General features: G+C 40.5%; 1 protein-coding gene across 1 annotated transcript; it reads left to right on the forward strand.

The window, feature by feature from the left end:
- The first annotated feature begins 28,399 nt into the window (after positions 1-28,399).
- LOC129251342 (5'-nucleotidase domain-containing protein 3) lies at positions 28,400-119,118 on the forward strand. The gene is made up of 8 exons (XM_054890739.1): positions 28,400-28,454; positions 116,728-116,903; positions 116,969-117,196; positions 117,468-117,763; positions 117,819-118,005; positions 118,062-118,202; positions 118,275-118,426; positions 118,479-119,118. Exons 1-8 carry the CDS (start codon positions 28,415-28,417, stop codon positions 118,681-118,683), a joined length of 1,425 nt encoding a protein of 474 aa, XP_054746714.1. The 5' UTR covers positions 28,400-28,414; the 3' UTR covers positions 118,684-119,118.
- The last annotated feature ends 25,061 nt before the right edge of the window (positions 119,119-144,179 follow it).

Below are 144,179 nucleotides of genomic sequence, written 5' to 3' on the forward strand. Positions count from 1 at the left end.
TATGAACAATAGGCAACGGTATGGGCAATTTGTTTCTTTGCTGTTTTATTAGTGCAAAGACATTGCACTTGCATTCCACTATTGGTGTTGCTAGGCGCATTGAAACTTCTACCGCCCAACCCAGCATCCAATCTGATGCGTTGACTTAACCCAGCATACAAATGCAAGTAAAAGGTTGATCGGTCAGAAGGGATACCTTAACTTATACAAGCGAATAAAAAATAGGAATAACTCCACTTGCAGAAATGGTACTTTCTGGGTGTGTTTTGATGATTTCGACGCGTACGGAACGTGGTATTCAGTAAAATTTCTAGAAGAAAACTTTCCAGCGGTGTTGATGTTGTAGCAGCATACACATTCCCCGTACATGCTGCTGGAGTGACAGTTATTTTATGACAAATATTTTTCTGTTTGCCGATAAGAGTTATTCTTTCCTTGCCAATAAATTGAAGGCAACAATATGTAACATTATAATTTAATCACGTTCGTAGACGGAACACAGGGCGGAGATTAATGCACGGCTATCTATCAGGACCGTGTGCAATTCGTTAATGTTGTTATTGTAGCAGCAATACAAACCCTGTCAGTTTAGTGTATATCACCGGTCGTCTTCGTCTAACCTATCTTAAGGTAGGCCCAGAAAACATGCTGTCTCGACAGGTTGGGTTCAGAGGGAGAGGGGTGTTATATGAGTGGGCTTGATGGGGCATGTAAAAAGGTGGTTAGGGTCATGCGGGGTCATATGCCGGACATATGTTTAGTATGTCGGGGTTGATTCTGGATAAGTAGGAGTTTAATCTGCTACAATATCCAGAACGTAATTGTGCCAAGGTTACGCGGGACTCTCTGGGAAGTTAGAGCTCTTCGTCCGCGTTAAGTGGGGGTTGGACTCCGATAACGCCATTCGGTGGTCGGGAGTGTTAGAAGGTGGGGATGATCTCCCGATGACTGTAGCTTATTTTCTGCCTAAACACTGTGTAGTCCAGTAGTTGCCTGTTCGTTTTGTCCTGGATCTCGTCGGCGTAATTGAAGAAGTGTCTCCTGTCGGAAACACTCAAACATAATCTGTTTGCTGAGTAGTTTGTTGTCCTCCTTTCCCGGGAGGATCTGTGCCTCGTTGTGAAGGTGTTGAAGAGGGTACATCTGGAGGCCACCCGTCGCTGTCTGAATAGCAGTGTTTTGACAAGTCTGGAGCTTTATCCACAGCGTGTCACTAGTTCCAGGCGACCAGACAGGCGCAGGATAGTTTAGACCCGCCGGCCAATTGCCTTAAATGTCCTCTGCTTTGATATTTGGTCTCGAAAAATCACTGACGAGTGACGACCACTTAGGTAGTTGGCGGACCACCTCTTCAGCACTGATATCCTGCCGGCCAGCATGTGACAGGGGATATGTAAATATTACAGATTTCGTGCTCGGCATCGCCTGACGGGACAGCTATCCCTTGACACTCTATGGTGCTGTCCCTGCCGTCGATGCCCTCATCGGTGAGACGATACTGCACGGTATAGTGGACAAAAAACGCTAAGCCTCAAGCGTGGTCTCGCTCGCGATCCTTTCTGTGCACGTTGTAACCGTCCCTGGTGATCAGGGAGGAGCTAGCGTGCAGTTTTATCTCTTGGACCGCAGCTATCTTGATACCATGTCGGCTCATGAAGTCGGCTATCTCGTCAATCTTACTCGTAAGTCCGTTGCAGTTCAGTTGTAAGAGTTTAAAACTCCTCGGGAGTGTGATCGTAGCTCGGGGGGTGAGGTACGCGTGCTGTTGTCTGCGTTGGTTCTGCTGTGCATTCCACAAAAGTTGTTGCGCCTGACGTTGACGGACGGGGGCGATTGCGGGAGCAGAGCTCTGCAGCAAGGGGCAACGAAGTCGCGTGTCAACTCACGGGTGGTGCGCAGGCCAGAGCACCTCCGAAAATGGCACCAGCCATTGCAGTAATTGGAGTGGACTGTTGTCAGGTTCCGAAGGACCCTGGTCTGACACCCGGAACAGACGGTGCGGGGGAGCAAGAGCTGCTTATTTGTCCCCGCACTGGGATAGGAGCAGGAGGGTTGTGGGTCGATAGGGGAGTTGTGTTGCACCTTACCGTTGCGGGATTATTGGTGGCGCCAGTTTGACGTACCGGCACTGAGGACGGTGTCGCCGTTGAGGCAGGGGCCGCCTGATGGCGGGAGCAACACGTGGCCACATACCTTGTGGACCGCTCCCTGTGACCACTCCCTGTGACTGCTGCAAGGGTTTGCTCCTGTGAGAAGAGATTGCGGGTGGGATACGGTACATTAGGCTGGGCTAGTCGGATCGCTTTAGTCGCGCATGCTAATGGTGCGGTGAAATGAAAATTTGATTGTCAAACTTTTAGCTCCCGAGCACGCTCATGCATGCGTATCCAGCAGTTTATATGTGTGCGTGTCGTGTGCAAGACGCTTGCCCGCAAACGCAGACTGCGACACGGTCATGCAAAGCGATAAAATCTAAAATTTTTGATTTTCATCATGCAAAAAGTACGTGTGTCACCCGCCGATTTCGCGATGTTGATAAGTCTGACACAAAACCAACAATAGTAGGAAAAATTACCTGTTTGTGAAAATTCAGTAAATGGTTTGGTATTATTGTGATATGTGAGATTTATAGTAATCAATGTAATGAAAAGGAAGTGCCGTTTGTTAAATTGTGAAAGCACAAATTAATATAGAGCCTCCAAATGCAGTTTCTAGCGATTTTTGCGGAAGACGCCGTTACAAGAAAGTGTGGATGATTGCGTATTATTTCTTGTGTTTCGTTGCTTCCATTGCTTTCGCCTGCTTTTTCCTTCACAAAAAAGTAGTTCCCCTTACTTTTGCTTGTTAATTCATCCACTCTTACGACACAGCGAATTCGAAAGAAGCAACCTCTTTCTCTATCATTCTTGATTTTTATCACAGAGGTTTTTAGCATAATATAGTATGTATATACGGTGTAGATGAAAGTTTAAGCCAAGGCGAATCAAATAAAGATGGTGGCACTAGACCAACAACAACGTTTTCTACAATAGAATGTCTCGATGAAAGGAAGTAGGAAGTAAAAGAAAAGGACTTTGGACTTCATATGAAGTTAGGAGCATATGACGATAGTGCAAATGGAACTGCTTTACGTCATTTAATTTTGTGCTGGCTTCCGAATTTACACGGTAAAGAAAAAAACGTCAGCTCATCCTATGAGGCAACCTTTAATAGATTAGCCTTGAGACCGTTTTATTATTTCATCTTTTACAATAGGATTTCAGTACTCTCTACTTTTATTGTGTTGAGTTTCCAATAAACAAGAAGTTGCCGTTGTTGGTCTAATATCACCACCTTTAACAGATTTGCCTTATGGCCTCTGGTGACGATACAGCATGCTTGACTGCGCTTTGTATGTGTTAGTGCAGTCGGGTGGCGTCGTGTCACACATACTTGTTGTCCGTAAAAATCAAAAATTTTAGATATTAGCGTCAAGCTTGACCGGTACTAGAGGCCATTAGGTTAGACGTTTCCGTTGTACTAACATAGACAAAATCTATATTAAGCTGCAAGTAACAAAGCAACGAGCTCAGTGTGAAAACCTCTGAAAACCTCATAATTCATATATATGATTTAGGGCCTGCGCACACGGGTCGCACCGTCAGCATAGCGTATGCTACAATATGTGCGTACGCTTCGTTTTTGCACATATGTGTTAAAATGGCGAACCGGTCACGGGTCGTCAGCTACTTGCTCTCGTCAAAGCAAACATGCAGCATGATGCTTATCGTACATCAGAGACGTCAAATATCCTGCACGCACTGCTTTACCTGCGGAGTAGGGTTGAGAAATCCACACCTTCTTGTACTCCGCCCACCACATCAAAATCTCAATACGAATGATATTTGCTTTAGTGTAATCATACTCCCTTCCTCCAGGCTAGTGCATTCGCGCATGTTAGTATTGTGTTTTTGAAAAGCCAGCTTCACATTTTCTACATGCTCCTGTAATAAAATGTCTGAAACTTTTCCAACTCCCTCGTGACAATAAATAATCTGTTGTGTGGGTTATGCCTAAAGTACGGATGCACCCTGTGCCTTCTTTTTCTTTTATTTCTCCTCCGACAAATAAGACATACTGGCAATTTGTGCTGAAACCAGTAAACGACGTAAACGCAGTCCCCCGTCAGCTGCTACGATCAAACTAATGATAACCCCATGTAAATGAAAAATTCCTTCCTTGCGTATCGTAGATTTTATTTCACGATATTTAAAAATTCCCGTAATACCCTGTCAGCTGATTGCTCTCTCACCGCACAGTGTTGCCAAGCAGTACATTTCGAAATCATTTAAAAAATAAACTTAGACAAATTATAATTTTTATTAAAATAACTTAAAAACACTGTTGAATAATGTTAATTATAGATAAATGAACTATTTGCATTTGTTGGTTTTTGGCTTTGGGCTTATTAAACAATGAAAAATTGTAAATGATTACGCGGATGTGGGAAAAAGGGTGTAAGCATAATATCAATGGCAACATTGTGTAGATACAACCAAACACGTACACACACAAACCGATCTATTGTGTAAATATGTAATTAAAAGAACGCAGTTTTTCTCAGGGTATGAGTTTTTGTGCTCGTTAGGGGCTGCGGCAAGGGACTGCGTACGGTGTTCACTGTTTTCAGCAATACACACAGAGACATCTGGAAGGGAGACACTGGAAATTCTCTTTTCATATTCCATTCGCGGTCACACGGCCAAAATTGTTTTCAGCAACATTTTCACGTTTTCTACTTTAGCATCTTCTGGTTCGGATATATTCTAAAACACGCTAACATGTAAAGCAATGAGCGTCCGCAAAAGTCTCGCAATGAAGAATGCAAACTCGTTAAATAAATTTGTTTTTTTTTTTTGTATTTACATACAAATATATATACATTTTTTTACATGAATAAAAAAAAAAAAAAAAAAAAATAATTAACTTTAAATTAAATATCTAGAAATGAGGGGAAAATTAGAATTCAACATAAACATGCTACATAAATTTTTTAAATCATGCCTACTTCAGCGTTCAAATGTTTAGTATCGTTGATTTCTACCATTCGGTTGAAAACCAACACAGAACTCAGAACTTTCTTCCACAAAAGAAGGAAACGAATGAGCAACTATCAAAAATTGATTTAAGATTGGAAATACGAATAAGAAGCGCAAAGTGTATCGTCAGTACCGGAGACAAATTCCCTTCTCTCTTCCGCGGGCCTACTTCTCCCTGGAACATATTGACAACTCGTACTTTGGTATAGCTAGATGCATTGTGCGCGGTATATTAAAAAATTATGAAGTGCCGATGACGACACGACCCGTGTGCGAAGGCCTTTATTGTACCGGATTTTAAGTGTTTGACACATGTGTGTAGGGTAGATCTTAAGAAGGAGATCTTACAATAATAAAAATCATGTGTAATAAGATTATATAAAGATTTGGTGAATAAAGAAAAGAAAGATTAACGCTCAAATAATTTTAGATCTATTATTAACTAAATAGCGGTGGTCTTAATTTTAATAAAATAAACATTCCCTGTGAATTTCATTGAAGGGGCCTAATGTTTCCCACAAAAAAGCACAGTGCACAGATCTCGAATATTTTATTTCAAATTGAAATTTGCACCATTAACTGCAAGGTAGTGTTCAATTTTTTGGATTGGATTACTTACTTGGATACAATAACCCGAAACCGTACCCGGAGATTTTCCTTAAAAGTGAAAAACGGACTGATGGTTTGAACTAATTAAATTAATAATGATTTCGTTGTGCACATTACGTGGCGTTATTTCGCGCGCCGGTTATCGTTATGACCCACTTCGTAAATATACGCATACAACACAAAATGTTAGCAAACCAAAAAGTGCTCCTTCGATACGGTATCAATATCGAAGTAGAATACCTCTTGTAAGCCGGCATATAAATTTACTACAGTCATATAATATTCGCACATGTAGTACAACAGCCAATGTCCCATCATCTCAGAACTACACTTCACTTGATGCTTGCTATACTGATTCTAGATCTCAACACAGGCTGGGAAGCAAACCACAAACTGTCGCCGACTTTGAATTGCTATATGGATTGACAAAGGAGAAATTTAAGTGTAAATATTTACTTACATAGGGAAAATTTCCATATAATGCACCATGAATTTAAAAAAAGGGTTACTTTCTAAAAGTGAAAACATCACCTGGCGCGGGGTTATAGTTTTTACGTTATTTGATTTCAAAATTTGTAAAATTGACCAAGAATTCTCCTATTTTGGTTATTTCAACAAGCAGAAGTGCTGCCAGACATCTTATAAATAAACAATTTTAGAAGATAATAAATGAATAAAATTACAAAATTTTCCTGTTTATTTCATATATTTATATCATACAGTTAGTAACAAATAAGTATACAGGAGCCTGATTTATGGAATTGTTTGACACTAACGCTTTCCTTAATATGTAATCAAAATATTTTACACATGGTAATTGGGTACTGGGATAAGCTTTCGTATGAGCCTTAATTTAGCTGTAAATTTTAGGTACCGTTATCCAGGCTTTGCTTTGTCTTTGATGCTAGCGAAATTTATGTCACAAAAGTAAGTATACAGGAAACGATTGTTCAGTTAGCATAACATTTACTTTTACGTATTGATTAAAACAGTTAAAGCTATTAAAAAGAAATAATTAAAGTAAGTATAAAAACTTAGGGAATGTGTTTTGTATTAATTTTTGCAACATTTTTAGTAATGGCACCAAGAGGAAAAGAGCTTTCTCATGAATTAAAAAAACTGATTGGTCGTACGGAAAATAAGGACAAACCCCAAAATAAGTGCGCCCAAATTGAAATCTGAAGTTGAAAATGAGACTGGAAAACAATTTAGCACCCAAACTATTCGCCGGGCTTTGCATAGTGCTGGTTATCATGGGCGCAATGTTAGGAAAAAGCCCTTCTTGAGTAGTGTCAATCGGATTAAACGGATTTCATTCGCAGAAGATCATGAAAAGTTAGACCAAAAGTTTTGGAACCAAGTCATATTTTCCGATGAGTGTAAGTCCAGTATCTGTGGATTTGATGGCCGTGAAAAAGTTTGGAGAAAAGTTAACGCGCAATTGGATCCAAACAATATTACCGGCACTGTCAAGCATGGAGGGAAACCTGCGAACAGGGTTGTAAACTTGGTATTTATCGAAAATATTATGGACCGATATGACTATTTAAATGTTTTGAAAAATAATTAATAAAAAGAGCTACGAAATTAGACCTTGGAGGAACGTTTATCGTCCAGCAGGATAATGACCCCAAGCACACATCCAATATTGTACGAGAGTGGCTGTTATACAATGTGCGAAAACAGCTGACAACACCGTCACAGTCCCCGGATACCAACCCAATCGAACATTTATGGAAGCATTTAAAGCGGCAAATACGTAAATATTCGATTAGAAATAAGGAACAACTGAAAAACGTCCTTCAAGAGGAATGGAATAAAATACCACCAGCTGTAACTGAAAACTTAGTGAAATCAATGCCATCACGACTTAAAGCGATTGTAAAGTCTAATGGTTATCCTACCAAGTACTAGGATTTGATTTTAATTATGATTTTTATTTCAGAAATTAATAATATGATGAACTGTGTACCTACTTTTGAGACATGAATTTTTATAAAGTTTAATATAAAAAGCTATAATTTTGTTGCTTTTTAAAATCTTGTCATTATTTGCAATAAATATGATTTTTGCATATCATTCAGGTAAATCAAACACAATTTTGTTATAACTTAGGTTGTTTGAAGGAATCGATGGGGGGAAAATTTAAAACGTGTCCGGTGTATACTTACTTCTGTTACTAACTGTATATATATTATATTAATGCTTGATTTTTAGCAAAGTTTGTTTGATTGTATGAATTTTGAGTTTACGGGTTTGTGTTTGGTGGGTGTATTTAGATTTGTATTCAAACAAAAAAAAGTTATTTATTAATATTTCATACATATATATGTATCGCACTTGTTACGTTAAAGCGTAACAACTCAAAATCTGAACATTTTCAGTAGAGACGAAAAACTGTTTCCGTAAATATTAATAATATATTACAAGGAAAAAAATATGTAATTGCACGAAAATATCATTAAAAATGATATCACGGTTGTTTCATTCTTATTTGTTTAGTAGCTGCGCTAAAAAAATAAATTTTTGAGCTGTTACTCTTTTCCTGAAATTTTTTTATACACTTAGTGGTATATTTTAAACAAATCGTTTGGTTGGAAACAGGCACAATCCAAAATGTCACACTTTATGTGACAAAAATTTGTTCAAACACTTGGAGACAACTAAAAATGTAACTCTTTAGTTGAGACAAAAGAAGTCATTCTGAAAACAAAGAGAGAGTCATGACGGTTTTTTAACGAAAGACTAGACAAACCACTGAACGATTTTTACAGTGGGTAGAGATGACCACTGTACATTGTTTTCTTGCAAAAAACTAAAATTTGGAAATTTTGAGTTGTTACGCTTTAACGTAACAAGTGCGATATGTTTATATTTTATTCGAAAAAATATCAAATATACATATATTTTATTTAAAACAGAAATACGTCATTAATATTTAATACTAGCTTTAACCCGCGGCCCCGCTCGCGTAGGATAGTTTTGAGGGACTTAGGATATGTATATAAAATAATTACAAACAACAATTTCATAGAAAATAATTTTTTATTAAAAACCATAATATTACAATAAGCATAAATATTACATTATCTCCACTTCTATGTTAATCAAGGATTTTCAAAACTATATATAAGACATAACACAGCATTGCTGTATTACTTTGTAGCATTTCTTGACATATATTATATTTTGCTCTAGTAATTAAATCGACAGCCGTATAACATAATGTACGTTTTATTTTAATGCATTTTGGTACACAACGTTATTCGTTGTATTATTTGGAGCATATATGAATAGATTTTTTTGGGTTGCCGACCCTTGAGCAGGCAACTCATAACTGACCGTGTGAAAAACATGATGGTTCTAAATGAATTCCTGCGACGTTGAGCTATTGACCTTGAGCCTTATTAATGGTCATTGCAAAAGCAAGACGAACGGGAAATTGAAGTCTTTTAAACTCAAAAGGAATATCTGATGGAATTAAGAGAATTCAAGGTATGAAGACATCTTCACCTGCTGATTTGCCAGACAGAATTGTTGCTTTAATTATATTTGCATGTAAATTCTTTACCGTCAATCGAGTTTCGTTGCACAATTTCGGTGGTCTCAAGTTTCTTAGCATCATAATCGGAGACCCAACCTTTAGAAAAAGTTATGGGGCGGCATTCCCGATAATTCAAGCGAGTTCAGAAACCCTACAGGACGGCTTGGTTTTCATCAATTACAGTGTCAATGGACTTGTACGTTGTTACAGCTCCTAGCAGTTTGTCTTGGATAATCATGTTAAGGTTACCTACTTGGTCATTTCGCGGTGCCAAAATTGCTCTCTCACGAAGCATTGATGTCCCGAAATACGTTTTGAATATTTTCCTCAACCGATTCGACCAAATTGCAAAATGTCTCGGGGAATGTTGCGGAGTAATTGCCTGGTGTATTCATAAAAGTTTCTTCCCCAATTTGCAGAAGCTCATTCGCATATTTGTTGAAAGAGTCAATTTTTTAACTTGTCTCCATAAGTATGAAGACTTGAGACACGCATTCAATTCATCAGCTGGAGTTCCTCTTTGAATAACCGGTAGAGTTTGACGGAAATCTCCAGCAAGGAGCAAAAGTGCTCCTCCCATCGTTGTTTCCTTGCCTCTCAAGTCTTGCATAGTTCTATCCAAAGCCTCTAGTGCTTTTTTGTTCGCCATTGTGCATTTATCCCAAATAATTATTTTGCACATTCTGAGAACAGTTGCCCGCCCAGAGTTCTTTTTGATGTTGCAAATGCTGCAACTGATACTCCGTTGCCGAAAGATTGAGCGGTAATTTAAGAGCTGAATGAGCAGTTCTTTCACCTTCCAAGAGAGTAGCTGCAATACCTGATGATGCGACAGCAAGAGCAATATTGTCTGTTTTTCTCACTTCTGCAAAAAGTTTTTCCCGTGTCTCCTGGAGTGTCAAGAAAGAAAATGCCCCCTTCATTGCTTGAAATCCTATTAACAATGAGATTTAATGCTGCTTTCTGATCTTCAATGAGAAGAGGTTTGTTGCTTTCCACAAATCTAGAGAGTTCATCTTGATTGAAATTCATCTCATGTAGAACATCAGAATTAGCTAGACCTCTATCGTCGCGTGGTGGTGAAGTAAGGCCGAGTTGTTCTAGAGGCTTGGTAAGAATTGCCATACACGTGTCTTCAATGTCGATTAAGGCTTTATTGTACAGCTCAAATCTGCAAGTCGGGATTATTTGCAACTCTGCGTGATAGCAGCAGATAATCTTCGCTCAAAGAATGTTTCTTCCACAATGCTATTGGATCAAATGGTGCACAGGTTGTTAAAATAATCGCAAATAAAAGGCGCATTTGGTTGGGCATCGATATAACAGATGCTTCTGACAGTGCTGTATCCCAATGTTGATCAAGTCCCAGTTTCTGGCATGCTTGACGATACGTCGAGCAAATATCACCTTCGACAGTGCGTATATGTTCAAACAATGTAGACCCTTCACAACATGCAGTAGCATCCGCAAGTAAAAGCACTCGGCATTGTTAGGATGGACCGTGTATACTCTGCCTAGAGTGTCGCTCTTCCTTGCTGTTGTTCCAGGTACTATAGCGCCTTGTTTCCTCTGATAAAATTGTTTTCGTGATGTATTCCACGTGTAATAATGAGAAACTTCTGGATAAAGAAGTGTCTTGGCAAAGCGGTCCTCATTGCATAATTTGAAAAAAGCTGTTTGGTGGATCAGCTGCTAGTTGTACAGCATTTTGAGCTGTGAATGTGATTCTTTGGCCGTTTTCCAAGTGTACAGCAAGATGAACAACAGTCGGGGAACGGTCATGTATTGGAAAGTTTAAAATGCTCCACACTGCTGCGTTACTCGAAATGTACCGCCCCATTTGAAATAGAGTTATTTCAACATTTTCGTTCGTGACTCCAAACATTTCCATGTCGCTTCCTTTGTTAATGTACTAGCATATATATTTAATAGATTTTACAGAATTGCAATACTCTACGTTAATGTGAGCCTGAAACGTTTTTGAAAGCAAAGGAGTGTATGGAACGACCAATTTGTTTCAACTTGCACTTCTCTTTGTTTTATTTTAACAATTGCTTCATATCCTCCGTCTTCTGGTCTTCTTCTTCTGTATGTGTGGTACCCATCTTGTCCAGTTTGAGTCTCGAGTAAAAATGCACGCGGAAATCTTTTCGTGCACTGTCCATCTTTCATGTATGGTGAAGCGGTATTTAATGCTCTGCAAGGACCGTGGATCATGTTTTTGCTAACAATTTGGAATAAAAGAGGATCTGTTTCCTCGTTTGATATTTCAGCTGAGATAATTTTGTCTATATTGTCAGAATGAATTTTTTCTTTAAGCCAGATGAGTATATGTGCTTGTGGTAATCCTCTTTTTTGCCACTCTATATACTCATGTATACAAGAAATATCGGACATCACCGTATACTTTCATTCCCATGGCAGCCGGTTCTACGTTACCGGAATGACTCGGGTTTTCCCGACCAAGGGCTGCCGCCCCAGTATATTAGCCCTGTCTAGTGTACCGTATTTTACCCCCAATCTTACGTCACAGGAGCAACTCATTGCAGCCAGTTTGCTCTAAATACTTCTCTTCCGGGCTGGCGTCGAACCCAACCCCGGACCAGAGGTATTCTACTGCTGCATTTGCCACAAACGGCTCCACCCGAACTCCACCTCGGACTTACGAGCAAGATTGACGAGATAGTCGACTTCATGAGCCGGTTCGGAATTAAGTTAGCTGCGGTCCAGGAGACAAAACTGCACGCTAGCTCGCCCCTGATCACCAGGCACGGCTAGAATGTGCACAGAAAGGACTGCGAGCGCGATAACGGTGGTGGCCTAGCGCTCATAGTCCACCATTCAGTGCAGTATCGTCTTATCGATGAAGGCATCGACCGCAGGGACAGCACCTTAGAACGTCAAGGTATAGCTGTCCGGTCAGGCTATGCCGAGCTCGAAATATATAATATTTACATACCCCCTGTCATCTGCTGCCCGGCAGGATATCTCCCTGATATTGGTGCGCTCATCAGGGGAGAAAACCGATTGGTTGTAGGTGACTTTAACGCGCATCACGATCTTTGGCATTCAAGCCTGCCAAATGATCGTAGGGGACAGCTATTGGCAGAGCAGATAGACGACTTGTCGTTCAGCACTGTAAACGATGACGCTCACACCAGGGTAGTGGGGAACTGTAGCAGCTCGCCTGACATAACAATTGCTAGCGCTGGTCTGATAAATAGCATAACGTGGCGACCTATGCTATCGCTTGCATCAGACCACTTGCCCATTATCATCTCGATCGAGAAACCTGCCGACTTTGTTTCCGCGAATCACCGGTCATACATCAACTTAAAAAAAAACGGATTGGACCAGATTCGCGGAATTTACTGAGGACATCTTCGCAGCCCTACCCACTCCCACCGATAGCCGCGCAGGCGAATGCGCATTCCGCAAGGCGATCACAGCCGCCGCGGCTCGCTTCATACCTGCTGGACGGATCCGGGAATTACGTCCCAATTTACCAGCTGAAGAAGCCGGTCCTGGGAACGAGCGTGACCGCCTACACCAGGCCGATCCCGGGGACCCTCGTATAAAGGGCCTCAATTTGGAGATCCGGTAACTGGTCATCCAACACAACCGGACCAAATGGGTATAGCATCTGAAGTCCTGTAACTTCCCCTCTGGTGTGAGTAAGCTCTGGTCCACCGTAAAGTCGATGTCGAACCCGACGAAGCACAACGACAAGGTGGATATCACCTTCAACGGTCGTACTTCGTCGGATCCGAAGAGATGCGCGAGCTATTTTGGCCGGCAATTTATACTACATCCTCCGGTTGACAGATCGAAACCTTGTGCCACCAGACGGTTGCACAAACTGCGAAACAACAGTGACCCGTTTACTTTCACCAGCGACGAGGTTCAGGGGGCCATCAAACACATTAAACAATCTAAAGCCATTGGCCCTGACATATTAAACATGCTGATGCTGAAGAAGCTGGGTGCACTGGGAGTAGAATTCCTCACCAAGGTCTTCAGCCTGTCCATGGCCACTCTCATCATTCCTGATAAGTGGAAATTAGGGAGAGTGGTCCCACTACTGAAGCCTGAGAAACCCGCCAACCAAGGAGAGTCTTATCGTTCGATAACTCTCCTTTCCCCAGTAGTGAAGACGCTTGAAGCCCTTCTACTCCCACTCCTCACAGAACACCTGACTCCAGCCCCACACCAGCATGGTTTCCGAAGAGTGCACAGCACCACCACGGCACTCACCATCATAAACACCCAGGTAAACCGTGGACTAAACCAAAACCGCCCCTGCGAGAGGGCTGTCCTAGAAGCGTGGGACCTACAAAAGGCTTTCGATACAGTCAGCCACGCCACGCTACTAGATGACATTTTACAGTCGACACTCCCGCCAGGGCTGAAGAGGTGGACCGCGAACTACCTGAGTGGTCGTCAGTCGTCGGTGATATTTCGAGACTAAACTTCAAAACACCCTTGCTTTTTAATTTCTATATTTCGAAACTCCCCAAGCCACCAGAGGGAGTCTCACTGGTCTCATACGCCGACGACTGCACGATAATGGCGTCGGGCAATGACATTGATGGCCTATGCGCTAAAGTAAACGACTACCTTGCCCGCCTTTCTTGTTTCTTCACTGCGAGAAACTTAAAACTTTCTCCCACTAAATCTACGGCGACCCTTTTTACCTCCTGGACAAAGGAGGTCAAGCTGCAACTTCAGGTGCACGTCGATGATACCCCAATACCGACGGTAAATAACCCAAGAATATTGGGAGTCACCTTTGACAGCTTGCTCTCTTTCTCAGCGCACACAACCGCTATTGCAACGAGAGTACAGAATCGCAACAAGGCCCTCAAGTCGCTTGCCGGCAGCACTTGGGGCAAAGACAAAGAAATGTTGCTGTCGACTTTCAAAGCAATAGGCCGACAGGTTCTAAACTATGCTGCGCCTGTCTGGTCGCCTGGAACCAGTGATACGCAGTGGACGAAGCTCCAGACCTGTCAAAATACTGCTATTAGGACCGCGATAGGATGTCTCCTGATGTCCCCAATCCAACACCTGCACGACGAGGCTCACATGCTCCCTGTAAAAGAGCACACAAAAATCCTCGGCAAGAAGTTTCTGCTAGGGTGTTACCGCAGGCCTCACCCATGCAGACACCTGCTTGCGCCTGAGCCACCTCCCAGGCACATCAGGAGACATCTCCTTAATTACGTGGACGAGATCCAGGAAAAAACTGACAGACCACTCCGGGATCAGACAGTGTACAGACAGGCCATAAACGACATCCATCGGGAGACCCTTACCACCTTCTTAAGCTCCCGACCCCCGAATGCCGTTATCGGAGTCCAACCACCACCTATCGAAGACGAAGATGTACAGCTTCCCCGAGAGTCCCGCGTTACTTTGGCACAATTACGTTCTGGATACTGTAGCAGTTTAAACTCCTACCTATCCAGAATCGAACCCGACATACCAAACATCCGGCATGTGAAGGCACCCCGCACGACACTAACCACCTTTTCACATGCCCTATAAACCCCACTCATCTAACACCTCTCTCCCTCTGGACCCAACCCGTCGAAACAGCTAGTTTCCTGGGCCTGCCGTTAGATGAGCTAGACGAAGACGACCGGTAATTACACTACACTGACAGGGCGAAGATACTGCTACAACAACAACAACAAAACCGTATACTTTCAATTTGACGATGTTGTTGTTGTTAACAGCATAGGTAGCCCTGTCAGTGTAGGCATATCATCGTTCGTCTTCGTCTAGCTCATCTAGGGATAGGCCCAGGAAACATGCTGTTTCGACAGGTTGGGTCCAGAGGGAGAGGGGGGTTAGATGAGTCGGTTTAAGGGGGCATGTGAATAGGTGGTTAGTGTCGTGCGGGGTACCTTCACATGCCGGACATGTGTTTGGTATGTCGAAGTCGATTCTGGATATGTAGGAGTTTAACCTGCTACAGTATCCAGGACGTAGTTGTGCCAGTGTTACACGAGTCTCACGGGGAAGCTGGAGCTCTTCATCTGCAATAGGTGGTGGTTGGACTCCGATTACGGCATTCACAGAACGGGAGTTCATGAAGGTGGTAACGGTCTCCCGGTGAATGTCGTTTATTGACTGTCTAAATACTGTCAGGTCCAGTAGGTTACGTTCAGTCTTGTCCTGGATTTCGTCAGCGTAGTCAAGGAGGTGTCTCCTGACGTGCCTGGGAGGCGGCTTGGGTTCAAGCAGGTGTCTGCAGGGATGAGACCTATGGTAGCATCCGAGTAGGAACTGCTTGCTGAGCAATTTGTTGTGCTCCACAACTGGGAGCATTTGTGCCTCGTTATGAAGGTGTTGGATGGGTGACATCAGGAGGCACCCGGTCGCTGTCCGAATGGCGGTATTTCTACAGGTCTGTAGCTTTGTCCACTGCGAATCACTAGTTCCAGGCGACCAGACAGGCGCAGCATAGTTGAGAACCGGCCGGCCAATTGTCTTAAATGTCGAAAGCAACAGTTCTTTGTCTTTGCCCCAAGTGCTGCCGGCCATCGATTTGAGGACCTTGTTGCGATTTTGGACTTTTGTGGCATTTGCGGTTGTATGCGCAGAGAAGGAGAGCAAGCTGTCAAAGGTTACACCCAAAATTTTGGGGTTATTTACCGTCGGAATTGGTGTGTCGTCGACTTTTACCTTAAGGGACAGCTTGAACTCCTTTGTCCAGGTGGTGAAGAGGGTCGCCGTGGACTTGGTGGGGGAAAGTTGGAGATTCCTCGCAGTGAAAAACACAGGCCATCGATGTCATTGCCCGACGCCATTATCGTGCAGTCGTCAGCGTATGAGATCAGGGAAACTCCCGCTGGTGGTTGGGGGAGCTTCGAGATGTAGAAGTTAAAAAGCAAGGGAGAAAGGACACCACCCTGCGGTACACCTTGCTTAATCTTTCTCTGCTTTGCCGTTTGATCTCGAAATATCACTGACGAGTGCCGACCGCTCAGATAGTTCGCGGACCACCTCTTCAGCCCTGGCGGGAGTGTCGACTGATAAATGTCATCTAGTAGCGTGGAATGGCTGACTGTATCGAAAGCCTTTTTCAAGTCCAACGCTACTAGGACAGTCCTCTCACAGGGGCGGTTTTGGTTAAGCCCGCGATTTATCTGGGCGTTTATGGCGGTGAGTGCAGTGGTGGTGCTGTGCACTCGACGGAAACCGTGCTGATGTGGGGCTGGGGCCAGGTGTGTCGTGTAGAGTGGGAGTAGGAGGGCTTCAAGTGTCTTCACTACTGGGGAAAGGAGAGTTATCGGCCGATAAGACTCCCCTTGGTTGGCGGGTTTCCCAGGTTTCAGTAGTGGGACCACTCTCCCTGCTTTCCACTTATCAGGGATGATGAAAGTGGCCACGGAAAAATTGAAAACCCTTGTGAGGAATCCTACTCCCAGGGGTCCCAGATGCTTCAGCATCAGCGCGTTTAATCCGTGAGGGCCAAGGGCTTTCGATGATTTCGATTTGTTGATGGCCCCTGAACCTCATCACCGGAGAAAGTAAGTGGCGCACTGTCGTTCGTCAGTTTGTGCAGCCTTCTGGTAACACGACGTTTGGTTCTGTCGCCCGGAGGATGCAGTATGAAAAGCCGGCTAAAATAGCTCGCGCATCTCTTCGGGTCCGACGAAGTGCAACCGTTGAAGGTGATAGCCACCTTGTCGTTGTGCTTCGTCGGGTTCGACAGGGACCTAACGGTGGACCAGAGCTTACTCACCCCAGAGGTGAGGCTACAGGTCTTCAGGTGCTCAACCCATTTGGTCCGCTTATGTTGATTTACCAGTTGCCTGATCTCCAAATTGAGATCTCTTATGCGGGGATCCCCGGGATCGGCCTGGCGTATGTGGTCACGCTCGTTTGCTAAACTGGATGCTTCGGCTGGGAAATGAGGACGAATGTTCTTATAACTTCCAGCTGGAATGAAGCGAGCCGCAGCAGCTGTGAGCACCTTGCGGAATGCGCGTTCGCCCACGCGCACATCAGTGGGGATGGGAAGAGCGGCGAAGGTGTCCTCGGTGAATTCCGTGAAGCCGGCCCAATTAGCTTTTTTAAAGTTAAAACAGGACCGGTGATTCGCGGAAACGAAGTCGGCAGGTCTCTCAATCGAGACGATAATGGGCAAGTGGTCTGATGCAAGCGATAGCATAGGTCGCCACGTTATGCTATTTATCAGACCAGCGCTAGCAATTGTTAGGTCAGGCGAGCTGCTGCAATTGCCCACTGCCCTGGTGGGGGCTTCGTCGTTCACTGTGCTGAATGTCGAGTCGTCTATCTGCTCTGCCAGTTGCTGTCCCCTACGATCATTTGGCAGGCTTGAATGCCAAAGATCGTGATGCGCATTAAAGTCACCTACAACCAATCGGTTTTCACCTCTGATGAGCGCACCTATATCAGGGTGATATCCTGCCGGGCAGCAGATGACAGGGGGTATATATATGTTAAATAGTTCGAGCTCGGAATCGCCTGACCGGACAGCTATGCTTTGACATTCTAAGGTGCTGTCCCTGCGGTCGACTCCTTCATCGATGAGACGATACCGCACTGTGTGGTGGACTAGAAACGTTATAGCCATCCCTGGTGATCAGAGATGACCTAGCGTGCAGCTTTGTTTCTTGGACCGCAGCTATTTTAATATTGTGCCGGCTCATAAAGTCAACTATCTCGTCGACCTTACTCGTAAGTCCTTGAAGCTTCTCGGTGAGGTTTGTGTAATTCGGGGGGTGAGGGACGCGTGGGGTTGTCTACGTTCGACCTGCTGCGCAATCCACTGTGGTTGTTGCGGCCTGATGGTGGTGGGCGGCCGCGCCTCCGGGTTCGGTGGTGGGTGCAGAGCTCTGCAGCAGGGGGCAACGTAGGCAGTTGTCCACTCACGGGTGGTGCGCAGGCCGGAACATCTCCGAAAATGGCACCAGCCATTGCAGGAATTGCATCCCGGCATCCGTTGCCATCCTCGTTGAGTAAAATCAAAACAACCAATCAGAAAAATATCAAGCAAAATTATTTTTATTAATTTTCTATCTCAAACCGTTTTTGAACTTTGCATTTGGGTCATAGTTGAACAGCTTATGCGGCTTATAAAGCCTAGAGTGTGCTATAAATAGTGGGAAATAGGAAAAACTAAGATTTTTTAGCAAATATTCGATTATTAGTGACGAATGAGAGTGGTGGCGCGTCCTGGGGTCTGTGGGAAGGGAGTTCCATCATAAAAACATGCCTATAACTTTCATTGGGTGAAAATATGAATGTATAAAAATTTTTAACGTCATTTGGAGTTGTCGTTTCGTAGTGATGCGCGGAAAACGTACAGACATTCACCTTTATAGTATAGATATATACATAGGTATATGTATTTGATTTAAAAAAACAGAGCCGCAGGCGCAGATTTGGAATAAAACATCGCGCGATTTATAATTTGAAATTTTCACTATTATTAATATCTGATATATTTGTTTATACATACATATATATATGTTTAATTTAACAAAAAAAAGCGCTGATGGTAAAAATTCGGAATAAAAATACCGGAATTTTCACTATATTATTAATATTTGATACATATATATATATATATAAGTTTTATTAAAAAAAATTTCGTTATTGTAATAGAACAGTGTGTGGAAATTATGTTCCTATGTTGCTTCGTTTTATTTCGCGTTCACATTGTTTTCTTTTCTTTTGGCAGCACTCAATTTCAGCGATTCTTTTTAGTTATTGTTAATTTGGCATATTTGGAGTTTGCAACTTCAAAATGCAATTTAAATTGTTAATTTATGACATATATCAATAATAAGTGTTAGAAACGTTTGTGTATGTTACACAGTTTTAATAATTATTAAAATACATGTGATAAGTGCACTTATTATATCAAAATTTGGTGAAGGTAAAAGACAAATTTTATTAACAAATAACTTAAAAACTAAATAAGCCAAATAAGCACTAAATCAACATCTCCTGTGAATTTCATTGATTTTATTGGAAAATTCGTAATATTTCTCTCAAAACAAGGCAACACTATACTCTTTTCAATTTGTATGAATAGTTATTCTCGTTTAAAATAGAAACTGATCATATTTGTAAATGAACTTGCATTTAATTTTCAGGGAAATATTTCGAATATAAGTATGAAAATAAGAAAAAACAAGGCTGGGATTCGCAATAATGTATATTGGGCAATTTTTGGCAGATTTACGGCGGCCGCCGTAGCCGAATGAGTTGGTGCGTGACTACCATTCGGAATTCACAGAGAGAACGTTGGTTCGAATCTCGGTGAAACTCCAAAATTGAGAAAAACATTTTTCTAATAGCGGTCGCCCCTCGGCAGTCAATGGCAAATCTCCGAGTGTATTTCTGCCATGAAAATGCTCCTCATAAAAATATCTGCCGTTCGGAGTCGGCTTAAAACTGTAGGTCCCTCCATTTGTGGAATAACATCAAGACGCGCACCACAAATAGGAGGAGGAGCTCGGCCAAACACCCAAAAAGGGTGTACGGGCCAATTATATATATATATATGTATATATATAATGTCTTTATGAATGATACTTAGTGGAGAGGTTAAGGAACAATCTTTGTAATTCCAAATTATTCGGGAAATAATTTGGTAATTCTTTGCCTTCAAAATGCCCTCGGTAACTTCACTATAACTTGCCACATTACACTATATATTTTATACACGCGTGTTTTTACTTATTTTTATCCTTATATTCGAATTATTTTTATTAAAATCAAATGCAAATGCATTTGTCCATACAATCACTTTCCAATTTTAAGCGCGATTAAGAAGAAGATTGGAATGACAACAGTATGGTGTTGCCGGATGCCTGCAAATGAAAACAAAAATATGAACAAAAATTAAGTATTTGAGTTTAGTGTTAATGATGGAGATGGAGGTTATTTTGCCTCCTTACTACATACACGCATATGACGTTTTAATTTTGGGTTCAATGGTTTTAACACGGAAAGGAGTTCTACGCAAAACTACTGTGGATTGCGTAGCCGGAGTTGGACTGATGAGGGTTATTTTTTTGAAAGGAAACGAGTTTTTTAATAAAGACAACTACGACCACCCTATTTGTTTTGCAGATAGTCGAGTTTTTGTGGAGAAATTCTGTTTATAAAAAGCATGAGGACCCATTTGTAAAACTGATCGAAGCAATACAATACACTTACTTATAAACCGTAATTTTTTTACTTTTAATAACTTTATTATTTTTAGTGATACGCCTAATATCATTGTTTTTAAGTTTAAATGAGTTGTATGCTTTTATTTTCAAAAATATTTCTCAATTTTAAATTACAGCAAAAATTTCTGCAGTTTTACAATCAACCTTCCACTGAACATCCCTGCATACGAACTTCGTTTTTATTTCAGGTGTGTGGCAACACCTACTTTTCGCTAAATTACAGAACTTTAACATTAGTTTACTTAAAAACTATTGTATAAGCCTCCAGCAGGTGCGGTTTTCAGTTTTAAGATGGGGATACCCTCTATCACCGCCCTTTTAACGTTTTTTCAAAGCAATAGACATTATACTAAATATTTCCCTTAAGCTTCGATGAGTTGTATGTTTTTATTTTCAAAAATATTTCTTAATTTTAAATTACAGCCAAAAATACTGCAGTTTTACAATCAACCTTCCACTGAACATCCCTGCATACGAACTTCGTTTTTATTTCAGGTGTGTGGCAACACCTACTTTTCGCTAAATTACAGAACTTTAACATTAGTTTACTTAAAAACTATTGTATAAGCCTCCAGCAGGTGCGGTTTTCAGTTTTAAGATGGGGATACCCTCTATCACCGCCCTTTTAACGTTTTTTTCAAAGCGATAGACATTATACTAAATATTTCCCTTAAGCTTCGATGAGTTGTATGTTTTTATTTTCAAAAATATTTCTTAATTTTAAATTACAGCAAAAAATACTGCAGTTTTACAATCAACCCTCCACTGAACATCTCTGCATACGAACTTCGTTTTTATTTCAGGTGTGTGGCAACACCAACTTTTCGCTAAATTACAAAACTTTAACATTAAATTACTTATAAACTATAAGCCTCCGGAGGGTGCGGTTTTCAGTTTTAAGATGAGGATACATCCCTTTAACCCTCCCTTTTAACCATTTTTTCTAAGCAATAGACATTATACAAAATATTTCCTAAAACACGGATGTGTGTGTATATTTTTTGAATTTAAGTGAAGTTTAGAAAACTATATATGATAATGGGCCTAACTATAGTAAAGTTACCGAGGACAAATCATCCGGAGTAATTGGTATCAGGTTGTTCCTGAACCACTCGCTAACATCTCCAGCAAGTTTCATTAAATAAGTACTTTGTCTAAAATTGTAGATGTAACGTTTTATAAACCCGACCCTATTTGATTTCAAAGCTTGTAAAATTGACCAAGGATTATCTATAGTATTATTTTAAAACATGGCGCTTATTCTGACTAAACTACAATATGTACAGATATGAAATATATATCAAAAGACAGGTTTTGATGAGCATATTTCCGGAAAATTATAAACATTAAAATTGGTTAATTTGTTCATGAAATATTTGCATGTAAAGTTATCAAAATTTTCATATTGATAACAGCGATGTCTATGCAAAGCGGGATGACACACAAACGCATATATATGAGTACGTTTGCTTTGTTTAGCTCTCTTTCTAATGAGCACAGCATTGTATACATTTGGATTCTCAATAATTGTTTTGTTTTGTTCTCTTTATTACTAATAAATATGTATTCCTGAACATAGTCCCAACGGTTGCTGCGAATTTTTTTCAAAATTTTGTTGTGATGGTATTGCCATGATGTGGTATAAATTGACAATTTACTTGAAATTTGTCAATTCACTTAAAACAACGGTAACAGTGCAAATTAGTAAGAGTTTTGGGCAGACGCAAAATGGAATTTATTTTGAGAAAAAGGTTCATACATATTTAATTTTAAAATATGCCTAGAGGACGACCAAGAAGAGTTCGTAGAAGAGTTCCTACTTTAAGTGGAGGAATAGAGCAGGTAAGTAAGTGATAAATGTTTGAAACGTCACGTATTGGATATGATTGGTAGATGCATCCACTTTTGTTTTCGTTCATATATGGTACACTTGAACTACAATATATAAACGTATGTATGTATTTAAACATTTTGTGCCCGCTTGATCCTTTTTGCAAAACTCAAAATTTTAAATAATTTTAAAAAATGAAGAGAGAGAGACAAATTAGTTTTTTATTTGATACTATTTCAAAGGTAAACTGTATTTGGGCTATTCTCAGACAAATTTTATGGTAATAGACGATGCCCAACGCCATTTAAAAGAACACTATTACCCATCAAATCAACGAACTCTTTGACACAGATATACATTTTTAAGTGTTTTTTTTCCTTGTATTGTATTCTATGTGTGTACATGTATATATCATATATGAATATGAACTTTGAAAATTTTTTTTACCATTCTTCTTAAAATTTTTTAAAACGTAAAGATCTGTGAAAAAATTTTTTTTACTTTTGCAAATCCAAGAAATTTTACGAATGGCAAAAAAAAAAAAATTGTATACACGCTTTTGGCAATGATCCATCTACTTGCTGTAAACGCCCTTTTGGCATTTGGCATGCGATGTGTCGTACTAGAAAAGAGTACATGTCTATCCTTCAAATAAGATAGAGTTTTAACAAAGTGGTTGTGCGCTTAAATCGGTTTTTGTTAAAAACTTACATCTCTTTGCTTCCGCTTCATATTATATATGTTTTAAACGATTTCATGTTTTTTACGTCCGTATTCATGCAAGCACAAGTACATACAAAAAAGCTCTAGATCCAGCATTTAATGCAGAATATAACACGCTTGGTGGTTTAACCAGTATATGTTTGCATTGCAATGCTAAACATTTTAAATGTGAAAAGGTAACTTTCCATTATTGAAAAACTTTGGTAAACTTGACAAAGAAACATTTTTTATAGGGAAGAAATCAATTCCTTACATGCTGTCACGGTGGGAAAGTGCATATACCCATACCTCGCGTACCTGATTTTTTGGAAAGGGTTTTTGAAACTAATTTGAACTCTTTCCGGTCCCTTTACTTAGAGAATATAAGACAAATAAATAGCTCATTCGCTTTTGCATCTTTTGAAGCTAAAATTGTAGAGCCACCAGGACGTGGCCCTTATTGTTTTCGGATACATGGATCAATTTACCATCGAGTGGGTCCTCTTCATGCTAATAATGATTCAAACTCATTATATGCACAGCTTTATATACTTGATACTGACCAAGCCACTGACATTCGACTACAAAGGAATGCAAATTGCGATAGTTCCTTGATGAAATGCCTACACGAGATGATATCAACCGTGAATCCCTTAGCCCGTCAGTATAAATTTATGGCACAAGTTGAACGCGAGGAGGAACAGAGGGCACGACAGGAAAATCGAGTTCCGCACAAAGTGAGCATGATTTTCTTCAGTAGTCATGCGAATCGGCGTTATAATTTGCCTAACTGCTCAGAAATTGCAGCCGTTTTCACAACTGAGGATGGTGAGCCACCGGCAAGCCGTGATTTAAGAGTATTTTCTCACAGGTCAGACACACAGTATTGCACCACGATTTCAACTTTACACGATTATGTTATGCGTCAAGCAGAACTAGAAAATGCACGCCCGTCCAGGCTCACCTCGCAATATGAATATGCATTACCAAGATGCCATGGCTATTGTTAGAAAACATGGAAAGCCGTCACTTTTCATAACTTTTACCTCTAATCCAAAATGGCCTGAGATAACTCAAAACATTGAACAGTATCAAGTACCCCAAATGCGTCCTGAGTGAATAGCGCGAGTTTTTAAGCAAAAACTAAAAGATCTTTTAAATGATATTTCAAAAAAGCATGTATTTGGAAGGGTGAAATATTTTCCATACGTAATAGAATTTCAAAAAAGAGGTCTATCGCATGCACATATTTTGGTTGCTCTTCATGATGCAGATGCCATTATTGATGCTTCTATTATAGACTTGGCTGTTTGTGCTGAAATTCCGAATAAAGAAACTGAGCCTGAACTTTATGAAATTATTTTAAAATGTATGGTGCATGGCCCATGTGGCCCACTTAATCCTTCATCGCCTTGCATGTCTGAATCTGGAGAATGCACAAAAAAATATCCAAAACTATTTCAAGAAGTTACTTTGCAAGGTGTCAATGGGTATCTCCAGTATCGTCGCCACGATGACGGGAGCAAAGTTTTAGTTCGAGTCAATCAAAACCAAATTGAATTAGATAATCGATGGATCGTACCATATAATAAATACTTAACAAAAAAATACGCCGCTCACATCAATGTTGAAATATGTTCTTCAATCAAAAGTGTTAAGTACCTACATAAATATATCTATAAAGGATATGATTGTGCAAGTATTCAGATCATTGAACAACCTGTTAGTAACTGCATTAATTTTGATGAGATAACGACTTTTGTAGATGCTAGGTATGTAAGCGCACCAGAAGCGTGTTGGAGACTTTTTGAATTTCCAATGCAGGAAAAATCACACACAGTAAAACCTCTTGCGGTACACCTTCCAAATTTACAAAATATTTACTTTCGTGAAGATAGTGCTATTATAGCAGAAGCGATTATGGAATTCCGAGACACTACACTTACTGCGTACTTTAAGCTGAATACAATAGATACTTTTGCTAATACATTGACTTACCAAGAAATTCCTGAACATTACACTTGGCAACAAGGCTCACGTTCGTGGCAGAGAAGAAAAAATTTAGCCAACGCAATAGGCAGAATTTATACGGTCGATCCAAAGGATCGAGAACGATTTGCATTACGTTTACTGTTAGTTTCCATAAAGGGTCCTTAATCATACAATGATTTATTGACAGTTGGTAATGAGCTCCTCTCTTCTTTTTGGGAATCGGCCGTCAAACGAAAGCTATTAGTGGATAACTCGGAATGGGTTGCTGTTTTGACAGAAGTTTCTACCTTCAAAATGCCGTCACAGTTAAGACGTATTTTTGCCATGATTTGCGTGTTTGGAGAACCTACTTCGACCCTTGAACTTTAAACAACATTTAAAGAATATTTTATTGAAGATTTTGTAAGAGATAATAATGTAGTAGAAAGTGAAATATTGGCGCTGCGGGAATTTAATCAAATTTAACTTTCCCTCAATACATCTTTAAAACATTTTGGTTTGCCGGAAGTTTCTCTTGCAGACAACCTTACAACTTTAACAACTGACATTGAAGTCGATTTGATATGCGCACAAACATTAAAAGATCAGCTTAATCGAGAACAAAAACACATTTTTGACGAAGTATGTACAATGTTAAATGATGACTGCATATCTGTTAAAGCTGTTTTATTGATGGACCTGGTGGCTCTGGAAAAACATTTCTATATAAAACTCTTACTCACTATATTCGTGGTATTGGAGAAACAGTGATTACCGTAGCTTGGACAGGTATAGCTTCAATTTTGTTGCCAGGCGGGCGAACTGCTCACAGCGTTTTTAAATTCCCCATACCGTTGACTGAATCGTCAGTTTCTTTGGTAAAACCAAACACTAAAGCTGTTCAGGCATTAAAGGCAGCAAAAGCTATTATTTGGGATGAAGCTAGCATGGTACCTGGCAGAGCTCTGTTGTGTTTAGATCGTCTTTTGCGCGATATTCACCAAAATGAGACGCCTTTTGGTGGGAAAATTATTATTCTGGGTGGAGACTTTAGGCAAGTTTTGCCTGTGGTACCGAGAAGTACGCGAACTGGCATAGTTGATAATTGTTTAAAGCGTTGCTCTTTGTGGAAATTTTTTAAATCATTTAAGCTCACAATCAATATGCGTAGTCAAGAACCCGACTATTGTAATTTTCTTTTGCGCATAGGACACGGCGAAGGGCAAGATAATGATCAAATTCTTTTAAAAAACGGAAACCTCATTGACTGGGTTTTCCAACCAAATAATGGAACAATAGAAATCGATAATTTAAAAGTCCGAGCCATATTATATCCAAAAAATGATCAATGTGCCATTATAAACTCGAGTATAGTCGATATGCTACCTGATCAAGAGTGCACATATCTCAGCGGTGATACGATTGTTTCACAAGATTCACAAGATCAGGTAAGATTCCCTGTGGAATTTTTACACTCCCTCAATTTAAGTGGAAATCCGCCGCATAAGCCTCAATTGAAAATTGGAACACAGATAATGTTGGTTCGCAATTTAAGCCCAGCAGAAGGATTGGTGAATGGCACACGACTTATCGTAAAAGAAATGCATCCGAATTGTTTGCACGCGGAAGTGTTATGCGGAGAAGCTCAGGGAAGGCGATTTCTATTGCCTCGTATAAATTTGCAGCCGAGCGAAACCACACTTCCTTTTACGTTGAAGCGCCGCCAATTTCCCATTATAATAGCCTTCGCCATAACAATAAATAAGGCCCAGGGAGGATTGCTTTGCTCACGGCCAACTTTATGTTGCGTTAAGCCGGGTTAGATCCTGGGAAAATATACGAGTTCAAATGGGCAATAACGAAAACTTGACGTTGAATGTAGTTTATAATGAAGTAGTTTAAAAAAAAAAGTTACCGATTTAACTGAAAAAAATTTTAAAAATGTTATATGCATAAGTTCTTACATACCTATTACATATGAATAAAAATATACACTTTTCTAATCATCATAACTTTTAATATATAAAAGTGTCACATATGCTGTTTACTTTCCGTGGGAAAAAAGCCCACCCAATTTTCGGGGGTTACGTACTAGTCTTGTATGATTTCAACAAGCAGAAGTGCTGCCAGACACCTTAAAAATACACAATATAAAACATCGTAGAAGATAATAAATGTATAAAAATAAGAAATTTTATAGTTCGGATCTACATTTATGCATATAATAATAGTAATTAATTAATACTTGATTTGTAGTAAAATATGTTTGTATGCATTTTCAGTTTATGGATTTGTATTTGATGGGTATATTTAGATTTTTATTAAAAAATTGTTTAATACATATGTGTGTATATATTATGATACATACAGTCAGCGTCAAAATAAAGTGTACACAACATATTGTTAAGATTTGACTATTTGGTTACTTATTTTATAATTTCAATTATTTGTTTAAAAAATGTGGTTCGCACTAAAGTAAAATTCATATAAACTAAGGTTTCAAACTTAACACAAAATTTATAAAAAATCTGCAAATGTTCAGCAAAATGTCACAAGTTTTACTAGGAATTTATAGAAAATTTTCAGGTACGCAGTTTTGTAGACTATTGAATTTTAGTGTAATAAATTGCAAGTTTTGAGTACATTAAAAATTACACTGAGTTTTGACAATTTTTTTAGGAAGCGCTCTTGCACATTTTCTCTATTCGACACAATTTTCTTACAAAAAAACATCCTATACCGTAGCAGAAAAAATTGTGAAAAATCAACGGAATTTTGAATGTAGATACTTAAAGCTTGCACTTTATTATACCAAAATGCAATAGTCTACAAAACTGCGTACCTGAAATTTTTCTATAAATTCCTTGTAAAAATTGTGAAATTTTGCTAAACATTTGCAGAACTTGTATAAATTTTGTGTTAAGTTTGAAACCTTAGTTTATATGCATTTTATTTTAGTACGAACCATATTTTTATAAACAAATAATTAAAATTATAAAATAAGTAAACAAATAGTAAAATCTTAACAATATGTGGTGTACACTTTATTTTGACGCTGACAGTATATGTACATTCTTTATTTAAAAAAATAGCGATGCGCAACATATCATTATTTTAATCTTACTAAATATTAAATAATTATTTTTGCGTAAAACTCCTTTCTGCATAGATGGCTTGTGGCCGCGCTTAAAAAAAACCCTCATCAGTTCGCAACCAGCTACACTATCCAAAGTATTAGGTGCGCAACTAGGTGCTCGCTGCTTCTTTGATGCAAATACAATTTTATTCAGAAAAAATGGTTACAAGTGAATCATTGAAGGTATTGCCCATCACTGGCTACTACTTTTTCCCATCTTTATGGTAGATCTCGTATACCGTCGCGGTAAAACTGTTCATCTTTTGAGTCTATCCACGTATCGATCGGAACAGGTGATAATCGAACGGGCAATATCTGGAGAATATGACGGGTTCGGTAGGATTTCCCATTTCAGTGTTTCCAGGTAGGTTTTAATGGGTTTGGCAACGTGAGGCCGAGCGTTGTCATGCTGTATAATCACTTTTTCATGCCTGTTCGCGTATTGCGGCCGCTTCTTGCGCAGTGCTGTTGATGTTTTTGTTGTAGTGGTAAAGAAGCCCGGTCAGTGTATAGTAGTAGTAATACCGGTAGGTTTTAACGGGTTTGGCAACGTGAGGCCGAGCGTTGTCATGCTGTATAATCACTTTTTCATGCCTCTCCGTGTATTGCGGCCGCTTCTTGCGCAGTGCTGTTGTTGTTGTAGCAATAAGATAAGCCTGGTCAGTGTAGAGTAGTAGTAGTATAGGTCGTCTTCGTCGGACTCATCTAAATGTAGGCCCAGGAAACACGCTGTTTTGACAAGTTGGGTTCAGAGGGAGAGGGGTGTTAGATGAGTAGGTTTTAAAGGGCATGTGAATAGGTGGTTAGTGTCGTGCAGGGTGCCTTCACATGCCGGATATAAGTTTGGCAGCCTCTTCTAAGTTACCGGAATTACTCAGGTTTTTCCCGACCAAGGGATGCCGGCCCAGTAAACTAGCCGTGTCTAGTGAACAGCCCATCATCCTTCATGCAGTGCTCGGCTCAATCGCATCAAGTGAAGTCGATACCGATCCTCAGTGGTGGTTTCGCTTGGTTTTAACAGTTCATAATAAATAACACCAACTTGGTCCCACCAAATACATAGCATAACCTTCGTAGCGTGAATATTCGACCGAGGCGACGACGTAGAAGCATGACCGGGCAGTCCGCATGACTTTCTTTTCTTTGGATTGCTGTAATGAAATCATTTTTCATCACCCGCCACTATGCGATGGAGTAACCCTTTCCTCTTTTGCCGCTGGAGCAGTTGTTCACAGGCGAAAAAACGACGTTCAACATCCGTTGGTTTTCATTCATGGCTTCCTTATGAAGTCCTCTGTTTCTGAATAATTCCCAAAGCATGCAATTGCTTGGAAATTGGAAGCAAGAGTTGTATTTGCGAATATCTTGTAGAAAACGTTTAGACTCGTCAAACATTCCTGACGTCAAACTTAGCGACACCTTTCCGTTGCAGCAACACATTCCTGGAGCTTCATTTAGAAATTTTTTTGCATTACAATGTGAACAAATCATATCCATTAGACTAATAGTAATATTTGGATGTGAACTATAGTCCAACGTTGGGTCGTAATTAAAAGCTGCATTATGCATATCAAAATTAAAATCTCTGCGTGATGCAAGATGTGCCATACGATTTTGTTCCATCCGAGTATGGCGCTGTCATGTAGCATGAAAGTCTGTTTTCGTGTTGCTGTTCACTCTTGTTTTATTTTGCATCTTTCTTTCTCTTTGCCCCAGTGGATTGTCTTGATAATGTAGATTTTCTTCTTGTCGGCATATTGTGATCTCGTGAAACGAATCTGCATGGAGTAAATAAAAGTCTCATATTTTAAAAACTTTTGTAGAAATGAGACAATAGCGTGAGTAGTTGGTCTTGAATCTGCATTCCATTCATATATCTATATATATATAATTTTTCATTCCAGTTATTTGGTTGACTCGAATGCTTTTTTCAGGTATTATTTTAATGAACAGCTTATATGGATTATGAAGTCTAGAGTGTGCTATAAATAGTGGGAAATAGGAAAAACTAAGATTAAACCCGCGGCCCCGCTCGCGTAAGAGTAGTTTTGAGGGATTTAGGATATGTATATAAAAGAATTACAAACAATAATTTCATAGAAAATATTTTTTTATTAATAACCATAATATTACATTACCCGGCATCCGTTGTTGTTGTTGTTGTTGTTGTTGTTGTTGTTTTAACAGCATAGGTAGCCCTGTCTGTGTAAGCATATCATCGGTCGTCTTCGTCTAGCTCATCTAGGGATAGGCCCAGGAAACATGCTGTTGCGACGGGATAGGTCCAGAGGGAGAGGGGGGTTAGATGAGTCGGTTTGAGGGGGCATGTGAAGAGGTGGTTAGTGTCGTGCGGGGTACCTTCACATGCCGGACATGTGTTTGGTATGTCGGGGTCGATTCTGGATATGTAGGAGTTTAACCTGCTACAGTATCCAGAACGTAATTGTGCCAGTGTTACACGAGTCTCACGGGGAAGCTGGAGCTCTTCATCTGCGATAGGTGGTGGTTGGACTCCGATTACGGCATTCACAGGACGGGAGTTCATGAAGGTGGTAACGGTCTCCCGGTGAATGTCGTTTATTGACTGTCTACATACTGTCTGGTCCAGAAGGTTTCGGTCAGTTTTGTCCTGGATTTCGTCAGCGTAGTCTAAGAAGTGTCTCCTGACGTATCTGGGAGGCGACTCAGGCTCAAGCAGATGTCTGCAGGGGTAAAACCTGCGGTAACATCCCAGCAGGAACTGCTTGCTGAGCAGTTTGTTATGCTCCGCTACTGGGAGCATTTGTGCCTCGTTGTGAAGATATTGTATGGGAGATATCAGGAGGCACCCGGTCGCTGTCCGAATGGCGGTATTTTGACATGTCTGTAGCTTTGTCCACTGCGAATCACTAGTTCCAGGCGACCAGACAGGCGCAGCATAGTTGAGAACCGGCGGGCCAATTGCCTTAAATGTCGAAAGCAACAGTTCTTTGTCTTTGCCCCAAGTGCTACCGGCCAGCGATTTGAGGACCTTGTTGCGATTTTGGACTTTTGTGGCAATTGCGGTTGTATGCGCAGAGAAGGAGAGCAAGCTGTCAAAGGTTATACCCAAAATTTTGGGGTTATTTACCGTCGGAATTGGTGTGTCGTCGACTTTTACCTTAAGGGACAGTTTGACCTCCTTTGCCCAGGTGGTGAAGAGGGTCGCCGTGGACTTGGTGGGGGAAAGTTGGAGATTCCTCGCAGTGAAAAACACAGGCCATCGATGTCATTGCCCGACGCCATTATCGTGCAGTCGTCAGCGTATGAGATCAGGGAAACTCCCGCTGGTGGTTGGGGGAGCTTCGAGATGTAGAAGTTAAAAAGCAAGGGAGAAAGGACACCACCCTGCGGTACACGTTGCTTAATCTTCGTCTGCTTTGATATTTGATCTCGAAAAATCACTGACGAGTGCCGACCGCTCAGGTAGTTCGCGGACCACCTCTTCAGCCCTGACGGGAGTATCGACTGATAAATATCATCTAGTAGCGTGGAATGGCTGACTGTATCGAAAGCCTTCTTTAGATCCAACGCTACTAGGACAGTCCTCTCGCAGGGGCGGTTTTGGTTAAGCCCGCGATTTATTTGGGCGTTTATGGCGGTGAGTGCAGTGGTGGTGCTGTGCACTCGTCGGAATCCGTGCTGATGTGGGGCTGGGGCCAGGTGTGTCGTGTAGAGTGGGAGTAGGAGGGCTTCAAGTGTCTTCACTACTGGGGAAAGGAGAGTTATCGGCCGATAAGACTCCCCTTGGTGGGCGGGTTTCCCAGGTTTCAGTAGTGGGACCACTCTCCCTGCTTTCCACTTGTCAGGGATGATGAGAGTGGCCACGGACAAATTGAAAACCCTTGTGAGGAATCCTACTCCCAGGGGTCCCAGATGCTTCAGCATCAGCGCGTTTAATCCGTGAGGGCCAAGGGCTTTCGATGATTTCGATTTGTTGATGGCCCCTGAACCTCATCACCGGAGAAAGTAAGTGGCGCACTGTCGTTCGTCAGTTTGTGCAGCCTTCTGGTAACACGACGTTTGGTTCTGTCGCCCGGAGGATGCAGTATGAAAAGCCGGCTAAAATAGCTCGCGCATCTCTTCGGGTCCGACGAAGTGCAACCGTTGAAGGTGATAGCCACCTTGTCGTTGTGCTTCGTCGGGTTCGACAGGGACCTAACGGTGGACCAGAGCTTACTCACCCCAGAGGTGAGGCTACAGGTCTTCAGGTGCTCAACCCATTTGGTCCGCTTATGTTGATTTACCAGTTGCCTGATCTCCAAATTGAGATCTCTTATGCGGGGATCCCCGGGATCGGCCTGGCGTATGTGGTCACGCTCGTTTGCTAAACTGGATGCTTCGGCTGGGAAATGAGGACGAATGTTCTTATAACTTCCAGCTGGAATGAAGCGAGCCGCAGCAGCTGTGAGCACCTTGCGGAATGCGCGTTCGCCCACGCGCACATCAGTGGGGATGGGAAGAGCGGCGAAGGTGTCCTCGGTGAATTCCGTGAAGCCGGCCCAATTAGCTTTTTTAAAGTTAAAACAGGACCGGTGATTCGCGGAAACGAAGTCGGCAGGTCTCTCAATCGAGACGATAATGGGCAAGTGGTCTGATGCAAGCGATAGCATAGGTCGCCACGTTATGCTATTTATCAGACCAGCGCTAGCAATTGTTAGGTCAGGCGAGCTGCTGCAATTGCCCACTGCCCTGGTGGGGGCTTCGTCGTTCACTGTGCTGAATGTCGAGTCGTCTATCTGCTCTGCCAGTTGCTGTCCCCTACGATCATTTGGCAGGCTTGAATGCCAAAGATCGTGATGCGCATTAAAGTCACCTACAACCAATCGGTTTTCACCTCTGATGAGCGCACCTATATCAGGGTGATATCCTGCCGGGCAGCAGATGACAGGGGGTATATATATGTTAAATAGTTCGAGCTCGGAATCGCCTGACCGGACAGCTATGCTTTGACATTCTAAGGTGCTGTCCCTGCGGTCGACTCCTTCATCGATGAGACGATACCGCACTGTGTGGTGGACTAGAAACGTTATAGCCATCCCTGGTGATCAGAGATGACCTAGCGTGCAGCTTTGTTTCTTGGACCGCAGCTATTTTAATACTGTGCCGGCTCATAAAGTCAACTATCTCGTCGACCTTACTCGTAAGTCCGTTGCAGTTAAACTGGAGAAGCTTGAAGCTTCTCGGTGAGGTTTGTGTAATTCGGGGGGTGAGGGACGCGTGGGGTTGTCTACGTTGGACCTGCTGCGGAATCCACTGTGGTTGTTGCGGCCTGATGGTGGTGGGCGGCCGCGCCTCCGGGTTCGGTGGTGGGTGCAGAGCTCTGCAGCAGGGGGCAACGTAGGCAGTTGTCCACTCACGGGTGGTGCGCAGGCCGGAACATCTCCGAAAATGGCACCAGCCATTGCAGGAATTGCATCCCGGCATCCGTTGCCATCCTCGTTGAGTAAAATCAAAACAACCAATCAGAAAAATATCAAGCAAAATTATTTTTATTAATTTTCTATCTCAAACCGTTTTTGAACTTTGCATTTGGGTCATAGTTGAACAGCTTATGCGGCTTATAAAGCCTAGAGTGTGCTATAAATAGTGGGAAATAGGAAAAACTAAGATTTTTTAGCAAATATTCGATTATTAGTGACGAATGAGAGTGGTGGCGCGTCCTGGGGTCTGTGGGAAGGGAGTTCCATCATAAAAACATGCCTATAACCTTCATTGGGTGAAAATATGAATGTATAAAAATTTTTAACGTCATTTGGAGTTGTCGTTTCGTAGTGATGCGCGGACAACGTACAGACATTCACCTTTATAGTATAGATATATACATAGGTATATGTATTTGATTTAAAAAAACAGAGCCGCAGGCGCAGATTTGGAATAAAACATCGCGCGATTTATAATTTGAAATTTTCACTATTATTAATATCTGATATATTTGTTTATACATACATATATATATGTTTTATTTAACAAAAAAAAAGCGCTGATGGTAAAAATTCGGAATAAAAATACCGGAATTTTCACTATATTATTAATATTTGATACATATATATATATATATAAGTTATATTAAAAAAAATTTCGTTATTGTAATAGTACAGTGTGTGGAAATTATGTTCCTATGTTGCTTCGTTTTATTTCGCGTTCACATTGTTTTCTTTTCTTCTGGCAGCACTCAATTTCAGCGATTCTTTTTAGTTATTGTTAATTTGGCTGGCATATTTGGAGTTTGCAACTTCAAAATGCAATTTAAATTGTTAATTTATGACATATATCAATAATAAGTGTTAGAAACGTTTGTGTATGTTACACAGTTTTAATAATTATTAAAATACATGTGATAAGTGCACTTATTATATCAAAATTTGGTGAAGGTAAAAGACAAATTTTATTAACAAATAACTTAAAAACTAAATAAGCCAAATAAGCACTAAATCAACATCTCCTGTGAATTTCATTGATTTTATTGGAAAATTCGTAATATTTCTCTCAAAACAAGGCAACACTATACTCTTTTCAATTCGTATGAATAGTTATTCTCGTTTAAAATAGAAACTGATCATATTTGTAAATGGACTTGCATTTAATGTTCAGGGAAATATTTCGAATATAAGTATGAAAATAAGAAAAAACACGGCTGGGATTCGCAATAATGTATATTGGGCAATTTTTGGCAGATTTACGGCGGCCGCCGTAGCCGAATGAGTTGGTGCGTGACTACCATTCGGAATTCACAGAGAGAACGTTGGTTCGAATCTCGGTGAAACTCCAAAATTGAGAAAAACATTTTTCTAATAGCGGTCGCCCCTCGGCAGTCAATGGCAAATCTCCGAGTGTATTTCTGCCATGAAAATGCTCCTCATAAAAATATCTGCCGTTCGGAGTCGGCTTAAAACTGTAGGTCCCTCCATTTGTGGAATAACATCAAGACGCGCACCACAAATAGGAGGAGGAGCTCGGCCAAACACCCAAAAAGGGTGTACGGGCCAATTATATATATATATATGTATATATATAATGTCTTTATGAATGATACTTAGTGGAGAGGTTAAGGAACAATCTTTGTAATTCCAAATTATTCGGGAAATAATTTGGTAATTCTTTGCCTTCAAAATGCCCTCGGTAACTTCACTATAACTTGCCACATTACACTATATATTTTATACACGCGTGTTTTTACTTATTTTTATCCTTATATTCGAATTATTTTTATTAAAATCAAATGCAAATGCATTTGTCCATACAATCACTTTCCAATTTTAAGCGCGATTAAGAAGAAGATTGGAATGACAACAGTATGGTGTTGCCGGATGCCTGCAAATGAAAACAAAAATATGAACAAAAATTAAGTATTTGAGTTTAGTGTTAATGATGGAGATGGAGGTTATTTTGCCTCCTTACTACATACACGCATATGACGTTTTAATTTTGGGTTCAATGGTTTTAACACGGAAAGGAGTTCTACGCAAAACTACTGTGGATTGCGTAGCCGGAGTTGGACTGATGAGGGTTATTTTTTTGAAAGGAAACGAGTTTTTTAATAAAGACAACTACGACCACCCTATTTGTTTTGCAGATAGTCGAGTTTTTGTGGAGAAATTCTGTTTATAAAAAGCATGAGGACCCATTTGTAAAACTGATCGAAGCAATACAATACACTTACTTATAAACCGTAATTTTTTGACTTTTAATAACTTTATTATTTTTAGTGATACGCTTAATATCATTGTTTTTAAGTTTAAATGAGTTGTATGCTTTTATTTTCAAAAATATTTCTCAATTTTAAATTACAGCAAAAATTTCTGCAGTTTTACAATCAACCTTCCACTGAACATCCCTGCATACGAACTTCGTTTTTATTTCAGGTGTGTGGCAACACCTACTTTTCGCTAAATTACAGAACTTTAACATTAGTTTACTTAAAAACTATTGTATAAGCCTCCAGCAGGTGCGGTTTTCAGTTTTAAGATGGGGATACCCTCTATCACCGCCCTTTTAACGTTTTTTCAAAGCAATAGACATTATACTAAATATTTCCCTTAAGCTTCGATGAGTTGTATGTTTTTATTTTCAAAAATATTTCTTAATTTTAAATTACAGCCAAAAATACTGCAGTTTTACAATCAACCTTCCACTGAACATCCCTGCATACGAACTTCGTTTTTATTTCAGGTGTGTGGCAACACCTACTTTTCGCTAAATTACAGAACTTTAACACTAAATTCCTTATAAACTATAAGCCTCCGGAGAGTGCGGTTTTCAGATTTAAGATGAGGATACATCCCTTTAACCCTCCCTTTTAACCATTTTTTCAAAGCAATAGACATACTAAATATTTCCTAAAACACGGATGTGTGTGTATATTTTTTGAATTTAAGTGAAGTTTAGAAAACTATATATGATAATATGCCTAACTATAGTAAAGTTCCCGAGGACAAATCATCCGGAGTAATTGGTATCAGGTTGTTCCTGAACCACTCCCTAACATCTCCAGCAAGTTTCATTAAATAAGTCATTATACTTTGTCTAAAATTGTAGATGTAACGTTTTATAAACCCGACCCTATTTGATTTCAAAGCTTGTAAAATTGACCAACAATTATCTTGTATGATTTCAACAAGCAGAAGTGCTGCCAGACACCTTAAAAATACACAATATAAAACATCGTAGAAGATAATAAATGTATAAAAATAAGAAATTTTATAGTTCGGATCTACATTTATACATATAATAATAATAATTAATTAATACTTGATTTGTAGTAAAATATGTTTGTATGCATTTTCAGTTTATGGATTTGTATTTGATGGGTATATTTAGATTTTTATTAAAAAATTGTTTAATACATATGTGTGTATATATTATGATACATACAGTCAGCGTCAAAATAAAGTGTACACAACATATTGTTAAGATTTGACTATTTGGTTACTTATTTTATAATTTCAATTATTTGTTTAAAAAATGTGGTTCGCACTAAAGTAAAATTCATATAAACTAAGGTTTCAAACTTAACACAAAATTTATAAAAAATCTGCAAATGTTCAGCAAAATGTCACAAGTTTTACTAGGAATTTATAGAAAATTTTCAGGTACGCAGTTTTGTAGACTATTGAATTTTAGTGTAATAAATTGCAAGTTTTGAGTACATTAAAAACTACACTGAGTTTTGACAATTTTTTTAGGAAGCGGTCTTGCACATTTTCTTTATTCGACACAATTTTCTTACAAAAAAAACATCCTATACCGTAGAAGAAAAAATTGTGAAAAATCAACGGAATTTTGAATGTAGATACTTAAAGCTTGCACTTTATTATACCAAAATGCAATAGTCTACAAAACTGCGTACCTGAAATTTTTCTATAAATTCCTTGTAAAAATTGTGAAATTTTGCTAAACATTTGCAGAACTTGTATAAATTTTGTGTTAAGTTTGAAACCTTAGTTTATATGCATTTTATTTTAGTACGAACCATATTTTTATAAACAAATAATTAAAATTATAAAATAAGTAAACAAATAGTCAAATCTTAACAATATGTGGTGTACACTTTATTTTGACGCTGACAGTATATGTACATTCTTTATTTAAAAAAATAGCGATGCGCAAGATATCATTATTTTAATCTTACTAAATATTAAATAATTATTTTTGCGTAAAACTCCTTTCTGCATAGATGCCTTCTGGCCGCGCTTAAAAAAAAAACCCTCATCAGTTCGCAACCAGCTACACTGCCGGAAATATTAGGTGCGCCACTAGGTGCTCGCTGCTTTTTTGATGCAAATACAACTCTATTCAGAAAAATGGTTACAAGTGAATCATTGAAAGTATTGCCCATCACTGGCTACTACTTTTTCCCATCTTTATGGTAGATCTCGTATACCGTCGCGGTACTCATCTAAAGGTAGGCCCAGGAAACATGCTGCTTTGACAAGTTGGGTCCAGAGGGAGAGGGGTGTTAGATGAGTAGGTTTTAAAGGGCATGTGAATAGGTGGTTAGTGTCGTGCAGGGTGCCTTCACATGCCGGACATAAGTTTGGCAGCCGGTTCTAAGCTACCGGAATTACTCAGGGTTTTCCCGACCAAGGGATGCCGGCCCAGTAAACTAGCCCTGTCTAGTGAACAGCCCATCATCCTTCGTGCAGTGCTCGGCTCAATCGCATCAAGTGAAGTCGATACCGATCCTCAGTGGTGGTTTCGCTTGGTTTTAACAGTTCATAATAAATAACACCAACTTGGTCCCACCAAATACATAGCATAACCTTCGTAGCGTGAATATTCGACCGAGGCGACGACGTAGAAGCATGACCGAGCAGTCCGCATGACTTTCTTTTCCTTGGATTGCTGTAATGAAACCATTTTTCATCACCGGTCACGATGCAATGGAGTAAACCTTTCCTCTTTTGCCGCTGGAGCAGTTGTTCACAGGCGAAAAAACGACGTTCAACATCCGTTGGTTTTCATTCATGGCTTCCTTATGAAGTCCTCTGTTTCTGAATAATTCCCAAAGCATGCAATTGCTTGGAAATGGATTGGCGGTAACTCCTAATACTGAAGCAAGCACTTCTTGCGTTTGACACGGATCCTCATTGAGCAATGCCACCAATTCAGCGTCGTCGAAGGTTTTTGGCCTTTCTGTTGTTGTTGTTGTTGTTGTAGCAGTAACTTTGCCCTTCAGTTTAGTGTAATCACCGGTCGTCTTTGTCTAGCTCATCTAACGGTAGGCCCTTCCTGGGCAGATGGGCATGTGAAAAGGTGGTTAGTGTCGTGCGGGGTGCCTTCACTTGCTGGACATACATATATTTAGTATGTCGGGGTCGATTCTGGATAAGTAGGAGTTAAATCTGCTACAGTATCTAGAACGTAATTGTACCAAACTTACGCAGGACTCTCGGGGAAGTTGGAGCTTTTGTTTGTTAACAGTAATAGTAGCCCCGCCAGTGTCGGGTATATCACCTGTCATCTTCGACTAGCTTATCTAGGGCTAGGCCCAGGAAACATGCTGTTTCGACGGGATAGGTCCAGAGGGAGATTGGTGTTAGATGAGTCGGTTTTAGGGGGCATGTGAAAAGGTGGTTAGTGTCGTGCGGGGTGCCTTCACATGCCGGACATATGTTTGGTATGTCGGGGTCGATTCTGGATAGGTAGGAGTTTAACCTGCTACAATATCCAGAACGTAATTGTGCCAGTGTTACACGTGTCTCACGAGGAAGCTGGAGCTCTTCATCTGCTGTAGGTGGTAGTTGGAGTGCGATTACGGCATTCACAGGACGGGAGCTTAAGAAGTTGGTGACGGTCTCCCGGTTAATGTCGTTTATTGACTGTCTAAATACTGTCAGGTCCAGTAGATTCCGGTCAGTTTTGTCTTGGATTTCGTCAGCGTAGTCTAAGAGATGTCTCCGGACGTGCCTGGGAGTCGGCTCAGGCTCAAGCAGATGTCTACAGGGATGAAACCTGCGGTAACATTTCAGGAGGAACTGCTTGCTGAGCAGTTTGTTATGCTCCGCTACTGGGAGCATTTGTGCCTCGTTGTGAAGATATTGTATGGGAGATATCAGGAGGCACCCGGTCGCTGTCCGAATGGCAGTATTTTGCCATGTCTGAAGTTTTGTCCACTGCGAATCACTAGTTCCAGGCGACCAGACAGGCGCTGCATAGCTTAGAACCGGCCGGCCAATTGCCTTAAATGTCGAAAGCAACAGTTCTTTGTCTTTGCCCCAAGTGCTACCGGCCAGCGATTTGAGGACCTTGTTGCGATTTTGGACTTTTGTGGCAATTGAGGTTGTATGCGCTGAGAAGGAGAGCAAACTGTCAAAGGTTACACCCAAGATTTTGAGGTTGTTTACCGTCGGAATTGGTGTGTCGTCGACTTTTACCTTAAGGGACAGTTTGACCTCCTTTGTCCAGGTGGTGAAGAGGGTCGCCGTGGATTTAGCGGGGGAAAGTTGGAGATTTCTCGCAGTGAAAAAGCGGAAAAGGTCGGTAAGGAAATTGTTCACTTCGGTCACTCAGGCTATCGATATCATTGCCCGACGCCATTATCATACAGTCGTCAGCGTATGAGATCAGGGAAACTCCCGCTGGTGGTTGGGGGAGCTTCGAGATGTAGAAGTAGATCAGTATGGGAGAAAGGACACCACTCTGCGGTACACCTTGCTTTATCTTCCTCTGTTTTGATGCTTGATTTCGAAAAATCACTGACAAGTGACGACCTGTCAAATAGTTTGCGGATCACCTCTTCAGCCCTGGCGGGTGTGTCCACTGATAAATATCATCTAGTAGCGTGCAGTGGCTGACTGTATTGAAAGCCTTTTTCAGGTCCAACGCTACTAGGACAGTCCTCTCGCAGGGGCGGTTTTGGTTAAGCCCGCGTTTTATTTGGGCGTTTGTGGCGGTGAGTGCAGTGGTGGTGCTATGCACTCGTCGGAAGCCGTGCTGATGTGGGGCTGGGGCCAGGTGTTTCGTGAAGAGTGGGAGTAGGAGGGCTTCAAGTGTCTTCACTACTGGGGAAAGGAGAGTTATTGGCCGATAAGGTTCCCCTTGGTTGGCGGGTTTCCCAGGTTTCAGTAGTGGGACCACTCTCCCTGCTTTCCACTTGTCAGGGATGATGAGAGTGGCCAACGACAGATTGAAGACCCTTGTGAGAAATGCTACTCCCAAAGGTCGCAGGTGCTTCAGCATTTGCGCGTTTAATCCGTCAGGGCCAATGGCTTTCGATGATTTCGATTTGTTGATGGCCCCTGAACCTCATCACCGGAGAAAGTAAGTAGCGCACTGTCGTTCGTCAGTTTGTGCAGCTTTCTGGTAGCACGACGCTTGGATCTGTCGGCCGCTCGCTTGCCACGCTGGCTGCTTCGGCTGGGAAATGAGGACGGATGTCGTTAAAGCTTCCAGTTGGGATGAAGCGATCCGCAGAAGCTGTGAGCACCTTGCGGAATGCGCGTTAACCTGCGCGCACATCGGTGGGGATGGGAAGAGCGGCGAAGGTGTCCTCGATGAATTCCGTGAAGCCGGCCCAATTAGCTTTTTTAAAGTTTAAATAGGACCGGTGGTTCGCGGAACCAAAGTCCGCAGGTCTCTCAATCGTGACGATAATGGGCAAGTTGTCTGATGCAAGCGATAGCATAGGTCGCCATGTTATGCTATTTATCAGACCCGCGCTAGCTATTGTTTGATCAGGCGAGCTGCTACAATTGCCCACTACCTTGCTGGGGGCTTCGTCGTTCACAGTGCTGAATGTCGAATCGTCTATTTGCTCTGCCAATTGCTGTCCCCTACGATCATTTGGCAGGCTTGAATGCCAAAGATCGTGATGCGCATTGAAGTCACTTACAATCAATCGGTTTTCACCCTTGATGAGCGCACCTATATCAGGGTGATATCCTGCCGGGCAACAGCTGACAGGGGGTACATAAATGTTAAAAATTTCGAGCTCGGAATCGCCTGTCCGGACAGCTATGCCTTGGTATTCTAAGGGGATGTCCCTGCGGTCGATCCCTTCATCAATGAGACAATTCTGCACTGTGTGGTCTACTATAAACGCTAGGCCACCACCATTGTCTCGCTCGCGATCATGTCTGTGCACGTTATAGCTATCCCTGGAGATCAGAGATGACCTAGTGTGCAGCTTGGTTTCCTGGACCGCAGCTATTGCGATACTGTGCCGGCTCATGAAGTCAACTATCTCGTGGACCTTGCTCGTGAGTCCGTTACAGTTGAATTGAAGAAGCTTGAACCTTCTGGGTGATGTCTTTGTAACTCGGGGGGTGAGGGACGCATGGGTTGCCTACGTTGGGCTTGCTGTGCAATTCTCTGTAGTTGTTGCGGCCTGATGATGGTGGGCGGCCGCGCCACGAGTGGCGGTTGCGGGTGCAGTGGAGGCATTAGACGCCTGCTGGCGAGAGCAACACGAGGCCACATACCGTTTGGTCCACTCCCTATGTGTCTTAAGGCCTTAACAGGTCTAAAGGTGGCTCCAGCCGTTGCACTTGTTGCACCTTACCGAGGTGGAGTTCGGGTGGAGCCGTTTAGGGCTTCCCTTGGTTGGGAAAATGAAAGAGGGAAATCAACACTTCCCGCAAATGACGATTATTCGGCACAAAATCAGACATTTTCTTATAAGCAAAAGTATATGATACCAAAATAAAATCACTAATATGTCGAAGCAGTTTGTTTACCATATGCCTAAGCTTGGTTTATGACGTTTAGGTTATGTTACAATAGAATCGACTAGCAAACACTGCTGTCGACATCTATTGACAAACAGCGGGAACTTAGTTGCTCACCTAATATAGGTTCTCAAAAAAGTCTGGCGGTATTTTTATTGAATTTTCAATTGTTCATAAAATTGGTTATAATAATGCGATTTAAGTCAAATATGCGCCGTTTTGTTCGATGACGAGTTCCCAACGAGATGCCAACTTCATAATGCCCCTCTTATAGAAGCTCGCTTCCCTATTGTCAAAAAACTCGGAGAGCCAATTTTCACAGGACTCTCTTGTGGACAACTTCCGACTACCAAGCTCGTTCGCCATGGACAGAAATAGGTGGTAATCACTTGGTGCGAGATCCGGACTATACGGTGGATGCAAAAGAACCTCCCATCCGAGCTCCCGGAGCTTCTGGCGCGTCACCAAAGATGTGTGTGGCTTGGCGTTGTCCTGATGGAAGACAATTCGGCCTCTGTTGATCAAAGATGGTCTCTTCTGCACGAGTGCTGCATACAAGCGGTCCAGTTGTTGGCAGTACAGGTCCGAATTGAGCGTTTGGCCATAGGGGAGCAGCTCATAGTGGATTATTCCCTGCCAATCCCACCAAACACACAGAAGATTCTTCCTGGCCGTCAATCCAGGCTTGGCCACCGTCTGGGCAGCTTCACCGCTTTTCGACCACGACCGTTTGCGCTTCACGTTGTCGTAAGTGACCCACTTTTCATCGCCAGTCACCATCCGCTTCAAAAACGGGTCGATTTTGTTGCGATTCAGAAGCGATTCGCATGCATCCATACGGGCAAAAACGTTTTTTTGCGTCAAGTCGTGTGGCACCCATACATCGAGCTTCTTTTTGAATCCAAGTTTCTTCAAATGGGAAATACCGCAAGACTTTTTTGCCAAACTTTATTTTTACATAAAACGTCTCTCTGCGTAGGCGGCCTTCGACCGCGCTTCAAAAAATAAGCATCATTCATCGGCAGTATTTTCACAGTATTTTTGCGTGAATTTGACTTGTAGCTGTTTTTCTAAAATGGAACTAATATTGTATTTAAATATTGTTACAAATTTTCTTACGTTAAAATTCAAATGAATATCTTACAATAACTCCTCTGATCACTAGGTTGTCAAACAAAATACACAAATTAATGCAACACACTTGCTTTACTTTAGTTCCAACATTTTACTTTACATGTACTTGTCCAATTTAAGAGTGAATCACTCTATTACTTTTTGTTTATTCGCTTACAGGTTCAATTTTTAGTACCCCATGCGGATGCACCAATGCTTATATATATATATATATATATATATATATATACATATCTATATATATCTATATATATTTTATATATTATATATATATATACATATATGGGACGTTCCACGTCAACCGGTACACTAGCCGGTCCAAAATTCTATGGGACCGATTTTGAAGCCCAAGGTCTCAAAATGATCGTCTGAATGTCCACTATTGAAAGCCGTCTGGCCCATTGAGAAATTCAATATGGCGTTCAAATTATGGCGTCTAAGCTGGCTAAAAATTTGAGTTTATTTAAAATCTTGTGTGCTCCTAAGAAAACCAGGAGCAATGAAAAAAAGTAATACTGATTCTTTGTGTTCTTAGGGTCGCAGATTACGATTTCGGAAGCAGATTTCCAAAATTCAAAATGGCGGATCCAATATGGCTTATTGGCCTGTAATTGGATACCACGCTCGGGGTCTTCCCTGGCTTTTGTATAAGGATGATTTCAGCAACTTTCCATTGAATTTGGAAATACTCTTGTTTTATCATCGCGTTAAATATAATGGTGAGGAATTTGTATCCACATTTGGGCAGTTCTTTTAAAACCTTACTAGTTATTAGATCGTAACCTGGCGCCTTTTTGGTTTTGAGAGTTTTGGTTGCTGCGTATCTAACTTCTTTCCAGGTAAATCGTACAGTCGGAAAATCCATTTGAAACGGAGCTGAGAGAAATTCGTTAACTTCTGAGTCTACCTCCGCACTTTGACTCGGAAATGGTTGGAAAACATTTGATAGAGGTTTGGCAAACTCTATTGCTTTTTGTTTATCAGTTTTTGCCCAATCTCCATTACACGTTTTTATCGCTGCGTTGTGAGGCGTTGGTTGTGAGATCTTTTTCGTTGCCTTCCAGAGTGAGTAGTCAGTAGCTTCCGTAGGTGACAAGTTGGATAAGTATTCATGCAGTTCTGAGTTTTTTGCGTCTCCTATAGTGTTTTTTAATTATTTTGTGAGCTTATTTAATATAGTTTTTTTTTGTCGTTCCTGTTTCTGGTGCTTTGCCGTATGCGCCGAAGCTTGCGTTTTTCTGATATCAAAATTTTGACGTGATCGTTAATGTGCGCTTCAGCGTGAGTGTGCTTAATTTCCGGCGTAGCGGTCCACTTAGCTCTTTGAATGCAGTTGTTGAAAATCTCAACGGCCGTGTCCAGATCAGAGTTGGATTTTAGTGGAATATTTAGGCACAGTGTATCCTCGACTAGTTCTTTAAAGTATTCCCAGTTTGTCATTTTATTGTGTAGCTTTGGTGTCATTTCCTTTTTTTGAAAACAAGAGTTTATTGTTAACAGCAAAGGTGAGTGGTCTGATGAGAGATCTAGACATGTGTCTATGGAGACCTGGTTTTTAGATACACCTTTGCATATGAAAAAATCTATAATATCCGGTGTTTTATTTGGGTCACTAGGCCAGTAAGTGGTTTGTCCTGTTGAGACGTGGAATAATTTATTGACCTGCATTGCTTTGAGGAGTTCGCGCTCTCTTGGAGTTATTAAGCGCGAGCCCCATTGCGGATGTTTCGCATTGTAGTCGCCACCTGCTATAAATCTAGGTCCCAACGATTTGAAATACCTTTGGTATTCAACGCTTTTTATTGATTGATTTGGAGTGCAGTACACAGAAGCAATCACAAGAGAGCTCTTTCCATCTGTGACTGTTATAGCAGACGACTGTAGATTGTAATTTTTAGTGTTTCCATGAACCATATGCGCAATATTATTTTTGATTAAGATGGCTGTGCCTCCTCTTGCTGTACCAGCAGGATGATTTGTGTGGTATAAATCATATTTTGGAATTTTTACGTAACATTTGTCTGTCAAGTGTGTTTCAGATATTAACATTATGTCAATATTTTTATCTGCTAGAAATACTTCCACTTCATAGCGGTGTTGGATGAGCCCATTGGCATTCCACATTGCAAGCAGCAGCGGCCTATTCATTTTGGAACATTCGGAAGCATGGCTGTAAGCAGATTGAGTACAGTACCCATCTGTTCGACTAGAGTTCTGACCATTATTTTCAGTTCTTCTATTTCATTATTAGTTTCTTTCTGAACAGTACCTTTTTCGGTAGTTGGTTGTGGTTTTTCTTGTGCTCGATTATTGATTTTCAGAGCTTCCGCGTAGGACAGCGTGTTTTTTGTTATTGCGGGTTGCGAGATTTCGGAGTTAGGCACAACATTTGGCAGCTCTTTTTTTCGTAGCGTTGGGTACGTTCTTCGTTGCAGGTCTTTGTAAATAGTGCAACCCTTGTCCCTTTTTGGACAGTCAATGGTTAAGTGATTACCAACGCATTTAACGCATCTTGGACTACGATTGCAAAAGTGCTTTGTATGCCCGTAGCGTTGACATCTTGTGCATTGTGGAATTTCGCGCATTTTTCTTGGTGCTTCAAATTTAATTTTTGTATAAAGCAGATTATCGCATGCATATAACTCTTTATTTTTGTTGCCTGCTTTGAGGCTAATGTAGAACATTGGAAGCGGTTTTTTTGTTTTCCATTGACGCATATTGCAAATATTTACCACTTGGTGGCCGAGGTTTTCTATTGCTTCACGAATGTCGTCTGTGGGTGTCGATGAATGCATACCTTTAAGGACTATATTAAAGTTACGTTCTTGTTTTAATTTATATGTATGGAACTCAGTTTTCTTTTCCGCTAGGGCCGCAGTATTGCAGTGTATTGTTCTGCTGACTGCGGTTGGATTTTAACCTCACTTCCTCCAGTAACTTTTAATACGAAGCCATCTACGGCAACATTTAAGAGTAGGTCTTGAAGTGGCTGGATGTTACTCACTCCAGATACAAATATCGGTGGGGGCCTAGGTTCATTGCGCGTTTGAGGTGGGGGGTACTACGATTGATTTCCTCTTGGTCGAGTACTGCGAATTGATTTGAGTTGCTTGCAGATGGCGTTGCTAGCTAGTAGTTATCAAGCTTTGATTGTTTTGTTTTATTAGATGTATATTTACCTGGACTAGATCTCCCGCGCTTTGCAGGCGTAGCACCTTTATTCATGTTTTTTAAGTTATTTGTGATACCTTTCGGAGAGGTCGATTTATCTTTGGTTTTTGGTGACATACACTGAGAGCTCCAAAATTTTTTTGTCTGCATGTTTGATCGCTTGTTTGCGCAAACTTTTGTTTGATTGGCGACTGAGCTGCGTACATGCCTTTATAAGTTTAATGTAGTGTGTAAAGTAAATTTACGTTTTACAACACTGTTTTCGAATGTCAGCTGCTTTTCAGCAACGTGAAACAGCTGTAGTGTTAAATTTGTTTGTGAGTTCACTTTCCCTTTTAGTTTTTTGAGTGTTTTTGGTTATAATAAAACGAACAAAAAAGTGTCGTGATTCTTTATTATTTCGATCAAAATTTTACAAAATTTGCCTTCACAGCGCTATGGAGATAGCTGGTTTTTGCGACCCGATAGCAGCTGCGAGAGCTGCTATTTTTTGTGGCGTTTTTCGCTTTTGGCGCGCCCGCACTGCGTGATTCTTTTAGATTCTTCCCGGAGCCACTTCACACACGTCCGCTCGGTAAGAAAGGCGAACTTACTGAGCTATCTTTTGTGTCAAAAAAAAAATAATAAAGTAAAGGTAAAATTTACTTAAATTCAATAATCAATGACAGCAAGGTTGTCCACTGCACCAGAGTACCGTTTTACTAGCAACTGATGATTGCTTATAGGAATGAATGCATGCCCACTTTGTATTTTCGTGACGCTTGGTGCCTTTGAAAATCTTTTTGCAAGTTTCTTTTGCATTTTAGAATGCATTACTTTGTCGTAATGAAAGAATTTAATGTTTGGGAATTTAGTCTCCGCATATTTATATAAACCTTGCGATGTTAAAATTGCTTCTGATGGTTGAGCTTGCAGGCTAGCCCGTGTGGCTTCTCTTTTCACGATAGCGCCAACACCATCACAAGCACCTTTGCCATGGGCAGTTGCATGACAAAACCACTCAGCTTCAATACCAAAATCTTCTGCATGATGCATCAAATTCATCATTTGAAATTTATTTTTGTAGTGTTGTTTAGCACCATCAGTAGCATAAATAATTCTTTTGACTTTTGGACAGAATTTCTTAATTTCTGGCACAACCATTTCTTGCATAATGTACACCGCACTTGTATCGTGTGTCGTCGAGTCAAATAAAAGTACAAAACTGCGATGCTTAATTTCATTATCTGATCTGTAGTAGACGACAACAGGGTGCACTGTGCATTGATCATTGTTGTAATGAAATGCTTGAGCAGCATTTGGCACAACATAAAGATAATGTTCGGAATAATCGCATTGGACTAAAACTTCATCTTCATTTAGGTTATTTTTCCTATTTGATAAATATTCCGATTGAGTTTTTGCAACGAAATGATGGGTCAATAATTTTTTCAATTGCGCACATAATTCATCTACATAATCTTCAGCAGAAAGACATTCTTTTTTCAGATTGCACCTATCGGTAGACTGCCATATGCTGTAAATTACTTGAGTTAAATTGTTCTCTGTTAGAATTTTCATCACGTAATCAGAAAAATGTTCAATTTTTGGACAATTCTCACATTCATTAAAATAGCAAAGTGGTGTTGCGTTTTCACACGTAATAAACTTCAAGCAATCACTGTAATCTTCTACTGGATTCGGTAAATCTTTCGTCAAATTTTTAAAATCAACAGCTTCGAACATCAGTTTAAAATTTTCATGAATCACACATACACACACGCTATGTGTTCCTCTTGAGCCAGCAAGTACACACCATTTTGGCCTTAATTCTGCAAATTTACTCAACCCAATAAGCATTTCAGGATTCTTTTCTTTAAACTGTTTGTGAAGTACCTTTATATCACAAAGCAACAATCGTTTCTGTACATATTGTTTTTGACCATCAATTATTACTTTTACAACGTCTTTCTTATTTGCCATTATTCTACTGTTTATGTCGTTCTCATAAAACTCTTTAACTGCTATAGCAGTACTATCAGGAAAAATTTTACCTTTTTTTTCAATTGGAGTACCCAAAACTCCTGCAGTCATTTTTAATTGTTTGGATTCTTGAGCCATTCTATGAGAAGTATTAAACTCTTCTTTTATTTTCCGAATTGACCAACAATCAGGGGCTATTGTGAGAATAGACAACCGAAGAGGATCATTTTCTGGTAGACTAGAAAATTTTTCTTTAAGTCCAGTCAACATTACTTCTAATTCATTTTCTCTAGACAAACATTTTTTCTTGTTCGGGCTCACTTCTTCTGTTCTTCAGAAAATTCTGTATCTTCAGCCCCAGAATCAATTTTTTTAAAGCACATAGCTCTACAGGTTTTGCATATTTTTGCATTGATTGGTAAGTCTGGAAAATTTTCAAACAATTTTTTGGAAATTTTCCTCAGACCTTTACCAACGTGGCCATCAACCTGTAATGGATTCACACATCTATCACCAGGAGATTTATTTTTAAATTTATCACAATCGAGTTTACAAGTCGACATAATTATAAATACCAATAGGAAAAGAGATTTAATCAAAACCACCCAACTCAATTTGAAAACCTGATCAGGTTTTAAGAATATATCATCATCAACTTTATTTCACGTAGCAGAATAAAATAATAATCAATTGCTAAGACGAGAAAAACAAAACACGTACAATTACAGCAATGAAATAAAAACCAATTTTGGGACCACCAATTTTATTTTATTTTATTTGATTTTTTTTTTATATTTTTTTTATTTTATAACGTTATTTATTTTTGGCCGCCATATTGGATCCGCTATTTTGAATTCTTGAAATATGACTCCAGAATCGCAATCAGCGACCCCAAAAACCCTTTTAAAACAGGTTTCAAAAAAATCGAAATATTTTTTTTATTTTTGACCGCCTTATTGGATCCGCCATTTTGAATTTAAAAAATCTGACTTCAGATTCGTAATCAGCGACCCCAAAAACCCCTTAGAAATACATTTTAAACAAATCGAAATAAATTAATATTTTCGGAAATCTGCTTCCCAAATCGTAATCTGCGACCCTAAGAACATAAAGAATCAGTATTACTTTTTTTTCATTGCTCCTAGTTTTCTTAGGAGCACACAAGATTTTAAATAAACTCAAATTTTTAGTCAGCTTAGACGCCATAATTTGGACGCCATATTGAATTTCTCAATGGGCCAGACGGCTTTCAATAGTGGACATTCAGACGATCATTTTGAGACCTTGGACTTCAAAATCGGTCCCATAGAATTTTGGACCGGCTAGTGTACCGGTTGACGTGGAACGTCCCATATATATATATATATATATATACCCTTTTTGGGTGTTTGGCCGAGCTCCTCAGTCTGAAGCCTAGGAGGGCCCTACAGTCTCAAGCCCTCCGAACGGCAGATATTTTTATGAGGAGGTTTTTTTGGCAGAAATACAATCCTGCTGAGAGGCGACCGCTATTAGAAAAAATTTTTTCTTAATTTTGGGGTTTCACCGAGATTCGAACCGACGTTCTCTGTGCGAATTCCGAACGGTGTTGTGCGTATTTCGTCAATTCCCAACAAGCAACTCATTTCTTTGAATACTGCGGATTCGAGGATGCTTCCTTGGTCTGAATGCAACTCAATGGGTACTCCATACCGAGTAACCCAATTCTGCACAAAAGCCTCAGCAATAGTCTTGACCTCTTGGTTTTTGTTGTGGTTTTAACGGTAATAGAAGCCCCGTCAGTGTAGGGTATATCACCGATCGTCTTCGTCTGGCTCATCTGAAGGTACGCCCAGAGAACATCTGTTTCGACGGGTTGGGTCCAGAGGGAGAGAGGTGTTAGATGAGCAGGTTAGAGGGGGCATGTGAAGAGTGTCTTCACATGCCGGGCATGTGTTTGGATTGTCGGGGTCAATTTTAGATAAGTAGAAGTTTGACCTGCTACAGTATCCCGAACGTAGTTGTGCCAGTGTTATGCGTGTCTCACGGGGAAGCTGGAGCTCTTCATCTGCTGTAGGTGGTGGTTGGACTCCGATTACGGCATTCACAGGACGGGAACTTAAGAAGGTGGTGACGGTCTCCCGGTGAATGTCGTTTATGGACTGTCTAAACACTGTCAGGTACAGTAGATGGCGGGCAGTTTTGTTCTGGATTTCGTCAGCGTAGTCTAAGAGATGTCTCCTGACGTGCCTGGGAGGCGGCTCAGGCTCAAGCAGGTGTCTGCAGGGGTGATTTACTCCAATGAGTTTGCGGAAGATTCGCAGTAGATAATGCTACTCTTACCCGATTTTTTAGATTTCATTTTATTTTACCATTTATTGTATTAGCAATAACATTAATCCATTTATTATTTTTGCATCAAACAGGATCTAATAACCCAATTGGATTAAATTCCAATAATGACAAAATTCCATTCCACCCATACTTTACTGCTTGCTGAGCAGTTTATTGTGCCCCATTACAGGGAGCATTTGTGCCTCGTTGTGAAGGTGTTGAATAGGGGACATCAGGAGGCAACCGGTCGTTATCCGAATGGCAGTATTTTGGCAAGTCTGGAGCTTTATCCACTACGCGTCACTAGTTCCAGGCGACCAGACAGACGCAGCATAGTTTAGAACCGGCCGACCAATTGTGTTAAATGTCGATAGCAATAGTGTTTTGTCTTTACCCCAAGTGCTGCCGGCAAGCTTGTTGCGATTTTGGACCTTATTTGCGGTTGTATGCGCTGAGAAGGAGAGCAAACTGTGAAAGATCACACCCAAAATTTTGGGATTGTTAACAGTCGGAATTGGTGTGTCATCGACTTTTACCCTGAGGGACAGTTTGACCTCCTTTGTCCAGGTGGTAAAGAGGGTTGTCGTGGATTTAGCGGGGGAAAGTTGGAGATTCCTTGCAGTGAAAAAGCGAGAAAGGTCGATGAGGTAGCTGTTCACTTTGGAGCACAGACCATCGATGTCATTGCCCGACGCCATTATCGTACAGTCGTCAGCGTATGAGACCAGGGAGACTCTCTCTGGTGGTTGGGGTAGCTTCGATATATAGAAGTTGAACAACAAGGGTGAAAGGACACCACCTTGCGGTACACCTTGCTTAGTCTTCCTCTGCTTTGATATTTGGTCTCGAAAAATCACTGACGAGTGACGACCGCTCAGGTAGTTTGCGGCTTCAGATCTGGCGGGAGTGTCGACTGTTAAATATCATCTAGTAGCGTGGAATGGCTGACTGTATCGAAAGCTTTCTTCAGGTCCAATGCTACTAGGACAGTCCTCTCGCAGGGGCGGTTTTGGTTAAGCCCGCGTTTTATCTGGGCGTTTGTGGCGGTGAGTGCAGCGGTGGTGCTATGCCGTCGGAAACCGTTGCGGAATGCGCGTTCACCTGCGTGCACATCGGTGGGGATGGGAAGAGCGGCGAAGGTGTCTTCTGTGAATTCCTCGAAGCCGGCACAATTAGCTTTTTTAAAGTTAAAATAGGACCGGTGATTCGCGGAAACGAAGTCGGCAGGTCTCTCAAATGAGACGATAATGGGGCATGTGGTCTGATGCAAGCAGCGATAGCATAGGTCGCCACGTTATGCTATTTATCAGACCCGCGCTAGCTTCTGGTATGTCAGGTGAGCTGCTGCAATTGCCCACTACTCTGGTGGGGGTTTCGTCGTTCACAGTGCTGAATGTCGAATTGTCTATTTGCTCTGCCAATTGCTGTCCCCTACGATCATTTGGCAGGCTTGAATTCCAAAGATCGTGATGCGCATTGCAGTCACCTACAACCAATCGGTTTTCTCCTTTGATGAGCGCACCTATATCAGGGTGATATCTTGCCGGGCAGCAGATTATAAATTTCGAGCCCGGCGTCACCAGACCGAGCAGCTATACCTTGACATTCTAAGGTGCTGTTCCTGCGGTCGATGCCTTCATCAATATGGCGATACTCCACTGTGCGGTGGATAATAAACGCTAGGCCACCACCATTGTCTCGCTCGCGATCATGTCCGTGCACGTTGTAGCCATCCCTGGTTATCACAGCGGACCTAGCGTGCAGCTTGGTTTCGTCGAGCGCAGCTATTGGAAAACTGTATCGGCTCATAAAGTCAACTATCTCGTCGACCTTACTCGTGAGTTCGTTGCAGTTATATTGAAGAAGCTTAAACCTTCTTGGTGATGTCGTTGTAACTCGGGGGGTGCACTTGACTATTGTCAGGATTCGAGGTATTCCGGTCTGACACACGGAACAGACTGTGCGAGAGACCAAGAGCTGCTGGTTTGTCCCCGTACTGGGGTTGGAGCAGGAAGGAAGAGGATGGGTTATGTCAGGGGAGTTTTGTTGTTCCGATAGGTTCCTTACCGTGTAGGTATGGGTTGTGGTGGCGTTTGTTGGTGCCGGCCTATCAGCGGGAGTAGTAGCCGTTAGGGCATCAGATGCCTGCTGGCGAGAGCAACACGAGGCCACATACCGTGTGGACCACTCCCTATGAGTCTTAAGGCCTGAACAGGTCGTAAGGTGGCTCCACTGGTTCACGTATTGCACCTAACCGAGGTGGAGTTCGGGCGGAGTCGTTTATGGCATACGCAGCAGTAGAATACCTCCGGCCCAGGGTTGGATTCAATACCAGCCCTGAGGAGAAGTGTTTAGAACAAGGTTGCTTCGAGGAATTGCTCCTGTGACGTAAGGGGTATATACTGTTCACTAGACAGGGCTAGTTTACTGGGGCGACAGCCATTGGTCGGGAAAATCCCGTGTCATTCCCGTAACGTAGAACCGACTGCCATGGGAATGGCCTCTTGGTTTGGTAGAGCGTACCCAGTAAAACCGTTGCTTAATTTGTTTCAGCGTTTCAGTAACCTCCACCTGCCCCAATACGAAATTCCTCTAACACAGATGCAAGTCTGGGTTTAGGAACTATAATCACATCACGGGAATGGTTTCCATCTTCACTTTCCCTAACGCGATGCCGAACTCCATCAATTATCTTAAGACTAGTCCACTGAACCCAATACGCCTTAGAAACAGTTCTTTCTTTCGCCGTTTCTTTTTTAGATGGTCTCTCTATCTCGTCTTTCTCTTCCATGATCTTTCTCAGGTTAGAATCATTCAATGGATTTCTTTTTATTGCACTTGGTTGCTACTCATCATCAGGTTGCAGGTGCATTAATATGATATTAACTATCTTTTCAGATATCTCGATTTTGAAACAATCCTTACACTTGATTATAATTGTAATTTGTTTTTTAGCTTTCTTGCTATTTTTTCAATTCGCAATAGGATTAATTTTCTACATTTCGTAATTTGTTGTGTGCTACAATTTGCTACACACACAGTTCAAATGGCTTTCAAAACTCAATTTTCTATCTATAACCATCTCTAGGTACTTAATTTCATTAACTTTTTCTATTGCTTTTTTATCTATAATTACATCTTCATTAGACTATACATTAATTATAATAGCCTTAGTTGCTAACATTAAGTTTTTCGTCCATTTTTAAATACTTATCTGTGTTTTTTACATTAGATAGATGATATCACCTATCACTGATGCACTTGATATCTCCAGGTTGGGGAGGCTTGAATCAACCTTACCCTGTTGTTTTCCAAGATGGGTTTTTCTCCAACGTCTGTGTCTTCCTTCCGCATGAGCTTGTCTTCTATTGGCTACCTGGCATTCTACCACTGCTCTTCAACACCAACCCGATGGGCTTTGTGCACTGGCTTGCTTTATCCTGGGCCAGTGCAAAAGACAATGTTTGAGCAAACGTCTACTTCTGTGTTTAGTATGCTGCCCGTTTCACTTCATCTTCTCAACGAAGTCTGATGTTTCTTTCGCCTACACCAAATGTGCCAACTGCTCAGTCTTTGATGCGTATTTCTTCAAGGTCTCATTTGTCTTCTTAAAGCGATTCGTCAGTTCCATCTCAAACATTTGTTGCCAGTGGTCAATCCCGTAACGTCTTTCTATTGCGGCTATCAGACTGTCGCAGTTACCTCAATCGGCTTCTGCAATTGTTTGTAGTACTTCGGCGACAGGACACTTGAGCGAGACTACCAATACAGCAACTTTGTCTGCAGCAGTTGTTGCTATTGTTTCGATCTGGAGCTTAAATATCGGGAATGGTACAGTGCTGTCGAATGATGATGCTTATATAAGGCTTTCCAAACAGAGGTGTTATTTTGATATTCAAAGAAAAATGCTATCTATAAACAGGGTTGGCCATATTAAACTGACCCATTGAGTAACCCTATAACTTTTTACTGTAATTTGAAATCTAAGGTTTACGTCAACAAGCCAAAGACACTAGGCGCACTTAAGGCTAATATCCGACGGGAAATAGCCGCCATATCGGCCGAGACGCTGGCCAAAACTATGGAAAACGCCGAAAAACGGCCACTTGCGCGATATCATATTCAAAAAGTGATGTAAACGAATCTCCTTGAACTAAATTAAATGTTTTTCACAATGAAATACAAAAAAATGTTTCTTTTTCCATATTTTTTTAATAATCACATGGGTCAGTTTAAGATGGCCAACCCTGTACATATCCAAATACGTGCTAAGGGCGACCACTTGCGCGATATCATATTCAAAAAGTGATGTAAACGAATCTCCTTGAACTAAATTAAATGTTTTTCACAATGAAACACAAAAAAATGTTTCTTTTTCCATATTTTTTTAATAATCACATGGGTGAGTTTAATATGGCCAACCCTGTATATAAAAGAAAGTCATGTTAGCTACACTATTTATAACTCGGAAACGGCTGAACCGATTTGGCTGAAAATCGGTGGAGAGGTAGTTTAGGACCAGGAGACAGACATAGGATACTTTTTATCCCATTCGAACACGTTTCCGCCAAGTCACTATAAAATGTGGTATAGCAAAACGCAAATGACAGCTAAACGTAATTTTGTCTATGGTTAACTAGAAAATTTGATAATATAAATTTTGTCAGAAATATAGAATCACAGTAATTTGTATTCTCTTTGAGTCGTCATTATCAACGCTGCAACCAAGACGATCGAATCTTTCCCGACAAAGCCGTAATGCAAGAAGAATACGAAACATTGGGAATGAAACGACTGAAGAAGCACAAGAAATTGCCCGTGAAGACCGCCGCGTTATTATGGCTCGACTTCGTGCTTCTCAATCACAAGAGCAAAGCGAGGCAGCCCGTGAAACGGCTCGGTTGGCAATGCGAAATCGTCGAACGAATAACAGAGATCAACATGAAGATTTAGTAGTTCAAACGAATGTACCACTGTTGAATCGCCAACAAAAAGAAGTTTATGATACATTAATGAAGTCAATTGCTGATGGAAATGGTGGTTTATATTTCTTTGATGCCCCTAGTGGAACTGGTAAGACAGTCCTCATGTCAGTAGTTTTAGCCTCTGTTCGTGTGAAATCCAACATTACGGTTGAAGTTGCTTCTTCTGGAATAGCAGCCACATTGTTCGAAGGATGCCGTACGGCTCATTCAGCATTACAATTGCCGTTAAATCTTGAAAAAATTGAAGAACCAACATGTAATATTTCAAAAAACTTAGCACTGACCAAAGTTTTAACAGCACCGAAAATCATCATCTAGGACGAATGCACAATGGCGCATAAACGTGCATTAGAAGCACTAAACCGAACATTGAAAGATATACGCAATGACTCGAGATGTTTTGGAGGCGCAATGATTTTACTGACTGGCGACGTCCGCCAAACACTGACAGTAATTCCAAGATCAACGGCTGCTGACGAAATAAACGCTTACCTCAAATCATCGAATCGATGGCGCTATGTGAAGAAACTTCAGCTGACAACAAACATGAGAGTTGCATTACATCTACTGAAGATTTCTCTGAGCAATTACTGACTATCGGTAATGGTCGAGTACCTGTCGACGAATCGAGCGGATTGATCTCTTGTCCTCAGAATTTCTGTAACTTTGTCTCATCGAAAGACGAACTTATCAATAAAGTATTCCCAAACATCATTAATAACTACAAAAATAATGAATGGTTGAGTGAGCGAGCAATTTTAGCGGCTCAGAATACAGATGTAGATGACTGCATAATTCAAAATGATATCATTGGAACAATGCATTCATTCAAATCCATTGACTGTGTAACAAATGAAGATGAAGCCACCAACTATCCAATTGAATTTTTAAACTCCTTGGATGTGCCTGGCTTACCACCGCACAATTTACGCCTAAAAGTTGGCTCCGTAGTAATCATGCTTCGAAACATAAGCCCACCAAAACCTTGCAACGGTACGCGTTTGGTGGTAAATAAATTGATGAACAATGTGATTTACCCGACGATACTCAAAGGAAAATTCGAAGGTGAAGAATTTCTCATTCCGAGGATCCCATTCCATCTTCCGTTTGAGTTTAAAAGACTTCTATTTCCGATCCGTCCTGCATTCGCCATGACCATTAACAAATCACAAAGCCAATTCTTGAAAGTTTGTGGTCTGAATCTAGAAAATCAATGTTTCTCACATGGTCAATTATATGTGGCATGTTCACGGGTCGGAAAACCATCTGCGTTGCTTGTTCTTGCACCTGATAATAAAACAAAAAATGTCGTGTATCGCAAGGTGCTTAACTGAAGAGTACAATCTATTAAAGCTTGATTGAAATACTTGATTAATAAAAAATAAACTTAATAACATCAAAAATCTGCTTTTTTATTGCCTCTAGGGCGGAACAAAGTTCGTCGGGTCAGCTAGTTTTATAATATAAATGGTCGGATGTTTATTTCATTATAGAGAGGAAAGTACGCCGTAATGCCGTGAAAAAAAGCATCAGGCAAATGACCACCATAATCACGCTTAGAGGACTATATCTTTTTCATGAAATTTTCCATAACCGAATTGCAAAGTGGCTGCCATATGTCCTCTATAGCATCACGAATTCCATCTTCGAGGTCTTGAATCGACGCTGGGATATTGGCGTACATCTTTTCTTTCATGTGGCCCCAAAGAAAAAACTCACAAGGCGTTAAATCACAAGATCTAGGTGGCCAATTGTGATCACCTCTTCAAGAGATAACACGGTCCAGAAACTTTTCCCGTAAAATATCAATGGTTTCGTTGCTTTTGTGACACGTAGCGCCGTCTTGTTGAAAATAATCGTTTTCCAGATTAATACCATCCAATTCCGGCCATAAAAATCGTTAATCTTCTCTCGATAGCGCAATCCATTCACCAATAACACCTGTTATTGGAAAACCCTATACTTTTGGACCGCTGGTTAACATATTCAGACGATTCAATTGCAATTCATAGAGACGAGTCTTCCCTGCATCTACCTCAGCCTCAATAGATTCCAGTTACGACGTAATACGAGCCTTCTCTGTTTCCGATTTGGATATACGTGTATCCTGTTTTTCCAGCTTTTACTCTCGGACCGCTGGTTAACTTATTCGGGCGATAAGATGTAAAAATAATCGAAGTCCAACAAATAATTAAAAATGCTAAAACAAACAAAGCACCTGGAGAAGACAGAAACCTTATGAGCTACTATGGGCTGCCTCAAAAGAATTTATCACGGAGCTAACGAAAGTATACAACATCATCTTCGAGACCGGAAGAATCGTCGAAGCATTATTTAAAACAATAGTTTTCCCAATCTTTAAAAAAGGAAATGGAAATATAGAAAGTAACTATCGGGGAATATCCTTTATGAACTGTGTCGCAAAAGTTTTAATGCGACTGATTAATGAAAGACTTACAAACTAGATAGAAAACATTAACATGTTCAAATTCGCTCAACTTTGCCATTTTTATGATCCTGTTATTGGGACTTTATCCAACAATCCCACTTTTGCCACTAATTGTTACGAATTTTCATACGTTAAAATACAAATAAATCTCAAAATAATGGCAACATACTTGGTTTACTTTATTTCCAGCACTTTACTTTACATGTACACGTTTAGCTTAAGACCAAATCACTCTACTACTGTTTATTTATTCGCTTACAAGTTCAATTTCCAAGTGAATAATCCGTGCGCACGCAATTGTATATAGGTATGTGCGTAATAACTACCGTAATTTCTATGCAAAAAGTTGTTGTTGTAGCAGTAATAAATACAAGCCCATTAGTGTAGGTAACATCACCGGTCGTTAAATGAGTAGGTTTTAAGGGGCATGTGAAAAGGTGGTTAGTGTGGGACATATATTTGGTATGTCGGGGTCAATTCTGGATAAGTCGAAGTCTAACCTGCCACCATATCCAGAACGTAATTGTGCCAGTGTTACGCGGATCTCACGGGAAAACTGGAGCTCTTCATCTGCTGTAGGTGGTGGTTTGACTCCGATTACGGCATTCGGTGTTCGGGAGCTTAGGCTGGTGGTAACGGTCTCCCGATGAATGTAGTTTATTGTCTGTATAAACACTGTCTGATCCAGTAGATTTCTGTTAGTTTTGTGCTGGATCTCGTCGGCGTAATTTAATAGGCGTCTCCTGACGTACCTAAGAGGCGGCTCAGGCTTAAGCAGGTGTCTACAAGGGTGAAACCCGTGGAAGCACCCTAACAGGAACTGCTTGCTGAGCAGTTTATTGTGTTCCATTACAGGGAGCATCTGTGCCTCATTGTGAAGGTGTTGAAGAGTGGACATCAGGAGGCAACCCGTCGCTGTCCGAATGACAGTGTTTTGGTAAGTCTGGAGCTTTATCTACTGCGTGTCACTGGTGCCAAGCGACCAGACAGACACAGCATAGTTCAGAGCCGGCTGTCCAATTACCTTAAATGTCGATAGCAACAATTCTTTGTCTTTTCCCCAAGTGCCCAACTCTTACCCTGAGGGACAGTTTGACCTCCTTTGTCAATGTGGTAAAGAGGGTCGCCGTGGACTTAGTGGGGAAAGTTGGAGACTCCTCGCAGTGCAAAAGCGAGAAGGGTCGGCGAGGTAGATCTTCAGTTTGGCGCACAGGTCTTGGCATCACCTACCATGGCAGCCGGTCCTACGTTACCGGAATGACTTTTTTCCCAAGTGAGGGCTGCCGCCCCAGTAAACTAGCCCTGTCTAGTGAACCGTATATTTATGCAAAAAGTCGAATGGGTTGGTGCGTGATTACCATTCGGAACGAATTTCAGTGAAACACCAAATTGAACAAAAAGTTTTTTCTCATAGCGGTCGTCCCTCGACAGCCAATGACAAACCTGGGAGTGTGCCATGAAAAAGCTCCTCATAAAAAATGTCTGTCGGAGTCGGCTTAAAACTGTAGATCCCTATATTTGTGGACCAACATCAAGACGCACACCACAAATAGGAGGTGGAGCTTAGTCAAACACCCAAAAAGGGTGTACGCGCCCATTGTATATATATGTGGGACTCGTTTTCCGTTCAATTAAAAACCGAGTTTGCTCGTTTACAATCTTTATTTAATTTAATGTTACAAACGCGTCCGACCTGTCCTGTACTTCTTTTTGAAGGAATGTCTGTTTTTCTAACGTTTTGGTTCCGTGTCCTTTTCGTTCGGTTAGTGATGCCCATTACAATTATATATTGACAGACGAACGAACGATTACCAGAAGTGGACATAACTTTTAGATTATAACGTAGGTAAACGCATCTCTGCGTATTGAAGAACTTAATTGTAATGGGCATCACTGACCGAACGAAAGGGCTCGGAACTTAAACTATATATATTCTAGATTTAGCAGCTCGTATCTTCTGCCGAGTTCTTTTGTTATAGCAGCTAACTTAACCTCGTCTGTACGATGTAGTCACTTGTCGTCTTCGTCTAACTTATGTTTTTGTTTTGGCGTGTCGTTCGCTATTATTGCCAGTCGGCTCGCGAAACTTCGCTATTGCAACATTATATAAATTCAATATATATACTTTAGAGGTTATAAACCCCTATCCTCTCATTATAACAGAAAAGAGTGTGTGGAAATTGTGTTCCTATGTTCATTCGCATTCAATTTGTTGCTTTTGCTTCTGGCAGCACTCCACATTTTTCAGTTATGGTCAGTTCGCTGGCACCATAGATGACTAGATACGACATGGACCTCAAATCGTTTGCCGGCGGCACTTGGGACAAAGACAAAGAAATGTTGCTACGGACATTTATTTCGACACTTTGCGAAAGGAAAATAATGATATTGCTAAAATTGCGCTAGAGTAAAACCCACAGGGTTCAAGAACCAGAAGTACGTGGATGAGAACACTGTATGCTGAATGTCATCAAATGAGTAGCTGACTTTATAAACATACATTCCCATGGCAGCTGGTTCTACGTTACGGGAATGACTCGGGTTTTCCCCGACCAAGGGCTGGTGCCCCAGTAAACTTACCCTGTCTAGTGATCCGTTTATCATCCCCTCTCTATCGTCATAGGAGCAATTCCACGCAGACATCTTCCTCCGAATACTTCTCCTCAGGGCTGGTATTGAATCGAACCCTGGGCCAAGATATTCTATTACTGCTTTTGCCATAAACGACTCCACCCGAACTCCACCTCGGTTAGGTGCAATATGTGCAACGGCTGGAGCAACCTTAAGACCTGTTCAGGACTTAAGTCAGGCATCTGATGCCTCAATGGCTACTATACCCCCTGATAGGCCGGCCCTACCAACCGCCACCACAAACCATACCTCTACGGTAAGGAGCTAATCGGCGCAACATAACTCCCTCAACATAGCCTACTTCCATCTCTCCTGCTCCAACCCTAGTGCGGGAACAAACCAGCAGCTCTTGGTCCTCCGCACAGTCTATTCCGTGTGTCAGACCAGAATACCTCGGAACCTGGCATCAGTCAAATGCATCTTTTCCAATGGCTGGCGCCACTTTCCGAGATGCTACGTTGCCCCCCCCCCGCTGCAGAGCCCTGCACCCGCGATTGCAACCGTCCCCCTTGGCGCGGCCACCCACCACCATCAGGCCGCAACAACAATAACGGAACGCACAGCAGGCCCAACGTAGACAACCCCACGCGTCCCTCACACCCCGCGTTGCAACAAACTCACCTAGAAGCTTCGAGCTTCTACAATTTAACTGTAACGAACTAACGAGCAAGGTAGGTGAGATAGTCGAGTTTATAAGCCGACACGGAATCCCAATAGCTGCGATCCTAGAAACCAAGCTGCACGCTAGCTCTTCTCTGATAACAAGGGATGGTTATAACGCCCACAGACAAGACGCGAAGGGGACAATGGTGGTGACATTGCATAGGGGACGTCAATTGGCAGAGCAGATAAACGATTCGACATTCACCACAACGATGGCGCCGCCACCAGGGTGGTGGGCAATTGCAGCAGCTCACCTGACAACACAATTGCTAGCGCCGGTCTGATAAACAGGATAACCTGGCGACCTATGCTATCGCTTGCATCAGACCACTTGCCCATTATCGTCTCGATTGAGAGACCTGCCAATTTTGTTTCCGCGAATCACCGATCATCTATCAACTTTAATTAAGATGAATGGACCAGATTCGCGGAATTTACTAGGGACACTTTCGCCTCTCTCCCCATTCCCACGGATGTGCGCGCAGGCGAACGCTCATTCCGCAAGGTGCTAACAGCTGCCGCGGCTTGCTTCATACCGGCTGGAAGGATACGGGACATACGTCCTAATTTCCCAGCCAAAGCAGCTGTTCTGGCAAACGAGCGTGATCACCTACGCCAGGCCAATCTCAACTTGGAGATCCGGCAACTGGTAACCCAACACAAGCGGACCAAATGCGAAGAGCACTTGAAGTCCTGCAACTTCACCTTTGGTGTGAGCAAGCTCTGGTCCATCGTAAAGTCCTTGTCGAACCCGACGAAGCAAAACGACAAGGTGGCCATCTCCTTCAAAGGTTGTACTTCGTCGGACCCGAAGAGTTGCGCGAGCTATTTTAGCCGGCTTTTTATACTGCATCCGCCTGCCGACAGATCCAAGCGTCGTGCTACCAGAAGGCTGCACAAACTGACGAACGACAGTGCGCCACTTACTTTCTCCGGTGATGAGGTTCAGGGGGCCATCAACCTTATGAAATGAAAACAGTTAGTCATTGAGAGTGGACGTGCCTGACTTGTGCTCTAGATAAAATTAATATTTAAAACAATATTAAAGTGTTAAATTAAACCAAAAGTTACCGTGACTAGGTGCTAGCGATTGGAGAATCGTCCTGGACATCATATTGGGAGCGGTGATCAGCAAAGAACCAAATAGATAGGTAAAATACAAAAACCAAAACAAATACAAAAACAAACAAACAGAAACATTTTCGGCATAACAAGGAGAGCGGCCACCAGCTGATCTTGTAAATCAAAATAAATTACTGGTGTGGTGCGCCATCTATGCGCTATCAAATCAGTAAATATTATCAAACTGCATTATCACCGCCAATTGGAATAGGGCTGCCATTTAAATAAAAATGAGTTTACAAAGAACGCCTCCGCCTGGTGGAAATACGTCACAAAATCGAGCCACTATAAATGAACTCACCAAAAAATTAGAAAAAATGGAAGAAATGTGTAAAAACCTTTCAAAAGAAATAATCGAGCTAAAAGCTGAAAATTCGAAACTTAAATCCGTCCAATCAAAGGATTTCCAAACGAGTGATATAGCACACTTCTCAACTGATGAGGAAGAACTTTCTCGCGAAACTGACTGGATTTTGAAGAAGAGACCAGCAAAGAAGAGAAAGGCAGAGTCATCTCCGGAACTTTCTAAAGCAAATGATGAAGACCTCTTGCCGTCTAAACCAACTAAAGGAAACACTCGCCCACCACCTATTATGGTATCTGGAGATTGTAATTACCAACAGTTATATACGTTAACAAAAACTGAGTCGAAAGAAAATTTTACGATAAAACTCTTGAATAATGGAGTATATAAAGTCAACACCTTTTCAATTGAAGACTATAGAAAATTATCAAAAACTTTTTCCACTAAAAATATTTCCTGGTACAGTTTTGAGAACAAACAAACGCGGCCAATTAAAGTCTTAGTTAAAAAACTACACCATTCTTGTGAAGCCAAAGCAATCATAGAAGATTTAAGAAAACAAGGTCTTAATGCACTAAGCGCTCACAATAAACTAAAATGGAAAACCAAGGAGCCTTTAGATATGTTTCTGTTAACATTCGACTCCATGGAAAATGTAAAAAAGATATACGAAATTAAAACTATTTTAAACTCAGTTGTCTCGATCGAACCTGTAAAATCATCAAATTTAATACCACAATGCAAACTATGTCAATCCTACGGTCATACACAAAACTATTGTAAACAGCCAAGATGTGTTAAGTGTGCAGGAAAACATAAAAGCATTGACTGCAATAAACCCGAAAAAGAAAAACCAAAATGCTGTAACTGCCGAGAAGCCCATCCAGCCAGTTATAGAGGGTGTGTAGTACCAAAAGAACTACAAAAAATGCGCAGTCAAAAAGTTGGACAGGAAAAAAAAAAGAACTTTCAGCTCCCTATACAACGAAATCCAACCAAATTAATGAAGAAAATTCTGAGAAATCAATGGCTTGCAACTATACATTAAAAAACAGACCCCACAACAACTTACTTACGCACATGTTCTAAAACAAAACACTACTAATACTGCTTGCTCTGGAGATGCACTAGCACAGATACTACAGAAACTAAATGAGCAAATGGATTTGAATAAAGCACTGGAAACACGCTTATCTAAACTTGAGATATTCTTATCCGAATCTAACCATGTCTAAAACCCTAAAAATACTTTTATGGAACTCGAATGGACTACTAAAGCACAAAAATGAGTTGGAGATTGTACTCAATTCGGAAAATGTTGATGTCTGTATGATATCTGAAACTATGAAACCTATCATGTGATTCATCCAAGCAATTGTGCCCGAGGTGGTAGTGCAATAATAATAAAAAGCTGCATCAAGCACTTCGAAGAAGAAAAAGTTTCTGATGATGAGTTCCAAGTTACAGCAGTAACCATTAATGAAGATCAAAACCCCCTTTCGCTTATCGCACTATACAGCCCCCCAAGATACCAGATCAAATGTGAACAATATTATAAACTATTAAAAAGATATAAAAATAGATTCATCATGGGTGGAGACTTTAACGCTAAAAGCGTATACTGGGGTTCGAGACTAACTACAACGAAAGGAAGAGAATTACATAAGGCAATGCAACTTGCTGGATGTGATGCAGTCACAACATGCAAACCAACGTACTGGCCAACTGATTCCAAAAAAATGCCTGACCTAATCGATTTCTTCATAGTTAACAAAATATCTCGAAACTTTCTAGAAATTGAAGATAGTGATTATCTAAACTCGGATCACTCACCAATATTTTTGTCTCTCAGCGAGCATATCATTTTTAAAGGACATATGGACAAATTGAGTAACCGATTCACAGATTGGCATTACTTCAAGAAAATTCTACAAAATTGCAAAAATAATGCAGCACAAATAGTTAATGAGGAACAATTAGATAGTGAAGTTCAAAATTTTACGTCCAACGTGCAACTTGCCGCATGGAAAAGTACTCCAACTATTAAAAAAACTGCAGTCATTACTCAATACCCAAAGGACATCAGAGATCTTATTTCACTAAAGAGAAAACTTCGCAGTAAGTGGCATCAAACACGAGCACCAATAGATAAAACTAGGCTAAACAAAATGACCAAAGACCTCAGTCGGAAAATAAAGAAGTTTAAAAACGATGGGTTTTCTCGTTACTTGCATTCATTGTCCAACGATCGTCGTGTGGATTACTCTTTATGGAAATGCACAAAGTACTTAAAAAGGCCACAAATGCACTGTCCTCCACTCAAGATAAAAGAAGGAAAATGGGCTAATAACAATTCCCAGAAAGCAGAACTATATGCGGATTATCTAGCTGATATTTTTACACCTCATGAGGCAACATCCGAAAACCTGTCTACATCCGTACTCCAAGAGTTTGAAGAAATTCCACGAGTCACGAGCGCCGAACTAAAAAAAAAAAATTAAAATGCTAAAAAATAAAAAATCCCCTGGTTTCGATATAATCACTGCAGAAATACTCAAGCAGCTTCCCCTTAAAAGCATTCAAATTCTCACTAGCATAATGAATGCATCTTTTAAGTTTCATTACGTTCCTATTCTCTGGAAAACTGCGGAGGTGATTATGCTCCAAAAACCAGGCAAACCTGGACACGAAGTCTCATCGTATAGACCTATATCACTCCTACCAGTGATCTCAAAACTGTTTGAAAAGCTGTTGATTAAAAGACTCAATAAAATAATAGAACGAAAAAAAATAATTCCAACTCATCAGTTTGGCTTTCGAAGTAAACATTCTACAATCGACCAGGTACACAGGATCACGCACGAAATAGAAAAAGCACTCGAAAATAAAAAAGTATGTTCTGGCGTATTCCTCGATGTGGCAAAGGCATTCGATAAAGTTTGTCACACAGGTTTGCTTTTTAAACTAAAATTAATACTTCCTAAGCAATACTACGAAATCTTGGAGTCGTACTTATCAGATCGCTATTTTCGAGTCAAGCAAGATGATGCTTATTCAAGTCTTCGACAAATAAATGCAGGAGTATCTCAAGGCAGCGTTCTTGGGCCTCTGCTGTACCTTATCTTTACACATGACCTACCGTCTGATCCTAATTACGTCACAGCAACGTTTGCAGATGACACCGCATTGATTGCAGTTGGTAAAACTGAAAACGAATCGACAGCCACATTACAAACCGCGTTAAATAAGATCTCCCAGTGGACAATACATGGAAAATTAAACTTAACCAAACAAAATCTGTACACGTAGTTTTCACAAACACTAAAATACAACATATACCACTATGCATAGATGATCAACAAGTCCCATACTCAAACTATGCGAAATACCTAGGTATGACACTTGACTGCAAACTTCGATGGAAAGAGCATGTCAAGAAAAAGAGGCAAGAATTGGACATCAAACTCAAAAACATGCAATGGCTCATGGATAGCAGATCAGCTCTCACGATAGAAAACAAGCTGTTAATTTACAAGCAGATACTAAGGCCAGTATGGAGTTATGGTGCGCAGCTATGGGGGTGCGCCAGTCAAAGTACGAAAAACGAAATCCAACACTTCCAAAATAAGGTCCTTAGGTGCATTGTCAAAGCACCATGGTACTGTAGAAGTTCCGACATTGAGCGCGACCTTAAAATAAACTCCGTTAACACTGAAATCGCAAAGATTGCAGTTGCCCACAAAGAAAGACTATTAAACCACATCAATGAAGAAGCACTTAATTTAATTGAAACCAACGGATTAATACGAAGGCTCAGACGCACTAAACCTAGCGATCTCATACCTCCATAGAAATGCTTTATGTCATGTAGAATGTAAATTGTGTAATGTTATAATAATGAAGTTGCTTTTTAGTCATTTGTAAATATTTATGAACTAGTTGCAATAATATAAAAAAAAAAAAAAAAAAAAAAAAACCTTATGCAACCATCCAAAACCATTGGGTCTGACGGACTAAACATGCTCCATGTTGAAATACCTGTGCCCATTGGGAGTAGAATACCTCACAAGAGTCTTCAATATGTCTGTGGCCACTCTCATTATTCCTGACAATTGAAAATCAGGGAAACCCGCCAACCAATGGGAGTTTTATCGTCTGACAACTCCTTTCACCAATAGTGAAGAGTCTTGAAACCCTTCTACTCCCACTCTGTACGAAACATCGGACCCCAGTCTCACACCAGCATATCTTCCGAAGACCACCACCACGGCACTCACCGTTATTAACACTCAGGTAAACCGCGGGTTCAACCAAAACCGCCCCTGCGAGAGGACTGTCCTAGTAGCGTTGGACATGAAAAAGGCTTTCAACCAGCCATGCCACGCTACTAGATGATATTTTATAGTCGACACTCCCGCCAGAACTGAAGAGGTGGTCCGCCAACTATCTGAGTGGTCGACACTAGTCAGTGATTTTTAGAGACCAAATCTCCAAACAGAGGAAGATCGAGCAAGGTGTGCCGCAGGATGGTGTCCTTTCACCCTTGTTGTTCACCTTCTATTTATCGAATCTCCCCTAACCACCAGCAGGAGTCTCCCTGGTCTCATACGCTGACGACTGCACGATAATGGCGTCGGGCAATGACATTGTTGGCCTGTGCTCCAAGGTAAACGAGTACTCTCCTGCCTCTCTCGCTTCTTCACTGTGAGGAACTTATAACTTTTCCCCACTAAATCCACGGCGACGCTTCTCATCACCTGGACAAAGGAGGTCGAACTGCAATTCAAGGTAAAATTCGATGGCACACCAATTCCGACGGTTAACAATCCCAAAATTTTGGGTGTAACCGTAACAGTTTGCTCTCCTTCTCTGCACACCCAACCGCAATTGCCCTTAAGATCCAGAATCGAACAAAGGTCCTCAGATCGCTTGCCGGCAGCACTTGGGAACTTGGGGGAAAAGACAAAGAATTGTTGCTATCGACATTTAAGGCAATTGGCCGGCCGTTTCTAAACTAAGCTGCGGCTGTCTGGTCGCCCGGAACTAGTGACATGCTGTGGATAAAGCTCCAGACTTACCAAAACACTGCTATTCAGACAGCGACGGGCTGCCTCCTGGTCTCCCGTCTTCAACACCGTCACAATGAGACACAGATCTTCCCGGTAAAGGGGGACAACAAACTTCTCAGCAAACGGATTATGCTTGGGTGTTTCCGTCAGGAGACTCCTCAATGACGCCGACGAGATCCAGGAAAAAATGAACAGGCAACTACCCACCTTCTAAAACTCCCGACCCCCGAATATCGTCATCGGAGTCCAACCACCACTCATCGCAGACGAAGAGCTCGAACTTCCCCGAGAGTCCCGCGTAACCGTGGCACGACTACGTTCTGGATACTGTAGCAGGTTAAACTCCTACTTATTCAGAATCGTCCCCGACATACTGAACACATGCCCCATCAAACCCACTCATCTAACACCCATCTCGGGCATAGGATGTGCAGGCCCGAACCCCACATTCCCCTATGACCGGAACTGACACCCAGGGTTCCGGAGGAAGCGAACTACTAGTGGTGAAACATGGCACATTGGCTTTGCCAATGGAGAGCCGAGTGAGTGTGAGTGATACACCGCCGTCGAAACGATCTGAAGCAACTGAACAAGTTGTGGAGGATGTGGAGATGGCGGACAATCTCTCAGTAGACTCAGACGGATCTCTGGTACCGAGTAAGTCTTTGACAATGGTTAAACCTGGTGCGAATCAGGTAAGTGCCGGTAAAAAGACCGAAGTTATTGGAGATTCGAACGCAGGTGTTGGTCTAACCGCAAGGCAGATCAAACGAAGGAGACAGAAGGCGAGGCAAGCCGAAGCACTAGCTAAGGCAAGGACTCAAGCTCCGTCAACTTCGACACCTGTAACGGAAACGGGAAAGCGTGGCAGAACAGAGGATTCCTCTGTAGCGCTGCGCTCTTCCGGAAACGAAACGGGGTCTGTGCCAACGACCGGGAAGAGGAGAAAGGCAAAGAAGAGGAAAGTCGAGAGACGGAATTCGGAAATGCCTGCATCCTCGACCCAATCCAAGGCAGACAAACCTTTGCCTGACAAGGCAGAGGCTAAGGGACCTCAAATGTCGAATGACACTCTTCCGTCAACGTCTGGCGAATCATTCGCGAGAATGGCAGCAAAGGCAATGACGGTGGAGATACATACCGACAAACAAGATGGTCTACTGTCCAAAGGGCAACAAGACCATCTTGACAGCTATCTTTGGAAAGCTATCGGTGAGTCGAAAGACGCGCCGACGTTCGAGGGGAAAAGCGTGGTGGACGGCATCGTAAAGGTGCACTGTTCCAATGCTTTTTCCCGAGAATGGCTAGAAAAAGCTATAGCAAAGATTCCAGCCTGCGAAAACAGCAAGTTTATTCTTGTTGAGAGTAGCAAAGAAAGGCTGGTACGAGTGAGTGTCTGGATTCCGGGTCCTTCCTGTAATTCAGCAGAACTCCTCAAACGCATCCGTGTTCAGAATAAGGATCTTGACACGACTCTCTGGAGAGTATACTTGTGCATCAGACAGAAATCCGCTACCACTTCGGAGGCGGGTTCCCACCTGGTACTGGGTATCGATCTTGGGTCCCTCAAGGTGCTTAAGTCGAAGTACGGTTGCCGTCCTCACCTACATCTGGGGCGGATCCAGTTCCGCGTCCAGGATAAGGTGGAGGACAAAGCGTAAATATACTCAGTCTCATGACTGAAGTAATATTTACACACATTAATCTGCAGCATAGCAAAGCGTCTACGGCTCTCTTGCGCCGTAGGCATGCAAAACTGCAAACAAACCCACACATAATACTTATACAAGAACCATGGGTATGTCACATGCGTATCTGTGGTCTAAGTGCTATGTCGTGGGGACAAATACTTCATTGTGAAGGGAATGTGAGACCGCGAGCATGTATTATCATGCCGAGGTTGATCGAACACACGATGTTAAAAGAGCTATGCTCTGGAGATATCGTTGCTGCAAAAATAAAGTACTGGAAAAGTGGGAACAGTGTCGAAGCTATCATAGTTTCGGCCTACCTACCCTATGACTCTGTACAGCCACCTCCTTCGAGGGAGCTAAGAGAAGTGGTCAAGTACGCAGAATCCAATAATCTGGGGCTAATAGTGGGCTGTGACGCAAATTCACAGAACATTGTGTGGGGAAGCAGCAAATGCAACCCCAGAGGTCTCAAGTTACTGGATTTTATCCTGTCATCCGATTTGGTCATTCAAAACACTGGTAACAAACCAACTTTTGTGACCAGAAGGAGACAAGAGGAGATTGATTTAACACTTACCAATAGGTCAGTTGGAAATCAAATCAACCGATGACGAGTTTTGGAAGAGGACTCTCTTTCTGATCATCGTCTTATCGAATTCCGACTGGGAATTGACACAATATCAATACCTCGAAATGTGGACTGGGATAGGTATGGTGAGCTTGTAACAGAGCGATTACCAAAACCTGAAAAAACTCAAATCAGCAGAAATGATTGAAGATGATACTAAGAAATTAGAAGGTACTTTAATCAATTGCTTTGAGGAACTGTGCCCACTCAGGCAAAGCAGACAGGGGAAAGCGGTTCCTTGGTGGAACCATGAACTGTCGAAGCTTCGTGTACGGTCCCGGAAACTTCTTAATAAGGCCTTGAAGACCAAAACAGAAGAGGACTGGGCTAATCATCGACTTACACAGAGAGAATATAAGAAAAAAGTACGGAAAGCCAAACTTGAATCCTATAGAAATTTCTGCAGTAACGTCGAAGAAATGAGGGAAACAGCGAGACTTTGTAAGGACCTTTATTTGGACCGCTCAGTAAGGCTGGATTCCATTCGAAAACCTGATGGTTCATACACCATTTCCAAATCGGAAACGTTTAATGCTCTACTCGAAACCCATTTTCCGGGTAGTAGAACTCTCTCTGAAGCTGAGAGTGGCATGAACAATGACGGTGGCAACGGTGGAACCTCTAGGTACAGCTGGTATATTGCTAGTCGGATAGTGACAAGGGAATCGATAAGGTTTTCCTTATCTTCCTTTGAGAACTTTAAGTCCCCTGGACCTGACGGAATATATCCAGTAATGCTTAAAAAAGGAGGAGACAGGCTGATTGAGGCCCTGAAAAGGATCTTCACAGCCTGTCTTGCATTTGGTTACATACCATCCCAATGGCGACGCGTAAGAGTAGTATTTATTCCAAAACGAGGAAAAGATGACTATTCCCTAGCAAAAAGTTTCAGACCAATCAGTTTCACATCGTTCATGTTGAAAAGTCTGGAACGAGTGGTGGAGAAACATATTCGAGTGAGGGTATTGCCGAGAAGTCCACTTAGTAGAAATCAACGCGCTTACCAGAGTGGAAAATCATGTGAATCAGCCTTACACGATCTTGTTAGCAAGATTGAAGCTGGGCTGGAAGCTGACGAATACACAATGAGCGTGTTCGTGGACATTGAAGGGGCTTTTGATAATGCCACTTTCGGCTCGATATGTTCTTCTGCCGAACGACACGGAGTTAATCAAGCCATTATAAAATGGATATACTCCATGCTCTCTGAGAGGCTGTTAACCGCTGGTGGGAGCGACGACGAGCAAATCACAGTCAGGGCCAAGCAAGGATTTCCCCAAGGGGGTGTTCTTTCTCCGCTGCTGTGGTGCTTCGTCGTAGACTCCCTATTAGCGGAGTCGCAGGAACTCGGCTTTCACGTCCAAGCATATGCGGACGACGTCTGTGCGCTAACATCGGATAAATCCTTAAGGAGGCTTTGCACGAAAGTGCAGAGGATCCTTGACAGAATCGATGATTGGTGCATGAGACAAGGTCTTTCCGTTAATCCGAACAAAACAACCATAGTCTTGTTTACGAAAAAACGGAAATTGGATGGACTCAGTCTTTCAACACTGAAAGGTGTGACACTTGGTCTTTCCAACGAAGTTAAATATCTAGGAGTAATCTTGGATAAGAAGCTGACCTGGGAGACACACGTTTGAAGGTGAATCGTGCATTGAAGATTTTTCAGCAATGCCGTAGAGCCTTTGGCAAAACTTGGGGTCTGAAACCTGCTGTGGTCCTATGGATATACACGGCACTTATCAGACCAATCATCAGTTACGCTTCTGTGGTCTGGTGGCGACGGAGCATGGTTAAGTCCACAATCCGGGAACTATACAGGCTGCAAAGAAGTGTATGTTTATGCATCACGGGTGCCATGAGTACAACCTCTGGTGATGCCCTAAATCCTATGCTTGATTTGCTCCCCCTGGATCTTAAGATACAACAGGAAGCAATAAAAGCAATGTGTAGACTCCATAAATATGGTTTCTGGCACGAAGATGGAACTTCGAGACACAGAGAAATCTTTAAGTTGCTGTCGGAGCAGTATCCACTGTTTTTGGCACCTAAAGATGACCTGATACCCACAGTTTCGTTCGGAAGGAAATTCGATGTCAGATTTCCATTGCGTGAGCAATGGAGCAATCCAGAATGCATGCAGGGAGGTTTGACGGATATTTTCTTTACCGATGGGTCCAAGACTGAAATAGGGTCTGGAGCCGGATGGTACTTAAACGATAGTAATAATTATCACTATGCTATGGGGGGAATGGCAACTGTTTTTCAAACAGAAGTTTTTGCCATCCTAAAAGTAGCCGAATGGATAATCGAGAGGAGATGGAGCGGGAAACAGATTGGAGTCTTCAGTGACAGTCAGGCTGCATTGAAGGCCCTGGAGAACGCGAAGCAAACCTCGATGATTGTTCAAGAATGTAAGAAGAAGCTTAATTGTGTCGCAAGACAAAACAGGCTTGTACTTATATGGGTTCCGGGACACTCCGGTGTTCAAGGAAACGAAATTGCCGACGAATTGGCCAACCGTGGATCAGCGGTGCCCCCACAGGGGCCAGAGCCGATAATCGGAATCAGTTCAGCAGGAATCAAGAATTGGATCAACGATTATGTAGAAATCTACATAAAGAACGATGGTCCGGTCTAGAACGCTGCGGAACTGCAAAGTGTTTTGTGACAAGTCCGAACAGAAAACTGTCAAACTTTCTACTAAAACTTAATAGTAAAGACGTTCGGTTGATGGTTGGTATCATTACAGGACACAACCCATGGGGTCAGCATATGACCACCATTGGAATCATCGATGACCCGGTATGCCTGTCCTGCTTGGAGGAGGCGGATAGCACTGAGCACTTTCTCTGTGAGTGTCCTGTCTTTGCTAGAGCAAGGCTACGAGTTTTGGGTTCCGATGTCATGAGAATGAGTAATATTCGTTCTCTAAAACTGGAGGATATTTGCAGATTTGCCAAAGAATCTGGAAAATTCTTACAGGGCTAACTATCTCTATCTCTGTCTCTATTCTTTCCTATCTCTTTCTCTGATACTTTTCTCCCTCCCTCCTTAACTATCTACCCCCTTTACAGAGCTTTAAATACAATGGGCTCTTTAGCCTGAGTGTTTTAGGAGCCACCAAATCTCCTGGTGCTCCTTGGCTCGACCTCTTCAAATAAACACCCATCTCCCTCTGGACCCAACCTGTCGAAATAACTAGTTTCCTGGGCCTACCGTTAGATGAGCTAGACGAAGACGACCGGTGATTACACTGCACTGACAGGGTAAAGTTACTGCTACAACCACAACAAAAGCACGTGAAGACCTGTAATTTCACCACTGGTTTGAGTAAGATCTGGTCTACCGTAAGGTCCCTCTCGAACCTGACGAGGCCCCACGAAAGGTGGTTATCACCTTCAACGGTTTCACTTCGTCGCATCTGAAGAAATGCGCGAGCTATTTTCCCAGGCAATTTATATTGCTTCCTCCGGTCAATAGATCCAAGCGTTGGTGGCATGACGCTGACGGCTGTACGAACCACTGAACAAGAGTGCGCCGATAACTCTCCTTTCCTCAGTAATGAAGACACTTGAAACCCTCCTACTCCTGCTCCCACTCTTCACGAAACACCTGGCCCAAGCCCCACGTCAGCATGTTTTCCTACGAGTGCACAGTACACCACAGCACGCACCGCCACAAAATACCACGAAAAACCCCGGGCTTAACCAAAACCGCCCCATGGGTGAGGACTGTCCTAGTAGCGCTGAACCTGAAGACAGCTTACAATACAGTGAGCCACTCCACGCGTTTAGATAATATTACACAGTTGACACTCCCGCGAGAGCTGAAGAGGTCCTGGTGGTCCCCCAGGTGGCGCAGGTATCATTTTGCCCGATTCGCAAGTCCTTCCCCCTAGATTCCTCGAATTCAGAGCTCCTGGGAGATTTGTGACTGTTGCTTGCTGGAGGTGGCATCCGATCGCACTGATTTGACGCTTCCGATCGTCACAGCTGTCCGGCCGACAGCTATCCAATCCTGTGACGGTGTTTGCTGGTGAGATCCGCTAGCAGCAGTTGTTGCCTTTCAAGGATGTCCTCGCTGTTCTACCATATATTTAATGCTGATGCATATAGGGCTGGTTCGTGATAAACTCCACTGCTGGTGGATGGTTCATCATCCTAGCGGGCGTGTTCCTCAAAGATCGATACTTCTGCCTCTGCGAACCCCGCGAGGTAGTGTTTGCTCAGCATTCCTCCACTGACTTTTTTGTTATTACTTATGTAGTTTTCCTTGTATTGGTCATCGTTCTCAAGTGGTACCAGACATCAGCGTGAGTGGTCGCCTAATCTTCCCGGTGCCTGGATCTGGTCTGAGATTCGACTAAGTCCCTGCACCGCATCAAGGTGCCAGCCATAGCATTTCTCCTATGTATGTAGAATAGAATTTTGCCGGGCACTGTAGCACACTCTGGAAAACAATAACCAATATAGCAGTTTATTTTAAAAAGATAATGTCAATTTTCGGATATGGAGCCATTGCAACAGGTGCGCTGGAAACGTTTTCTATATGTGCCACTACACTGCTCTATTAGAATGCCATATCTTGAAAATGGTTTGTGCTGCATGTCAAATATTCCGATTGTAGTTCGCAGCGTCAAGTTCTCTATCAATGGTTCTGCGCCAAGTATTCACGGGGGTGTAAGGTCATCTAGAATCCTGGGTATTTCATCTCAGCGCTTGCCTTATAATAGGTTCACATATGAATTAATCACCTATAAATCTACCAAATTAATCTAACCGTTCACATATGGCAGATTACCTGCAAAATCTACAATCAGCTGTCAATACTGCTTTGAGAGGCTTTTCTTCATAGAAATTATTTTGGTGAAATACTTCGGTGTTTTTGGTTTCTTTAACTATTATTAATGATATGAAGATATTACAAGGAGAAGGAATATCTAATTTAAATGCGCAATTGGCTGCTAATAATAAACAGTTGAAGGAAATCCGAATCCGAAGTTTACTGAGGTTGCAAAAAATTATGGCAGTAATACGCAAAGGAAATTGTATATTATATTTTCTAATAAGTAAAAGGAGGGCAACACGTTTATGGACACACGCTTTTTTCTGTAAAATGAATCAATAATTAATAACATTTCACAAACGTTTTATTAACATTATGTTTAAAGACCTGTTTTCTTTGCCGGCATCCATTTAATTTAGTTTTTATTTTGATGTTTCTCGTTATATTCGTAATAATTATTATCGATAGCACAGAAAACACAGGGTTGTATGTCAATAAGTACTGTTATTATCTAGGACTATTTTATAATCTCAGATTTTGGGAGAGAAATTTTGTATGGGAAATCGCGCTTTTAATTACGGATTTTTAGTAAAGCGCGAAAAAGTAGATCATCTACTTATATGTGAACGTATTATTACAATATGGTTTACGAGTTTGCGAAGTGTGTGACCAATCCAGCGCCACTTACGCCGATCAATCTCTACTGGTACAGTCCTATCTTATGGGTACGACTTCATAGATGCTTTACGTTTCGGCGCTGATATAATGTGTGTAGGCTTTTTATTGCTTGCAATCTTGATGCTCATCTTAAATGCGAGTAAATAGTGATCACTGACAATGTCAGCTTCTCTTTTCGAACGAACGGCCAGAAGAGACGCTCGCCACTTGCAGTTTACGAGTATGTGATCTATCTGATTTTGTTTTTCCATTAGGAGACTCCCAGGGTATTTTGTCTGAGTTTTATTTGGAAATAATGTTCCACTTACAACCATATATTTTTCACAACAAGATTCAAGAAGTCGACCTCCATTATTGTTGCGTTTCCCTAGACCGTGTGTACCCATATATTAGATAAGGGAATAACTTCGTAGCGTAGAAGACCTTTATTTAAACAAAAAATAATAATTATATCATTAAGTTAAGCAAAAATATTGTATATTCGCCGTTGCTGTTTATAACCTCTTCTCACCTCTCGACCTAATTGTTGATGCCATTCCGCCAAAAATCTCCTGGTTTGGTGTCAAAGAAGATAAGCCAGTTTTTAATGACCTCATTGTTATCGAAGTTAACGCCCTTCATATGGTTAGACAGGGAGCGGAAAAATGGTAATCGGTCGCTGCAAGGTCCGGACAATACGGCTGATGCTGAAAGACCTCCCATTCGGGCTCTTGGAGTGCGGCTTTGACGGCTTGTGGATTATGGGGCCTGGCGTTGTCGTGAAGGAGGATGGTTTGAACATGCCGATCAGGTCTTTTTAGACTCGTTCACGCGTTCATTTCTCATTTCCCGTGACGATTCGGTACAGAAAGCGCTGTTTATGGTCGCGTATTGGTCGATGGCGGGCGAGCTGCTGAGAGGCAATATGAAGGCGACTTTTTTTTTCGTTGAGCTGTGAGGCACCCAGGCTCCCTATTTTTCGGTAAATCCCATTGAATGAAGGTGATTGAGAATCGTTTTATGATCGTGGTCCATTTTTCCGCCAAGTCACGACTGGTTTGGCGACCGTTCTCCTTCAGAAGTGATTGGAGACACTATTCATCGAATTCAGAAGGACTTCCGCTGCCGGACGTGTCATTGACGTCAAAGTCGCCTTTTTTAAACTTTGCAAACCATTTTCTTGCTGTAGACTCGCCTATGACACCTTCTCCATACACGTGGCAAATGTCCTGTGCTGCTTCGGCAGCTTTTTGTCCTCGATGAGAAGCAAAGAAGAGCAGGTGTCGAAAATGTTGATTTTTGCCTCCTGAGCTTTCCATTTCTAAGCTTCAAAACTAATTAAAAATTGAAAAACTCAAAGATACAATTAACATAGTTTTGTTGAGCCGAAAGAGTTCTATGAAATGAATACTTACCATTTGCCAAAGATCAAACAAAACGTTATAAAATAAAAGAAAATATAAAAACGCTATGAACTTACGGTGAAATCTCCGATGATCATTATTAATTCACTGTCATTCGAATGTGATGCTACACTGGTGTTTAGATTTTCATATAATTCGTTGTTGTTGCAGCAAAAATACTAAACCCTGTCAGTGTAGTGTTAATCGTCGGTCGTCTTTGTCTAACTCATCCAAGAAACTTGCTGTTTCGACATGTTGGGTCCAAAGGGAGAGGGGTGTTAGATGAGTGGGTTTGGTGGGGCATGTGAAAGCGTGACATATATTTAGTCGAGGTCGATTCTGGATCAGTAGGAGTTTGACACTAAACCTACCATGACGGGTCAAATGACCCATTTTAAACTTTTTGTCAGAAGTTTTCAGAAATATCATTATTAAATCGCCGTTTGCCTTCACGACTATTATTAAAAAATACATCGAATGTGTTTTCAAGATTTACTCCTCTTTTGCTAATTGTTTTACCGTGTTTTTCGCTAGACTTAGTAATATATTTAACATATTAAAGAAATAGGAATACATGAAGTATCGATAGATTTAAGGTTAACCTGCTACAAAATCAAGAACGTAATTGTGTCAAGGTTATGCGGGTATCACGAGGAAGCTGAAACTCTTCATTGGTGTGAAGGTGTTGAAGGGGGGATATCAGGAGGCAACCCGTCGTTGTCCGAACTGCAGTGTTTTGTCAAGTCTGGAGCTTTATCAACTGCGTGTCACTAGTGACTAGACATGCGCAGCTTAGTGTAGAACCGGGCGATCAATTGCCGTAAATGTCGATCGCAACAATTCTTTGTCTTTTCCCCAAGTGCCCAAGTGCTGCCGGCAAGCAATTGGAGAACCTTGCTGCGATTTGGGACTTTAGTGGCAATTAGGGTTGTGTGCGCAGAAAAGGAGAGCAAACTGTCAAAGGTTACATCCAAAATTTTGGGATTGTTAACAGTCGGAGACCTGGGAGACTCCTGCTGGTGGTTGGAGGAGCTTAGATAGATAGAAGTTGAACAGTAGGGGTGAAGGAAACCACCCTGCGGAGCAACTTGCTTGATCTTCCTTGCAGTGTCGAAAGCCTTCTTCTAGACAAACGCTACTAGGGCAATCCTCTCGCAGGGAAGGATTTGGTTAAGCCCGCGGTTTATCTGGGTTTTTATGACGGTGAGTGCTGATGTGGGCTTGAGGCCACGTGTTTCGTGAAGAGTGGGAGTAGAAGGGCTTCAAGTGTCATCATTACTGTGGAAGGGAGAGCTATCGGCCGATAAGATTCTCCTTAGTTGGCGGTTCACTCTTTCTGCTTTCCACTTGTCAAGGATAATGAGGATACCCAAAGACAAATTGAAAACCCTTGTGAGATACCCTACTCCCAATGGACCCAGTTGTTTGAGCATCAGCGTGTTCAGTCCGCCAGGGCCAATGGCTTTTGAAGGTTTGGTTTTGAAGAAAGCAAGTGGTGCACTGTTGTTCATTAGTTCGTGCAGCCGTCTGGTGGCACGGCGCTTGGATCGAGGCCGCCTATGTAATCCTCTACCGTACTTTGGGCCCGGCACACACTTCCAGTGCAACTCTACAACCACCACAATACTCCCTGTGGTACCGGATTTAAGTCTTCGGTCGGGCTTCGTAGCCAAAATTGCACACGATAGCAAAATGCGTTAAAATTATTGAAACTTTTTGAAAAACTGGTCGATCTTTAAGAACAGCATATCGTTAAATTCGTAAGTTTTTTTGGTGGAAATAATCATCTAAATGAGTCGAAAACTCAAAGGTAGGTGAAAAAGTTTCGAGAAACTGGTTTTTGTTGAGGATAGAAAAAGGACTGACCCCAAAAAATCGACGATGTGTTGAGAATATTGCTGCTGTTGTACAAAGTGTTGCTGAACAACCTTCAACATTGATATATCAACGTCTCAACAAATGGGCTTTCATGAATCTACTGTTTGGAGGATTTTAACTGTAGACGTGCACATGGTGGGCATTTGAGTTGTGTAATGTCCACATATAAGAGACGTATTATGAATAAAAACATGTTTTATTTTAAATCAACATCTAGGTATGCGCGTACTTTGGAAGACCCTCTATAACTATTAACTAATTAATTGATCGCCCAAAATGTTTTCGCCATCTAAACATTTCACGCGCATACTGACCTCACATTACGTCATTCCAACGGGCGGAGACTACAACACTCACATCATACCGTCTATATCCATATATCAATGCATATATAATTAGCGCGTACACCATTTTTGGGTGTTTGACCGACCTCCTTCTATTTGTGGCGTGCTTCTTGATGTTGTACCACAAATGGAGGGACCTACACTTTCGAGCCGACTTCGAACGGCAGATATTTTTTATGATGAGCTTTTTCATGGCAGAAATACACTCGGAGGTTTGACCAACCTCCTTCTATTTGTGGCGTGCTTCTTGATGTTGTACCACAAATGGAGGGACCAACACTTTCGAGCCGACTTCGAACGGCAGATATTTTTTATGATGAGCTTTTTCATGGCAGAAATACACCCGGAGGTTTGTCATTGCCTGCCGAGGTTATATTAGAAAAAACTTTTTCTTCACTTTGGTATTTCTCCGAGATTCGAACCTACGTCGTCTCTGAATGAATGGTAGTCACGCACCAACTCATTCGGGTACGGCGGCCACCTATCAGTAAAAACAGTTGTATCTGGCAACACTTTTTTTCGAACGTGGTTGTTAATGCATTTGTTGCATTTACTGTGCAAATACCACTGGGTAAGGCCTCCGGTAACACTCTAGCAGAAATTGTTTGCTGAGCAGTTTGTTATGCTCCTTCACAGGCAGCATGTGCGCCTCGTCGTGTAGGCGTTGTATCGGGGACATCATAAGACATCCTGTCGCGGTACTTATTGCAGCGTTTTGGCAGGTCTGAAGATTCGTCTACTCCAATCACTGGCTCCAAGGGACCAGACAGGAGTAGCATAGTTTAGAACCGGTCGGCCTATTGCTTTGAAAGTCGACAGCTACATTTCCTTGTCTTTGCCCCAAGTGTTGCCGGCAAGCGACTTGAGGACCTTGTTGCGATTCTGTACTTTAGTTGCAATAGCGGTTGTATGCGCTGAGAAGAAGAGCAAGCTGTCAAAGGTAACTCCCAATATTTTGTGGTTGTTAACCGTCGGAATTGGGTGTTATCTTTTCGGATCCGAGGAAGTACAACCATTCAAGGTGATACCCACCTTGTCGTTGTGCTTCGTCCGGTTCGACAGGGGCCTTACGGTAGACCAGAGCTTGCTCACACCAGAGGTGAAGTTGCAGGACTTTAGATGCTCTTCCCATTGGGTCCGCTTATATTAAGTTACCAGTTGCCGGATCTCGGAATTGAGATCCTTTATCCGAGGATCCCCGGGATCGGCCTGGCGTAGGTGGTCACGCTCGTTCGCCAGAACAGCTGCTTCAGCTGGGAAATTGGGACGTATGTCCCGGATCCTTCCAGTGGGTATGAAGCGAGCCGCGGCGGCTGTGATCACCTTACGCAATGCGCGTTCGCCTGCGCGCATATCGGTGGGAATGGAGAGAGTGGCGAAGATGTCTTTAATAAGTTCCGCGAATCTAGTCCAATCAGCTTTGTCAAAGTTGATACATGACCGGTGATCCGCGGAAACAAAGTCGGCAGGTTTCTCGATCGAGATGATAATGGGCAGGCGGTCTGATGCAAGCGATAGCATAGGTCGCCAGGTTATGCTATTTATCAGACCAGCGCTAGCAAGTGTGATGTGAGGCGAGCTGCTGCAGTTGCCTCTACCCTAGTGGGGGTGTCGTCGTGTACAGTGCTAAATGTCGAATCGTCTATCTGCTCTGCCAATAGCTGTCCCCTCCGCTCATTTGGCAGGCTTGAATTCCAAAGATTTTCATGCGCTTTAAAGTCACCTGATATCCTGCCGGGCAGCAGGTGACAGCATGCCCCCTGTTATAAATTTCGAGCTCGGAAACGTCTGACTGGACAGCTATCCCGTGACATTCTAAGGTGCTGTCCCTACGGTCGATACCTCCATCAATGAGACGAGACTGCACACTATGGTGGACTATGAACGGTAAGCCACCACCGTTGTCTCGCTCGCGATCCTTTCTGTGCCCGTTGTAGCCATCCCTGGTGATCAAGAGTGGTGTTGTCTGCGTTGGTCCTGCTGTACGTTCCGCACGAGTTTTTGTGGCCTACGTTGACGGGTGGCCGCGCCACGGAGAGCGGGTGCAGGTGCAGAGCTCTGCAGCAAGGAGCAACGGGTGGTGCGCAGGCCAGAGTACCTCCGAAAATAGCACCAGCCATTGCAAGTATTGCACTGGACTGTGGTCAGGTCCCGACGAACTATGGTCTGACACACGGAACAGACTGTGCGGGGACCAAGAGCTGCTGGTTTTTCCCCCGCACTGGGGTAGGTGCAGGAAGGTTGTGGGTCAGTGGGGGAGTTGTGTTGCGCCTGAGGGCTCCTTACCATTAAGGCATGGTTGGTGGCGGCAGTTTGACTTACCGGCATTGATGACGGTATCGCCGTTGTTGCAGGGGCCGCGAGAAACACGTGGCCACGTACCTTGTGGACTACTCCCTGTGAGTCTTAAGGCCTGAACAGGTCTTGAAATGGCACCACCCGTTGCACCTATCCAAGGTGGAGTTCGGGTGGAGCCGTTTGTGGCAGATGCAGCAGTAAAATACCTCTGGCCCAGGGTTCGGTTCGACGCCAGGCCTGAAGAGAAGTATTTCGAGCAAACCTGCTGCAAGGGATTGCTCCTGTGACGAAAGATTGGGGTGGGATACGGTACACTAGGCAGGGCTAGTTTACTGGGGCGGCAGCCCTTGGTCGGGAAAAACCTCAGTCATTCCGGTAACGTAGAACAGGCTGCCATTGGAATGGTCGTCGTTCACAGTGCTGAAGGTCGAATCGTCTATCTGCTCTGTCAAGTGATGTCGGTTGGCTGCACTGTGTGGTGGACTAGCTCGCGATCTTGCCTGTGCACGTTATAGTTATCCCTGGTTATCCCTGAACTCGGCTATCTCATCTGCCGTGCCCGTTAGCCCGTTACAGTTAAATTGTAGAAAATTGTAAGGCTGTTGTAACTCGGGGTGTGAGGGACGCGTGTGGTTGTCTACGTTGGGCCTGCTGTGCGTTCCGCTGTTGTTATTGCGGCCTGATGGTGGTGGATGGCCGCGCCACGGGTACGGTTGCGGGGCAGTGCTCTTTGCAGGGGCAAAGTAGAAAGTTGTCCCCTCACGAGTGGTGCGTAGGCCAGAGCATCTCCGAAAGTGGCACCAGCCATTGCAGTAATTGAATTCAAATTTTATAGAGTTTATAAAAACTTACTCTGCCTTTGTGTATACGGGTAGCTACATAATTTTTAGAACCTCCACTCGTACCAGAATAGTTAATAACCAGGGGCGTGATGTTGTCGGTTTTCAACCGTATTATTATAGATTAAGCAATATTTACTTTCTAGCCTATATTTTCCGCATAATCCATTCGTTTTTCAAATGATTGAATACCAGTAAATATGTTGGTCATGAAGCATATGTTGTCAACATAATCTAAATCTCCAAGCTTTCGAAATGGTCGTTATTGAAGACCGTCTGGAGCATAGCGGTTTGTTTTCTCTAATACATAATAATAAAATTATTAGTAAACTCAAGCAAACGCAGCGCTAGCAGTAGATGCTTTCGGCTGGCTGATGACGTGTTTTGGTCAGATACGACGGAGTCGGTACCTATCTTTTAGAAATTTCTTTGATGTTTTCTTCAGTTGCATTATTAAAGGTTAGAGAGGACCCCTGTTGCCGAAGTGGTGATGCCTTTGATGCCACAGTGGCTGTTACGGAGCCGTGTATATGGGATAATGTGGTTTTAGGGTACCGATGATAGATATGCAGATTTTGTTCGATTGGGGTTAATGTTCGAATAATGGTGTTTATAAAACGACGACGAAGTAATTTTGCTTGCCTTCTTCCATGAATAAGTCGGTATATGTCGCTGAATAGAATGACTTCGGATATGGTTGTTGGTGTGACTGAAGTGTCCTTGACAATTGTATCTGCAAATGTGTTACCCTGGATGTCGAAGTGCCCAGGCATCCCCATGATTTTGATACTGCTAGATGTTGCTTGACTTGTTGTGATTTTGGATGGCTTGGAAACAGGACAAACTGTCGGAGCAAATAATGTGTTTGCCCTTGCTTTTGGCGCAGTATTGAACGGCTTAGAATATAGCAGTTGCTTCCACGTTGAAAATCGAGGCCGTATGTGATAATTTCCTGATTTTCCTTACTACTATGTAAAAAGTGTGGGGTCCTTTCGACCCGTCAGTAAAAACCAATTGACAGCTATTAAATTTATAGTGTACGATTGTTTCGGGGAACTTGGCCCTGTAAACGGCGTTTGGTGCGTTATCTTTCTGTAAAGAAGCTAGGTCATTAATGAAGGACTTTTTGCTAACCGCCCACGGTGGGTGACTAATGTTTTTTTTTTTTTTTTTTTTTTTTTTTTTTTTTTTTTTTTTTTATGGAGGTGACAAACAGTATTGAAAGCCGAAAAGTGTGAGACTTGTCTTCCGACTTACCCACTAAAAACACACCCCCAGCTCCGTTTCCCTCCCGCGGGACGACCGTTAGGTAATACTTCACGGGCGGGGGAGCGGCCTATTGCCTCTGATGTTCAGCACGTCGCAGCTTGGTAATTACTTATCATTAAGTATTAATTCTGGACAGCTTGGTAATTACTTATCAGCTTGGTAATTACTTATCAGCTTGGTAATTACTTCTCATTAAGTATTAATTCTGGGAGGGAGAGGCGCCTATTGCCTCCACCTGAAAATCTGCACTGCTGTTCAGCGTGACGCAGTTTGTGATTCCTAATACCGTTAAGTATTACTAGGTACTACTTCCCGGGAGGGGGTGTGGCCTATTGCCTCTACGTAAAAATTTGCGCTGCTTAGTGCAACGCAGCTTGGTAATTACTATTCTTGCCATGTTACTGACAGCGGACCAATGTTCTTCTGAGTCAAGCATGATATCTACTATGTTGCTAACCATTATTGGCTTCCCCACCCTATCACTCAAATCTACTCTTTCCAGCACAAAACGAGGGCAGACAAAAAAAACATGTTTTGCATCTTCAACTAGACTGTCGCAAAAGGTGCAGTACGGGTCATCTTCGTGCTTAAATCTATACAGATAAGCCTTAAAGCATCCATGCCCACTAAGTACTTGGGTCAGGTAGAAATATATCTGACCATGCTTTCGATTTATCCATCTTGTGATATTCGGGATCAATCGATATGTCCATCGTCCGTTCATGGAGTTCCTCTATTCCTCCTGCCAAGTACGGATGCTTCGCTCACGTTCAGTCCATCGGTTAGTCAGCTGTGCTGGATCCGCTCGATGTTTTTTTATTTCGGCGAATTCGAGTGCAGTCAGCTTAACTGGTAGCATACCCGCGAGGACTAATACAGTATCCTCAGATACTGTGCGGAATGCACAGCACACCCTGAGAGCACATAACCGGTATACCGATTCAATGCCTTTGATGCATGTGCTGCAGCTTGTTGCTTCGACCCAGGCTGGTACCGCATATAGCAAGATAGACGATTCCACACTACTAGTCGATTTCCAAGAAGCCTGCTTAGGTCCTCTCGTATTCATCATAATATGTGACAATGCAGTTACAGCCTTCGCTGCTTTATCGCTGGCGTATTTTAGGTGCTGTTTAAAGCTCAACCTGTGGTCAATCATTACCCCAAGATATTTGATGTACAGCTTAGACTCCAGTGCGAGGTCACCTACTCTGAGATTTACTGTTTCAACTATTTTCCTGCTACTGATGAGAACTGCCTCTGTTTTATGGTTTGCAAGGCTTAAACCACTATTGCTCAGCCAATCTTTTGTGATTTCGACCGCTTGGTTGCAAATCGCTTCAGCCTGGTTAAGGAATTTAGCAACGACTACGATTGCAATGCCATCAGCAATCCCTATGATTTGGGATCCTGGAGGTAGTGGGAGACGCAAGAATCCATCGTACATTATATAGGAGTAGGCCCAACACTGACCCCTGTGGTACTTCTCCGGTTACTCTGTACCTTTTCATTCCTTCGTCGGTTTTGTATTACAGCACTCTGTTAGTGAGGTAGCTTGCAACCATTTTCCAAATGTAAACTGGGACTCGGAAATTCTCCAGCGCATTTAGGATTTTGTCCCAGTTTGCTGTATTAAATGAATTTTTTACATCTAACGCTGTGACTAGGCAATACTCTTTATCTCCGTAGAGCCAGCTAGAACCTTCGATCGCTTTGTGAGCAATGTGCTTAACCGCTATAACAGCATCTGTGGTAGAGCGTGTTTTACGGAAGCCATATTGGTGCGGCGATAACCCTCCGGCACTACCGATGGCAGATTCCATTCGAGTCACAATTAACCTCTCTAATATTTTGCCTGCCGTGTCCAGTAAGGATAGTGAACGGTAGCCTGAGGGATCTTCCGCCGGCTTAGACCCTTTTGGTATTAGCACTATCTTTTGCAGTTTCCACTCTTTCGGGAATATGTATTCTTCTAAGCAGGAGTTGTAAACATCCGCAAAGATTTCTGGGTGCTTTTGAATTGCCAACTTAAAAGCTTCATTCGGGATCGTATCGGGTCCGGGTGCCTTATTGCTTTTAGTCTGTTTGCAAATGTGCAAAATTTCGTCAGTGTTGGTCAAGCATCGATTTTTATCGTCTTCCATACAGCTAGCGTTGGCTGCGATGCCTTGCATGTTTTGACCACGTTGCGCATTCAAACCGAGCACGTCGTGGGTGGCGGTTTTGAAGGCTTTTGTTTTTTTCATCATAAGCTGATATGCAAATCCCCTTGGTTAGCTGTCAGCATCTTCGCATAGTTTTAGAAAGCACCGGCGTTTTCTGCTCTTAATTGCATTTTTTAGTATTTTCCTTTTTTGTTTGAATAGGAGTCGGTTCCTTTCAAAGCTGGTCGTACCTCGCAACCGCTGATATGTTCTCCTTGTTCTATTGCAATCTTCGCGTGCTGCTGAGATTTCTTCCGTCCACCAGTAAACGAACTCTCTGTGGTTTTTATTAGGCCTTGTTTTACTCATAGCTGCATCACATGATTTAGTGAGTTGCCTCATGACTTGGTTAGTTTTTTTAGCCGCATTTCCAGTGGGTGTAAAATTTGGCATCATCATCTCGAACACTTCCGGGTGCAAAGTTCCAACCCGGTATCTGACCTCGTGCGAGTTAGATGACTTCGGCTTATCATGCTTGCCTATAACGCAAAGTGTTGCGAAGTGATCACTTCCAGTGTAATACTGCCTAAGGGACCATCTCGTACTACTCACGAGGCTAGAGCTAACAAATGTCAGGTCGATTATTGAATCTTTCCCTGCTCTTTGGAATGTTTGCTGGTTTCCAGAATTCATAAGCGCTATGTCAAGCATAGTGAACGCTTCTAAAAGGGATTTCCCTCTAGGGGTGGTTCAGGGGCATCCCCAGTTCACTGCCCAATCGTTAAAATCGCCAGCTACAATGACCGGACTATGATCTTTAATGTCATGTGCAAGTTCTTCCAGTGCGTGTATGGCTTCCGCTAAGGTTAAGCTAGGTGGAAGATAGCAGCTGTAAACAAACAGCTTACCAACACAGGCTCGTACATAGCCATGTTGGGTTATATTCGTCATTCGTGACCTAATCATTCCACAATTCCATATAGCTGATTTGCCTGTTGTATCGGGTACCCAATCGTTCCCATTTCCGTATTTATAGGGTTCGCTGAGTTTTGCAATGTCTATTTTGTGCTCTCGTACAGAATGTTCGAGCATTCTTTGAGCCTTCTCGTAGTGATTTAAATTCAGTTGGAGAAACTTCATTTATGTCGCATTTCTTTGAGTGCTCTTTGATATAAAGGGCACTTGTTGCTAGTCATCGCGTGTGTGGTGTGGCTTATTTTTTTTCTTTTTACAAATTAAGCAACTTGCTGTTTGGGTACAACTCTTCGCCTGGTGATCTTTACTGCCGCATTTAAAGCAGAACTTGGTGAAGTCGTCCGTACTTTTGCATCTCCCTGCGACATGCACGTACTCCATGCACTTAAAGCACCTTTTCGGGCCAAGTTTTTCTCTAATACGGCAGATAACTAGGCCAATCCGTATTTTGCCTGCTGCTGTGAGCTTAGAGACGATCTCTGGTGTCACTTTTAGGGTCGCGTTTGCGTCCCACCATAAGCTTTTCGCAAGTTAGCAACTGCAGACAAAGGCACATTTTTACTTCCTTGAATTGGCTAGTTATAGCTTCATGAACTTCGTCTTTCGTCGTGATTTCGTCGAGATCATGAATTTCGATTTGGCGTAGTTCAGTTAGTGTCCTTACTTCAACTACATCTCCTAAGACAGCTTTAACTGCTTCGTTGATCTTCAGAGTGTTTGGATCAGATGATCGCACCAGTAGCAAGTCACCATTTGCAGTTTTCTTAACACCATATACCTTCGAGCTAAGCTCCTGTAAACATGGCTCTGTTATCACACGTTTCAGAATGTTAGCGTATGAGACATTGCCAACGCTTTTAACAACGACTGCGTCTTTACGGGGCGGTCTCTGTCGCCTGCGATTTCCCCTCGTGTGTGCTTCGTCTGTTTGTTTCCCGTCTATTTTTGGAGTTTTATTGTTGGTTCCTTTATGGGTTTTCTTATTTACTACCGCATTCCATCCTTTGGAGCTGGTTTGCTCTTTTGTTTCCTTAGAGCCCAGCTTAGTCGCCCGATCCCGAATGACGTGACTCTGTGTGGGTGATTAGTGTATCGCAGAGTGTGTGGTTTGCAAATAGGGCGCAGGTGTGCATAGATGAGGGCATTTTAGGGGTAGATACACGTGAGGTTACAGATTGTAATTCTTTTCCAATAAGAAGGTTGGGGCTTAAAGTAAGCTTTGGATAGAGTCTGAATATTTTGTTGCCGTGTAGAGACGGTTTATTTTGCGTGACAGCTAGATCGTAATTGATGGTTGATAGGATGACTGATGAGCTAATCAGCAAACGTTTGCTTGAATAATTATTTAGTAATGTTCAACTTTACATATACATACACTTATATATACGGATTTCCATATTGCATCTTTTTTAACAATGCCAAATACTCGCTCGTCAAGTGTTAATATGGTCAATACAAGATTTAGTAGGCCTGAAAACATTTAATTCTTGTCGAAGCTGAGAATTAAGGCTAGTACTCTCTAATATATACTTAATAATAAACGCCATTATTTTGTATAGCGTATTTAATAGTATTATACCCCTCTAATCGAGGCAATCACTGAAGTTATTTCTTTAGGAATTTTATAATTATGTATAATTTTCACGAAACCTTACAAAGGAGAAATAATTGTTATTAAATTTTATTAGGAAGGAAACCCTTTAAAATGCGTAAAAACTGCCATTAAACCGTCGCATTTTATTACGCCAATTATTTTTCATAGTGAGGCTTTGACCCATAGTCCACCGGAATCTCCCAAAATTGTGGCACTGAATTGGAATAAAAGAAATTGATTTAATGCATTGGCGTCATGGCAGCTGCGGAGAGTCCCGATGAAGCAATTTTTGCCATCACAAATGACCAAATCAATTTTTATATTGAAAAGGTTGACTTATATAATAACTGAATGAGCTCGAATTCGATCATAGTAGCTATGACTTGAACCAACACAACAAATCACATAAGGAAAAGGAAGTTCTATTGTTAAACTGCTATGTTTTTGTCGATCAATCGAACAATTGATCAATCAAACAATTTCGTCTTTAAAGCGCAGATTGCTTTAAAAGTTTTATAAAATGATTAATGCATTTGTAAACATACCCGGCATGTACCCAGTCTTCCCTTGGTGACTCATAAATACATTCCTCACAGAAACGCATTCCTATGCAAAAACACATAAGGAGAAAACCCAGGTAAAGGAAAAATCCAAAATCAGGATTTTCCCCGACAAATAAAACGCCCCGAATGTACTCGTATGTCACACGCCCATTGGTACTGTTGTCCTACTGTTGCCATCGACTCTATACACACACATGAAGGAGCCTCTTGCTTTACAAATACCCTCTTTCCACATCACTGTCGGATAACCATACGTCCCGCAGCAGCGTCCTTCCAATCTAATCGCTCTAAATCTGAGCAACAGCACCTTGAATGACTACGCGGTTAAGAGGAGGCGCGCCCAAAAACATCGGGGGTTCGGGAATGCTCGGCAGATATGAAATAGGAAATAAAATACCAGTCGCGGACAAAAGCAGACAAACCACGATAGGAGCGACAAAAATTGAGGAAGCGATATAAAAGTCAGCAAATCCGAGGACATTCCGGGGACAGAGGCGCACAGATACCGCCTCTATAATTATAAGTATCCTCTTCACCATACAACGTTATGGTGAACTATACAAAATCCAAGAGCGTTTGACTCACAGTGAGCGGCTTCCCTGGTCAGCGTCTATCGCCAGGTTAGGAGCGGCTGTAACTTACGCGTAATCTGGATGGCGAGTCATCAGAATGGAGACCAGTAACATTCTGACTTTGAAATACTGGACATATTTGGAAATGAGAAACCTGGGCTGGGCTTGTAATTCCCTGTCACCTGAGTATGCGGCCTGAAACACCGTTGAAATGGTTTTCAGAAAGAATTGCAAACTCTCCGTCCTAATAAAACCTGGCAGGTCTTAGGATACGTTCAATACTCATTGCCTTGCACTTAGGCTATATAGGGTAGGTTGAGGCGACTCTCTATTTGTTCCGGTTGGGGCTTGGCTCTGAACTCTGGACCCCCCCACTGCTTGCATAGATAATCATGTATCCTTAAGGAACAGCAACAGCAGAAAACATCAATGTTTTCCGGCGAAGTTCGTTAATGCAATATTCGCCACCCATTAATACAACGACTGAACCAGCAGTGTGTGCGTCAAGTGGCACCCCCACAACTGCTACGACTTCTCAGCATTACAGTATCTAAGGTGGCCACCATAATGTGCGACAGGAGCTCAACCAGATTGATCACCACACCAGTGACATATAAGAAGAGTTCGTCAAATGTCGATGTTGGTTGCAGCTTAAAATTACCACATGAAGAAATACTAGCCCAGTTAGGTGTCAAACTCGGAACAGAGATCGACGAACTAATTCACTATTGTGATCAGCGCCACAATGTACATGGTGAGGTGAAGAAGCGGTGCAGTATATTGAAGCGCTGTCACGCGGAAATCACTATGGAACTGTAGGCGGAACAAAGAAGGGCCAAGCTAAAAGACTCACGTCACAAGCCTATGGTAGCAGTTCACGGAACGCCACAATCAGCGAAAAGGTCGAGAGGTAAAGCTAGCCCAAAGGACGTTACAAATGGGTCTGGCAGAACGCCCGAGGCAAAGAAATGGAAGACAACGACCCCAGGAAACCTACACCCACAGAAGAAGTCGACAACACCAAGCAAATAGCAGGAATGGACTAAAGTTCAAAACAAAAATGATAAGAATGCACGAGATCACAAGCAAGTGGCCAAAGCAATAAGACCCAGGGCATATGCTTTGGTGATAGCAAAAAAGCCGATAGTGTAACCTATGCAGACATACTGAGGAAAGTAAAATCAAATGAAGAGCTAAAAGAGCTCAGTGAAGATGTCAGAACTATGCGACCTACGCAAAAAGGTGGTTTGCTGATAGAGCTCATGCGTAAAAAGACACCAATACGGCGAAGTTTCAAGCAACTATCGAAAAGGTCTTATGAAACATAGCAGCGGTTAATTTACGTGAGCACGGCTGAAGAACTAATAGATGCGCTGAACGAACAAGTAAAAATTAAGAGGCCGGAAATAGGCTCCATAAAAAGCACACGAGCCACACACACTGGTATACATACTGCCTACGTTTCCTTAAAGGCAGAGGATGCCAAAAGAGTCCTGTCACTTGGCCATCTTGGACTTGATTGGATACGCTGCCGCGTGTCAGAAGTTGTAACCCCAAAGTATTGCTTCCAATGCTGGGGATATGGTCATATGGCCACAACATATAAAGATTCGGATCGAGCAAACCAATGCAGGAGATGTGAAAAAACGGGGCACAAAGCCGCGAGCTGTAAGCAGGAGAAAAAATGTGCTCTCTGCACTGGAGCGCATACAGCAGGAAGCGCTAAATGTCCGTGGTACCAAGATGCAGCACGTCGACGAACATGAAAGTATTACAGCTCAACATTAAACATAGTAGAATCGCCCAAGATTTGCTTTGGCAAACTGTCGCCGAAAAACATATTGATGTGGTATTGCTGTCTGAGCCATATAAAGCAAAGAGTCGTACAACTGGCTAAGTGATAACCAAAAACTGGCAGCAATCTGCGTGCTTGGGAACAGAACACCGCAATGCAGAATGAGAGTTATGCGTGCAGGCTTCACATGGGTAAAGCTGCACAGCTTGTACATAGTGAGCTGTTACGCACCACCGAGATGGCCACAGGAGCAATTTGCATGCATGGTATCATTAAAAACGCGCAATACTGGTCGCTGGAGATTTTAATGCTTGGTCGCTGGCATGGGGTAGCAGAAAAACAAATGCGAGAGGTCGGTTATTGGCTGATTTCTTCGTTTCCCTGGATCTAGTGCTATTGAATGAACACGGAGTTCACACTTTCGAGAACCACAACGGACAGTCACTGATTGATATCGCTTTCGCTCACCGAGCTACGGCCGAGCTATACGCGCATAGCGCTCATCTCCCCATCACAATAGATATCAGCAAGACTATTAAAAAGCCAAGCTGCCACAGAGTCCAAGCGAAAACATGGAAGACCAAGTTTTTTAAAATAGAAGCCTTCAACAAAAAATGGGAAGGATTAAAAATTACCGGTAGCACGTCAGATATTATTGCCGACCAGTTAGCGTATCATATCGCACCCTAAATACAAAAGGGTCACAACTCAAAATTTTCCTAAACAGAGTTTTTTGCATAAATTTATTCAGAGTACACATTTCTAACTGCTGCAAATATTTCGTTCACATAACTATCTTCTTTAACTGGAAAAATACAGTTATGTCTATTTTTATGTCAAGTGTGTTGCTTTTGCACGATTAACTAAAGAGAATTATTTTTAGTTGCGTTAATGGGCTCAAGAACAGCTGATTACTTTTATTACACATAAAGAGTTTTATTTTGAGTTCTGCCTCTATAACTGTAAAAAGTGATAAATTTCGTTTTATATTATTTTGCATTGTGCCTCTTTAGTTGAGAAAAGTGAGTTCAATTAACAGTATTATTTATTTATGTACCTTCTTTGATTTGAGTTAAAGAGTCATAAATCAAAATTTTGTTTTATTTTCGCAAACATAATATAAAATTGAAAAAAAATATAGTGTAGAACCTTCTTCAATGTTGTATATTTTCATGATGGAACAATATTTTCTTTAAATATTATATTATATTACAATAATTTTTACATAAAACGTTTTCGTCTCTCCTGAAAATCTTAGTATTTTGAGTTGTGACCCTTTTGTATTTAGGACAGCTTGTGATGGGTCGATGCCTAGATGCAAAAAACCTGCCAACAGAAAACCGGTGTATTGGTCGTCGAATGAGATAACTTAGCTGCGCGAAACATGCAATAAAGCAAGAAGACGATCTCAAAGAGCGAGGGGAAGACCAGTATTCGAAGAGCTACGGACATAATTTAAAGCACACCGACTGAAGTTAAGGAAAGCTATAGAAGCAAGTAAAAAGGGATGCTTTAAAAAAATGATCGACGACGCCCATGGGGTATTGCCTATAAGACAGTCATGTCCGAAGTAAGAGGTCCCCAAGCTGTTCAACCAACTTGCCCGGAACTGCTTAAAAAGGTGGTCATCTCACTCTTCCCTCAACAGGAGAAAAGCAGCAGAATTTGTACGCAAGTGGGAGAAAATGATGAGATTCATGCGGTTACAGTGCCAGAAGTATTAAACACATTCGCGCGAATCAATGACAACAAAGCGTCTGCGCCCGATGGTATACCGAATTCGGCATTTAAAGCGGCGGTGTACTATAATTTGTGCCTGATCGAAGGTACACTCCAAAGAGGTGGAAAAAGCAGCGTCTAATATTATTGCTAAAACCGGGAAAGCAGCTGGATCAGCCATCGTCATACAGACCGCTGTGTATGCTCGATACCCTTGGGAAGGTATTCGAAAGAATATTAAGCGAAAGATTACGGGAGTATCTGGAGAAGCCAGCAGGTCTCTCCGACAATCAGTTCGATTTTCCTAGAGCCAGATCTACTGTTGATGCAATAGGGATGATAGTTGATTTGGCCAAAAAGGCTGTTAATAAACTCAATGGCACCAGAGCGACGAAAAAATTTGCAATTATAACATTGGACATAAAAAACGCATTTAATACGGCCAATTGGGCAAATATTTTGAATGCGCTCCGCAGCTTCTCCGTACCAAAGTATCTTATTAGAATCATCCGCAGCTACTTAAACCAGAGAGTACTGCAGTATGATACAGAGGAGGGCCCAAAGAGCTACAGCGTGTCAGGTGGAGTACCGCAAGTATCTGTTCTTGGACTAACCCTATGGAATGCTATGTATGGTGGCATTCCTAAAATCGAAATGCCCGCTAATACAACCATAGTGGGATACGCCGACGATATCGCACTGGTAGTGATTGAAAATCACATAGATAGACTGAAACATGTATGTAATGATGCCATAACAAGAATACAAAGGTGATTGAATAACGCCAGCCTGGAGCTAGCTGTTCAAAAAACAGAACTGGTGCTGATCAGCAGGAGCAAGCAGGAAAAAAGCTGTCAATATCAGTTGGTGGCCACGATATAGAATCCCAGAAGTCTAAAAAATATCTTGGCATGCACATTGATGCCATACTAACATTCAGAGAACATCTTAAAGCTATAAGTGTGAAGGCGACAAAGGCTAACAATGCACTTATGGGCATGTTACCGAATATAAGAGGACCGCAGGGCGCCAGTAGAAAAATTATATCCACTGTGATTGACTCCATAATATTGTACGCCTCTCCAATCTGGGTTGGAGCAAAAAAGTGTCATTTTAAAGAAGTACTGCAGGTCAGTAGAACAAGTGCGTTGAAGACCGCATGTGCCTATAGAACAGTGTTGGACGATGCAATTTGCGTCATAGCTAGCAAAATGCCTATCAACATCCGGGCAAACTTCCAGAAGAGATTGTACTGCTCGCAAGGTACGAAGCCGACAGACGAATTCAAACAAGCAGAACATTTTACCTCGATAGCTGACTGGCAATCAAAGTGGGACCAGTCAGCCAGAGTGGGTCTGTCAGAAACACGACGACGTTGATTTCTTCCTAACGCAACTATTAAGTAGACACGGATGTTTCCAAAAATATCTGCATCGCCTGGACTTAGCTGGTAGTCCTCGTTGTCCAGAATGCGTGGACGAAGAGGAGATGGTCGAACATTTGGCTTTCTCTTGTAGCAGGTTCATGAAGGCACGCGATGACCTAGCAAGAACAACTGGTGTGTTTCTGACGCACAGGGAATTAAAAATTTGCTTTAGCGTTGGGAAGTCATTGTAAATAATGAAGGAAAATATATTATTGAATAATAAATACTCTAAACATCTTTTTTATTAATTTTAAAGCCACCTTTAAAAAACGCACGAACTTATGGACTGACCTGATATACAGGCTATTTTCGTATCTTCTTAAAAACTGCTCTGCAACCGCCTATCCACTTTTATTAATGTTTAACAAATCCCTTGAACGAGGAGAATTCATAGATGCTTGGAAAGTAACAACCATTAATCCAGTATTCAAAAGTTGAAATAAAAATTGCCAATTGCCAAATTATCCACGGTTTCAAAATTATTTGAATTAATAGTGAAAGAAAAAGTTTATTTTACAGTTAATCGTTATATTTCAGCAGAACAACACGGCTTCATGAAAGGTAGATTTACTGTTTCAAATGTTGCAATGTTCTCTGAATATTGTATAATATATCATCTTCAAAAAAAAGAACTCAAGTTGACACTGTTTACGCAGACTTTTCAAAAGCATTTTATAAGGTTAATCACAGAGTTTTAATTTCCAAATTGAGTGCAATAGGATTCCATTCCACTGTTTTAAAATGGACTAAATCCTATCTCACCTCTCGGAAATGTGTCTTTAATGTTGATGGAGCGTCATCTATTTCTTTTATTGCGTCCTCTGGTGTACCCCAGGGAAGTATACTGGGTCCCCTACTTTTTATAATTTTTGTTAATGACATTTCTAATTGTTTTAATAACGGAAATTTTCTCTTGTATGCCGATGATTTAAAGATATACTCGGGATCGTAAGTACAGTGGACTCTTTACACCTTCAATCTGATTTAGATAACGTTGTTGCTTGATGTAAAAGAAATAAGTTAGATATAAAAGTAAGCAAGTGTTTTTATATTTCTTATTCTAAATCTCTTATACCCACTTCCCACCACATTTGTGGTTCTATTTTATCGAATCGAAGTTACATTATCGATCATGGTGTGGTATTTGATTCTAAATTCTCTTTTCAAAAACATTTAAATTACACAATCTCAAAGTTTTATTCTGTAGTTGCGTTTATTCGACTTTTAGTTCGGACTTTGTTGATCCATATACTCTAAAGTTTTTATATACGTCTCTGGTGCGTTCGAAGTGGGAATACGCCATCTTTATTTAGAGACCACCATATTAGTAGGTTTGGAACTTTCCAGAAACTTTTGTGCGTTATGCTTTGCGCTCTTTAAATTTCACTGATCCAAATCCATCCTGTAAAAGTCGGTGCTTCCTCATAAATCTAAAATCACTAGATATTAGAAGGACTATTCTCTCTATTACTTTCCGTTTCGATTTAATAAATGGGATTATTGACTCCCCATTGCTATTCGAGAAAGTCAATTTCAATATTCCTCAGCGAAGTTTACAGAATCATGATTTTTTCTGGTTAGGGATGGTAAGAACTAATTATGCATTCAATGCTCCGATTTCTAGAACTGTGGCAGAATTTAATTCGCTTTCAAATCATACTGGCCTTGGTTTCTCTTCCACAAAGAACCAAATTCAAATTGGTACTAAATGAATTCTTGAACTATATCCTTAGTATTATCTAATAGTCTTCCTCTGTAAATTAAAAGAAATTTTATCTTTTTCTTTAACTCATTACAATTGAAACTAGTTAATTATAAGTTTAATTTTACTTTGATTAATTTAATTAGCATTACTCTGTTTTCATAGTCTGTAAGAAATACTGTATTTGTGAGACTATTAATTGAATAAATAAATAAATAAATGGAGTTTTCCGAACAAAATTTGAAACTTTTATACGAATTGCTTAAGCATATCCTCCGCCATATTTAAATTAAAGTTGAAATTTACTGGTAAAGAAATCATCCTATAACATACGTAAAGTAGCAAACATTAATTAAATACTAAATATTAATTACCAACTTATTTAAATTAAAGTTGAAATTTATTAGTGAAGAAAAAAACATACGTGAAGTAGGAAATATTAATTATACATTTTCTCTTCTATATATCCTAAATATCCTTTAACAAGCCTAATCCCATATAAAAAGCAAATTGCCTGGACTCTGTAGCTTTCCATCTAGAAATTTCATTGAGTTGTGGTTTGGTGGTCTCCTTTGAAAATCTCTGGGAATGAAGAGAAAAAGAGAAATGAACTTATGTATTTGTCACACAATTTTTGTCTTTAGTCCTAATGTTTTGCGATAGAAATTTTCGCATAACTCCAAGATCTATCAAACGCATAGCGGAATTGAGCAATCGTATCACTTCCAACTAACTTTAATTTACTCAGCTGGTTTCGACGAAAACGTTTATGGAATTTCATTTGCTTTATTTTTTGCGAAAATCCTCATATGTTCTTGGTTTAGCTTATGATGCACTGAAAGTTGTAGCATTATTTATCCTTTGGCTCCTTTGGTAGCATTTCTCGCATCCTATTAAGGGTTAAAGTGCCACGTATGAAAGAGCGAACAGGTGCCACAGAAGAATGCTCGTATATCAATTTGGAAATGGCATCATAGAGCTCTTCTCCATTTTCTTTGATGATTTTTTATTTGCAGAAATAAATCATGTAAATATGAATCAATATTGTAAAGGTTTTTGTTTCACCGAGTAGATTAGGTTAGGTTAGGTTTTTGTGGCAGTCGGCTTAAAGTAGTCAAACTTACTTAGACCATGTAGGTCCGTTGTGGTCCATCATGTAACACAGGAACTTTACTGTTAGTTAGAGCATAGAACCGGTTAGACTTTCCTATGAAGTGTAGGTTAGGTTTTATCCCAACATCGGATAGTTCCGTAATAGAATGAAAATGGTATTTTCCCAACAACCTTGCTCTACTCCTAGCTAAGGCTGGACAATTACAAAGGAATTGTTCTTCTGTTTCTTCCTCTTCCTCTACTTTACAATTTCTGCAGTGCTCATACGAAAATATTCCTGCCCTAGAAAAGTGCCTACATAACAGCCAATGATCGGTGACACAAGTCACAACCTTCGAGATGTTCTCATCGGCCCTGCAGTTTCCTTCAATATCTTTATGCCTCGGAACCTATATAAGGCTGACTTTGAAGATAGTGCTAATATAATTTAGAGCTGCCTGGCATTCCTGAGCAGCCTTTGATCTTATCACAACTGCCTCCATTGATTTAATGGCCACCTTACTGTTCGAGAAGATATAATATTTATCGTAGTTCTTGTTTCGGCGTGTGCGTTAAGGTACACAGTTACATCCTTTATAACTAGGACTTCTGCCTGATATATGTTACAGTAGTCCGGAAGTCGGACCGATAATTTTAATCATAATTCTTTTGAAAAAACTCCATAGCCTACTTTATTTTCTAACTTGTACCCATCCGTATAGAAATTTATTTCCCCTCTTCTCCATGGTCATTGAGTTTTCCACTCTCTTCTTGACGAGATGTTAGTCTTGAAGAGCCTGTCGACGATGGCTTTCGAGAAAGAGTAGTCGGCCGCCGTAGCCGAATGGGTTGGTGTGTGACTACCATTCGAAATTCAGAGGGAACGTAGGTTCGAATGTCAGTGAAACATCAATATGAAGAAAACGTTTTTTTCTAATAGCGGTCGCCACTCGGCAGGCATTGGCAAACCTCCGAGTGTATTTATGTCATGAAAAAGCTTCTCATAAAAAATATCTGCCGTTCGGAGTCGGCTTGACACTGTAGGTCCCTCCCTTTGTGGAACAATATCAAGACGCACGCCACAAATAGGAGGAGGAGCTCGGCCAAATATCCAAAAAGGGTGTATGCGCTAATTATATATATAACGGGTGATTTTTTAGCTATTATCTTTTTAAACAGTTGGTTTAAACAGCTGACGCACGTTTCGTGGTTTGTTTCACTGTCAAACATCTTCAGTTTGGTCTATAATTTAACCATGAATCGTTTTACAAACGAACAACGCTTGCAAATCATTGAATTTTATTATAAAAATGCGTGTTATGTTAAAAAAGTTCATCGCTTCTTCCATTGTATGGTCAGTTTAATCGACCCACTGAAGCGGCTATTCGAGCTATTGTGACTAAATTTAGAACTAAATTTACATTATTGGATATTAAACCACCAACACGCTTACGTAGAGTGCGAACTGAAGAAAATATCGCAGCTGTATCGGCCAGTGTTAATGATGACCATCAATTATCGATTCGTCGACGTTCGCAGCAATTGGACCTCTGTTATTCAACAACGAGCAAAAATTTGCGAGAGGATTTAAGTGTGAAGCCTTTCAAAATGCAGCTGGTGCAACAATTGAAGCCGAATAACCTACCGCAACGCAGAATTTTTGGTGAATGGGCTGGAAAGTTGGCCGAAGATCCACTTTTTTATCGAAAAATTGTGTTCAACGACGAAGCTCATTTTTGGATCAATAGGTACGTAAATAAGCAGAATTGTCGATTTTAGAGTGAAGATAAGCCAGAAGAATTGCAAGATCTACCAATGTATCCAGTAAAGGTCACAGTTTGGTGCGGTTTATGGGCTGGAGGTATCATTGGACCATACTTCTTCAAAGATGCTGCGAATCGTGACGTAACTGTGAATGGTGAGCGCTACCGTGAAATGATATCCAACTTTTGTTTGCCCAAAATGCAAGAGCTTGACTTGCATGACATGTGGTTTCAGCACGACGGTGTCACATGCCGCACAGCACGCGTAACAATGGACTTGTTGAGAGGCGAGTTCGGTGAACATTTTATTTTACATACAGGACCTGCCAATTGGCCACCCAGATCGTGCGATATAACGCAGGTTATTTTTTGTGGGGCTATGTTAAAGCTCATGTCTATTCAGACAAGCCTGCTTCAATTAACGCATTGGAAGACCACATTAAAGAATTTATATGTGAGATACCGGCCGAAACATTGGAAAGAGTATGCCAAAATTGGTCTTAGCCTATGGACCATTTGAAGCGCAGTCGGGGTCAACATTTGCATGAAATAATCTTCAAACATTAAATTATATGGACTGTACTATCGATTTAAATAAAAATTTCATGAATTTTTCTGAATTTTACCTGTGTATTTTTGAAAAACTTTCCTATAGCTCTTAAAAAATCACCCTTTATAAGTTGACTAGCACCTCGAGCGCTTTATCAGGGGAAGTCCTCTAAGCGCCGGTGAAGCATAAAAATTCAGTTCTTTGGACCCTGCTCAGCAATTTCGTATTACTTGTCCTTTGATTTGATGGACACCACACAAGTATTCCATGTAATAAAATAAGCCGAACTACCGAAGTGTAAATCCAGTGTGTGATACGAGGTGTTTATCCCCATTTGATTCCAATCGCTTTTTTGCATCTGTGCAATGCAATGTTGCTCATGCTCAATGCTCAATATTAGATTTCCACATAAGTTTCCCGTCTAATATGAGTCCAAGGTATTTAACATTCTCTTTCAACCTGCTGATATGTATGACGCCCCTTAGATACTCATCGACAATGAAACATATGAAGGAGATTTTCATCTCTGAAATTTAGCGGAATGTAGCCTCTATTCAAGCAGCTTCTAACAATGACAATAATGAACGGGAGATTACAACCCGTGATTGCTGTAACTCTGACGGAGAAATGCCATCTAGTCCGGGTGATTTATATGGACCAAAAGTGCTAATAGTCCATTCAATTTTCTCATTTGAAACCATTTGATTTCCTAGATTTGATTGCCGCCCATTCTTAGCCATTGTACTCTACCGGTTTGTTCCCTGGAAAGTGTACGCCTAGGAGGAGACCTGAAATTTCCTTACTTGAAATGGTCCAAGTACTTCGCGGACCCTCGAGATAGCCTAGGCTACATGGTGTCTTAGCAAGAATTCTTCTTAATCTGACCGCTTCTGTAGTTTCCTCAATCCCTTACAGTAGTTTTGCCAGGATTCCCGTTGCGCAGTTCTAACTGCTTTTATGAAGATTTTTAAGTCAGCTTTGTAGGCTAACTAGTATTCGGTCCTTCTTGTGGCCTTGGCGAAATTGGTTGGTGCGTGACTACCATTCGGAATTCAGAAGAACGTAGGTTCAAATCTCGGTGAAACACCAAAATGAAGAAAAAGTTTTTTCTAATAGCGGTCGCCTTTCAGCAGGCAATGGCAATCCTCCGAGTGTATTTCTGCCATGAAAAGGCTCCTCATAAAAAACATGTTTCGTTCGGAGTCGGCTAGAAACTGTAGGTTCCTTCATTTGTGGAACAACATCAAGACGCACGCCACAAACAGGAGGAGGAGCTCGGCCAATTAAATGTATATATAGTATTCAAGTACGAGTCTTACCAATGTGTTGACTGGCAATCCATTTGAAGCCATTCACTCCAAAACCGCTCAGACGCCTTCTTCACCAAGTTCTAGAGCTGGCTCGCTACTACGGTAAATCCGAACGGTTGCGTCAACGAACCCAAATCGGATCTTTCTACCTTTTTTCGCTAGTGGGGCGAGTGTTTCGCTGTTGAGAAGTAACAACACCTGACTTCTACCTTGTACTGGTTCCTCAACCTTCCCTACCTTCCAATTATGTCTTGGCAGGTCACCGTTGCATGATCTAAAGATTTGCTCTATTTTTTCCGGCTCTGCCGACTTGGCCGGAATCCATACACGAGCTCTGGGCTTACTTTGATACCAGCTGTTATCGTGGGGGGGGGAGGTGGTCAGGGGTTTTCCTCTTGAACCTGAAGGTAGACCTCCATTTCTCCTTGGGGGTAGTCCCTTTCTCCTCGGCTCTGTCAATGATGGCTAGTACCTCTCTAAACAACGGGTACTTTTGGCCACCTGTTTTTGGTTTGTTTTGGCGACCCTTTCCCCTGTGCGCTTAGCCGATCGTTGTCATTTTGGAGCCATATCCTCCGGATTTCCCAAGCTGGATACCATCCCCTTTGCCCATTCAACCGACCTGGCCTGTTTTTCTGTCAATTGATCCGCTGGCAGATGTCTTAACTTATAACAGACCCTGATGATCTGCCGAGGTAAGTGCCGAAATTATGTTTACAAACCTTGCTATAATTGACCATAAGCTTTGGGATCTACTGTTATAAAACGGAAACCCGTCAACTTCTATATCAAAAGTTATTATTATATGACCATAGCTGGTGACCCTGACTTAAAAATGAACTGCCAGAGTTTAAAATTTTCAGTAATGCCTTTGCACGCATAGGATTGTTTTGATTCCACAATTTAATTAAATTAGCTTATAAAGATTGTTCCTCTGCATCATCAATTTCTTCTACATTCGCCGCCGCAGAAGAGCTCGGGAGTTTCAAAGTTTATATTACCCACCGTGCACTCATAATCTCATATTTCTATAAAAACGAATTTTACTTATTCCTGTCTTATACATTTTTACAAAACTTAGACTGAATTATTCACATTCACATGAAAAAAATGTTGATCAATAACCGCAAATTAATCATCAGAGCTTGCAGAGGATTTGAACATTACTTATGGATATGTTCAGGACATTGTAATTACTGACTTGGCTTTGCGCCGTGTTGCTGCAAAGTTGGTCCAAAAGAATTTTAATTTCATGCAAAAGAGGGACTTGATGTCGCCAAGGACCTGATTTCCTTGGCTGAATCCGGGCCGCACATTCCTCAAACGCATTATTACTAAAGACGAGACGTGAGCTTATAAGCACGACATGCAATCCTCAGAAATCATGTATATCTAGATTTACTAAGAACAGATATATTTAATTCTTCTATATTGGCAGTAGCCTATCTACGCAATGTGTTTGGGTTCACCAATATCAGCAACGGAGGTAGTTTTCTTATTACAAATTTACGTTTTGCGTGTATTATTATCTGTGAATATACATATGTGACAAACACATTCAATCAAGTGAATTCATGTGTTATTTTTGATAATATTACTCAGTTTTCCTTTTCTGTTTTGTTTATATATCTGTTCAGTAATGTTTGTTGATTGCACTTGCTGATATTGCCAATATAGAATTATTAAGTATTATTATTAATTAAGAGTTAAGAAGCATAGTAGGGTGTTATAGAAGGAAGCAATTCCTGCTGGGTTGCTACTGCAGACACGTTAGGAGACATCTCTTTGACCAAATTGACGAGATCTAGGACTATGCAGGCCTTAAATGGCATTCATCGGGAGTGTCTTTCTATTTTTTCGAACTCCCGCCCTCCTAATGTCGCCATCGGAGTTTAATCACCACCCTGGGCAGACAAAAAGCTCCAGCTGTCTCGTGATACCCGCATCATCTTGACCGTGTGATAAGGGGCAAAGACAAAGAAATGTTGCTGACGTCATTTAAATCAATTGGCCGATCGTTACTAAATTACGCTGTGCCGTCTTCCGGCTTCCATGGTTCCAGTCAAGGAGCATACTAAAATACTCAGCGAACAATTCCTGCTAGGGTTCTACCATAGAAACCACCCTGTAAACATTCGCTAGGGCCTAAGCTACCTTAAAGGAGTGTCAGGGGGCATCGCTTCGACCACACCGACGCAATCCAAGACCAAACGCTACTGCAAATACTGGAGCGGATAGTATATAGACAGATATTAAACGATATTTATTCGGAGACTCACCACCTTCCTAAACTCCGGACCCCCGAATACCGTTATCGGAGTACAACCCTCACACGTTACAGACGAAGAGCTTCAGCTGCCTCTTTAGACCCGCGTAACTTTGATTCAATAACGGTCTGGATATTGTAGCAGCTTTAATTCCTACTTATCTAGAATCGACCCCGACATTCTCAATATATGCCGTTAAGTAATACGTCTGGAGGCCGTTATGGAGTATGGTAACTCAAATCAGTTAGTCTCTGTCAGTACGAGAATCTGCGGTGTTCGTCTTGCAACGACTCTTCAGCATTTCTATCAGCCTGGAGATCAAGCTGTAGATGGCGCAGGTTTGCCTTGCGGAGCCATTCTAATGCCATTTTGCAGGCTTATCTCACATTTGCATCGTAAGGTTTGCCTCTGTGGAATGCTCGCCAAAAATCCTGCAAATGTCTTCTCTTTCGATGTTGAAACGCGGGCACCGGAATAGCACATGCCTTGCACTCTCCAGCTCGTCAGGGCAGACCGGATAGAATGGTCGTTTTCCAAATTAAAGCGGTGTGTATACTCTTTAAAACATCCGTGACCACTCAGGAGCTGCGTCAAGTAGAAGTCAACTTCCCCGTGCTTCCTTCGATACCATTTTGGTATGTCTGGGATACGTTTGTGGGTTCAACGACGTTGCTGCCACACACTGAAGATTCGTTGCCTCTCTTCTTCTTTAATAACACGGATCGGTGGGTACGGGTTTTCCTCGGAAAGACTGTTGTGGCATCGTCTGAAATCGTGCGATAAACGCTCGCAACTCTAAGCGCGCTTAGTCTATGTGTGGTTCTTATTTCTTTTATACGCGATTTTTTCGCATTTGCCCAGATCGGCGCTGCGTATGTAATCACGGATATTTTTTCTTTTTCCGGGATGACGCCCGTGAAGAGGAAACTCTCATAGCAATATGCCCGACTTGTATCATCAGAGCTACACCTACGTACTAAACACCTCTCCACAATCTACCACTCTTCCCGCGGAACTGCCAAAAATTTATTACCTCACGGGGCTGGTTAGCTCATAGGTTGCTAGTTATTACGTCTACGAACCTCCGCGCGTCTTAAATCACTGTGAATATATTTTGCATGCGCGCAGATTCGCTTCCAGTTATCACCCGATTTCAGCATAAAATTTATAATATTTTCTTCGTTTAGTATGCTACAGGTTTCCGGAGCATAGCGTGGGCATTGGAAAAAGACGTGATTAGCGTCTTCTTCCCTTCATGGTTCTTTTCTAACCACGTCGTAAGAATTAGTCCATGCGTCCATCTATATTTTGGTGATCTGTTCCATCAGTCTTGCCAGTGGGTGGTGAAACGACGACTCTCTTCTTCTACAATATTTTATGCCTTGCTCCACATTCTCTGCATTTTTTCCCCCAAAATGTCTACGGGGACTAGACCTGCAAGCATTGTCCGAAATTGTGCGGAAGCCGCAGATAGTCCGCAAAGCTTATTTCAATTTCGTGGGTATGTTTTGCCACCATTACCACCGCGATGCCATCCAATGACTTTAGTTCTAGGGGGCATATGCAGTTCTACAACCGCGACATACATTAAGTTCCACACCAGTCGACCTAGAACTGATCCTTGAAGAACCCCTGCTAACACTACATACTCCTCAGTGCCTTTGCCGCTTCTAAAGTTCAGTTTACGGTCCGTGAAATAGCTCTTAGTTATTCTGATAATATAACTAGACGACCCTATTTTTCCAGGGGTTCTAGTATACGCTGCCAGCTAGCTATGTTAAAAGCGTTTCTAACGTCTAGAGTTAACACAACGCAATATTCTTATTTCCCGCCGAGCCATGGATGTGATGACAGTTAAAAGCTGCTGTCGTTTTTCTTCCCGAGGTCCTCTTATTGCATAAGTCTTGAAAGGCCAACAAAGCTAGTCAATGCTTTCACCGACTGGAAATATTTTCAACTGCAACTAGAACAATTAGACAAATATAACTACATCATTACTTGGGAGCAGCTCGATAACGCAGTGCTTCATTTTACTCAACAACGTAAGATGGGAGCGTGGAACAATACACCATCAAAACAGGCTCCCAATGCGAAAAAATGTTTATCAGAAACAGCAAACCAGATCTTCAGAGATTAAAACGAAATTGAACTTGAAAAAAAACATCTACATACAGCGATCAATAGATTTACAAATCGTGATAAAAAATGATAAAAATTCAGAGCATTCTTTGGTCTAAGTTTTTAATAGACCACTGTTAAAATTGACGAGAGAAACTGGGTTAAAACAACCAAGAAAAAGGTGAATCTATTTGCTGAACATTTAGGAAAAACTGATGGAGTAGAACCTATTGGAAACTCTTCGATGTACGATAAAAAGTCCCCTGGATTTGATTTAATTAGGGTTGAAATCCTTCGGAACCTGCTAAAAAATTGCATTGTCTATTTGACCAGTTTTTTTAACAAGTGACTCAACTCTAGGTGCGTACCTATATATTGATATATTCGTCGAAGTTTCCATGATACCTAAGCCTAGTAAATTACCCCACGAAGTGTGCCCTTACATCCCAATATCTCGGTTACCAGTAATGTCGAAGTTTTTTGAAAACATCACCAAACACTCATGAAAAACAAACGTTTGGATCCCACTCACCAAGTTGGTTTCAGAAAACATCATTCAACTCGATCAAATACATGGGATAAGAAATGAAGAATAAAGCTAAACAGAAGCAAGTCAGCACATATCGTGTTTTCCCTAAAAACGCTACTTACAAGTCAATCTTCATAATCACATACGTCGACTAGGCCAAATATCTAGGCATAACCCTTGATGACAAACTGTGCTGGAAAACTCATGTCAAGAAAAAAGGAGAAGAGCTTGACTTGAAAATAAATAAGCTACTATGCTTTACCTCATTGGTAGGCTCTCAAGCTTATCAATCGGCAACAAATTACTTATTTACAAAAATATCGGTTTGGACTTGCGGATGCGCTAGCCAAAAACCCCCTGACACTGCTGCCCGCCTGGATCCGAACATCTGTCCAATTTTCCAGCCGAAGCAGCTGTTCTAGGAATCGAACGTGATCACCTACGTGAGGCCGACCACGGGGATCCCCGTGTGGGATTGGAGATTCGGCAACTAGATATCCAACACAAGCTAATCTAAAGGGCTGAGTAGTTGAAGACTTGAAGCTTCACCTATGGTGTAAGTAAGCTCTGGTCCACAGTAATCCAGTGATAAGGTGTAGGTGGTTATCAATAAAACGAAAGCTTCAAAAGCCATTGGCCCCGACGAAATTAACATGTTGATGTTAAAAAACATGAGTACATTAGGAGTAGGATATTTCACAAAGGTCAACCTCTCCTTCGCCACTCTCATAACTTCTGAAAAGTGGAAAGCAGGGAGGAAGGTACCATTATTGAAAGCTGGAGAGTCCTATCGCCCGGTAACTATTCTTTCCCCAATAGGGAAAATAATTGAGACTCTCCTCACCGCCATAAACACTTAGGTTAACCGCGGGCTTAACCAAAATCGCACCTGCAAGAGAAGCGTCCTAATAGCATTGGTCCTGTCAAAGTTTTCCGATACAGTCAGTCACTCCATGCTATTAGATTATATCCAACAGTCAACTCTCCTGGCGCAACTGCAGAAGTGTTCCGTAAACTGTATAGGAGGATAAAGCAAGGTGTGCCGGAGGGTGGTAACTTTTTACCCTTATTTTTTCAACTTTTATATCTCAAAGCTCCCTCAATCATCAGAGGGAGTTCTACTCGTCTCTTGAGCTGAAGAGTGTTCGATAATGGCGTCCAGCAATGACGTTTATCTCGTCAGCCTATCTCGCTTTTTCACTGTAAGGAATCTCCAGCTTTGCACCACTAAATCCACAGCGAGCCTTTTACCACCTGGACGAAGGAGGTCAAACTGCAGTTAAAGGTGAAAGTCAATGCCACGCCAATACTAACCGTTAACAACCCACCTTCGCATACAACCGCGAGCAAGCAATTTCTGCCAGGCTGCTACCGTAGGACCGTGGGAATCAACCCTGCAGAAATTCGCTAGGGCTTGAGCTACCTTACAGGAGAGTCGGGGGTTATCTCTTCGACTACACCGACGCGATCCAAGACCAAGCACAAATGTAAATACTGGAGTGGACAGTATATAGACATACAATAAACGACATTCAACGGGAGACTATCGCTACCTTACTGAACTCCTGACCCCCGAGTGCCGTTGTCGGAGTTCAATCAGCACCCATTGGAAGAGCTTTACCTGCCTCGTTAGACCCGCGTAACTTTGGCTGAACTGGATATTGTAGCAAGTTAAACTCGTACATATCCCAAATCGACCTCGACATTCTCAGTATACAATACTTAGTCCTGCCATAAGTTCTGTTACAAGTTAAGTCCATTATAGATATGAAATTATAATACTACTTTTACTGAAGTTAGTTTAATTTAATCATGCAAATATTAAAAAAATTTTAATTTTCATTCGAAATGGTTACCATTTCCTTTTACAAAAGCCTTCAAATGATTCGGCCATTCAGTTATTGAAGCACGCATGGTTTCCATGGGTATTGACGTCTCTGCTCGAACCAAAGATTGTTTGAGACCTTCCAAATTTCTTTGAGGTCTTCGACAGGCCATGTTCCCTAATTCTAACTACAAACTGTGGTTCAATGGATTCAGATCTGGGCTTCCAGACGGCAAATCTTCTTATTAAAAACTTCTTCAACTGCAAAAATTTTCTCATCTGTGAAAAGAATATTTTCATGGCCGTTGACCGTGTGCCACCGAAGAAGCTGCTTGCATCTGTCGAGTCTAATTTTCTTCAAGCGCGTTATGAAAAGATGATCAGTTGAGCGACAAAAGGCTTTGATGTGGAGATTATCTTTTAAGTAGTCTTGACATGGATCTGGTCCATACATTCATATCTCTAGACTTGATTTTCTGCTTGTTGAGGGGATTTCTGCGAATTCTTTCTCGAATGGCCTTAATGGCTTAATGGATTCGAGCCACGCGAGGACTACCACTTCTTTCTCTGTCTGTCACTTCAGACTTTGGGAAAAATGACTGACATTATCGAAATATTAAGTTTTTTCATCAATTCGAAAATCTCACGTGGACTTTTACCGCACTTATGTAATGCAATCGGCGGCCGCCGTACCCGAACGGGTTGGTGCGTGATTACCATGCGGAATTCAGAGAGATCGTAAGTTCGAATCTCGGTCGCTTTTCCAACAGCGGTCGACCCTCGGCAGACAATGGCAAACCTCCGAGTGTATTTTTGCTCCTTATAAAAAGTATCTGCAGGTCCCTCCATTGTTGTTCCACAAATCAAGACGCACGCCACAAATAGGAGGAGGAGCTCGGCCAAACACCCTAAAAGGGTGTACGCGCTAATTATAGGTATATATATATATATATAGACATATGTAATGCAATCACTGTAATGCGATTTTCATTAGCGGTCCACTCCATTGTTAACAAGCGAAATTTTCTACGAATTTGATTATAATTTATGAGTAGACAATGCATACGAGCTAAAGCAAAAATAACTTTTCCCGGCGAATTTGTTCTTGCGACATGCATCGTAAAATTTGTCACAGAATTTATGTCATGACTAAGTATATCTGCCATGTGAATGTACCCTGCACGAATTTACTATTGGCTGTACAACGAATTAATTTCGTATTTTTTTGTTAAAAACACCATTTATCTATATATAATATATAAAAATTCAGCCGTTTTTCGCGTTGTGATGAACTTTACGGAGAATGGCTCAACCGATTTTAACCAAACTTTGCCACATTGAAGAGACACATGTGGAGAAGGTTTGTAACTATGTTTGGTTAAAATCTCCTGTACTTCTTCGTCAACACACAGTATACACGAGGCAGCGTTCTTTTTACGCGTGTGGTTGGTATTGTAAACGGTTGCATGGAGTACATTTTACTCACATATGTACAAGTTAACGCAGCAGTATTTATGCCTAAATTTTCATTCCATTACATACATTTCAATGGAATGCAAACATACATACATATACATATATTCATACAGCAGTGGCTGCACGCCTGCATTCGCATAGAATAGAAACATACAAATTAGCAGGCACAGCTGTAGCTGACCGCCTGCAATAATTAATCGTAACACAATGCTGCTGTGATTAACTTAACACTTTGCTTAAATACTTCTTCTTTACACCCACACTTCGGGATAACCGAAGCAAAACCATTAGCTCAACGAACCTGAACAGGTCGTCGCTAAAAAAGTACTTAAACAAGGCCGTTTTCTTAGAAGATTACCAAAGGTTATCAGTAATAGTGCATAGTGAAAGCAAGTGTTAAAACTAATAAGAAAGTGTTTTATTTGGTAAAGTGTTCAAGTGAAGCAGTTTCCAGGCATCAACCAAAGAGATAAAAAAAGTGCGTCAGAAATATTTAAGAGAAGAGATTGTTTTCACATTTTCCAACGATATTTTCACGAAAAATTTACAAAATATATATTAATTTTGCAAATGATTGATAACAAGTGAAACAGTGAATAAATGGTGTGAAAAATACACACAACAGAAATCGGCAAAAATAATTAATATTTTAGAAGTTTTTACTTTAGATATTTAAGAAAAGATATTGTTTTCACACTTTCCGTAGATATTTTCAAGAAAAATTTCAAAAATATACAATATATTATTTTTGCTGATCATTTCCCATTTCTGTTCTGTGTAATTTTCAATTCAATTTTATTTTTAAAAGATGGCGCTAACAGTATGTTAATTTGAATTCCAGTTTAAAAGCAAGAAAAGAAGCAATCAAGAGCTCAGAGTGACATAAAGAAGACCACTTTGATTCGGTAAACGAAATGCCAAGAGGTAGAAGACATGCTAACATCGGACGTAGTACACGTCACAATAGAAATATGCAAAATCACAGACAAAATGAAAGTGAGGAAAATCATGCTGATAGATTAAGTCAACAAAGAGATCGTACTAGGTCACGTTCTCAAAATCGGCCAATAAATATCAATTCTGTAAATTTGAATGGTGCAGCATTTCAATATAATCCACAACTTGATTATTCATCTCACAAATACGTTGTCATCGGAAGTATGGATAATTTTTGCGGATTTTGTCAAGCATTGAAATTCAAAACTGAAATACCAGGCATGTGTTGCGCTGCAGGAAAAGTTCGTTTACCAGACATACAATATCCGCCCGAACCATTAGCTACATTATTATCGGGAACATCACCCGATTCCAAACATTTTCTTGAAAAAATTTCCACACATAATTCATGTTTTCAAATGACATCTTTTGGTGCTGGAAAAATTATAACCGATAACTTCATGCCAACGTTCAAGGTAATACATAAACTTCAACGTTCAACAACATTCGCTGACACATCTAATGAATCATTAGATTTTATGGACACAAATTATGGCTTTTTTCAGATTCAAGGGCAAGCACATCACTTAATACGTTCATTACTACCACTACCCGATCAAGAGTCAAAATTTTTGCAAATTTATTTCATTAATGACAACGATGATGAATTTGAAGCACGGTGTGCATTTTCCAGAAATATAAACAGAGTCATTATGAGAGAGTTACAAGATTTATTACACACACACAATGTTTTGGTGCAAAGTTTTAAAACAATAATCGAAAGATTGTCATCTGATAATCATAAAATTAAAATTGATGCAAAAAAAAAAAAAACGCCTGCCGGCGAACATCGTGGAAGATACAATCAACCAACTTCAAGCAACGAGGTTGCAATTGTTATATCTGGAGATGAATTTCAAGCAAGAGATATTGTTTTGCAAAGAAGAAACGATACACTGCAACGTGTTGATGAAACGCATCGAAAATATGATGCATTACAATATCCTCTTATGTTTTGTCGTGGTGAAGATGGTTATTCGATTGATATAAAACAAATAAATCCATCAAATGGTCAAGAAACAAATAAAACTGTGAGCGCAATGAATTATTATGCATACAGAATCATGATAAGAGAAAATCAAGAGAATTACATTTTAAAATGTCGTAAATTATTTCATCAGTATATTGTTGACATGTATGCGAAAATAGAAACAGAACGATTGAATTACATTAGATTCAACCAAAGAAAATTACGCTGTGACGAATACATACATTTACGAGATGCAATTAACAACGATACCAACGTTAATAACATTGGTCAAATGGTAATATTACCTTCATCGTATACAGGCAGTCCAAGGCATATGCATGAATACGCCCAAGATGCAATGTGTTATGTCAGAAATTATGGTCGACCCGACTTATTCATAACTTTCACATGCAATCCGTAATGGACAAAATTGATCACATTATATGTGCTGAAATTCCAGATATAAATGAAGATCCAGAATTACATACTACTGTAACCAAAAACATGATTCATGGACCGTGTGGTACGTTAAATCAAAATTCTCCATGTATGGTTGATGGTAAATGTTCAAAAAACTACCCAAGGCAATTAATTGCTGAAACAATGACTGGAAATGATGGATATCCATTGTACCGTAGAGGATCACCAGAAGATAATGGAAAAACAGTCACTGTGAAAATAAATAATCAAGATGTGAAGATCGATAACCGTTGGATAGTTCCGTATTCCAAATAATTATCGAAAACATTTAACGCACATATAAATGTTGAATATTGTAACTCCGTAAAATCCATCAAATACATATGCAAATATATCAATAAAGGAAGTGACATGGCAGTATTTGGAGTTGTAAATCGAAATGATGAAATTACTAATTACCAAATGGGAAGATACATTAGTAGCAACGAAGCAGTTTGGAGAATAATATCATTTCCGATTCATGATCGCCATCCAGCTGTTATTCATTTGTCAGTTCATTTAGAAAATGACCAAAGTGTTTATTTCACTGAAAGCACTGCTCAACAAATGGCCGAACGACCACCAGCAACAACACTAACTGCATTTTTCAACTTATGTGAAACAGATTCATTTGCAAGAACATTGCTTTATTCAAATGTTCCTAAATATTATACTTGGAATGCATCATCAAGGTCCTGGGTACGAAGGCAACGAGGAATACCTGTAGATGGATATCCAGGTGTTCATTCGGGTGATGCAATCGGACGACTTTACACTGTGCATCCAAGTAAAGTGGAATGTTTCTATTTACGTTTACTCTTAGTTGATATTCCCGGCCCAATATCATTCGAAAGTTTGAAAGGAGTTAATGGTCATCTTTGTTGTACTTATCAGCAAGCATGCAAAGAATTGAATTTGCTTGAAAATGATAATCAGTGGGATGCAACTCTTATGGATGCATATGCAACAAGTTCTCCACACCAAATAAGAACACTATTTGCCATCATTATTGCTACATGCTTCCCAGCAAACCCAAAAGAATTGTGGACTACTTACCAAGAATACATGACAGAAGATATCCTACATCAAGTACGTCGCATTACTGCAAATCCAAATTTGAATTAAACAGATGAATTATATAATGAGGCATTAATTAAAATCGAAGACTTTTGCCTGATGATTGCAAATAAAACTCTTAGTGAGTTAGGTATGATCGCACCAAATCGTCCAATGCATGATGCATACAATGCAGAATTAAGACGTGAAAAAGAATATGATCGAAATGATCTGAACACATTTGTAACAACAAACCTACCAAAATTAAACACAGAACAAAGGCAGGCATATGACACAATTATAGACAATGTTGCAAATGGAAGAGGAGGAATATTCTTCTTAGATGCACCAGGTGGGACTGGAAAAACGTTTTTGTTGTCGTTAATTTTGGCCACCATTCGATCACAGAATAATATTGCATTGGCTTTGGCATCATCTGGAATAGCGACATCTTTATTGGACGGCGGTCGCACTGCACATTCTGCATTAAAGTTACCATTAAATATGCGAGTAAGTGAAGAACCAGCTTGCAACATTTCTAAAAATTTTGGAATGGGAAAGGTTTTACAAACATGTAAAATTATTGTATGGGATGAATATACGATGGCTCATAAAAAATCACTGGAAGCCTTAAATAGAACACTGAAAGATTTTCGAAATAACACAAACGTATTTGGTGGTGCACTAATTCTATTGGCCGGTGATTTTCGACAAACTTTGCCTGTTATTCCCAAATCAACAGCAGCTGATGAATTGAGAGCGTGCCTTAAATCTTCTAATTTGTGGAGATATGTTCAAAAACTCACATTAACTACTAATGTTCGTGTGCAGTTACAGAATGATCCAACAGCTGCTGAATTTTCCGAACATTTGTTGCAAATTGGAAATGGATGGAAGCCAATTGATAAGAATACAGGCATGATCACACTTCCAACTAATTTTTGTACCGTAACAGAATCAAGAGTACAATTAGTGCAAAATGTATTCCCAAATATTGCACAAAACTATCGAAATCAAGATTGGCTAAGCGAGAGAGCTATATTAGCTGCCAAAAATGTCGATGTCAATAAAATCAATGCCAGTATTTTGACTCGAATTCTAGGTGAATCACTAATCCAGACGATGTATTGAATTTTCCAATTGAATTTTTGAATTCACTTAATTTGCCTGGCTTGCCACCACATCGTTTGCAATTGAAAGTCGGCGCAGTGATTATTATGTTGCGAAATATCAATCAGCCGAAACTATGTAATGGGACAAGATTAGCAGTGAAACGGACAATGAACAATGTAATTGAAGCAACAATTTTGAAAGGCAAATTTAAAGGTGAAGATGTTTTGATTCCGCGCATTCCAATGATTTCAACAGATTTGCCTTTTGATTTTAAGCGACTTCAATTTCCCATTCGTCTTGCTTTTGCTATTACAATCAATAAGTCTCAAGGTCAAACACTTGAATTATGTGGAATTGACCTAAGTTATCCATGCTTTGGACATGGACAACTGTATGTAGGATGTTCTCGAGTAGGGAAACCATCGTTACTTTATATTTATACACCGCACGGCGGCCGCCGTAGCCGAATGGGTTGGTGCGTGATTACCATTCGGAATTCACAGAGAGGTCGTTGGTTCGAATTTCGGTGAAACCAAAATTAATAAAAAACATTTTTCTAATAGCGGTCGCCCCTCGGCAAGCAATGGCAAACCTCCGAGTGTATTTCTGCCATGAAAAAGCTCCTCATAAAAATATCTACCGTTCGGAGTCGGCTTGAAACTGTAGGTCCCTCCATTTGTGGAGCAACATCAAGACGCACACCACAAATAGGAGGAGGAGCTCGGCCAAACACCTAACAGAAGTGTACGCGCCAATTATTTTTTTTTTTTTATTTTATGAAAATAAAACCAAACATTTTGTGTATCAGAAGGCTTTAGAATAAATTGTTAGTTTACAATCATTAGAGTAAGTCACTAAAATAAATAAAACATTGTTATTAGAATAAGTCACAAAATAATGGCCGAGCATGAATTAAATGATGAAACAAGAAAAAAACAAAGAACACTTTTCATTTATATTTTTCTTTCACCCAGCGAAGCGGGTGAGGGTCCGCTAGTTTAAGTACAAAAGTGGAAGCGGCATTTTGTTTTCCATCTTTCAGGCAATTTATGGATTCCATCCCAAAAAAACTTCTCATCTTTTGCGCCGAGAAAGTCATCAAGCCATATTTTAATACCTTCAACATTGGTGAACTGTATTCCAGTAAGGTGATTCTGCATCGACAGAAACAAGTGGTAATCAGAAGGAGCTATGTCTGAGCTATAAGGCGGGTGAGGTAGAATTTCCCATCCGGCATTTTCCAAATAATTTTTGACCGGTACTGCAACATGTGGCCGAGCATTGTCATGATGGAAAATCAATTTCTCGTGTCTGGTCGCCCATTCTGGCCGTTTTTCGGCTATTGCTTGCTTCAAACGTATTGTTGCCTGTATAGCTTTCCCGTGATCGTCTGGCCCGATTTTAACAGCTCATAGTACAGCACACCCTTCTGATCCCACCAAATACAGAGCATTACCTTCAAACCATGAATATTCGGCTTTGGTGTCAATTTGGCTGGTTGTGCTGCTTTGTGAATGTATCCGGCTGCTTTTGAACGATTAGAAATGGCTTGCTGAGTGACTTCCAATGTTTTCCAAGTTCTTCTTGAGTTTGAAATGGATCTTGATCGAGTAATGCCTCCAATTCGTCGTCTTCAAACTTTTTTGATGGACCTGATCGCTTTTTGTCTTCTGTGTTAAAATCACCACTTTTAAATCGTGCAAACCACTGCTGACATACTCTAACCTCTGGAGCGTATTCAGGGTAAGCTTCTGAAAGTAAACGATTTGCAACTGTTGCACTTTTCTTTAAATTGAAGAACAAAAACAAACCTCGCCGCAAATGCTGTTTCGTTGGAACGTAATTTGACATTTTGAATGTAATAAAAAATATTTGTTTACTAATATTCACTGTGACATATCAAATTTACTTCATTAGCTGTCACTGTCAAAATATTGACTACATAAATAGATATGAGGTTAGTAACAAATACGAAATTATCCGATATATATTCATATGTCCTCTTAGATGAGAGCCAATTTTTTCACAAAATCGAAATTTTTTTCTTCACTCATCTTATAGTAAATCATTTCAAGAATGTTGTGTCAAAATTTTAAGTGGATCGGAGCAGAACTCTCAAAGTTATAGCCTTTGTAGGCACTCTACCTCGAATGCGGAGCATCGATAATTTTTCAGAGTCATTTTTTCAAACGCGTTTTTCCCGAAACGACTTCTTAAAAGTCGGTGCCAATCACAACTCCGAAACTATTCAACCGATTCTTTTCAAATTTGGCACACGTTTTCTAAATCAAAAATACCTGCCCCCCCACTGTTTTTTTTCAGTTTTTTTTTTAAGGTTGTTTTTCACTTACAAATATGGCGAAATTTTTCGCCAAAAATGCTCGTTTTACGTTTTTTTGCCACCAAAACTACAAAAATGAAAAAAAAAAAAAAATTTTATTAATGGGGGGGGGGGCATTACGTCATACTTTAACTGAAAAATTCGACTTTTTTAGTTTCAGATGATTTTACGACGAATGCCGATTGGCACCGCAGAGCATCTCTCGAAAAACATATCTTCAAAAAAACTCTGTCATGGGCTTATTTGTCAATATTTTATTATTAATATTTTTAAAAAACTTATTGAAAAGATGTACAATAATATGCAACTGATTTTATTAAAGTATCTTAAGCCATATTTCTGTAAAAAATTAAAAAAAAGTGTTTTTTTTTTAGCGCTAAACCCTACCACCCCCTTAAAGTTAAAGGAGTTATACAAATATATTCCTTTCTAAAAAATACGTTAGAAAAAGCAAATTGACCTGTAACTTATAAAACTTTAAATTTTTTTAAGCTAAGAAACTACCGAAAGATGTGAATCCTGTTGGTGTGTTTGCAAACAATGAGCTTGATTTAGAAGAAGTAGACGTATATGGATTCGATTACGACTATACCCTGGCATGCTACAAGCCTTGTCTACATGACTTGCTGTACAATTTAGGCCGTGATAGATTGGTAAAAAAGTTCAAGGCAAGTTGTATATATATTTTCGCTCCTGTTATGTACTAGGATAAAGGTAATCATTCTACTTCCAGTATCCTGAAGATATCTCAAAGTTAGAGTACATTCCGGGATTTGCAGTTCGTGGCCTCCATTATGATATCGAGAAAGGTTTGCTTTTGAAGCTCGATTCATTCCTTCAAATACAGCTTGGCTCGGTTTATCGAGGACTCACTAAGATTCCCGATGTGGAAGTTTTAAAACTTTATAAAAATCGCATATTACCTATTGCATATGTTGAGGGCCAATCCAAAAACTACCAGGTAATTAATATCTATTGAATTCTATAGGAGTCTTCAGACCGTAAAATTTCCCGAATATCATATAAACTAATACCGGGTTGTCGAAGTATACGTGTAAATTTAGTTAGTAGCATGAAGTTTTATTTAAAAAATACTTAAATAGAAAAATAAGTGCATTCTGGCTAAATATAATATAATATATTCAAAGCTACCTAATTGAAGCATTACCGAATCTGGTCTGAAGACCTCTTATTTTAGTTTAGCTATACTGCTCATTTTTGGTTTCCCTAAGCCTAATGCCAGGGGAAAAATGGTTCAACTAGCTGACTTGTTCTCCGTTCCCGAAATGTGTCTTTTGTGTAACGTTGCGGAGTATTTTGAAGGAAATCACATCGACTACAACCCCGAAATCTTGTTTCACGATATTAAATCAGCGGTCCAATCATGTCATCCTATAATGCACGAAATTGTTATGAAAAACGTGGAGGATTATATTGAAATAAACTCCAGATTACCGGAATATTTTGAGAAATTAATTAAAGCGAGCAAAAAATTGTTTCTAGTAACTAATAGTCCTTTTTCCTTTGTGTAAGTAACTTAGTTTTAAAATCTGATATATATAAAACTCCTTGACTTTGTACAGAAATCGAGGAATGACTCTGTTGGCCGGCGAAAAGTGGCGAAAATTTTTTGATGTTATAATAGTTCAGGCGCGAAAGCCAAAATTTTTTACAGATGATTCGCGACCCATTCGCTTATATGATGAACAAACAAATTCACATGTTTGGGATCGAGTTTCTAAGCTTGAAAAAGGGAAAATATACTACGAGGTAAAAAGGTATTACTGATAAGAATTTTCCGTATATTCATGTATTGATATTCCCAGGGAACAGTAAAACAGCTACAAGATTTAACTGGATGGCGTGGACATAATGTGCTGTATTTTGGTGACCATCCATATAGCGATTTGGCAGATGTGACATTGGAGCATGGATGGAGGACGGGAGCTATTATTAATGAGCTCACTGTACAACATTTACATTTAGCTCAGTAGCCTCAGAAAGTGTTACTAATTATGTTTTTTTCCTCTTTAAAACAGCATGAGATTGAGACATTGAATAATGTTAGTTTTAAAACTAACGCGAATTGGCTTCAAATGCTAACCCAACTCATAGAAGAAATTCAAGACTACGACTGTGAGGCTGCACAGATATGTTTAGAAAAATGGCAACTAGAACGAGATATGCTCAGGTAAACGATGATCCATTTATATATTCAATAAAAATATTGCTTAATGATTTAGGAATCAAACTAAAATGGTGTTTAACAAGCAGTTTGGCAGCGTATTTCGGACATATCACAATCCGACGTATTTTTCTAGGCGACTTTTTCGTTTTGCTGATATATATACAAGTGATATAACAAATTTGGCCAACTATTCTGTCTTTCATACATTTTATCCTCGACGAGGAGTAATGCCCCATGAATACATTTCGTACTTCATGTAAATAAAATGTATTTATTATAAATATTATATAAGCGCTGTCATAACCGTAATCGATTTGTAAATTTTAAATCTATCGTTGAATTTTTTACAGTAGTTCTTCCTCGAATTTAAAAGCTAGCTATTTTTATTTAGATAACGCTTATTATTTGACAACACTTAATTAAGCAGTAGCCGCTAAAAGCCCAAATTTGGCTAACTACTAAAATTAATTTAAGTTAAGTGAAATAGGTCTCCACATGTATTTTTTTTCGTCAAAAGACCAAGCTCAGATTGATAAAATCATGTATGCCTTGATAACAACTAAAGATACTAATAATATAAATACATACAAATAAAATTGTATTTACTTGTTTAGCGCTTGAAATGTTACTCATAGGTATTGGTAATGTGTTGAATAAATCTGTTATTAAATGCAATACATAATTATACTATACAATTTATTGAAGTTTTGTTTTAAAAGGCAAAAAAGAGATTGTACTAAAGAGTAAGTAATATGGCGCATTTTATAAATAAGTGAGCTATTTATTTTTTCAAGTATGGAATCAAACGCCAAACAAGCAACAATACAGTTTTCAACAATAAATTTATAGTACTTGTTTCGAGCGTTGAGTTATCCAATCAATTTAATCTGAACCTTTTTATGAATACCGACAAGTTCCTGTCTTCATAGGCACCCGAGTTGGCACAAATAATGGCGATTTCTCTTGTGCTGCAAATATCAACCTGTATTGCCAATTAAACTCTTTTTTTCGCTTTTTTTCACTCTATGTATATAGAGTGAGTAACATCTTATTTCATGCAGTTTCAATTTAAGTAGCATATATAGATTGTTGTAAGGTGAAAACCTGTCGCAATTAAAAAAAATTATATATTAATATTTAGTTAAATGTTTTACCAACAAAGGGAGCAGAGCATAATTCGTGGAAATACGACCGCCGTAGCCGAATGGGCTGGTGCGTGACTACCATTCGGAATTCACAGAGAGGACGTCGGTTCGAATCTCGGTGAAACACCAAAATTAAGAAAAACATTTTTCTAATAGCGGTCGCCCCTCGGCAGGCAATGGCAAACCTCCGAGAGTATTTCTGCCATGAAAAAGCTCCTCATAACAATATCTGCCGTTCGGAGTCGGCTTGAAACTGTAGGTCCCTCCATTTGTGGAACAACATCAAGACGCACACCACAATCGCATTAGTGACTGGCAATAAAATTGATTGTTTGTATATATTTAATTGTGTCGAATTGAATACGCATATACAAGACTTTAAAGTTAAAGGAGTTATATAAATATATTCCTTTCTAAAAAATACGTTAGAAAAAGCAAATTGACCTGTAACATATAAAACTTTAAATTTTTTTAAGCTAAGAAACTACCGAAAGATGTGAATCCTGTTGGTGTGTTTGCAAACAATGAGCTTGATTTAGAAGAAGTAGACGTATATGGATTCGATTACGACTATACCCTGGCATGCTACAAGCCTTGTCTACATGACTTGCTGTACAATTTAGGCCGTGAGGACGTCGGTTCGAATCTCGGTGAAACACCAAAATTAAGAAAAACATTTTTCTAATAGCGGTCGCCCCTCGGCAGGCAATGGCAAACCTCCGAGTGTATTTCTGCCATGAAAACGCTCCTCATAACAATATCTACCGTTCGGAGTCGGCTTGAAACTGTAGGTCCCTCCATTTGTGGAACAACATCAAGACGCACACCACAAATAGGAGGAGGAGCTCGGCCAAACACGCAAAAAGGGTGTACGCGCCAATTATATATATATATATATATACAGTCCCATTCACGCTAGGGTTTGAAGTGAAGCCACAAATCGAAAACTTTGCCCACAAGTTGGCCACGAAATTTTTCATGTCGTCACGGTAGTCAGTTGCTTGATTAACGGTATTCCACTTTTTTAGTTTTTGTAAACAGTATTAAACTTTTGTTTTATGCGATTTTTGGTATGTTTTTGATCATTAAGTGATTGGTATACAAGTTTATACAGTCCTGTGCAAAAAAAACCGGACAGTCTGAAAACTCCATTTTTTGAAGTAGTATGGATTTTATCAAATATGTTTGAATGTGGTTATATTCCATTGTGTTTTTAATACAAAAGTATGAAATAAAACCAATAAATTTCGTACGTGTTTTTAATATTTTCATACTTTATTTGTTTTAGCATAGTCAATAACGAATGTTTTATTATTAGTTTATCCTTATTATATAATCTTACAGCTAATTAATTCAAAACAAAATTAATTATTTCATTATAAATGTTATAATTTGAAGTTTTAATACTTGGTCGCACCGCTTTTTGCCTTAATTACCGCTTTAATACGTCTCGGCATTGATGTAACCAGGGTTTGCAACAATTCCTCCGAAATATCGTTGTGCCAAGTGTCCATTATAATGTTATCCAGGTCAGTTTTGTTCTTCGGCTTTTTTTCAGCTGCCTGCTTCTTTACAATGGCCCAGAGGTTCTCAATTGGGTTTAGGTCGGGACTGTTACCCGGCCATTCCAATTGGACAATTCCGTTTTTTTCCATAAATTCTTTTACCTGCAACAAATAAGGAATAAATCATTGGTTTTTTGATTCGACATTTAAACAAAACACTCGGGAGATTTAACAAAAATCATAACTTACTTTGTGAGATCGGTGGCATGGCGCAGAATCATCCTGAAATATAACGTCCGTTCTTAGAGAATACTGCTCCTCAATGACAGGTATTAAATGCCTATTTAAAATTGAAATGTAAGCATCTCCGTTCACCCGACCATCAATAAGAGTCAGTGCTTTCGTTCCGTCATAGCTGAAGCAGCCCCATACCATTCTACCAACTGACTGTCTTATAGTAGGCAGTATGCATCCAGTTTTATATCTTTCGCCAGATCTGCGCCTCACATGGTGGATACCATCCGATCCAAAGAGGTTAAACTTGGATTCATCCGAAAAAATCACATTATTCCAGTGCTCGACAGTCCAGTTTTCATGAGTTTTGGCCCATCGGTATAGTTTTTGATGCATTTTTTCGTCCAAAAACGGCTTTTTTGCGGGATGTCTTCCTACAAAACCGCCATTTATCAATCTCCTACGCACAGTAGATGAATCTATTTTGACGCCAGTTGCATCCAAGAACTCCTTCCTGATGTCTGCCGAACATTTGAAACGGTCCTGGATACACATCCGCTTAATCATCCGGTCTTCAGCAGGCGACGTCTTTTTTCGTCGCCCACATCCTTTCTTTCGCTCCGTTGAAGCCGTTTCTGCAAATTTCTTTAAAAAATCGGCAACAGATGATTTGCTGAAGCCTACTTTAGCAGAAATTTGACGTACGGACAATTTTTGCTGTGATAGTGCAATAATTTGCCCCGTAACGACAGCTCCCATTTGCTTCGATCTTGGCATATTTTTGATATTAACACTTGCCACGTATCAACTATTTCACTTATTGGTTAAATTATGATACAAATTAATTCAAAACTGTTCTATTTATATACAAAAAAAAGCTACTTACCGCCAAGAAGCTTTATAATCAAGCTATAGAAATTTAAATAGGGTAAATTAGCTGTCCGGTTTTTTTTGCACAGGACTGTATATAATGGGCCGTCGTACTACGATTGAACAGCGAGAATCTGTAATTAAACATTCCCAAAGGGGAAAAACGCTGTAAAGAATTGCTAAAATGGTTCATTTGAGCAATTCTACAGTTCAAGCATCTAATGATGTGGCAATAAAATGTAGCGGGGAGAAACCTAAATCCTTAATTGTTGCTACAATAAATGTTGCGGGGGGAAATCCTAAATACAGGCCACAAAACTTGTACAATCCTATCGTACCCCATTCCTAGTATTCTCCTTACAAAAATGAAACGTCTGTTTATTTATTATAATAAAATTTATTATTCGAAATTCAGTACTGCTGTCTTCAGGTACATCATCTTCAGTGTTTTGTTTTAATATTTTAGAATATGTATTCTCAATACTTTCATCACGTTCCGCTGTTTTCGGAATAGACATATTCTTTCTTTTCACTGAACGCGACTTATTAATATTTTCAGAGCTCCGAAGTTGTCTTGAACTTTTCCAGAATCACATCCCATGGTAAATTACTTAAAAAATAATTTATTTTAACACACAACTATCGACTGCTCAGTGCAACGACTACAGGCATACTGGCAACAAAAAAATATTTTTCAGCACTTGTGCTACCTAGAAATTGTAAATATATGTAGTAGGGCACATAAGGGAATAATATATTGAAATTTATATACATCGAAATGGATATTCATAACAACAAAACCCTGCTGCTAGCTACTTGCTCTTGAACGCTCCGGAGCGCCCGAGCGCTCTTTGTTAATTGTTGAATAACTCGAAAAGTATTTGTCAAATTTATACACAATATTTTAAAGATATTATAATTTAAGGAAATGCAAACGAAAAATCCAATTTTTTGAAAGTTCTGACTACCCGTAACCCCTTAATTGCTAAAAAGCCACTTGGTGCAACGTTGTAAGCTGACGAGATACTCGTCTCTCTAACAACGCCAGGAATATTGTCTCATGGCAGAAATTGCTTGTCATAGCTGGCGAAGGTTCACACAGAAACCTTGACACTCTGGTTCCGGGATTGACTTAAGCTGTTAACCGACAATGAAATGCCCGGGAGTTAGAAGTTCTGAATCACAAGCAGCTGCAGAGTTATCACAAAGTGGGCGAGAGTTTACGCTATTTCAGAAGTGTGTTGAACTCTTCGTATGACAGTAGAACTTCTCCCAGTACGTGTTTCAAGTGCTGCTTGGCACGTTTGACTCCCATATGAGGTGCAGCCGGTGGATTAAAGAGCCATTCGAGATTCGAATCCGCAACGAAAGAATGAAGTTTAGTGTCAGCCATACATAGCTGAAATGCGACGCGCAACTCCTTCTCGGCTCCAACAAAATTTGTACACTTGTCTCATGTCATGACGTTATAAAAGCCTCTGCGTTTTGTGAACCTTTTAAACGCATTTAGGAACGGTGACATTGACAGGTCATCAACAAATTCGAGATGCATCGCACCATTGCACATACAGATGTACGAGCAAATGTAGCCTTAGCTCTTCTTGGGTGAAGTCGTAGAGGTAAGGTCCGGCGAAATCGACAGAAGAGTGAGTAAAACAACGGGCGTTAGTTGTGCGAGTGACAGGTAGATCACCCATGGCTTATGTTGGCATAAATGCTTTCTGGACACGTTCAAGCCTACTAATATGACAAGCATAATATGGTCTCCAATTAAAGACGGCGTATTCCCACTTCGGACGTATATAAACACTTTGGATTATATGGATCAACAAAGTTTGTATAGAGTCAAGTATGGAGTAAGACTTTGAATTGGTATACATAAATTAAATGTCTTTGAAAAGAGAATTTAGAATCAAGTACCACACCATGATCGATAATGTAACTTCGATTAGATAAAAAAAAACCAAAAATGTGGTAGGAAGTGGGTATAAGAGAACAACATTTAGAATAAGAAACATAAAAACACTTGCTTACTTTTAAATCTAACTTATTTCTTGTACACCAAGCAACAACGTTATCTAAATCAGATTGAATGTTTAAACCATCTACTGTACCTGCGATCCCCTAGTATATCTTTAAATCCTCGGCATACAAGAGAAAATTTGCGATATTAAAACACTCCCCGTACACTTCCCTGGCGTACACCAGAGGACGCAATAAAAGAAATATGTAGATGACGCTCCATCAACATTACCGACACATTTTAGAGGAGAGATAGGAGTTAATCCATGAGTGAAATGAAATCCGATATCACCAAGTTTGGAAACTAAAACCCTGTGATTAACCTTATCAAATGCTTTTGAAAAGTCTGTGTAAACAGTGTCAACTTGATGTTTTGAATTGCTGAATTCTATCTTCAACATCAGAAAGCATTAAGGTTAACGAACCAATATTGGTTGAGGAATTCGTGTTCGAGTGACACTCATGAATTAAATCTGAGTCTACTTGAAAATTTGAACAAACAAATCTGGAAAAAGATTGGCTGCATCTATAGAAGTATGCGCTTGAGTTTCGTTTTGTAGACAACAGAAGTAATATTTAAGCATGATTTCCTGGGAACTAGGATTTAATTTAATGTCCGTTTCGAACTTAAGAATATAATTTCGCCTTAAATTTCTATCCAAATATTTAAGTTTTCTAGAGATATGTAGATATTTATCGTTATGAGTGATAGAGTGAGAAAACTTAAGCTTATTCAAATATTAATTTCTCAAATGTTTAAGTTTTCTCTGCCTTTTGTATCATTGGTATATTATTTTTACAGATATCATTTATAGTATGCTTAAAAATATCGTAACAATTGGCAACTTCAACCTCAGTAAATAAGGAATCTTAATCTAAAATATCTAATTAATTGTATTGAAATCAAAGTTTCTAAAACAAAAATTAGTAGTCACGTTATCAGAATATAAGTCATAAAACACATAGAATTCTATATGAAGGATAAGTGATACATGATGCAGACCAGGGGTAGACAGAGGGTCTACACATTCTAGTAAAGAAGAATTCTTAGGCAAGATAATGGGATGCCTAATATTTGGAGCGACTTCTGCATTTTTCAATCTCCGTCAACACATAGAACACAAGTCTCATCCATAAACGGCTGCAATAGCAAAATATTACTCTGAAGCGGGATTGATCTTTTAGCGTTGCAAAGAGAAATTTCATTAGAAAAATAAAACCGTTGCGTATACCTGAATAGGCGAAGTTTAGCTTCAGATAACTCTTGGCAACTCGGAGTACCAAAACGCTTTATAAGGTTGCGTCACCTGTTAACTTGAATTTAAGTCAAAAAACTTTAAACGTAGGAGATGACTCGGCGCAGCTTAGAATATGATGACCACGGACCAGTGGTCTGTAGAGTTAGTCACATGGCCACCAATACTACTTCATATGCCCAGCTCTATCGTAGGCTCTTTAGATGTCTTCTGCTTCCACAATAGTTCAGCACTCCTCAGGATAACAGGACCAGCCAACCACAATTGATGGTGTAATAATTCAGAGGGGGCTATACCTCTTTTAACACAGTCTGCAGGATTATGTTCAGAGCGGACGTGATTCCAACACTTGGGAGACAGGACTTCTTGAATGTCAGGGACGCGATGAGCAATAAACGTCATCCAATGTTATGCTAGAGTCAGCCCAAGCGAAAAGCGGGTAGCGGAGATAGGGCCAGAAGTGCAGCACGCTTTACAGCAGTTTATCAGAAAGATGCGCGGCGCATAGTTCAAGACGTGGTAATGTTGTTGATTTAGGCGGTGCCACCAGGGTTTTCGATTAAATTAGTGACACAGTAATGCTACCGCCACTTTGTGTTGTACGCGCGTGCAAAACGTCAGCGTAAGTGCGCTCGGACGCGTTAGCGAACGCGAGCAATTGCGTAAATGACCCAGCTAATTCCGTACCAAGCCAGCGGTTTACCTTCAAATGTGTCAACTGCTGGAGTTCTATGCGATGCTCCAACCATTTCGTGGCGATGGGCTCACGAATGTTGTCATCCCAACCTACATTAGTGCGCCATATGTTTCGAAACCACATTTTTGAATTTATAGTTGCGGGAGCAAGTAGCCCCAGAGAATCGAAGAGCGTACTTGCGTCCGATAGCAACATACGCTAGGTCAAATTAACAGGCAGTTCCCTCAAATTAATGATAAATGTGAAATAGTCTTCCTCTGTGTTGAAATAAGACATAGAGCGTGAACATCCTTATCATCGGCGATATAGTGTGATATGTTAGTAGAAGCATTGGAAATGCTTGCGTTTAGTTCAGCGAAGTTCGATCCCACTTGCGAAGTTCAAACCACCCGTCCCTCAATATTCCGGATACCTTTTGCTGCAGCAATCGAAGTTCTTCTTAAATAGATGCACCAGTAAGTGGATCAGCCACATTAAAATCCTAGAGGACGACATTAACAGCTCTAAGAGAACCATTTGACGAATTTCTTGCCGTCTGTTGAAGTGATTGGACTCCTAGATGAGGCGCAGCTGCCTCTCCGTACGTCACGCGAACCATGCGAAAATCTTGGATGGGCAGGGATGGGTGGCTACGCCATACGATACATTGCAAATTAGCATGTTTTGAGGATACATTTTGAAGACATCAGCCGTTACAGCATAACGGTGCATTCTAAAGCAAGGCAAGATCGTGTACAAATCTTACTGCAGTTGAGATCCTACAAATAATTCGTCATTTATTGGCGTGTGATACGTTTTTTGCTGCGCTTCCTCTAACCCCCACAACCTGTTCAATGCTCGATCTAGCTGAACATCACAATGCAGCGACTGTAAGCGTGGCATATCAGGCTCATTCACGCTTCCAAACAGAGTCCACTCAAAGACCGTCAGTTGAGGCATAAGGGTGCCGGATGGACCCTTACGAAATTCTGTACAGACAAGTTGATCCATAACGTCCATGCCAATCAATATATCGACAAACCCAGGTTTCATAAACTGCGGTTGGGCAAGAGAAAGAAGAAAGAGAAAGTGATACTTCACCTCTAGCTCGTCCACCTTGCGTTGACCTAATTCCGGTGATGTAAACATCGAATGTTGCTCGCGGCAGGCACAAGCAGTGCACAAGCGCCTCGGTTACAAAGAACCATATGATCCAGAGTCGAAAAGTAAACGTGCAAGCTGCCAATTACCGGAACACTTACGTACCTTCACTAATGCGGTGGATAATAGCACAACTCTTTCTACTGAGATGGGCGGGTTGGCGCTGGAGTTCAAGCATGAAGGGACGCGTGCAGCGTCGGGCTTGCTGGAAGTTTAAAAGCTTTTGCACTTACCTTTGATGTGGCGTCAGCAGTGAACAACGGGCGGGACGCGTTGCAGGCGTAACGGTCCTTGAAGGTACGGCACCGTGCAAAAGGGTGTGAGGACGATATTTATACATGCGGCAAGTAGAAGCACTGTTACATTGATCTTTATAGTGACTGAACTTAAGATTCACTACAATATGCACACACGTTATTCTGTTCTGAAACCCGGGGGAACACATTTGTCAACTTGCTTGCTGATGCAGTTAAGGTCAACCCATTCGCTGCCAAGCCTAAATTATATGAAGTCATTCCCATTGCCATTTAAATTTTGAGTGGTATGGCTTACAAAAACCCTGTTATTTCTTGGTAAGAACACATATATTATCCTAGATAATCATTTACAAGCAGAAACCCAAAGACGAGAATACCCGTCGTTGGCAATGGGAAGGCAAGGGGACTCGATATCCTTTTTCGCATTTGCGTACGTTTTAGCAGAAAAACAAATAATAAATCACACATATGGATAAAATAATGAAAATGTATATTAATAAAACGAGACACAACATTCTGTAAATTGGCAACACTTAGAAATTCACTATAGTCGATTACAGGGTCTGAGCATATAACGAGATAATGTACATAGTACCGCGTATATTGATTTCACTTTGAACTGAGTAACTGCAACATCTCTTATCAGTAATCACAATAGTTTTGTAGAGTTCAGATTAACAAGCTATTAGTTGTGAAATAGGTTAGGTTAGGTTAGTCTGGTTGGCAATAAGCCGGGCATAGGTCCCTAGCGATACCAGATGGAGACCGACCTCTACGAATACCGAAAGTAGACATCATGTAGGATGTCAGCGCTTTTGGCGAATCCAAGCAGAGCTGGGAGATCCGCTTTTGAGATGTCCTGTAGACCTTCAAACAGTGGGGCTCCCATTCATTTTAGTCGCTTCTTTAATAATGCCGGTCAAACGCACAGAATGTGTTCTAAGTCCTTTCGCGAGAGTCTGTTTTTTGTCGTTAGTTCTACACATGACTTTTGCTGTTTTGCATGTGGTCAGATTACTCCACCTAGCTTCCACTCGCCTTTTCATGTAGTCGTCCATTTCATTGTATATTGTATCTAGCGGTTTTGGTATGTCGTTCTCTTGTTCAAAAGGTAGTCTCACCGCACTTTTTGCTATCTCATCAACTATTTCGTTCCCCATAATGCCTTTGTGACCAGGTACCCAGTAGATGCTAATGCAGCCTACTGTTTGCGGCTAGCCTTTCTATGGCCTCCCTGCTCCGTCGAACATTTTTGGACTTAATACAATATGAACGTTTTGGTTTTATTGCTGCTTGACTGCCCACGTATATATAAATTGTTGAGTTCTTTCTTGTTCTAGTGTAGACTAGCTCCGTGACTGTCCCCACAGCAAAAACTTCCGCTTGGAAAATACTGCTGTGGTCTGGCAGCTTGATAGGCTGCCTGATCTCTAGTTTTCAGCAGTAAATACCCGCTCCTACTCCGTCTAAAGATTTAGAGCTATCTGTATAGATGTGAAAAGTTCTATGGGCAGGCTTCATGCATTTGTGCCATCCCTCCTCTTCAATTGTAGTGCGAAACCTTCTCTCCCAATTAAAGTACGGAGTCATGTAGTCTGTGCTACCTGAGCTCCACTTTGCTATTGAGCTGTGCCCGAAGGCTCTGCAGGTGAATACTCCCGCAGCCACTAACTTCCTCGCAGAATTCGCTGCCAGGTTTTCCGCCATAAGGTCAATAGGTGGCAATGCTGAGCATCACTTCCAACGCCGCCGTTGGAGTGGTTTTCATCGCTCCTGTTATGCACAGAGCAGCGAGTCGTTGAATCCTTTCCAGTGGCATTAAGTATGCCAGTTTTCTTGTCGTAGTGCACCATACTAAGGCCTCATACAGCAATATCGGTCTAACTACCGCCATGTAGCACCAATGCATCAGAGAGGGTGATAGACCCCAAGTGAAGCCCAGCATTCTTTTAAATGCATAACTTCTGCTCAAATATGAACGAGAAGTTATCAATAAAACGGTCCGCGGATGCCATATGGCAAAAATAATTTTTTTGTTTTTTGGTAGGACTGTTATAAGCTTACATGGCAAATTTCAGCGTGATATGTCACATAGTTTGTTTTCTGTGCTACTGTAAACAAGTCAAGCCCGAGCGTGTTCTTCGAATTCTCTTTTATGACTTCAATTGTCTCAAAATGTTTTCCACGGAGCGGCAACTTGAGCTTGGAAAACAGGAAAAAGTCACATAGAGCCATATCAGGCGAATACGGTGCTTGCGGAACGATATTAACATTATTTTTGTTCAAATAATCGCGAACAAGACGTGATGTGTGAGCTGGTGCATTATCGTTATGCAAGAACCATGACTTGTTGCCCCACAATTCCTTCCTTTTAAGACGAATGTTCTCGCGCAAACGCTTTAAAACGTCTAAATAATATTCAGCGTTAACCGATCGGCCTTGCGGAAGGAATTCCGAGTGCACCACACCTTCGTAATCGAAAAAAAAACAGTCAGCATAACCTTAATTTTTGAGCGACTTTGGCGTGGTGTTTTGGGTTGATGTACGGCCCTCTTTGAACGATTTGTATCACTGGAAAACACGTGCACGCGATAGAGTAGAGTCCCCATAGGTTGTCTGCAACATTTTTAAGGCGTCTGAAGCCGAAATTTTGTTGGAATAACAAAATTTCAAACAAATTCTTTGTTCAACTTGAATTTTCATCGTTAAATTCGAAGAACACACTCGAACTTGACTTGTTTACAGTAGCACAGAAAACAAACTATGTGAAATACCAAGCTGAAATTTGCCATGTAAGCTTATAACAGTCCTACCAAAAAATGAAAAATTTATTTTTGCCATATGTCATCCGCGGACCGTTTTATTGATAACTTCTCGTTCATATTTGAGTAGAAGGTACAACGCATTACTGGCCTTTTTCACCCTTTCCCCAACATTGTGCTTCCACAGCAATTTACTGTCTAGTATTACTCCGAGGTACCTTGCATGATCTTTGAGAAATAGTTCGTTGTTGCCTAGCTTCGGGAGGTTCCACGTCGGGACCTTGTACTTCCTGGTACAAAGTACCATGTCCGTTTTTCTAGCGTTTATCCCTGGCCCTGCGCGAGATGTCCATTGGTGTATCGTTTTAAGTGTGTTATTCATCACATAACTGATGGTGTCCAGGTATTTTCCAGTAACTACTATAGCTATGTCATCTGCATATGTCACTAGTTTTGGTGCCTCTCCGTCAAATTTCTTGGGCAGTTCATTTGCTACAAGTAATCGTAATAGCGGCGATAGTACCCCACCTTGCGGAGTGCCTCTGCATGCATATTTGGTGACGCTCGTGTCGTTCCATTCGGCTCTTATCTTCCTGCTAGCTAATAGCTGCCTTATCCATAGATAAATCGCGGGTTGCATATTAAGTGACTCTATACTATTTAAAATAGCATCTTTCGTCACGTTGTTAAAGGCCCCTGATATATCTAGGAATACTCCTAGAGCATACTCCTTATATTCTAACGCCTTTTCAGTACAGTTTAGTAGAAGTGAGTGAAGTGCAGTTTCAGTAGATCTGCCTTTATTGTAGGCGTGCTGCGCCTGTATACTTTTAGTAGATCCTTATGCTCCCTCCAACAGAACTCATTGTCAGCAACTTTGGCTAACCTATAGAATTCATGTACCCTACGCCTTTGTGCTCCTAATTCCTTGTTCCACCAAGGAGGCTTCACCTTGCGTCTATTACGTGTTGGGGGGCAGAATCTTTTGAAGGTTTTGACGAGAGTAGTTGCAAACAATTCAACCCATTTCTCAGTTGCGACGTGTGACCTGTATTTCCGGGGTATCATTGGTTTTTTTGATAGTATATCCCTATACAAGTCCCAGTTCGTATTCTTAGGATTTCTAAAGGATATACGTTTATTTTTTTAGCGGAATATAACCTGAAAGCTTATGTATCTGTGATCAGAGAATGCGGGCCTACTCAACACTGCCCATTCCTGCACCATAACATGCTTGCTTGTGTAAAGTATTAAATCAAATACATTCTTCGATTTTGGTCCAAAATATGCAGCTGTTTTACCAGCTTTCGAAGTTCTATCTGTGGTGCTTCTTCATCATGTGGCATATAGCAAGACCCAAAGAGTAACGTCGCCGACCATTTTTTATCTCCTCTCTGGCCCAAACCAAGCGTTCCTCCTCTCGCTTCATTAGGTTGGACTTGCTGCCAAATCGGTCACAAACTTTGACCGCGGCCTTGTATCGAGCTTTGGCCTGTTCTTGCTATCCGAAGCAGTACCATTGGACCCAGCCGGAGAACGCAGAAGAGCCTCTTCCTCAGTTGTGTTAGTGCCCCAGACGCTTTCGTGGTCCGAGTCTTCGTGGACAACGGCCCCTCCGCGATGAAGTTTGTGTTTGGAAGTAGCATTACGACCACTGTAACCTGCTCCCGTTGCAGTGGAAATTTTGTTGTTTGAGTTGTTATTGGTATTCATCTTTTTCGTACGACCACCTGCTCGACGAGGCGAGCGGAGTGGTATATTTAAATAAAGGGGAATTCAAACGGTCCATCACGGCAGCGCCCCATGCCGTGGCAAGGCCACAGTTACTTTCTAAGACGGCCCGGTGTTAGGAAGGCGCCGTTGAAATACAGCCGGTTTGATGAACCCTCTGGCTGCAAACCATCCAATGACTAGCCAATCCCCATATGGAGCTTCCCTCTTAGTTCGTGTTGGGCTGGTCCCCATAATATGGGGGTCAGACCACCACTTAAGCCTTATCCCCGCGGCAAGGAGACCAACACGATGAGGTAGTTGTGAAATAAAATTTTGAACAAATTTTGCGCAGTAATATCACACATTGTTATACATATTAGGTAAACTTTCAAAGTGAAAATTCTCAATGGTTATATAGCTTATAATTGTATATTTTTTATGGACGACGATGTATTAACTGGCAGTGATTTTGATTTAGAAGAAGAATATTTTCTAAATGATAGTGATTCCGAGACTGAATCAGACGACAGTCTATCTCCTATTGCAAAAAAAGACCACGAATAAATGTGATGTATGATTTGGAAGAATCGGAAAGTGAAGATGAAGTACTTCGATCAATGTGCAATCTATAATTGAAGATACCAGAAGTAGCATTATGTAGGCAGAAGTGGAAAGAGATCCTCCAGTTTTTGAATTTCGAGGGAAGAATCAAGGCTTGAATCTTCCGGGAAAATTAAGAACTCCAGGCGAACTAATTGACATATTCATTTCTGATGAATTTATTTAGTACGCTGCAGAAATAACAGAGCGGAAAGGGATACTGAGAAAATCGTCAAGATCTCATCATTGGGAAGCCGCTAATCGCGGAGAAATGCAAAAATTCTGGGCATTGCTTCTTCACATGGGATGCATAAATCTGCCTACCAATGCACATTATTGGAATAAAAGCCATTTTTATAAGTTGCCACTTTGAAGAACTCATATGTTTCCAAAAATTATTACGGTTTTTGCACTTTTCGAATAGCACAAACCACGAAAATATTATAGTAAGCTACAAAAGATCGAACCGATTGATAACAATTGTAATATCGTGATGAATTTTGTATATAATCCTGGCAAAGATCTAGTCATTGATGAGTCTTTCGTATTATGGCGTGGCCGTCTTCACTTTCGGCAATATATAAAAAATAAAAAAAAATTAATTTAGCATAAAATTATATGAATTATGTGAATCGCAGGGTATGATACTACGAATACAAATTTATTGCGGAAAATCTGAGATTCGGTCAGACCAGCGGAATCGCAGTATATCAGTTGTGCTTGCTTTACCTTATGCACGGCTTTCTAAATATTGGTCATGTTTTGTATATGGACAATTTTTACAACTCCGTATCGCTGACAAAAGAGTTAACATTGTGCTCGACATATATTTGTGGAACTTTACGATCAAATCGTAAAGGTCAAATGAAAACTGAAGAAGGGCGAGTAGAGTTGGAAGCGATCCGAATCAGTCGTTGTTTGTAAGTGGAGAGATAAAAGATACGTACTTACCATATCAAATTTGCACAAAACTGAGATGTTTGAAGTTGCTAACCGAAATAGGCAAGCCCCCATCACACCCAATTTTGTAAGGGATTACATAAGAGGTATGACAGTGTAGGCCGTTCGGATCAAAACTTCTTCTTCTTCTTAATTGGCGCGATAAGCGCTTAAGCGATTTTAGCCGAGTTTAACAAAGCGCGCCAGTCGTTTCTTTCTCGTGCTAAGTGGCGCCAATTGGACACACTAAGTGAAGCCAAGTCCTTCTCCACCTGATCTTTCCAACGCAGAGGAGGCCTTCCTCTTCCTCTACTACCACCAGCTGATACCGCATAGAATACTTTCAGAGTTAGAGCGTTTTGATCCATTCTGACGACATGACACAGCTAACGTAGCCGCTGGATCTTTATTCGCTGGGCTATGTGTATGTCATCGTTCCATCGCATGAGATATTCGCCGTTGCCAAGTGCAAAGGTCCAAAAATCTTACCCAGAATCTTTCTCTCAAATACTGCAAGCGTTGGTTCATCGGATGTTGTCATCGTCCAAGCTCCTGCGCGATACGTTAGGACGGGCATGATGAGGGTCTTGTAGAGTGTTAGTTTTGTTCGTGGAGAGAGGACTTTACTGCTCAGTTGCCTACTTAGTCCAAAGTAGCACTTGTTAGCAAGAGAGATTCTACGTTGGATTTCAAGGCTGACATTGTTATCGGTGTTGATGCTTGTTCCTAAGTATACGAAGTCTTGTACAACCTCGAAATCATAGCTGTCAACAATGGCGTGGGTGGCGATACACAAGTGCGCCGATTGTTTGTTTGATGACAGTAGGTACTTCGTTTTGTCCTCGTTCATCACCAGAACCATTTTGTTGCAATACAATTTTTTTATAAATATACGTTAAAGTTGATTATTGCGTAAATGATCATTCTCTATAGAAATAAAGTATTATTTTTGTTGTATTTTTTCAAGTTTTTCACATATTTATATTTATGTTTGTGGCCACAAAAAATTTGCTAATTCAGAAGCCTGTATGTTATAAGCTTAATTGAAAACATTTCCGCCAACTCTTTAGCCGACTTCCCTTGAAATAATTAAAATAAACTAACTTAATCAAATTTTCATTAATTCGTTTGCCCGGCATTGCTAAACTGATTGAAATGTTCACTCTTAAAAGCATCAGTCATACTAAATGTGTGCCAGAAACGTATGATTATAACACGCGTTTATTTGCGTTCACAATAAAAGTACCGTTAGCTAGCCTCAGTTTTACTTCAAGTTGTGTTTGCATTTGCAAAGAATTAATTGACAATGCAATATATGTCGAATTGTAGTGTCGCTTCTTTATTTTAATGTTATATTTTGGTTTTTGTACATGTTGTACGTAAAACTTTTGAAGAATATATCCTTTAATAAAATGAAAAAATGGGCTAATAAAGACATAAATAAAGCGTGAATCGAAAAATGAGTTTATACATGTTTTTTATTTTGCAAAGAATAAATTGGCATACTGTACATATGTAAGGCAATCAAAACGGAAATATATACATATAAAAAAATGCAAAAACAATTATGCTCTCAGGCCTATGTAGGTGTGTATGTATATATACCCACTTCAAGTCCTAGCATGCATACATATATACAACTACGTACTCAACTTCCTACAAAATAATTGTATTCATGTGTACCTACAATGTAGGTCCTACATCCATGCACGTTCATACATACATGCATACATGCGCTCCCTTCTTGCTTCCCTGTACTTTTGTCTACCGGCAGACGGTATTCCGAATATTGTACTTACAAAAACAAAATAGTTTCATAGGTGTCAAATCAGCAGCAAGCGCAACGCGAAGGCCGCTTTGCCACCACGCATTCCAAAATATTCTAGAACAAAACAAAAACACATGCCTCAACATGCGTATGTCGTCTAAAGCCAAAATCTAACCCTAGTGACTACAAAAACAAAATACATTCGTATGCGCAGTCGCAGCGGCCATGATTCGTTTAGTCGAGACGGCGCTGAACAGTTTAAAATATTATATGGTACAAAAACAAAAAAATTAATTCATAAGTTCGAGCTCATATTTTTAAGAGGAAAGTACTTTCATTCATAAAACGAGCCCCCCATATGCCAATTTTCGTGACCATTCGAAAATAGTCAATATTCCAATTCGCGTAAAATTATTTGCCTATATTTGGTAAATCTTGGATTTTTGTGAAGTCTGTGGCCACGGCTCCGTGTATATGTATGCCCCCTTACATGTATGTAAATATGTATGTGTTCTAATTGTTCGATAGCCGCAGCTGCTGTGAGTCAAATGTTCGCAAAAGCTACAGTAAGACGCACAAAACAGCAACTAGAAGCTTATAAAAATATTCTGTCCTGTACATTTCAATACTTGGAAAAATTTTGAATCCATTATTTTTGGTATATAAGTACTAAATTATTATATTCCCTTACGTATATGGTTCTCCAATTGATAAAAAGTGCACAAAAACATGTGCATATAGCAGCAAAGTAATAAACTTACTCTAAAACAAAAGTGCAGCTTATTTGTAGGCTACTGTGCACACATTCAGCCTTCGGATGAAGCCCAAAGTACCAAACATTAAATATTAAAGAAATCACTTCTGTGAGTTGTATTGATGTGCAGTATTGTTCATAACAACAGAGACCGAAACCTCAAATTTTTAAACTAAAATTTTTCAATCAAAATGTACTTTTTATTTCAAAGCTTTAACACATATCTTTCGACTTTAATATTATATAAGTATTCATATACCAAATAATAACGTTACACTATCTAAGTATATTATGGGGCAATTTTTTTTACACATCATAACTCATAATTTTCGGCACAATGCTGTGCATTTGAATGTGCGCGGATTCCTTTTTAGCATTTTTAGCAAATCGTGTGCGACCAACGGCATAGGTGTTGTACAGAGAACGTTAATGTATAGAGAAGTCTCACGAGCTACGAATAGTGTGAATTGTCAAAAATGAAGTCTGACAACGAATCTTTTTCACCTCGCTTAACTCGACAGCGGGGAACTTCTTAACACAGCTGATTACAGTGAATTATGTGCAAGCAGAGAATGTTAATGCAATGAGAAGGAGCAAATGTTAAATGAGCTTTTTTCGAGTACTAATTTGTAGATTCATATTAAGAAATTTTAAAACTCAACTTTCCTCACTAGTGGGAGATTGCAGATATTTACCACGTAAGTGGAGGGTTTCTATATTTACTTACCACGCTAGGACAGGAATTCAGATTTTTTCTGCGTTTACCACACTACTAAGGAATTTCATAAGATTTTTCGCCACACTACTAAGGAAATCGACTTATTTCATACCCACAGCGAAGCGAATAAATTTGCGATTAAGAAGGCCGCGCAGCAGTTAATTTGTGGTGCAGAAGCTAAAGTCGACGGAATTATTCGTTTTGGTTTTTGGCACGTATTTAATTCAGGTTCAAGTCCTGAAGTCATATTTTTTTCCTTGCACATTTTTTTTACAATTCAAACCAGGAAAGTTTGGTAAAATTTTTGAGTTTATTTTAATTAAAATTTCTTTAAAATACTGTTTTTTTTTGTATTTCATAAATGGAAATTTCTTTTCGGTATTAAATAGTTCATACTGGATATGACCTGATTTTTATATAAATCAATCAAAACAGAAAATATGTACATATGTCTTTAATCTCTTTCATCAAATCCAAATTATATTGATGAGAAAATATCATTATAATTTCCGTCCAGAAAGCGAAACGCGCATACACACATACATATGCATATAATTACGCATACAAACTTTCAACTAACGCAGAATATGTGCATATAAAACTGCGAATCGAATAAATGAGTGATTTAGAAAAGTTCATTAGTAATTACAGTTTAGCGCAATCGTGAAAGACGTGTTGTGTATGCAGTACATCGTCCCATGCTTGACTCAGGTTCAAGTCCTGTACACAGTTTTTTGTTCGATATTTTTATTTAATTTGGTTTAATTAGAATTGATTTAAAATAGTGTATTCAGGTTTTTCTAATACCTGTTGTTTAGAAATTTATTTTCTATACAACATTATTCATACTTCTTTTGAATTGATTTATATGTAAAACAGCCATAAAGGCAATCATATGAATATGCATTCCTATATTTAATCTCTTTAGTCAAGTAAGTACATACACATATTGATGAGAAAATGTTCTAATATCCATGAATGCATCCAGAAAGCCAAACGCGCATACACGCATATGTATATAAATATATATAAATACATATTATATATATGTACCAGCCTTCAACGAACGCAAAATGTATGCATATAAAAAACAACAACTGCGACCGCCTTCTTGTCCGTCAGTGAAAAGATGGGATATGTATACCCTATGAGCAAAAAGAACCGGGAAGGTGATGTTGACTGTTTCCTTCGATTGCCAAGGCATAGTCCACCATGAATACCTTCCATCGTGCCAGACAGTCAATAGAGAATATTATTTATCCGTTTTGAAACCTTAGAGAGATGCTGTGTGTTGCAAACCGCCGGAAATGTGGACAAACAATTCTTGGATTTTGCGTGATCATAACGCGCCATCGCGCCGATCAAAAAGATCAAAGAGAATACGACGAAGGAGCTGAAGGCCATGTCGGCCTACCGGGGCTGTTTGGAGGACTGGGTTAAGCGTTGGCACATGTGTGTTGCTTCAGACGGGTCATATTTTGAAGGAGATAATATAAATTTGCCTGAAATTTAACTCTGTTATGTTTTATTTAAACATTCCCGGTACTTTTTGATCAGAGGGTACATATATGCGGCTTTGCGGACAGAAATGTGTGATTCGCTGAATTTGTTCAAGGAATCTATGTAAGTCGCATTAACTCGCGACTGTCGAACAGTTAGAAGACATATTTACATACATATAAGGGTGCATACATATATACGGAGCCGCGGCCACTCGACATGACAAAAATTCAAGATTTATCAAATATTGGCAAATAATTCCACGCGAAATATTCCAATATTGACTATTTTCGAATGGTCGCGAAAATTGACATATGGGCGGTTCGTTTTATGAATGAAATTGAAATATGAGCTCGAACTTATGCATGAACTTTTTGTTTTTGTTCTAAATTGTTCAGCGCCGTCGCTGATAGAATCATGGCCGCTGCGACTGCGTCTACGAATGTATTTTGTTTTTGTAGTCGCTAGGCTTAGATTTTAGCTTCGGGCGACATGCGCATGTGAGGTATGTGTTTTTGTTGTGTTCTAGAACATTTTAGAATGTGTGGTGGCAAAGCGGCCATCGCGTTGCGTTTGCTGTTGCTTTTGCGTCTATCAAAGTACATATCGTGTTTTTGTAAGTACAATATTAGGAATATCTACTGGTGAAAGACAAAAGTACACGGAAGCAAGAAGGGAGCGCTGTGCTCGCGCATATATGCATGAATGTATGAACGTGCATGGATGTAGTAACATATGAATACAATTATTTTGTAGGAAGTTTAGAAGGGAAGTAGGTATATATGTATGTATATATTCTAGGACATAAAGTGGGTATATATACATACATAGAGCAGAATTGTTTTTGCACTTGTTAGGAAGAAACTCGTTCACTAGTGCGTATGTGTATTTGATTTCTTGTAAGAATGCGATTTGCTGTGACATGTGTACATATGTACATAAGTCAAGGTTGTTGGGCATACATGCATATGTACATATGTATGAAAGGAAGATGATGTTCTTACGCTTGTGTATTATTGTTTTTCATATACAAATGTACATACTTACATATGTATGTAAATGCTGTCGAATACATAAACTATAAACATACAATATATAATAAGTGTTGATTTATCTTAAACCGTTTTATTTTCTGAATGCAAATACCTCCTATTGACATGTACATACATATTATGTATATTGTCATATACCATCATTTATGTACATATAGAGTATACGTTCATTTATGAATGTATGTAATGAAAAACTTCATGAATTACTTTCAGAATTTATTAAAACTTATTCGCGTCGCGCGCATACATATCTACGTAGACATCACAAACCTTTTGTTCACAACGCAGGCGCAGAAATAAACGCTCTGCGTATTTATCCTCCCCACGTGACTCGCCATCAATTCTCGGCGCAAATTTTTTTTTTTCGTTTTTAAATTTTTTTTTTTTTAATGTAATCGTAAAAAAATTTATAATAAATTTTATGTATCCGCTTATCATTTCAAAAGTAACAAAATGGTAAAAAAATAAGCAGTCAAAGAAATAAACGCACCGCCTATTTTTCCTCGCCACATGTTAGACTCGATTTCAATTCCCGGCGCAAACTTTTTTTATAAATTTTTTCTTTTTAAACTCGTTTTTTTTTTAATGTAAATGAAAAAAGAATTATGTAATAAATTTTACGTATTCGCTTATTATTTCAAAAATACGAAAATAGTAAAAATTTAATTGGTTTAATGTCGAGGTGAGAAATGTGTTGTGTGTTGAGGTGAAAGATGTGTGGTGTTTCTAATTTCTGTGTGGGCAAAAGTCAGTTAGGTGTCTATAAACTCGGTGTGCTAAATTTCCTTACTACAAATCTTTCAAATCTCAATTGTACTAAAAAAAGCTCACAGTAACATTTGCACCTTCTCATTGCATTAACATTCTCTGGTACAAGTGCTCAGTTTTTGGTTTCTGTATGAAATCAAATTAACGAATGCCGACGGCATTTTGCAAGGGATTTGCTTGTGCATTTCTATGTTTCCTTGATAAATGAAAATTTATTCAATTTACTAGCGAAAACCCGCCCGTTCCGCTGGTCGTCTTTAAAAAAATCTAAAATTAATTAAATTAAGCCGGAAAATACTGTGTGTTTTTTATAAAAATTTTCGAGCATGAATAGTAATGAAAGAAGTTTTGAATAGTAGTAGCAATTAAAAAACGTTTGATGTGATTTAGTTTATTACTTTTTTTATTGTAATGCTCTTTGGTATACAATATTCTTCGTTTTTCCATGCGTTGTTGAATAAATGAACAATACCGATGGCTTACCAACTCTTGAGCATGAAATATAAAGTTGGCCATGAGAAAAACATGGGTATTCTAAATCAATACCACAAATTGATAAAGTTTGGCGTTGTGACTTATTAATAGTAATCGCGAATGCAAATTGAAGACGTTTGAATTCAAACGCTATATCCGATGGTATCATTGGTATTCGCGGTATTAAAACGCCTTCAGGTGCAAATGACTTTTTTGCGTGAAGTCTGATATAAAATAAGTTCTATTTACTCTTCTTAAATTTATATAAACTTTTCCAGGCGAAGTAAAAAAACTTACATATATTTGCTTTATCCGTATATTTGTAAGTACACAGGTAATATGTAAATATATGAATGATATAGGTAATATCTCATATTAGCATAACCTTTCTGCAAAAAATTAAGGAAACGATTACCAATCACGCCGGCAATGATACAATGAGTTTTTCACTATAACTGACTTCAGATTAACGTTTATATAATAAGCGTATTTGTAACATTTAAAATTTTTTTTTAATTTTTAATAATAAGTGGTCTTCCTCTTTCTCTTCCTCTTCCTGTAGCTATTCCTTTTTTTCTTCCATCTCCAGCTCCATCTCCTTTCTTTATCCCGGAAACGGGCAGTAAAAATTACTTCACTTAAAAGCTTTCATCAACAGCTTCCATCTGATACCCATATTGTACAAACACATCCAAGGGTACCTTGGTCCACCTTTTCGGCTATATCTCGAGACCCTGGTCACTCAGAGATCTAAAAAATAATCTGTATTAAAGCACTCATCAGTAGCTTTGGTTTGATACCCACAATGTAAAAACACATGCTAGGGTTACCCGGGTCCTCGTTTTGGCCTTCGGCAGCCCCACCTGGTGGCGAGTGTAATCAATAAGCATATTATACTAACCTTCTCCGTGGAAAAAAATATATATATACCAAATTTCATAATAATCGGCCCAGACACACACGACCAAAATGTATTCAATTCTAATGAATGCTATATACATATGTGCGGTACAAAAAATACGTGCGGCAAATAGCAAAAACACACTCACTTAACCGACGCACCGCACACACACGCGATTTCAACCAAACCTCACAGAAACCTTTGCCAAAGCCACACCAACAATGTGTGAAACTTTCATTGTGTCCTTAAACACGCTGCTGAGATTACACACTTTTTTTCGGCTTAATTTTTATAGGTATATATACATAGATATTTTTAAACAAATACAATGCATATAAAGATTTGAAATTGTGGCGCGCCAACATTTAAAATCAAAGTAAATCTTTAATGTTTGTTGATTTAATTTAAAAAGAAGAATTTAAACAAAATACATTATAAAACGACCTCACATTTTGTTGTGTGCGTTTTAGTAAATTTAAAACTTTTTACACATTTTTCCACTCGAAATTCATTTTAGACAAGAATTCAAAGAGCATATTGGTATATTGATGAATATATGTATATCAATATATATGTATGCATATATTATGTTACTTATGTTTGTGCAAAAGTTCAATTGCATCTTCAATTCTTATGGTGTTATATACATATGTATGCGCACACGCACTGCAGCAACAATGACCTATCTCACGACGCATCGCCTTATCATATTTATGCACATTTTAATAGGCATTCATTTGTTTCTTTGAAAGGGGAAGGTTTTTAGCACAAACAATTTTTTTTAAATATTTTTTTCATATAAAAAAAGAAAAAATCAAAATATTGTACAAATTGTGTTTTTAGTGAAAATTGCCGCAGAACTTGCTCGATTCTTAGATTAAGTTTCGAATTAACATTAGGGTAAGACTCCGTCAGAAAATATGAGATTTGCAAGTGGTCTTTCGATTTCTTTGAAACTTTGGGAAATATTAGTTCTAGGTAAGATACATTCGAGCCTAAAAGGATTTTGAAAAATTTTCAAAATTGAGTCATCTACGCCATGTTGAAAATCGGGACCGTGTTTTTTCAAAAATCAATATTTCTTGAACCGTTGGATGGATTTCAATGCAATTTACAGACAATATAGAAACAAATAAGTAGTTTAAATTAGTATTATGTTAAAAAAAAAATTTCGAAATTTTGACCAAAAAAAAGTCAAAAAAATTTTTTGAATCAATTTTTAGTTGATTTGGCCAGTTTTTTAGATTTTCTGTTATACACGTAACGATTCCTTATGATTTAACCTTTATTTTGAAAAAAAAAAAATTATGGTGTCTATAATAGTTCTCGAGATATTGCGATTTTAGTGGAAGCGCGCACCGTGAAGTTCGCGGTTACGCAGCGCGGGAGTAGAAAAACGCGCACAGACCTGCAGCAGTCTGCTCCAGTCACTTCATACAGGAACACATAACGCAGCGCGAACCGTGCGTGCGTACGCGAACCGTGCGTGCGCGCTTCCACTAAAATCGCAATATCTCGAGAACTATTATAGACACCATAAAATTTTTTTTTTCAAAATAAAGGTTAAATCATAAGGAATCGTTACGTGTATAACAGAAAATCTAAAAAACTGGCCAAATCAACTAAAAATTGATTCAAAAATTTTTTTTGACTTTCTTTGGTCAAAATTTCGAAATTTTTTTTTTAACATAATACTAATTTAAACTACTTATTTGTTTCTATATTGTCTGTAAATTGCATTGAAATCCATCCAACGGTTCAAGAAATATTGATTTTTGAAAAAAACACGGTCCCGATTTTCAGCATGGCGTAGATGACTCAATTTTGAAAATTTTTCAAAATCCTTTTAGGCTCGAATGAATCTTACCTAGAACTAATATTTCCCAAAGTTTCAAAGAAATCGAAAGACCACTTGCAAATCTCATATTTTCTGACGGAGTCTTACCCATTAATTTTATGTGTACAACTTTTTTTGAATAAATATACGAATTTTTCGTTATTGTGAAACGATTTGTGTCGTGTTGCTAAGTTGCAAATTTTTTTCGACGGAGAGTAAACATAAACACAGAGGTTTGTACGCTCTTTATGAAGAGAAATGCTTTAGTACAGATACACGAACGCCGAACTACTGATTTGTGTTTTGTGTGCAGCTCATTTGTGAGAGCAACAAGTGTGTTGACCAAGGATAATAGATTGACCAAGGTTTGCCAGACAAGAAACAGTTATTCGGCTCTCAGAGAATTTGACAGAAGTTATTTTTGGGTTTACGTCAAACGAGACAAGGATGATAGATTTACCAAGGTTTGCCAGACAAGAAAACAGTTATTCGCCTCTCAGAGAATTTGACAGAAGTTGTTTTTGGGTTTACGTCAAACGAGATACACATTTTGTAAGAACAAAGGAAATGTTCAAACGGTTTGTTTACGAATACCGCACACCAGAGCACACAACTTTATACCTTTCCCCATGTGATGTGGCAGAAAAAAATTGTTTTTTTTTGTTTTAGCAGTTTCAAGCATACCTGGTAAATCTATAGGCCTTGTGTGTTTATAGTTTTCTTTGGGTATTCACATCGATAAGATTACAATGGAATACATTGTTCCCGGATTGATACGTATTGAAAAAAATAACATTACATTTTCGGAATGGCAGATTTAAATAAAGTTTTGGATTTATTTACC

The sequence above is a fragment of the Anastrepha obliqua genome, unplaced genomic scaffold (genome assembly GCF_027943255.1).
Source record: "Anastrepha obliqua isolate idAnaObli1 unplaced genomic scaffold, idAnaObli1_1.0 ptg000012l, whole genome shotgun sequence".
Classification (NCBI taxonomy): Eukaryota; Metazoa; Arthropoda; class Insecta; order Diptera; family Tephritidae; genus Anastrepha; species Anastrepha obliqua.

Excerpts from the sequence above, each read along its gene's own strand:
- LOC129251342 (XM_054890739.1), top strand. The coding sequence starts at position 28,415 with ATGACGGGTTCGGTAGGATTTCCCATTTCAGTGTTTCCAG. Across the intron at positions 28,455-116,727 it reads TCCCATTTCAGTGTTTCCAG|CTAAGAAACTACCGAAAGAT; the intron begins GTAGGTTTTAAT and ends AATTTTTTTAAG. Across the intron at positions 116,904-116,968 it reads GATTGGTAAAAAAGTTCAAG|TATCCTGAAGATATCTCAAA; the intron begins GCAAGTTGTATA and ends TTCTACTTCCAG.